A 121,389-nucleotide genomic window follows, 5' to 3' on the forward strand; every position below is an offset into this window, starting at 1 on the left:
AAAGTCCTTATCTCCATCATTATCGCCTGCAGCAACGTCCTCCATTTCGACATCCCCCATCTCAGCTGCTTCTACAATCTCCTCGTCATCCTCAATGTTCGGCTGGCTCACCTTCGACTTTCGACACAGGACGTGCCCGAGGCCGAGGCTTTGGCGCATGCAAAAGGATCTTCAAGTCCTTCAATGCCTTCTTGTCTTCAATAGACGCAATCTTCTCGGTGGTGCGTTGATCAGCGGCTTCTTTCTCCTGCCGCTCATGCTCGGCTTGGTCGTTGTCTTCCTGGATTTGACGAGCAGTGCGCCTTTTCCTCTTGTTTTGGAGGAGGATCTCACCAGGATGCTGGTTCACATTTTTAGGACGAGTGTTTGGGCGCACCATTGTTTGAACGGTCAGGCTTGTGGAGGAGAAAATTTGGTGTAAGGTTGAGCGGTCACTATGGACTTTGAAACTCTAAGTTATGTGTCGCGCACCCTGTTTTGTATGTATTACATTACATTCTCCCTAGTGTGTTTGCTAATGGTTTGCGCTTTTCAGTTAGCCTCCCATCCATCATGCCAGACGAGATCCCTCATGCGCAGCTCAAACGACAAGCGTTTAGCGCCCGCCGCATCCAGTGTCCCTACCCAGGCTGCAAACGCTGGTTGAAAAATTCCTCTGGGCTGAAACTTCATCAAAGCTCGGCCCATAGCCACTCGTTTACCCATCCTGGATCACAACGCACACAACACGCCTCTGTTGAAGAAATTGAAGATGAAGAAGCTCCCAGACGCACCAACAATGAGCTCTGGGAGTCGAAGCATGGACTTATTCGTGATTATCACGAGACGCTGACTGGTAAGTCAATAGTTGTGCTGCGGTGCCGGCTTGTCTCTGATTAAAACCTATACCCACAGGTTGTATTTGTGACGAGAATGGCAACTTTGTTGACCCTGGCACTCCTCCTCCACCATACACAGCAAAAAGTCCTGACGACTGGACTCCATATTGCAACCGACTGGAATTTGAGTGCGCAGATTTCATGTACACTGAAAACCAGATGTCCGCTGGTGATATAAACAAGATTCTCTACTTGTGGGGAATCACTCTCGCTGTTCATCGCGACAATCCACCATTTGCCGACTACAAGGACCTGTACAATACTATCGACGCAACACCGCTAGGCGATGTCGCATGGGAAAGCTTCTCCCTGAAGTACAATGGCGATAAACCTGCTGGAGAGTGTCCACTTTGGATGGAACAGTCGCACGAGGGGGGGTTCCGGGACCCTCATACCGTCGTCAAGAACATGCTCGCAAATCCAGATTTCAAAGGTGGAATTGATTATATGCCCTACCGTGAATTTCAGGAGAAGGATGAGCAACGCCGCTATAAGGATTTCATGTCAGGAGACTGGGCCTGGCAGCAAGCAGTATGTATTTTGTGTCTGTTAGTATATTCTCATATTGATGTCAGGTACAGGACCAAATCGCACAGGACCCACAAACACATGGTGCGGCTTTCGTTCCCATCATTGTAGGCAGTGACAAGACGACGGTGTCTGTCGCTACTGGTAAAAACGACTACTACCCTCTATATCTCTCGATTGGGAACATTCACAATAACGTCCGGCGGGCGCATCGCAACGCATAGGTCACACGGTGTGGCGACGGACACTACCAGCGCATTATATATGGCCTTGGACCCTACATTGCAGACTACGAAGAGCAGGTAGTATTGGCGTGCATGGTCAAAGATTGGTGTGGAAGGTAAGTGGCTACCAGAGATCCTCAGGACACCGCCTGTTCGTATCTGCATTCATCTCAGGACATCGCCTGTTCGTATCCGCATTCATGACCCCCCAGCAATCCTCAGGACACCGCCTGTTCGTATCCGCATTCATATCAGGACACCACCTGTTCGTATCCGCATTCATGACCCCCCAGCAATCCTCAGGACACCGCCTGTTCGTATCCGCATTCATATCAGGACACCACCTGTTCATATCCACATTCATATCAGGACACCACCTGTTCGTATCCGCATTCATGATCCTCCAGCAATCCTCAGGACACCGCCTGTTCGTATCCGCATTCATGACCCCCAGAGGGATCCTCCTCGAAGTTTTACGCGATGTCCTCAATGTATCTGCCGTGTTCCCCCCCCCCCCTCCCCCCCTTTTAGTTCTCTCTGGTTTTACTATGCAAAGTCTCATTTGTATTCACAGATGCCTTGCATTTCCCTCAAGTCTTGATGAAGGAGGTGTTTCTCGGTCACGCGAACATACTGATGCGCTTGTGGATTCTATAGATTTTGGTATACTTTGGGACGAGTATGGTATCATTGGCGAGTTAGTGGTATGTTTTCCCCCCATATCATTTGTGCATTATTGAACTAACGGTTGCACTTCATAGCCCTTCACCAATGACTTTCCTCGTGCCGACATTCACGAGCTCCTTGCCCCCGACATACTGCACCAGCTCATCAAAGGAACCTTCAAGGACCACCTTGTTGAATGGGTGGGTCAATACCTCGAACTCACGCACGGCAAAACACGCGCCAAGGCGATCTTAGATGATATTGACCGAAGGTATTTTCAATCTGCCGCTGCCTGTTGTGATTACTGACAATACACTAGAATTGCTTCCGCGCCGCCCTTCCCTGGCCTACAACGCTTTCCACAAGGCCGTGGATTCTCACAATGGACAGGTGACGACTCCAAAGCTTTGATGAAGGTACATTTTCATTCACTATCTCACGTTTATCAAATTTACACAGCTGTTATCTAGGTCTATCTACCAGCAATTGAGGGCCACGTACCAGATGATATGGTTCGGGCATTTCGAGCCTTGCTAGAGTTCTGCTACATCGTGCGCGCGAACGTAGTGACGGACGACACTCTCGCAGCGCTGAAAGATGCCCTTGGGCGTTTTCATACTTACCGGACTATTTTCCAGACTACTGGCGTCCGCTTCGACATTTCCCTACCCCGACAACACTCTCTCATCCACTATGAGCTTCTCATCCGAATGTTCGGTGCTCCGAACGGCCTCTGCTCGTCAATCACGGAATCAAAACATATCAAGGCGGTAAAGCAACCATGGCGACGTTCAAGCAAGTACAACGCGCTCAGCCAGATGCTCCTTACCAATCAGCGCCTGGACAAAGTCGCTGCAGAAAGAGTTGATTTCACAACACGCGGCATGCTCAAAGGGTCTTGTGCCTTCAGCTACTACAATTCATTTGGTATGTGGTCTGTTTTATTTTAATTGAATTTTACTCACTGAATTTCTAGTTGAGAATCCCTCATATATCGACAACGACGATGGAGACCCAGAGGTCCAACCAAACCCAGCGCATGCAGGAAGCAACCCCTTTGCTATCGAGAGTGACGACTTTGACGATGTTGAGGATCAGGGTGTTGTAGATGATGTGGATGTCATTGCTGATGTGCAATTAGCACGGACCTTTCGTGCGTATCCAACCCTCTACTCACTGTGACCTTCGTTCTTAACACACCGTTCAGAACGAAAACGCGCCCGTACCGTTGCTGATCTCGCAGACGAACTCGACATCCCATCATTCCCGTGTTAAAGGGTGAGAGCTAAGATAGCGCGAGCCTCAGTCTATGGCAAAGAGACTAAGATTCCTAATGTACGAACCTAAGATAGCGCGAGCCTATAGGTGTACTAATGAGTATGATATCAATAGGGACAAGGAGAGCGTACACACCTCAGTCTATGGCAAAGAGACTGAGGTGCGACGAGGGCGTCTGCCCGCCTTAAGTAAAGAGAAAGAAAATAAACGTAACTAAGTGAGTGACATGCAATGACAGGGGGAAATTGTACAGTGACAGTCGCGATATTAGAATGACACCGGGTCGGGTGCTCTGACGGATCACCTCTCAACATCCCGACCCTCATTCGCCTCTTCCTGTACGACCAAATACACGCAGACAACCACCATTCTTCTGCCGATGTCCCCCTTCGCGACTGTCCATCCTACACGGGACCAATCAAGATATTTCATTCAGCCGCTGCAACATTTATCGCACTCAGTGATCCGAGTGGAATCACTGGTATGCGCCGTGAGCACATTCGCGTTGTGCCTTCGTGGCGCAAGGGACCAGCTCGCTTTGACTGCGCCTTCGTCAACACGGACAATAGGCATGATGGAATGTTGAGCATGGATGTCGTTCGAATATTCTGTTTTGTCTCTTTTACTTTTACTAACAGTCACACATACCCATGTGCCCTCATTCAATGGTTCCATCGCATCGCCGAGGAACGAGACGAGCTCACAGGAATGTGGATGGTGGCACCGTCTTTCAATGAAGACGGCTCTCGCGATTTGTCCATCATCCATATTGACAGTATCATTCGCGGTGCTCACTTACTCCCAATATTCGGTACTCAGCTCGTACCACGCGGCCTTCGATTCTACGATTCTCTGGATGTATATTGAGGATTCTACGTAAATCGGTTCATTGATCACCATGCTTTTGAGCTGGCATCTTAATATATTCATTTTTTCTTGCAATGCTTAAGTTCAAAATTTGTCTTAAAAATACTTTAATTGTCTGAGCGTCTTTGTCGGCTTGATGGTAAGACACTCAAGTTGCCATCCAAGTCAAATCGAAGCCTTAGAGCCCATCTGGACAATGAATAACAAAATTTCAAATTTCAACTGAGTCATGTCACATGGTCTGGGAGATCCCGGATCACACAGATTCTTTCACACAGGGCACCTTGCTTCCCTGCCATAACCGCCATGTCATCTAATGTATCAAGCCACAGTGATGGATCTAATCGCTCCCTTCGTTCTCGTGGTACTGTTGATCCAGTAGAATTGAAGAAGAACCAAAGCAAAAGAAAGCCTGCTGCCTCCTGGACGCTAGAAGAAGAAACTGTTTTCGTTGACTTCCTGTTATCTCAGTTCTCTGCAAGTGGCGATGGAAATCCCAAGGGTACAACACTCACCAGCGCTGCAAATCTACTGAAGGAGAGATTCCCAAATGCATCTGGTGCTGAGAAGACAGCTGGTGTTTGTAAGAACAAGTGGCAATCTGTATGTTATCAGTCCGATGATCGTGTTGCCGGTGATCAGGGAAAACTCAAAGAATGTATGTCTTGCAGCTCAAAACATCATATGGTGCTGTCGCAGATATCAAGAACACATCGGGATTTACATGGAGTGATGAGTATGGAGCTGGAATAGTGATGAAGAATAATGATGTCTGGGATCGGTACGTCAAGGTATGTATTGTTGCCACTGCTGCAGCCGGCACTACTAATAACGCAATCACTCTCAGCGACGCCCTGCAGCGAAGGCCTTCAAAAATAAGGGCTTCAAACATACCTCTGCTATGGAGCAGATGACGCCAAAGATTGCAAAAGGATCGCATGTCTATCGACCACCTCCAGTGCCCACCGGCAATGACATCCCTCAGGCTACTCCTCCCTCCTTTAATCTCAGCCAGCTTACCTCTGCAACCGAAGAAGTCATGCAAGTGGGTGGCAGTGGGCTTCTCCGCACTCCTGGGCCATCGGCCACTTTCAGTGATCCCTCATCAACATCGCCCTCTACTCCATCTTGTTTCCTTACCTCTTCCGGTGGTGGCTCAGCCCCCTCGTCTGTGTTGACAAGTGTTAGCCGCAGTGCAAAGCGCAGAATCAGTTCCACACCCTCAATTATTGAATCAGAAGCAAGCGCTCGAAAACGTACACGCCGGCCACTATCTGTAACTGCCCAGGCACAAAAGGATGGGTCTGAGACGATGAAGGAGCTCACTACTTACATCAAAGACTACCTCCAAACTCCCCCCCAGGTTACTTCATCTGACCCCCTCGCTCGTGCTGTTGTCTTGTTATCAGAACATACGACTCTTACAGCTGATGATCAGCTCGAGATCGCAGACTACTTCGCTAGGGACAAGACACAGGCTGTAATTTTTTCTAATTTTCCAGAGACAACTCGAGCTGCCTGGTTGGAGAAAACTCTCCGCAAACTCAAGTCCAACCAAGACGACGATGTAGTAATGGTATAGAGCTTGAAGCGGTGGTTCTGCGGAGTGTAGTACGACAATACAAACTACTACTTATTTGTATTCAAGCTGTACCTGGCAATGGAAGTCCTCGTTCCCTATGCTCATTGAGATAGTCAGCCCACATTTCCTCTGCAATTCTCTCCCGCCGCTGATCCGCTCTGCTCTGTTCTGCTGTGTCAGCTGGTCCATCGCCGAGTTCACCCAACGCAACATCAAGGTTCATTCCGTCAGATTCGACGTCAAAGTCGTCAGGATGATACCTTTGATTGAAGTTGTGCAGTGCGCACAGCGCTACAGGGATCCGAGCCTGAATATCCATGTTATATTCAGGGACATGTCGCAAGATGCCCCATTGACGCTTCATAACACCAAAAATGCGTTCAATCACATTGCGAAGTCCAGCATGACGAAGGTTGAATAGTTCCTTGGCATTCTGTGGCCTGTGTAGAATCCCAGTCAGACGCTAACTTAAAATAATAAAGGATTAGTACTACTTGATATTGGCCTGTCGCCACTCTTTCAAATGATAACGGACACTCCGGTATGGAACAAGGAGGACATCGGAGGTACCAAAACCAGCATCCTGCAAGAAAGTATCGACCTTCAGGGATGCGTAGGTCGTTTGAATGGGCGTCCGTCCACAGAGCAGCATCAGACATAGATCCGTCCCACCCACAGAGTGAATACAAGAAATGGAGGTCAAAATCGCAGATGAACAGACAATTTTGCGATAAAAAACCTTTGCGGTTACGCATGTGAAAGTGTTCCTCTGGCGGTACAAAAGCCTGGATATGCGTGCTGTCTACGGCACCGATACACTGATCAAAGAACCGATATCGAGGATCATCGAGAATTTTATGGGAAATTGGGGTTGTGTGAGTCGGAAATGTGATCTGGGAGCTGTAAAATGGATTCGACGAGAAGAAGAAAAGCATGCGTTTGAAATATCTTGGAAAATAGATTAAGTCGCTTGAAAAATAATATCGAGACCACTATACCTTGTGACCGTGTCAGGGGAGCGCTGGAATCTCTCCCCAACAAGGCGGGATGATAATCCAGTGACACATGTATATATAAAAATGCCAAGCTGCTCCTCCACTGATACGCCATTGCGGGATAGGACAAATCTATTGTGGTGAAGAACCTGCAGCAGTGCATTGAAAACATTGCCATCAATACCAAAGTTGTGCCGGATCCTGTCAGGATGTCCATAAATGAGCTCGTACACCCATGCTTCACCAGTGAGGATGGATGTATGATATGGGATGCGGACAGTTGAGGATAAGAACAGAAGCTGGTAGGTATTCATAATTTGCACTACCATAGCTATGAGAATCACGGTCCAGCGACGTCGACGTTGGTCGAATTGTTGTTGCGCTTCAAGGTCAATATCATAGTCCATGTATGCGAAGCGTTATCATTGTTAATACGAAGTCTAACCGAGGTGTGTGATCCGGGATCTCCCAGACCATGTGACATGACTCAGTTGAAATTTGAAATTTTGTTATTCGTTGTCCAGATGGGCTCTTAAACATCTTGACGCACTTGGGCGCCAAACCAAGTAAAATAAGTTCGTAATAAGTTAAATTAAGAACCGTGGTATTTTACTGATGTAGGGAGGTCTATGATAAGCATCTCGCGAACCTCAAGAAGTTTGATACTCGAACGAAGGATCACGGTATCCTTGATGGCATCCTGACGGAACTCAACAACAATGGCAGGTATGTGTATTTCGATCATTTGAACTTTCAAATTTTACAATCATAATACAGGTCGCATGCAAAGGTGGATCCAATTGACGTCAGGGACGGAGACTGCCTTTCAGACAACGAGATCAACAAGGCCATCCGGGAATACCAGCAGGGCGGTGGTGCAGACAGTAGTGACGAGGTGGAGTCTGACTTGGAGTCCGAGGGCGGTCAATTTGAAGTTGATGAAGTCGAGGCTGAGTAGAATAACTGCAGACTAGTATTTAAACCGTGAATGCACGCCATTTATCTCCCGAGTGCGCGAGTGCTATGATGTGTACTTACTACAATTTTAAACAATAGATCACTACATAGCTGCACTACATTGCCAAGGTACGAGATACCGGATGCTATGTTGTGCAAATACACATATAGTCTGCGCTACATGGTACTATATCGGGGGGGAGATGCAACCAGGCTATAAGTGCGATGTAGCCTCTGTGGCGCTATATTGCAGTTCCCATTTTTCCTGATGTGGGGTATGTGCCTGGAATAAGATCAGGATTGTTGTATTCATTGACTGGAATCGATGGAGTCCTCGATGACGGACCACAAGGTCAGGCAACGAGTTGGTAGCACTCCGAAAACAGATTTTGAAAGCAGCAGCTATATCTAAATGTTCGTCTAATGTTGTCACACTCTAGATCGGAGACATCGACCTTCAAAGCATTGTTACAACAGACCTACCATCATTCCATCCACCACAAGCTCTATAAAATGCTCTTAAAATACAATTGATTCCCCTTCAAACACCCTTTTGCCATCAAGCTCGTGGTTCCCATGGACGCGCTCAGACAAGCCAGGCATCGCATCGTCGGGACTCGGCAAGCTCGAGATTCAAGTTTTCTCGTTCAATGTGAATGTTAGAATACAACCAATGGTAATACTTCGACCACATAAGGAACACCCAGATGAATCCTTACGCATTCGAAAAATAGGACCTAACTGATCAGACTTGAATTTTCCACAATGCTCAGGAGCTCGTTGATATCGGCAGGAGTTCGAGGCAACACGGTGCTGTTGACACAACATTCATTTTATGCGCATATATTACCGTGAAAGACCCGCCGTGATGGTTACACCGGATCTGACGATTGAAACAAATGTGCTTCAAGACCATTTGCGAGCGCAAATCGGGGGATCTTCTTCTTTGGTAATGACGCAAAGCAGTCGGCGCACACGTTCATTGCAGTAGATTCGGAAGAATCGTCGGCGATGCCTGCCTTGTCGAGCATCAGACTATTAAGATAAATGACACGGATAAACACTACGGCAGGATGCATCGGCTGACGGTGAAGGTGTCAACCACTCGGAGGATGCCTACATATGTTGGCAAACTCAAAGGCACACCAGTATAAGCTGAAATGACGACTAGTCTTGAATCATGTAAGTTTTGAAAGAAAACTGTCAATTCACTGTGAGGCATTATGATAGCGACGAAAGCACTCCAACAGAGGACTGTGACTGGCCACTCACTTCGACGAACAGCATGAAGGCTCCCGGGCCGTGCCGTCTGTATTTTCCATTCCTGTGTGTCCATTTTTCATAGATTTTCAAGCGCTCGTGCGCTCCGCCACGACGGCTCCGTACTCTATAGATAGTATCTGTGCAATGTAACGTTTGTCAGGGCTCTTTAAAGCCAGAGTGCAAGGGCAGTGACAAAGCAGGACATCACATTGTACATTGTACATTGCAAAAGATGGCACAATCTCAGATATGATATATGACACAAGTAAGACCATTACTCGTTTTTGAATGCGAGCAATTGTTGACGACGAGACGCCCTCTTATAGGCTGACCACGGAGTACATTCACAGATATCAATAGCTTTTTGTACAGTCATCAACTTTCCTGCGGCCCACGGCCATCAAATTCCCACAAACGCAGATTCGTTCACAGGTGCCTGAACGTTTCTGTCTAAACCACCCTAAACCACCCCCGGTATGGCAAACTTATTAGCATTAAATTACGTGAGGTCCTAACGTTACCGGTCTTATTAAGCTGAATCGTACGAAAGCGGTTTAGCTTGATGGTTTGGAGAAGAATATGTTCATACCGTTAGTTCCAAGTGTACAAAACTTCGACTTGCTGGGCTGATTCAGTTGCAATGGCATCGGTCGTAGTGACCTTCAAGCACGGTAACCTACTCCGAGTCGCAGGTACCACCGTGGCGCATTATATAGGATGTACTCACACGCACTTGGTTGCATCATTAACCTTATTCTTACACTATAAAGTAAGTGGTAGTCTCAGGCTTCCGCAGAACTGATATCCTTATCTTCCACCAGTGATCAGATTACCCTACCGTGACGCACACAGCTGAAGCAGTGATGTCTGTCCCAACTAGTTTTCGTGAATATCGCACCCAGGTACGCGTGATTTGTATACGACAGCGGTCGACATCATTGACTCACACACACGGTGAGGTAGGGTGATGGCCACCAGAACTTGAAGCTTCAATCAGTCTCTCTCTCTAAGCCGAAGGCTACCGAGGTGACCATCAAAATACATGCCGTCTCCCTGCAGGTCTGTCCTCATTTAAATATTCGACTGCCCGAGATTCAACGTACTCTCAGTTTCGTGACCTGGCGGTCTCGAAAGGAATCTACCCACAGTTAGTATTGTTGTTTAAGTTGGAATTCGCGCTCAACACGGATCTAATAGACAGAAACGAGGCATCGTTCCTTGCTCTGATGGCGCAGGCGAGATTGTTGCACTTGGGCAAGACGTCAAGGGGTGGAAAGTTGGAGATCGTGTCTGCCCAAACTTTGCACTGGACCATATCCATGGTGATGTCACTGAAGACATCAAATTTACTGGACTTGGTGGCCACATCGATGGTGTGCTCCGGGAGTACATCAACGTCCCCGTTCACGTATGTGTTCTTTTGATTTTAGCATCGTATTGCTTTGCCAATGTCTATTTAAGTCGTTGGTCCGCATCCCAGAACATCTTTCATACGAAGAAGGGTCGACTCTTCCGTAGGTTTATTATCTGTCCTTATCTTGTCATGCTCAGACTTTCGCTAGATGCGCGGCGTTGACAGCTTACAACGCTTGTCTTGGACCCGTCCCTCTCAAAGGCGGAGACTACGTACTCGTTCTTGGTACCGGCGGCGTTTCAATGTACGTGACGGTTTCGCTGGCAATATTAACTTGTGTCAAAGCGGATCTGTTAGCTTCGGCGCCCAATTAGCCCTTGCTTCTGGTGCGACCGTCATCGTCACATCATCTTCTGATGAAAAATTACAAGTCGTAAAGAAATTGGGTGTGCAACACATCATCAACTACAAGAAGAACGTCAAATGGGACGAAGAAGTTTTGAATATTGTATGTTTGTTTTGAGGCCTTCACTAGCACGCCTAATATATTTAGACCGGCGGCCGTGGCGTTGACCACGTCATCGAAGTCAGTCCCTAAAAATGCACGATTGTGGCGAACTTAATCAAGTGCGATGCAGGTGGGAGGGCCCAATACTATACTGAAATGTATCAATGCCGTACGCTATGCTGGATGGATTCATATCATCGGCTACGTGTCCGGGGTAAGCTTCATCTGTATCTTTATCTATACCATTAACGCCACTTATTTATGCAGGGCGATAACGGTATTCCCGTAGGTTTTGCGATCGCAAAAGCAATCACCTTCCGCGGAATTTTGATTGGCTCTGTCAAACAGTACGATTGAATTTCCATATCTCTATTGTACTGATCGGCGACTCATAGGTTTGAGGACATGAATCGACTCCTTACAGCGCGCAAAATCTGTCCAGTCATAGACAAAGTGTTTCCCTTCGAGGAGGCTACTGATGCTTATGCGTACCTCGAGAGCCAGAAGCATGTCGGAAAGGTAGTAATCAAATTGGTGTAAGGTGCAACCGTGCAAGGGTCAAATGTAGGAATCGAGCAATCCCGTGTTGTACCATATAAGTATGTGTAAGACGTGTAACAGTTAAATATTCAGTACGTAGCCGTATCCAAACTCATCTATGTGAGAAATGACAAAAATCCCGGCAGCTGAATGCTCATGAACGTTCTTTATTGCCACATAGCTTGCAAGAAAAAATGCTGGGGCTCACTGTCTACTGCAGAGAGAGCAAGCAGCATCATATGACGGATCTCATTCAGTGGTATGTATAATGGTAATATTCCTCCCGACTCGGATGTTGCGGACGAATAAACGAGGTCGGACTCTACTAGTCTTTTCAGGCGGGCGCTTGCACCAACGTTGCGGTAGTACAACTAAACTGGCCTGACGTGATATAACTACCACTCTCTTAGCTTCGAAATAAGAAGCCGCCCCGACAGTTATAATTCCTCTATTAGAGCCCATCTGGACAACGAATAACAAAATTTCAAATTTCAACTGAGTCATGTCACATGGTCTGGGAGATCCCGGATCACACACCTCGGTTAGACTTCGTATTAACAATGATAACGCTTCGCATACATGGACTATGATATTGACCTTGAAGCGCAACAACAATTCGACCAACGTCGACGTCGCTGGACCGTGATTCTCATAGCTATGGTAGTGCAAATTATGAATACCTACCAGCTTCTGTTCTTATCCTCAACTGTCCGCATCCCATATCATACATCCATCCTCACTGGTGAAGCATGGGTGTACGAGCTCATTTATGGACATCCTGACAGGATCCGGCACAACTTTGGTATTGATGGCAATGTTTTCAATGCACTGCTGCAGGTTCTTCACCACAATAGATTTGTCCTATCCCGCAATGGCGTATCAGTGGAGGAGCAGCTTGGCATTTTTATATATACATGTGTCACTGGATTATCATCCCGCCTTGTTGGGGAGAGATTCCAGCGCTCCCCTGACACGGTCACAAGGTATAGTGGTCTCGATATTATTTTTCAAGCGACTTAATCTATTTTCCAAGATATTTCAAACGCATGCTTTTCTTCTTCTCGTCGAATCCATTTTACAGCTCCCAGATCACATTTCCGACTCACACAACCCCAATTTCCCATAAAATTCTCGATGATCCTCGATATCGGTTCTTTGATCAGTGTATCGGTGCCGTAGACAGCACGCATATCCAGGCTTTTGTACCGCCAGAGGAACACTTTCACATGCGTAACCGCAAAGGTTTTTTATCGCAAAATTGTCTGTTCATCTGCGATTTTGACCTCCATTTCTTGTATTCACTCTGTGGGTGGGACGGATCTATGTCTGATGCTGCTCTGTGGACGGACGCCCATTCAAACGACCTACGCATCCCTGAAGGTCGATACTTTCTTGCAGATGCTGGTTTTGGTACCTCCGATGTCCTCCTTGTTCCATACCGGAGTGTCCGTTATCATTTGAAAGAGTGGCGACAGGCCAATATCAAGTAGTACTAATCCTTTATTATTTTAAGTTAGCGTCTGACTGGGATTCTACACAGGCCACAGAATGCCAAGGAACTATTCAACCTTCGTCATGCTGGACTTCGCAATGTGATTGAACGCATTTTTGGTGTTATGAAGCGTCAATGGGGCATCTTGCGACATGTCCCTGAATATAACATGGATATTCAGGCTCGGATCCCTGTAGCGCTGTGCGCACTGCACAACTTCAATCAAAGGTATCATCCTGACGACTTTGACGTCGAATCTGACGGAATGAACCTTGATGTTGCGTTGGGTGAACTCGGCGATGGACCAGCTGACACAGCAGAACAGAGCAGAGCGGATCAGCGGCGGGAGAGAATTGCAGAGGAAATGTGGGCTGACTATCTCAATGAGCATAGGGAACGAGGACTTCCATTGCCAGGTACAGCTTGAATACAAATAAGTAGTAGTTTGTATTGTCGTACTACATCAGCAAACTACCGGTTTTGGATACAAGATTCCCACAGCGACACAACTAGCACAGCCCCACAGTGGTACAGCGCACAGAGCGCACAGAGTGACAGTGCGGCACAGTCTCGCACAGTGCACAGGGTCAGGCGATAAAATGTGATGTAAATTATAGATTAATATCAATATCTTGCTGGTCTTCATCAAAACACGAGATCTCGGAGAATGCATTTCACAGCATGACAACTTATATTCATTTAATAAAGTACTTCAACAGATAGCTAAAATATAAAATGTGCAATGCGTATATGTATTGACAATCATGTACACAGTACAAGGCTATGGTCACAATGCAACATCCAACAGACAGATATTCTAATCAGCTGTACTCATCAGCGACTGCATACCGATTTTAAGAACGAATTTGCTTACATGACTTGATGGTGGATTTTGGACGAGGAGACCAAAGTGACTGCTCTGAGCAGACAAACCCGCACCTCACCACGAGAGCGCGTGTGCGCCCTACATTAGCTTCCGCATCTCCAAAATTTCTCTTTGCCCTCTTCGCTCGAAGTCGTAGGTGGTGTTTGCGCATGCGAAAATGATGAAGAAGCCGCTCAGCAAGGTCCTTCTCGAGACGTCGAACTTCGAGATCAGCTCGTGCCATCTCGAGCAGGTAAGATGCTTCCTCTGAAGTCTCCGGCATTGAGTCCATGTAAGCGTCAAATGGTTCATTTGGGTAGCGGCGTATGTACTGTAGATAAAACTGATTCAAGGCAAGTGTTAGAATCCAGCCCATAACTCACCATATTATACACTTCCGAGGAGTCAGATGTATCATCTGAGATGTCGGAAGGAGTTACAGAATCTGAGATTTGTTGGCCTCGACATAGTGAATACGGGGATTGAGATGATTGAGATGGTGAGGCATAGCTTGAACAACACTTCGACATTGTAGTTACAGTTTGCGTCGTCCCGGAAATTGCCGGGACAATATTGAATCCAAATGAGTTCAATGACTTACTTCGCACCTTCGATATGCGCTGCCCCTCCTGCAGCAAGCGTTTCAAGAATGAGGGACGCTTTCTGCAACACCTGAATCAGCCTTCTTCTCACTGTTACAAGTGGGATGGTAACCTAGTTCGCATCTTAAGACCAGCACAAGCTCCAAGTCCTCAATTTCCTCTCCACAACGACACGGACCCGACCTTTGACCCGGAGTATATGGACCATGGAGTTGATGCAGACACTGGAGCGGAGTATGGGTCTTCAGGCTCGCAGGCAGATTACGGTGAAGAAGTGGAGTTTTATGACGGTGCAGGCAAGACGTGGGGTGTTGGGAAGACTTTCATGGACCAATTCAACGAGGATGAATATGCTGCAGAGAGGGAGCAAAACCAATACTTTCCTTTCGCTAGCAAACCGGACTGGGAGATGGCATCGTATATTCTTCGGTCCGATCTTAGCATGGCCGAAATCGACGAGTACCTCAATCTTGAATTTGTGAGTTCATCTATCCTCTAAATTTCTTCGTCTAAACTTATGTTCAGACCAAAACACTCCCGTTGTCATTTCGCTCTTCGCGAGAACTCCGAGGACGTGTTGAATTGCTCCCAGCTCCCCCTCAATGGAAGTATCAAAAAATCACTACCGAGTTTCCAACGACAAAAACCCTTCAAATATTTTATCGGGACGCAATCGAGTGCTTGCAGTCACTTCTCAGTCACCCACTGTTGGCCGCCAGCTTTGATTTCATCCCATGCAAGGTTTACGAGTCTGCCGAACGTGCGGTTCGAGTTTATCATGGTTTCATGACAGGCGATCATGCTTGGAACCTTCAGGTAAGGTCTCGTGTCTTGATTCCTCGTTCTGTATAACTAACAAGACCACAGAAAGACCTACCTGAAGGTGCATCCCTCCTTGGTGTAGTCCTCTCCTCGGACAAGACCAAGGTCAGCAACATCGCTGGCAACCGTTACGCGCATCCACTTCTTGTTAGTCTCGCCAATATTGATCCTGGAGTGCGTGCCAAAGGCTCCTTACATGCATATATCCCACTTGCTTTGCTTCCTGTTGCAAAGTTCTTGCACAGGAACAAGCGCATGCATGGGGTTCTCGCAGACCGTTTACTTCACCAATGTATCGACCTCGTTGTTGAGCCATTGAAGCAGGCTGCCCGTCTTGGCGTTATGATGAGTGATCCACGGGGTTTTAGCAGGTATTGCTTCACCCCCCTCGTTGCTTATGTCGCAGATACTCCGGAGGAACTTGTAATTGCATGCGCCACTATGAACTCATCGCCTGTCACTATGGCTACCCGTGAAGACTTTGGGGACCCAATCCGACACCCTCCTCGTGATGGATCATCAACCCTTGCCAACATTGCAGCGATTATAACATCTATCTCACCTTCCGATCTCATCCCGTTCTTCGAGGCATGCAAACGCTACAATCTAAACGGTGTTGACTTGCCATTCTGGAGGAATTGGCTTACCGCAAATCCTTCCTCCTTCCTCACTCCAGAACTACTTCACCATCTCCATAAAATGTTCTGGGACCATGATCGTCTCTGGTGCACAACAGTGGTTGGCTCGCAGGAAATTGATTTTCGTTTTGCGCTCCTCCAGGTGTGCACTGGTTACCGTGCATTCAAGGAGGGAATCTCCGCTTTGAAGCAAGCCACCGGGCGAGACCATCGCAACGTTCAACGGTATATCGTTGGCGTGATTGCTGGTGCTGCCCCTGCCGACTTCATATCTGCTATTTCGGGCCCTCATGGAGTTTAGATACCTCGCTCAAGCCCCGCATTTCACCGACAAGCAAGTGGTAGATTTAGACCGCTGTCTTAAAGTCTTTCATCGGTTCAAACAGTCTATCGTTGACGCTGGTGCTCGGCGGGGGAAAGGGGGTGGGGATAAGCCATGGGCGATTCCAAAGCTCGAGCTGCTGCAGGGGGTAGTGCCCAGTATTTGTTCACACGGCGCTGTCATGCAGTGGTCTGCAGACCCCACTGAACATGCGCACATCAAGGTTGTGAAGGAGCCAGCGAGGGCAGGGAACAATCACGACTACGACGCGCAAGTGTGTCGCCACCCTCGATCGTCGTGATAAGGTGGAGCGTTTTGACCTCGCACTCCAGATGCGTGCACAGGAGGACCACGAAAGGGACGAAGACAACGAGGGTGGTCTTGTCCAGCATTTTGTCAAGGACTACTTTGCTTGCGCGCGCGACCTCATTAATGGTGTTCATCCTCAAGCTCCCCGTCCCTATCGAACATTCTCCACCTCAATTAACGCTTACCATCTCAGCTATGACCCCACGCACACGAAAATGACAGTGGATAAGGCTGCTGAAAACTTCTCTCTTCCTGACCTCCGTCCCGCAGTCTCCGATTATCTTGACCAGGTTGATGCGCATGTTGATCACTTCGCTGTTGGTGGGAGGCGCCATGCCCACCCTGGCTGCCCCCTCCCCTTTGAACGCATTCAAGTATGGTGCAAGATACGGACACAATCAAAATCTTTTCACGACCCTGCACAGCTTGAGCCCGCGCAAACGCTACATGCTCAACCACCCTCCAGTGCCTGGCCATACGGCCGATATGACTCTGTCATCGTTAGTTCAGGCAACACGCACAAGTGGCCAAAAAGTGGACTGGATGGTATGTTTTTATGTCTATACCGTCACGCTACTGATGTTGACAAACGCAGGACACTTTGTTGCTCACCTTCGCTTGATTTTTCGTCCCATCACGACACTCTCATATTCCGAATCATATCTTGCATATGTTGAACGTTTGGATGTTGTGACTCTCGACGATTCTACGGGTATGTATATTCTCAGGCGTGCTCGACGAGCGAATAATGACCGGATTGGCGATGTCATCCCAATAACTCAGATTGTGGCACCCGTCCATCTCATCCCGCATTTTGGTCCAAAAGCCGATCCGCGACTGACGATGCAAAGCAGCATTAACCATGCCACAGAGTTTTACCTGAATAAATTCTGGAATAAGGAGCTTTTCTTTGCGCTTCATGTGACTAGTAGATAAGCTCTTAGCATTAGACAGATAGGGGTATTCACTAGAATGGTGGTTTTTTTCATTGGCCCTTGTTTTTAGCCCATCGTGAGAGTCGCTGTGGCATAGCACCCAAATCCATGTAGGCTGACACGTCAGTTACAGTTTCTTTGTTCCTTGAAGTCTTTTAATGGCTGCGGTCTTTGGAGACTTTGGAGGAGATGCATACTACTATACAGCTCGTAACTCCAGAGGCAAAAAACCCGGATCCGATACGAAAAACGAACCAACGACTCCAGGGATGCCAGTGTTATCCACGACATCTTCATGGATCTCCAACAGATCAAAACGACGTGGCCCTAAGACAGAGACCCCGCGTTCTGCAGATGTGACTTGTATGCTGACGGATCGCTTAATCTCAGCATAGATTGCTTACTTTACATATTTATAGGTAAATCATCAAACACCCCAGCAGTGGTGCCAGAGACTGAAACTGTAGCAACCGCCAAGTCCGAAGCCGACACTGCAGTCGTGCATGATCAGGTTTTGGGTATCACACATGTTATCACTGCAAACCCAGGTAAGGGTGCTGGTCAACTAAATATTATTGTTTCTCATAGTTCGCTACTAGATGGGTGCCACGAGCAACTCGTAGATGCTCTTCGGCAGGTATGGGTGGAACCTGTATGCTTTATCAATGTCTCTGCCGAAAATCATGCCCGTGTTTTGGAGCACATGGACGCTCTCACATTTTCTAACTATCACACAAAGTACGTCATATATAAATTCAGTCAAACATTTTTCTTATGTCGATGTTGTTGTAGGATGTCATATTTTCCTCACAGGATGATTCTCATCATATACTCTCCGCTCCCTGTCCATGAAGAAACAACATCTGAGATGTCGTTCACGATCTCACATGCTCTTCACAGCATTCAGTACAACCGAACCCTCTTGAAGACCTCCGTCTTAACCAATAGTCGGATGTACTCCGAACACCTCTTCACTATACCCGACATGCAGGTGACCATGAAACCCACAACCACGACAGCCGCTGAGACGCAACTTCTCTGGATGGCCGAATCTGGATTCACTCAGTCTCGGGTTGCCATCATGACGAAAATGGAGGATACTCTTCTATCGCACGAAGAGCTCCTCCTCATTCTTATGATCTTGGTCAAAGAAAGGAAGAAATATGCCTCCCCCGCAGCAAACTCCGTTACTTGGAATCAGACACGTGAAGAGGGATCGGTGCGGACTTACAGTGAGTTCGCACCTGAACGCACTTCCGACAAGTTATTTGGGCCAGTAATAGCAATGGGGCATGAGTGGATTGATATTGAGTCTGTCGATTATTTTGTGTGGGTGAAGTCTGGGGATCAGCGGATTGACTTGGCTGCTCCTCCCACGGCGCACGGCGTGAGTCTAATGTTGCAATGATAAGAATATTTATGCTGACAAGTAGTATCTTTGCAGACACTTTTTCCGAATATTGACATGGACAATGTGACTGACGCATTGAACCATGGCTTGGATCTCGTGAAAGCCACGATGAGCAGCACCCTTGACTTAATCGAACCCAGCGTAAATCATAGGCATCTCCTCACTCCCAGCGCACTTACATTCAATTGGGAGCTTGACAGTTCCTCCATGTCAGTTGCCGTTTATGAAACTGCCCACGCCCGCTACTGCGATTGGTACCGTCGCCAATTCTCTGGTACGAAACGTCGTCGTGTGGACAATCCTACCACAGATGAGAATACCAGGCCCTCGATCAGGAGGGCATTATCCTCTGGACATGTCCAGGCGGACAACCAAGAGAACGCCAAATCTTCAATCAGCTCTGCATACGTCTCCGACACAAGCGACGAGACTGTTTCCTCCTCGGAACTAGCAACACCTGGAACCGAGTCTTCCTCTGGACTGAGTAGTGATGATTCAAATGTCTAGGTCTTGGTGAGGGGGATGGAACTTGGCTCCCTGTAGACGTATATCTTTCACTGCTCACTACACTTTCATCATGACCATTTTGTTCTATTTTCTTGTTGTACCTAGTACCCCCAGCGCCATTTTCCGCACTACCGCGCGGAGTTTCAAATAAGTAGTACTTACTAGTACATGGAATGTTATACTTCTTGTCTTCGGGTTCATGTTCAACGTTTGATGGCAGGCAAACGCAAGACCATAGTACCTGATCTTGGTGAGTACACTGATTTCTATATAACAAAACTGATATGTAGCACTGCAGATGACCTCCGTCGCTCTAAGCGAAGTAACATGGGTCAAGGTGGACGCCTCACCCAACTTCAAAAGCTCGAGTCCTCACAGATGAATAGACAACGTCCAGTGAAGAAAAACCCCGCTCAGGAGATGATAGACAGCCAACCAGTAAATGTCATGGCGCCGGAGGCACCTATACGCAAACCAAGGGCAAGACCAATCAAGGCGACTAAGACATCAAGCAATGAGAAGACTGAACGACATCTTTCAAGCTCCAACTTACCACAGCGTGTTACTGAGGACAAGCCCACTTCGCATCCTCGTAGTCCCGACTCAAGGTTTGGCTTTGTCCCACCTCCACCTGCGACCTCCGAACGCCATTTCATCCGTGCTCTCTCTAGGTTCAACAGTACACCATCAGGATCCTCCCAGCCTAACACGCCCAAACGCACCCTCACTGGCGCCCATTCGCGGAAACACGACAATCTGCGTCATCATTCCAAGTCAGATACTAGCCGTGCCCTACCAGCATCCAAACCTGTCCCTCTTGAACACACCCCCGCTGGTGCTCATTCACAGAAACGCAACGATCCACGTCCTCACTGTAATGCTAGTCGTAAACCACCGGTGTCCAAACACATCCCTCGACACACCTGTCACCAGTGACAGCAATCCGCCCACTGACCTGGAATCCGATTACACTCGTCCATCACGGATGAATATTTCAGATGCCGAGGCTCCTCTACATGGCGATGAGGGCTACGACTCGGGACGAGATCACGATGTGGATGCTAACAATTCTGATCTGGACAACTCGGATGCTAGAACTAATGACGTGCAGGTGGACCATGGCAATGATGGTGATAGTGGGGAGGCGGACCAGGATGTTGATGTTGATAATCTGGGTGTAGACCAGGATGATGGTGACAGTTTTGTTGACGACCCCCACCAGGATCATGACACCTCGAAAGATAGCAACGATGGTAAGATATCCCATGCATGTGTCCATCATGCTACTGAACTTGCCCACTTGCCTTATGCAGATGAATTCACTCGTGCACGCTCACGAGTCGCCGACAGCTCACACAATGCCCGAGATGTCCTCCAAGACCATCGCGCAAAGAACTGTCGCCCTCGCATGCCTGACCTGGATGAGCTCGAGACTTTGCGTCGTCGCGCTACTACTCAAGATTCAGCTCAATCTTCTTCTGAAGAGGAGGTTGTAGTACCACGCAAGAGAACGCGGATGATCAAAGCAACTGCGCAGAACATTCGCTTCTATCCTCCTTCTTGGAAGGATTTACTAGAGGCCGCAAAGAAGAAATCACGCCTAGGCTTGCTCACTAGCACAGCGTCAAAGCGCAGTGATTTTCTCAAAACCAAGGGTATTGAATATCTCTTAGAAACACTCGAAGACTTTGGATCCCAGGGTGTTGGTGTTGACGACGGATACTGGGATGAATATAAATCTGATATGGCAGTCCTGGTATTTGTGTTCTTACTCTGTCGGATCACGCTAACAATTATTTTAGCTATGGGACGATCGCGCTACTATGCGTTCCGAAATGAAAAAGGCTGCGCGTCCGATTGTTCTGGCACATTACGAAATTCTTCCACCCGATGTTGACGACGAGAACGACTATGAGCGGGAGGTGCGTGACAACGTCAAAACATTGTTGCAGAATGGTGCTTTCCTACGGGATGGAGTAGATGCACAGGCAGGTTAATGAGAAATAGCCCCGCACTTACTGACTCACGCGGTGTGTATTAGGGCAGGACCAATAATCTTGCAAACGAGGCCCTGGGCAGCTTTTGTATGTCCTATTTTTACAAGGGTGAGAACGCGCTCGCGAAGTCATTTCCAGACTTGTTCGCCGATGCTGTCCCCGAAGGTGCCGTTGCACTTGCAGCGACTGCGGTATGTGATCTCAGGCTCGGATAATCGTCTTCGCTCATTCATCTCTAACTAGCTTGCTGCCGCTATCGACGAGTACAAGACCGGTACTTACAAGCAAATGAAATTCGTCGCCGATTTATATCAACCCATCTACGACAGCGTCATTCAGCTCTACCATGATGTGCAGAAGGACCACTATCATGCAAAGAAATGCCGGGCCGCCAGAAAGAAATGGGCTCGTACTGCAGGGTATTGTGAAGCTTTTTTTATCATTTGTATCATTTTCTGACGGCTATGCAGAATCCTGACTCGCGATGATCCAAACAGGCGCCATGACTGGGGCTTGAAACTCCAACTGGACTGATCGTGTTTTTAGCATTTTTGTAGGATACCTGATTGTAGTATGACGCAATGACATCATGATTTGTTTGGTTTCAATTACTGTGCACTTTCTGTAGTGATGCTGTGAGCATTCTGCAGTATTCCTGTCTGGCCTACCCAATGCTCTGTATTGTTTTGCTCAGTGTAGCTAACACTCTGTACCGCTCTGTGCAGCTCTGTACAGTATCATACATTACACTGTACGACTCTGTACAGAGCTGCACAGAGAGAACCCTCTCTGTGGGCTCTGTGGCTCTGTCCAGCACTGTCCAGGGTTGTACAGAGGACCCTGGGTTTGCTGATGTACACTCCGCGGAACCGCCGCTTCAAGCTCTATACCATTACTACATCGTCGTCTTGGTTGGACTTGAGTTTGCGGAGAGTTTTCTCCAACCAGGCAGCTCGAGTTGTCTCTGGAAAATTAGAAAAAATTACAGCCTGTGTCTTGTCCCTAGCGAAGTAGTCTGCGATCTCGAGCTGATCATCAGCTGTAAGAGTCGTATGTTCTGATAACAAGACAACAGCACGAGCGAGGGGGTCAGATGAAGTAACCTGGGGGGGAGTTTGGAGGTAGTCTTTGATGTAAGTAGTGAGCTCCTTCATCGTCTCAGACCCATCCTTTTGTGCCTGGGCAGTTACAGATAGTGGCCGGCGTGTACGTTTTCGAGCGCTTGCTTCTGATTCAATAATTGAGGGTGTGGAACTGATTCTGCGCTTTGCACTGCGGCTAACACTTGTCAACACAGACGAGGGGGCTGAGCCACCACCGGAAGAGGTAAGGAAACAAGATGGAGTAGAGGGCGATGTTGATGAGGGATCACTGAAAGTGGCCGATGGCCCAGGAGTGCGGAGAAGCCCACTGCCACCCACTTGCATGACTTCTTCGGTTGCAGAGGTAAGCTGGCTGAGATTAAAGGAGGGAGGAGTAGCCTGAGGGATGTCATTGCCGGTGGGCACTGGAGGTGGTCGATAGACATGCGATCCTTTTGCAATCTTTGGCGTCATCTGCTCCATAGCAGAGGTATGTTTGAAGCCCTTATTTTTGAAGGCCTTCGCTGCAGGGCGTCGCTGAGAGTGATTGCGTTATTAGTAGTGCCGGCTGCAGCAGTGGCAACAATACATACCTTGACGTACCGATCCCAGACATCATTATTCTTCATCACTATTCCAGCTCCATACTCATCACTCCATGTAAATCCCGATGTGTTCTTGATATCTGCGACAGCACCATATGATGTTTTGAGCTGCAAGACATACATTCTTTGAGTTTTCCCTGATCACCGGCAACACGATCATCGGACTGATAACATACAGATTGCCACTTGTTCTTACAAACACCAGCTGTCTTCTCAGCACCAGATGCATTTGGGAATCTCTCCTTCAGTAGATTTGCAGCGCTGGTGAGTGTTGTACCCTTGGGATTTCCATCGCCACTTGCAGAGAACTGAGATAACAGGAAGTCAACGAAAACAGTTTCTTCTTCTAGCGTCCAGGAGGCAGCAGGCTTTCTTTTGCTTTGGTTCTTCTTCAATTCTACTGGATCAACAGTACCACGAGAACGAAGGGAGCGATTAGATCCATCACTGTGGCTTGATACATTAGATGACATGGCGGTTATGGCAGGGAAGCAAGGTGCCCTGTGTGAAAGAATCTGTGTGATCCGGGATCTCCCAGACCATGTGACATGACTCAGTTGAAATTTGAAATTTTGTTATTCATTGTCCAGATGTGCTCTTAGCTTTCCAGAGTTGCCGGACCTAAATCCGCTCTCGCTCACTTGGTGGATACGACGCGTTGCCTTTCTCTGCGAGTTGCTGATGAAGCTCCGCTCCTAGCTTCGAAATGGTGAATACGTGCTTCCAATTTGCTAGTTGTCAATTTTCTATTCTCTAGGCTCATCATCAGCTTCTACTATACCTTTCGTTGAATTTTAGGTATCTTTCTGATCCCAAACTTGCGTAGGAAATTCAGGAACTCTCCTTTTCCACTGTAAGGTCAAACAAGACCATATGTATGCAATGATCGGTATCAGACTTACGCTGATGTAGGCCATTATGCGCTATATATTGTTATTATATGTCGTTCTGATTGGTCCACTGATTCACTGACGCACGGGACGAGGAACGGGAGCAAACAATGAAACATGTTAAAATGCTAGACGACGCGAGATAGACTTAACTAGGCACTAGTCTTCATTACTGAGACCCTACTACTCCGACACCTCCCAGGGCCTAGTGAATATCTCCTCGATTCCGTGGAAGAAAGTAAAGATCAGACACTCCAGTGGGATGCACTTGCGTAAAGGCACTCTGATCTCACGTCCGCCGTCTTATCCGGGGCTTTGGGAACTCTAGAGGTGTCTTTAGAATGGCCCTTTTGACATCTACTGCAGAATCAGGTAGACCCAAACGCTTCAAGTCGGACTGTGTTAGCTTGTTGATTTTGCAGCCTGGTACGGCGAACGCAATCAGTGAGGGATAAGGACGATTGAAATCAGGCTGCACGTACCTAGGGACTTGAACAACATATTGACTCTGCAAAGGCATGAACTTAGTGCATGACTATTGCCACTGAAAAACTTACTTCGCCGGTTCCATGCTCAAATCAGCGGCGAGAACGCTTGTGTCGGTTGCAAAATCGTCGACGTGAAGGCATAATGTCAAACATGTGCGTCAGAAGCATAGTCCCTTTTTCAGATGTCTTTCTTGCCCTGCGAAATTTTGAGGGCCACTACCCAGAGGAAGGTATAGAGGACGTACTCCACGGATCCACGTGCAGTCTCTGAGAACCGTGATAAAAGTCCGTCAATCACGACGCTAGGAACCATCGGCAATTTCTCTTGAATGACGTCCTTGTTGATATTTTTAAAGGTGGCCTTGTGGAAGGCAATCATTGTTGAGATGTATATAAGCATTTTTCTGGAAATATCATTGTCAGTGGATTCTAGTGATGGACAACACATCTACACACATAGTGGTCTTGTCTGGTGAGGGAGAAGCAAACGCAAGCGCTAAATGATCATTGACCCAGTGGGAACGCTTGAAGGGGAGAAGAGCGACCCGCTTGGCATCACCGTCTGCACTCATGTAATTAGAAATGGACAGTGCCTTCCATTCAGGCTTTGGAATCATGTTGTGCAAGGGATATATGTCGTTTGGATTGAGAGCATCAATGTCGTACTGCGGGACTAAACGAGTACTGTCCGCATTCGCTTTTGCTTCCTCTAGGGACACCGTTCAGTATGAAAACGGAAGGGACGAAAACAAACAAACCTTTCGATGGTAGTGTAGATGTGTTCTTTAGAATACTCTCTTGGAGGTGATCTGCAACACCTTCCATTGCGGAAACGTCGACCTTGTTGCGCTCTTGCGCGCGGATCGCTAGTTTCGCCTTCTTGGTTCCGAACGTTTCGCCAAGTGCCGCGCGGGCCTCAAGCCGCTGAAGAGTAGAGACAGCAGCAGGTTGGAGACCCTTGAGGGCTTTAACTTCATGTGTGAGTATATGCAACGGAGCAGCTCGAAGGGTTGTAATGCCAGTGCGTTTATTATGCACTCCGACAAGGTATCTACGAATAAATGATGAAAAGATAGATATGATTATTCGATATTCAGTAATGAACGCAGAGTGTATGCACGCACCTGCTGCCCAGTGAACCCCGTCGTGTTTCTTCAGAGGAGTAAAAATCTACGGCTTCCGTCTCGCCCGCAATCAGCATCGGGATCTCAACGAACGGCATTTCCTCATTGTCCGTCGTCGGCTTTTGTGTTTGTGTCTTGTAGCATTTGAAAGAAGTGGATTTTGTGGGCTTGACGGAGGGGAAATTAGCTGGTGGACGGGACACCACCGGCTTTGCTTGAGTTGAAAAGCTTCAACTGTGACGACCATCTGCACTCACCAAGAACGGGACCCAGCTGCGTTGCAGGCTGATCTGAGAGCGCAAAGGACACCCTTTGAGTGTCGTCTAACTCACGCTTGCGCTTCTTGGAAGTTGTCATCGCAGCCATTAGTGACCGCTTGCTGGCTGGAAAATCGGGCTCACTCCCGCGGCAGCCCGTGGCTTTTTACAACACAACACAAGTTGTCAGGTCAGTTTCAGTTGCTCAAACTTATATGAACTCATTTATATTTTATTTTACAGCATTTTATACTGGTAGTTTCTATACACCTGTATAGGATCTGGAGTTGGAGTTGTTATTGTTAACTTTGGCCTCTTCGTCAGAGGTCTTGTTCCCATTTCTAACCGCGGACTCACGCTTTCGAGCACTTACATCCCTACCACAATGTCTAAATCTCGCTCTAAGAGCAAGAGCCCTCCTCTGGAGATTAAACCAAAGCTAGAGGAGGATATCAAGTTAGAAGAATCTCTTTTCCCTCCAATAGACACTAAGACCTCCAAGCCGGAGTCATCACCGCCCCTCAAACGAGAATCTTCTGAATCCGCAACCAATGTAAAACCCAAACCAACAGGCCCACAGCTCATTGGCGACCTTCCGCGCGCGGAAGCCGCCGCTCACGCAACATTTGTGCAGATACCCGACAACCACTATCAGTATGGGACACTTGGGCGCTCAAGAGAGGAGGGAGAGAGTATGACGTGTGACTGTCAATATGAGCATGGTTGGTCTGATACCTTCTTGGGTAGAGTAGTTGTAGACTCTAAGGTCTTACTACGCAGGTGTCGACGACCCATCGGATGCCTGCGGGCATGAGTCAGATTGTATCAATCGGCTCACACAGGTGGAGTGCCTCCCAGATGACTGTCGGTGTCGAGTCTACTGCCAGAACCAACGGTGAGACTATCGTTTCTTCAGTCTTCTACTGCCATTGCTTAACATGCTGCATCCTCAATTGCACGTATTCAGGTTTCAGCGCAAGGAGTACGCCGATATTGAGATAGTACAGACGGAAAAGAAGGGTTTTGGTCTTCGAACTGGCACGGATCTTTCAAAGTGAGATATCTCGTTCTTTCTGAAGCGTATAAGCCCCTCACATTGGCTAGGGATACATTCATCTACGAGTATGTCGGCGATGTCGTCAGTCACCCTTCCTTCATGAAGCGTATGCGTCAATATGCGGAGGAAGGAGTCAAGCACTTCTACTTCATGATGTTGCAGAAAGATGAAGTACGTTGCCTCACCTTTTCGTGTCTCCACAGACCACTGATGGTTTTCCAGTACATCGATGCTACAAAGCGAGGTGGCATCGGCAGATTCGCAAATCATAGTTGCAACCCAAACTGCTACGTCGCGAAATGGACGGTGGGAAAGCACGTCCGCATGGGCATCTTTGCAAACAGGTACATACGCAAACATGAGGAACTCACCTTCAATTACAATGTGGACCGTTATGGGTAAGCTCAATTATTTATTGTTTTTTTAGGTGAGCTCATACGTCCAAGGCATGAAGCACAACCGTGTTACTGCGGAGAGCCCAACTGTGTTGGCTTCCTGGGTGGCAAGACCCAGACTGATATCGCTGGGATGGATGACCTGTATCTCGACGGTGCGTCTGCCAGCGAATACCTTGTTTTTGATTGCCAATGCTTCTGCTCTTTTAGCATTGGGTATTACCGACGAAGTGGAGAAGCTGGGCCTCAAGGGTAATAAGAAAAAGAGGAGTAGAAAGCTTGACGAGGACTACATGGTATGCCTTACGAATGTTACCTCTCTTCTGTTACTCACCGCCTTTCAGCCAGAGCTCAAACCTCTTCTTGAGAAGGACATCCCAAAATTGGTTCAAGCGATCCGGCAAACGCAGAGTAAGAAAGTCCTCTTCAAACTTCTTACTCGAATCAAGGTATGCCTTCACATCGATCTTGTTGTGAAGTATAATGTATTGTCCTAAGATCACCGAGGACCAAGCGGCACTACGCCAGGTTATGCGGTTGCGAGGCTTCAGTTTGTTGCACAATATTCTCGAAGATCACGCCAAAGACATTGATATTACAATCACCGTGAGTCATTACTCTCAAGTAGGGGTGGTCACATAATAAGGTAACCGTTACAGGCCTTGGAAGCCATGAGCCGCTGGCCGCTTATCCAGAGGAACAAGGTTGACGATTCGAAAATTACCATACCTGTTCGAATGTGTCTCGAATCGGAAAACGAAACCATGAGAGGACTTGCCCAAAAGGTCGTTAATACCATTCCTAAACTCATTATTCTAACGGGATATTCACAGCTCTTGGACCACTGGGACACCCTCGAAATCGCATACCGCATTCCAAAGCGAGTTAAAGCTGTAAGTTAACATTCCGTTTCCAGCCAGTAAGAACACGGTATCATTAAAATATGCAGGATGGCGAGGAAGAGCAGCCTCCGCACCACATTGCCATGATCGAGTCACTAGAAGGGGAACTCCGCCCACTCAAGAAGCCGAAATGGGAAGATCAGTACGAACAGCACCATTTCCGCCCCGCCCCTAAACGCCCGCCCTCTACCTCTACCGTTATTGTTCAGCAGCAGTGGCCACCCGTTTACCTTCCGCCAGTGGTTCATAGGCGATCGAAAGATGAAATTGCTGCTGTGATCGCTGCTGCAAAGGCAACTGCCGAGGCGGAGGCTGCCAAGGCCCCCCCTCCGCCACCTCCTCCAGAAGAGAAAAAGGTGAAGAAAGAAAGACCTCCGAAGAAGATTCAGACAGCAGAGGAAAAGGAGGCGAATAAGGAGAAGAGGCTATTGAAGCTCGTGGGCGCCGTCGTCGTCAAATGCATGTCCAAATATTCAAAACAGCTTGACCATGAGCAGTTCAAGAGATATGCTAAGGAGGTGGGTGTCATTTCATTGCTCTACAAGGGGATTATCCACTGATTTTATTCCCCAGCTTACGCACGTCATTGCCGAGAAGGAGAAAAAATCTTCCAGTTATAAAGATGGAAAACTAGACGTGCTATCTGACGAGAAGACGGCAAAAATCAAGAAGTTTGCGAAGGAATATATCATCAAGGTGCTCCGGAGGCATGAGAAATCTAAGCGAAAAGCCTCATCGTCTACTGCACCAGCGGCCTCACTCGCGATCGAGGAAAATGATCACGAAGAAGGAGGCGATGTACCTATGGTGATGTCTGTCGACGAAGCAATGGATCTTGGTAATGGGTCAGATAGTGAAGCGGATGATGCAGACAGAGGAGGCGATGTGGAGATGCAGGATTTGGAAGACACGCAACATTCTTCAGATGATGTTGATGCATCCCCGAAGGAAGGAGTCGCCGAACACCCTCCACAGTCCCTCACCCCAATAACACCACCGGACGCCATTATTGATCCTAGACTGCGGCATCGGCTTGAAGAGCCAGGGAGCCCTTCAAAATATTGTTGGGACTCAAGTACATAGCACTTACTCAATCATTGTCTCCTATCTATCACGCTAAGTATTCGCCTCCTCACTTGCCTAGTTGTTAGATTGCACCCAGTTTTTCATCGCTGGACAAATTGAACGCATACTCTACCGATCGTGCTTACCCTTGCACTCAGGCTTTTATAACCACTGCAATGTGCTACAATATACGTCAGTTGAGTACCACCCACACTATGCTAGCACACGGAGACGATAATCAAGAATTAGTCCATATATACAAGCTGTTCACCGGTTCTGGTGGAAAAGTTACATTTGAAGATATCATGCCTGCTAAATGCAAGTTACTACTGGAATACAAATTTCATATCATCCCCTCGACCTTTGCTCAATCTCTACCACAGACAAACGAGTTTCAGCTTTCATATCCATATGAAACAATGCTCTGTAAGAACGCGCTCTTCACCAGGCTCGTCTCCGCTCACAAACCTTACCATAGCCCTGCTAAACACTGGCATTTCCGGTTAATCGAGCGTTGTCACTGCTCACAGCAAGAAGATGAGACAAGCCGGTTAGAGGTGAAGGATCAATAAGGGGATGAGGTTGAGGGATGTTAGCACGCGAGCCTCGAGGGATCTTATTTGGTGAGTCGAACGGGACATCAGAGAATTTCTAGGAACAGTTCTTTGTCAGACAGAGTGAACAGCCCTTCGGCTGTGCCCAATGCTAGCAGGAAATTTGTGGAGAGCGCAAGGCTTGGATGAAAAACCGTGGGGAGTTGTAGGATATAATCAGGGTCCGGGGGCTGAAAGCATCTGGACCAGACGAGAAAACGATAGGCCGGACAGAAGGATTTTCCGAGTGGAGGTTGACAACGATTTGACTTCCTGGCATCGCCGCTGCAGAAAGGAATATAAAAATTTCTGGAAGTGCTTCTCAATAAAGCCTTTCTTTTACCATATAATCCCCTCCGAATTGATGTTCTAGCTTGATTGCCGAATGGACGGATACGGATCTGGTTTTGCAAAAACGTTGAGCCTTTTCTTATAGTGCAGGATGAGTGCCTCATAGAGGATCCGAGGAAGCGCGCTGAAGAGAGCCAGGAAGTTTACCATGAGGGACAAGATAAGGTTATGCGTTGTCAGTGGGAGAGTAGTAAGCTTTAGCGATCCAACTCCATGAGTCTCCTGCTTGTGCGTGACGATCGAGTCAGTGATGTCGGGGTATGGCATATATATAAGTAGATCGAAACATCCGGACGTGGGGTGTCAGATGAAGGCAATGAAGGTGCTTTGACAGTAACTGTGTAAAATCCGGTACGGTCGTTGAAGGGAGAAACGAAGAAATTTCGGGGAAAAGTCCATTGATGATCCTACGTAGCTGAATTAATGAAGCGGGTGAGAGAAAGAAGGGCTATTAAAATAAGACCTTACCCTCGTGCTCGATTGTTGTCCTCTCAATCACCTACCTCGAGCACATATAAGTAGCCCTCCCCGAATGTGTTATGAGCCTGAAATAGGCTACGATGTACTTCTAGTTTAATCGCATACCTCTAGAACAACGAACCTCAGAACGTTAGTTGTAGTTAAATAAAGCATAACAATAAGAATAGAACGAACGAGTCAACAGCATAAATATAAGCCATTAATTATGGCGGTTTAAAAGTCGCGAGCCTTGGTGAGAAGTCTGAGAAAGACCTGCGGTCTGACTAGTTCTGCCAACATCGAAGGGTTAAAAAGTAACATCGCTGACAGGAGACGCGGCAATCGCGTGTCACGTGATTGACTTTTGCTTATCACATGACTTCAGTTTCTAAAGTCTGACCAAAGTCTTGACACGCTAAACATCTTCTACTTCTTCATAACTTAGCTCTAGATGCTGCCTGTGACTGTGGAGGAGAGCAAGGCTCAGCGTCTTCAGAGACAGCAGGCACGATTTAGGGATCGTGGAGGGTCAGTACCCCGTACCTACTACCTACATGTATTGAACCCTCTGCAGTGCATTTGTTCCCTCGGAAAAGAATGCCCTTAAAGATATTCTGTTGGCCCGCACCGTCTCTGGAGAGTCCCCTTCAAAAGTGGCCACGAGGTCACCCTATCGCCACCGAAGCCGTAGCGCATCTCCATCAAAGGCCAAACGCAACAAGGCGGCCAGTAAAGCCAAAGGGAGTCCTATCAAGGGCAGGGCTTCACGCTTAAAAACCAACACCGAGGCGCCAGCGGGCTTGTTCAGTGGAAACGCTGCGGCAGGTGTGTATCACTACTTCACGCGCAACGTCATCGGTCAATCATCGTGCAGGTCCCTCTATTGAGTCTGGAGGCAAAATATCGAAGGCGCAGACAAAGAAGAAAGCAGGTACTACTACCCGCAAGGGTAAAGGAAGTGCCAAAGCTACTGACGGTTTGCTTCTCTCTTATTCTGCTGAGATCACCTCCCATACTAGTTGTCAGGTAACGATGTCTCAGAAGCAGAAACAACCAAAGTCAAACCTGCTCCCAAACGCCGAGGACGGCCGCCGAAAACCAAACCTCAAGCTAGTGACCTTGGCAAGTTCATCCTCACCATCTTATTGCATATGTAGACGATCATTCACCCAGATATCGACGCTGATCCTGAACCATCAAACCACAAGACCCGGACGTCAAAGGCAAAGGCACCCGACATATCTAAAGTCAAAGCCAAATTGGCGGAGGAGCCTCGATCAGATGACGAAGGCACTCTAGTAGAAGCTCCCCGACCAAAAACACACTCCAAACGCAAGCCCGTTATCGTCACGATCGAATCCGATGATGAGGATGCGCCCACGCCTGACAACAAACCTGCAACCGCTGAGCCTTCCGCGATTCCGAGGACTGCTCACAAACGGCCCTCCGCCAAAGATGCTCCGCTTAATCGAGCACAGGCCAAACAACGCACAGAGAATCGTAAGGAGCACCCGGATGAAGGTGATGCTTTTATACATGTATGAAGCGCTGCGAATATCATCTCAACACCTTAACAGAGCCGACACATGCTTCCTGGACGCGGAAACGTTCAAAGTGGACAGAAGTCAATGAGAAGCCTCCTAATTCAGTGAAAACAAAAACTTATGGATCTCTGATCGTTGATATCCCCATGAAGCAGTCTGCCACTAACCCCAAACGCAGCGCACCTGATGACGATGTTAGCGGAGATGTGAAACAACCTCTCAAGAAGCCTAAAGTGTCCGAATCTCAAAGCACTAAATCTCTGCTTTTATCTAACTCCATTGCGGTATTGAAACCTGATGCGGAAGACCCTGCTATCAAGAAACCTCATTCAGTTATGAAACAAGACACAAAGAAGAAGGAGCGCCCACCGGAATCGGATGACGAAGACCACATGCCTAAGAAACCTGTTTCAAAGAAGGCAAGATTTGATGAAGAACCGATGCCACGGTACGTCCTATAACAAAAACTGGCTGAGCGCTCCCACAATCTGCGGCTTCAGCGTGCATATTTCCTCCGAGAAACAGAAAGAGAACGCCCTTCCATCGAGAAAGCCGAGGACGGGGAAGGTTGGTTCTATATAGCTAGTACTATGTCCTGATCTTTTCTCACAAGCTGATTTATAGCCCAACTCCAAGCCCAAATCCAGAGGTCCACCCAAGGATGTTCTAGATCGCATCAAGGCAAGCGCCACATTACATCGGATCGACGATAGCGAGCCGGACCCGCTTGACTGCCTGTCATGACCACGTCGAATACTGTTCGGTCGCGAAGAAATTTGCATCATGTATCAATCATTTACGTACACTAACACACCAGCCAACCTATCTTCAGCAGTGTTGTCAATAATATTCGCTTTGTCACATTTGTCACCACTGATACACCGGAAATCTGCTGCTCGGTACACCTTGTAGAATGTTTAGGCGCCGGGCTGCGGTTCACACTTTAGAATCAGGAGGTGGACTGAAATAGTCGAATGTTGTCTGAGGGGCCTGAAAACTTCAGGCAGCAAAATGGCCGTGCAAGTGGCACATCATCCACCCACCACTTACGTATAAATCTACGCAATCAATGCCTCGAAAGGTGATCGCGGCGGTACCAGAAGGAAGCAAAGTGATCATTCTCTTCTATGTTCTATACAACGCCAGATGCAGCGGGAAGAACAGCATCCTCATCACGACCTATCGTGGTACATCGTATGAGCGTGATCGAATATAAGAGAACGGAGTAAAATTCACCCTCATAGAACTTCTGCAGGAATGTTCGGTGTGGCCGTTGGTTATTTTGGAGCAAGATCCCATACATATGGTCCGGTTGCTTCCAGCAGTTCAACGTTTCCTGCAATTCCTGCTGGCCCTTGAGCAATAACACCTCGATGGCGCGCTGGTCTGTTACGTGGCGGTTCTGCTCAAACTTCTGGCGAATTGAATAGCGCAGGTGTGCTGGAGTGACATTCAACGCATAGATTGTACATATCTCGGGAGCCTTGTCAAAAGATCGTTCGGTTAATGTCGGGTAGGAAGCTAGTTCAGTCGGTAGCGCACGTACAGCACGAACCCATGCCCTGTATAGGTCAATAACTCGAAGGCGCGCTTCTCCGCGGCTGCTTGAGATGCGCGTCATCTGCGCGAGTCGGGAGGGTATTGTGGTCATGGTCGGCCTGAACTGGTAACTGCAGTGAGCGTCGTGTTCAACGTGAATAAAGTTGCTGACATAAGCTTTACCTAAGTCGATTTAGCTACTAGCTAGTTTTTATCTTATCTCTTGACTCTTCGCAACATCACACCAAGAAAATAAGATGGTCAGAGGCTCAGGTAAAAGTCAATTCTGACTGGATCGGATATGTATTTTGAATACTTATCGAACAGGTAAGTTTAAGACCAAGCGTGGCGGAGGGAGGAATTTCAGGTGCAATTCGCTCACCGTTGTCATCCCATCGTCCACGCTGAATAGCGTTGTTTAACTTAGCAAACACCTCGAAATTGACGAGAACGGAACTGCTGTTTCACTTGATAAACGATGGTGAGTTTTTCAAGAGATAGTTATGGCATTTGGCTCAATAGTTTGTCCTGATCAGGGCTCCTCGTTGTCGAGAGGGCGAGGCCGATTCTGACGAAGAGAACAAATTGGAGGAAGAAGAGGAAGAGGAGGAGGAAGATGAAGATGAGGAGGAGGAAGAAGAAGGGGCCAGCGGTAGTGCCGCACAGCCTGAGCTAAGTCGCGCTGAGCGAAAGGCGCTCAAGAAGAAACAAGCGGATCAAAAACAACCAGGGGAGGAAGATAGTGACACAGATGCAGATCTAATAAACCCCAACCACGTTGAGAAGAAGATGAATATATCTGATCTTGCCGCGCCTCGAGAGCTAACCCGTAGAGAAAGGTGGGTGTTTACGCCTCAAGAATAATGTCGCTAACTGTCTATCTCTTAGGGAGGCGAAGGAGAAACAAGAAGCCAAGGATCGCTACTGGAAGGTCAGTTTGAGCTGCTGAGGCAACATATCGTTTTTCGTCTTCATTCAGCTCATTCCTTCAATTGTAGCTACATCTTGCTGGAAAGACCGATGAAGCAAAGTCTGATCTCGCTCGCCTTAGAAAGATCAAAGAGGAACGAGAGGCTGCTCAGGCCAAGAGGAAGGCTGAAGCCGAAGGTTTGCTGCAATGTCCACACAAGTCATTCACAACGATACTCACTACCCCCGCAGCAAAGGCCGCAGAGATAGAGGCCAAGCGCAAGGCAGCCGAGAAGAAACGTACTTGATTCTCATATTTCAACAGTCATCAAGACTCTGTAATACATAGTCTCTGTGTTGCTTGCATTGCACTCTGTAACTTTTTAATTCTCCTATAAAGCTAGAAAAATTGGCGTGGTGCGCATTGCGGAAGTCATGTGTGCGACGTTTCCGTCCCATCGATTGCCCATCCAGCCAGCATGGCTGTAAGGCCGCAAGGAATATAGAAGACGCAAGATAAGATTGCGAGGGAAGTGACCAAGGGGCTGCGGGCAGGCATTGGGTGCACATCTGGGAAAGTTAGGGCACCATGATGGTGAGGGGCACCGTGATGGTGAGGGCCTTCCTCCATGGCCGCAAATAATATGTCAAGCATCCTGTGGACATCCTCTAATGACAAGTGTTATGGCATTAGATTCACGTAACGTTCAAGAAAAAGCATAAGTTACCTTCCCGTGGGTCTGAGTCATGATACTGTAGTTTTATGTTCTTCGAGAAATACTCACTTCTGGCAAATTTAAAATCTGCGTGCTCTCGCACACGAGCCCGTATAGTTCCTTCAAAAATGAGCTTGTATGAAGTGCCTACTGTGTGATGCAACATACCGTCTTTAGACAGTGCAAAGAGAGCCGCCGCACCGCCAACAACACGGTAAGACCGATCATGCACCAACAATTTCAGTATGCGCGGCAGTCCTTCCAAGATGACCGGTTGAAACTCATGCATGACAAAAGTTCTTTCAGAAGAATGCCGAATCCCGACAAGAGCGTGAAGTGCCATTGCAGCATTCACTTGTGAGGCCCACTTCTGGTTGTCCAAGGCGGCCACTACGGCGTGGAATATGGCCATCTTAGATTCTTTAATCAACTCTTTCCCATCGGCTTTAATTTTTCTTAGCATAAATCATTATGCATAGAAACGCGTGCTCACAATAGTTGGATATGATGTCCAGGAAATCAAACGCTGCATGATTCAGCGCTGCTTCACCCTTTTTGAACATGGTACAAAGGGCCGCTGTTGTGTGGGCTTTAAGAACAGCTGCCCTCAGGTCATCTATATAAGAGTGTTGAGATCTCGAAAGGGGAAACACAGCAGCGCACAAGCTTACCGTTGCGCATGAGGCGTCCGAGCACCTCTTTGCCGGGTTCATTCTCGACCGTCCCGATAAACGATCCTTGTTTGAAAGCGCTGATGATGTAGTCAGGCGCGGATAGCTCAAACATAGCCTTTCTGATGTTTTCTGAACTGCATTGAGGAAGATTTGATCATAACATCAGGTAAAAAACTGACCGTGGTCCAGGATACGAGAGAGTGCGTAAGCCGCAAACAAACACTTCTTCTTGTGTTTTAAATGATTGACCAACGTCTCAACGACACCTTTCTCAATTGCTGTCAATCGTATAAATGCTGAAACAAGCTTAGCACCAGAAGATATATTATCGTATAAGAAACTCACGATACTGGAGCATCGACAACATCGCTAGAATAGCTCCGCTACTTGTTTCGTCTTTGCGATTTTTCATCAGCGACGCCAGGTTCTCAATGTGTCCTTTGTGAATCAAGTCTTCCTGAACGTCAACTGAAAGTCTGCTAGTCAGGCGCCACATGAGTGTAAGTATGCATATGTCGCACCATGGCTCGCAAGTTGGCCAAGGATTTGGATGGCAGGATCCTCGATATCAGTTAAGCGATGTTCCAACATGTGGACCAAAAGCGCGAGAAAACCACTTTCTGGGTGCAGCAATCGCTTGCGAAATTGATCTGAATCTTGCTATGAGCACATCAGTTAAGCGACAATGACATAAGAAACTTACCGTGTCTTGCATATGCACATATAACATTGCCCACCGGCGGTGATATGTAAAAGTCGTGTTGTTTCAAATGTTTGATAAGCGTAGGAATTAGATCCAGGACCTTAGCCTGGGCTGTTTCTGAAACGGGTTGTCAAGCCTACGCCTGCGTTCAAAGAACAACCGAAAATACCGTCATGGACAAGAGCAGCAAGTATGCGCAAGGCCGCTACCAAAATTTCTTCGTCTGCGATTGGTCATGTCAGCTTGAACGTATAAAAGCACTTTCAGATCGAAAACTCACGTTCGCTGCCGAGAAGTTTGATGATGCCCTTCGCGGCCTTTTCCGTCACAGCCGGTTGATGGACGTCTGAAGATATCCCATAGTCACAAAGTGAATATCGTTCCGGTGGGCTGAATTACGAACCATTGCGAGCAAGCAACGACAAAGTCTGTGATGCATGAATTTGCACCATCAACGACTCGGTTTCGGAGACCCCTCCAAGGTCTAGTACACGCTGGAATGTTGCTTCGCTCAAGATCTCGTTCCCTACCGCGGCATGCTTAACTAGAGCGGGAAGGGCTTTGCAAGCTCGAATCTGATTGATATCGTCCGGGCTCGCCAGCATTTTCAACACGTCAGCGGCTGCCTTTTCCAAGTATTGCGCGTCAAGTTGGGGCACTGCAGAAAGTGAGTGGACATCCGTGTAATAGGTTCACCATAACTTACATAGTTCACTCAGTGCAACGGTAGCACTGACACGCACTCTCGGATCATCGCTGTAACGGACCAACTCCTTTAGCTGGCTGTCCCAGCCGTCCGACTCTCTAATCGCAGCCCTTCCTTGTTCTGTAAAGTGCTCAGAAGACAAATTGCAATAAAGAAATAAAACACTCACCAAATGAAGCCATGAATGCTACTCGATCAACTGCGTCGAAACACTCCACTCCATGTAACTGGATATCTCTTAAAAGTGAGGGCACAGTTGATGCATCAAAGATATCCTTCTCCCACAGCTGACCCAGTTTGGAAAGCCGGTCTTGGCTGGCTGGATCGTTCCAGTACATCAATTCTGGCCATACGTCGAAGTCCTTCCAGAATTTGGCCTTGGCTCGATAGTTGCCTTTGAAAAGGACAGAGGCGTGAATCTTCTGTCCGGGGAGGATCACCCGAGGCGCGCCACGGTGGAGCCTTTAGAAGATTTGAATCAATTTATCGATGTACATCATAAGGTTCACAGCACGTACCCAAATGTGTGATTGTCTTGAGCGCCATAAACAACCCGCTTGATAGGAGCGAATTCGAGGAACCACCATGTTCTTCGAAGTGATTCGAACGTCCTCTTCTGCAAGTCGTCCATCTTCCAGACGACTTCCGTGGGCTTCACCCTCAAGCCTGCCTCGACAGCCTCCTTTCGCATCCATAGCAATGGAATGTCACCTGATTGAAGCTTCTCGTTGAGTCGATTGCCTCCGCCACTGAAAATGTCCGTTACTGAATCAAAGGTACGGGTATTTTAACGCATTTGACGTACACGTCCGAGTGACTACCTGCAAACCAGACCTCCTTGATGCGCTCGGAATGGGACCCCTCCGTATTTGCACCATGGATATACTCGGGAAGGAATTTGACTCGCCGCTCGTCCAAAGCAAGAGCATGTCTGAAATAGCACATATGGTGGTCGCCGTTAGTAGTCGAAGGTAGTGTCTTCCCCCTCACAACGCCAACTGAAGAAACAGTATCCCTTGACATGAATAAATAAACAAATATCAACCATGTTCCAAAGGTAAATGTCTTACCATACGCCGATAAAATGAATGTGGACGTGCGATCTGCAGAATGTGCTCTTGAACGTTTCAGCAAGCTCATTCGCCCAGGCATGTTTGCGCCGAGATTTTTTCTTCTTCGAAGCCTTTTCATCTATTTTCGAGTATAGTTCGAAGGCGCTAAATGTCGCCGAGATGAGAAGAAGCGATGGCACGAGATGGAGCTATGCTTACAATGGTATTTGCTCGTTATTGCCGGGGAGGATTAAGCCGACCTAAAGTCAAAAAAATCAACATCCGTTTTTGGTTAGCATGTCAATTCAGACGACTCACACGGTGTATCATTCCAGCAATTGCTCGGGCCTGGTAAGCGCCCCTGGAAAAGCCTATGACAAGATATTATCTCAGGTATCATTGCGTCTAAGTGCACGAGAACCTACCGAAAAGGTAAATTCTATCACCATCTTTATAGTTTTCTGATATCCATCGATAGGCTGCCAGTATCACTCTTTCAAGATTCCTGAATCATGCTCAATATTACTATATAGAGTTGAACGGTCGAACCGCCACACGTACCAAGCTATGAGCAAGTCCACCTTGTTGCTCAGCCAATAATGGACATATGTGAGAGAGCGCCACGTCGGCCGGGCCTGCGTGCCCACACCGCTGTTGTAATAAGTGAGCTGAGCTTCAGATTTCACAAGTTGGCTGTAGAGTTCGACGACATTAGTGTTCTGCGCAGTCGTTAGCCAAAGAAACTTGATCAAGTATATACGCACCTTCAGTCCAAACCGGTTCGATGATCCATCAATACAGACTACTAAATTCCTGCCCTCCTTGTGTTTGGAGTATGGACACGTGTATTTATATGCAGGGTAGGTTGTAGTCGTAGAACTTCGAGAAGGTACATCAGTGGTGAGCAGCGGCTCTGTTGCAAAGGGAGGCATGGTTGGTTGAGGAAGCTCTAGATTGGATTCCAGAACTTATTATGCATTTGTCGGGCGCTAGAATATCCGTGCAACCAGGCGAGCGCGTGCGGCGTTAGTGTACTTCTTGATGAAAGATTAGCGCCATGACCAATTCGAAACATAAATCTGGCGTCTTTGTGGTGAGCTACACCCATTATGTAAATCACTCATATGCAAAAATATGGACGCACAGATAACGAAACGTTTAATCAGACCATTCTATGGAACATGCTATTTCACGGTGGGACGGATCATGCCAAACTGTTATTAGCTGAACTCAGCTTCTCGAGAAGACCACCTGTATTATGTATAGCAGCCGACGCCTTGGGATTGGTGGGCAATGGGCATTAGCTTCAAGGGCCAGATGAGTCGCATGTCATTGTCAATGGGGCTTCGGTCGGACCGGAAAATTACAGAAGTCGGTTTATCTGACGGATCGTACCTTGAAATTTCGTACATAGGGTTGAAGTTTGAACCTGCAGGTCTTGGTCCTCTTGGAACGTGGGCCCGCCCTCGCTGACTAAGCGCCGTGGCTGCTGTCGTAGTTCGAGATTGTTTGCTTGCCTCTTAAGCTTCATCCTGGGCTCCAATGACTCTAAGAAGTCAGTTTGAAATTAATCGATGGCCAAATCCACAGGGCAAATATTTTATTTTTCCGCCTATAGTGTCGGAAATGTATTTGGGGATGGAAAGTGGATGAGGAAAGTGCAATAAGTTGTGCAAAATGCTGTCTCAAAATGTGGTTGGATTTGGATGTCGTCTACCTTACTACAGACATCTGACGTCCGTCCTGACCAGTCTTAACCAAGTGGTAAGCCTTTTCGCCATCTCTTGTCACATTCTTCCACCATCCGTCTGTTTTTTGGTTTGGTTCCATTAGCCTGTCATCATGTAGATCACGCGGCTACAGTGCATATGTCAAGCAATGTTTCAGCCGATGCAGGAGGCATTTCACGAGTTCAAAACCTGTCGACAAATGTCTCATCATGGACAGTTCTTTGAAGGTTCATCTCAACTTGAGAAGCGCCCTGGCCCAAGTGATTACCACAACCGAATCGAAATCTGTTTCTCTTGGACTGCGCAGGTTCGAAATCTGCCGACGACAAGTTTTTTCTCTCTCTCCCTCTCTCGGAACACACCTTGACATTCACTCATGGATGGTTTCCTCGAGGTTCATCTAACTAGTCTTAGCTAAGTGGTTACCACAACAGAATTGAAATCTGTTTCTCTTGGACTGGGCAGGAGCGAAACCTGACGATTGACAGGTTTTATTTTCCATCGGAACACGCCATGAAGATTCGCTTGTGGATAGTTTCCTCGAAAGTTTACCTCAGCTTCGTCCTGGCCTAAGTGCTTACCACGACAGAATCTAAATCTGTCTCTTGGACTGCGCCAGTGCAGGTTCGAAACCTGCCGAAGGCCAGGTTTTTTTACTACCTTTGAAGATTAATATTCGCTCATGGGTGATTTCCACAACAGAATCAAAATCTGTCAAACCTGCCGATGACCAGGTCCCTATCGGAACACACTTCAACATTCACTCATGAGTCATGGATGCTTTCGTGGGACGTTCAACATAATTGGTCCTAGCCAGGTGGTTACTGCGACAGAATCAAAATCTGTTTCTCTTCGACTGCGCAGGTTCGAAACCTGCCCATTGACAGGCCTTTTTCAATCGGAACACACCTTGACATTGATTCATGGATGGATTTGTTTTTGGAAGCCAAAATCACATCTCACAAAGAATGCGTCTCTCCTTCGTCCTCGCCGTCATTGCTGCTTTCAAGTTGACAGTGTCTATCCCTGTCGCTGACGGTCGCTGTGCCTTCTTCTGCGACAAGGAAAAATGTTGCCCTGGCTATGAATGCATACCATTCAAGGGTGTTGTGAGTATGAGTAGTTTTCATCTAACCCCATGACTCACTGGCATGGTAGGATGGGCTCGGACATGTTTGCCAGGATCCCAACGGCGGTGAGTCGTGTTTCTACGTTCGCGTTTGGGCAGTGTGGTTGACGGCACAACACATAGTAATGAATAGTTTGTTGCTGAGTGCTCGGTTGTCACGGTGAATAAATTTCACCCTGCTAGAGCATTCAAGTTGAAGACCTTAAATTTGAGAAACACCTCGTTAACACTTGACTGCATAAAATATGACTGAAATACATACGGCGCATTGTTGTTTCGACGACACACGTACTTGGCTATCCTCGCATCATGGTTGAACAATTCAAGTTCAATATAGGGTACGAAAGTCAAGATAGTGGAGATAAAAACAACCAAGAGTCATTAGCGACTGACAGGCCATCAGAGAACCGGTGAGCAGATATCATACATCACCATTATCAGTGAACCACACCGATGACGTACCCGTCGGCTTTGACTTCATATATCTCCTGGTCTTGAGCGCGACTCCGTTTGACTGCTGTGACACGAAATGCGATGCAAGGCAGACGCAGTCTGCAGTTCCCGAAACGAGGAGCGTTCAGGTTGTCAAGCAGGGCATAAATTTCAGGACCAAATCTGCAGCCATGACATGTCGGAGCGATGAGATTGACGTCTGCATGTCATCTTCAGACAGAGATGGCAGGGTGTATGGTGGAGCTTTGTATGAAGTAATGTCGGCCGGCAGACAGCTATTGAATTCAGATGATTGCCCCACCCAGTCCAGGGCACTGATGTCACCCTACTGAGCTACGACCTCATGCAGGAGCCTTCCAAGTGCGTTTTGCTTCTTCTCGCCATAAATGGCAGGCAGCTTGACACCGAAGATACCAAACAACAAATATACAATATCTTCTGGCCACGTAGTGACACGAGCCGACACCCATTGCAGTTTCTCCCAGGCGTCTCTCATCCCTGGACGGAAGGCGACGAGGGTCTGTGCATCTATGCCCGTCACATGTCCCATCTCCTGCATGATTGCAACGGAATCCTTGTGGTTGGGAGAGGGATCGTCCAGATATAGGGGCCAATCCTTCTGATAAAAGAGTACAAGTCTGGGGGACAGGAATTCTTGAACTGTCCATCCTCGCGTGTTCCAAGCGCTACATGCGAGTGCGCCAGGCTGCGACGAAGGTGAAACATCCGACAGGTAGATGATGGTAAGCGCTGAGTGACGATACCAGATAAACATGGAGTTGATTGATTGTTGGACCTCGACATTGTTAGTTTGGTCGATGCAGCAGGTATTGATCCATGTCCAGCGATACCCCATATCACGAGCAGTTTGACAGAATGACTGCAACTTCGCGATGCCGCCGCCCAGTAAAGGTATTAAACAGACGATGGGGGCGTCGTCGAGTTGAGCCTTGATGGCCTCTTAAATAGCTCCTTCTGCCTCGGATGGATTGACGTATTGTTCATGCAGCTCTGGAGAAAAAGTCAAGCATGTTTAAGGATGTGGTTATTTGAGGGCGTATTTTTTTTTGCGTGTCAGGAGCATTTTCCAACTTGGAGAGCATGATTTTGAAGGCCTCGATGGCTTCATCATATCGTTGTGCACCATGAAGTACCCTATGCTTCAACTGATATCCAAAGTAAGATGAGGGGTTGAGATCGATACCTGAGTATCACCAAAATGAGCGTCGAATACGAAACGGTAGTTGTCATCGCACCTTTTCCGCGTCAAGGAGTGCGTCGTCCCATAGCATTTTTCTCAACCTCGCCGTACTGCGGTTCGCAAAGATGGTATCGGTTGCAAAATCAAGCTCAATCGCGGCAGAGTAAAGCTCGATAGCCCTGTCGTAATTACCCGCAGCGAGGGCACCGTCTCCGCCTGCAACATAGAGCACGTTGCAATTTAGCTTGAAAGCTAAGTGAGATGGAGTCGAGAATTATACCCAGTTGACATCACGAAGACTTGCCAGTGGTCCAATCAAGGCAGCGTGCTTCAGTAGCCTCATCAGCCGTATCCATCATATATCAGTATGCTTTGATGGCTTCTGGAAGTCTACCTGCCCGAAGAAGCGCATGGCACCATTTATGGTGTGCAGTTCGCCATAAAGACTTGAGGTCCCACCCGAATAACTAGAAAAAGTATAGTCGGGGGCGTGAAAAAAATGATTGTTGCATTGCAATCAACCTACCGCCACGAAGACATCATATTTAGAATGGATGGCCGACATAGACGAGAAACGAATGGTGTTGATAGCGGGAGTGAAATGGTCAGCAGCTTCGTTGTGACGTACGTCGTCTGATGCATTCATTCCTACTTGGACGTGTAGATAGGCCTGAAGTGCGAGGTTCGCAAAATCAGCATCAACGCATGAATCTGGAGTCGACTGTGTTAGGAGCACTCACTTCCACGATACTACAGGCAAGAGGATTCGCGTTGGGACGAGTGGTAGCTAGCTCTCGGACGCGCAGAATTGCGTCGTCATGTTGATCTGCGTTGAAAAGGGCGATGGCCTGACAGATGTCATGTAAGTAGCGAATGCATGAGACACAATCGATGTACCTTGATCAAGAGTAGAAGACGAGTTTATCCAAGTCTGCGTCCACGTACATGAACGCAAGGTCAAATGCCTTCATCGCGTCTTGAAACTGTTGTTTTCCGCAGTGGGCTATGCCCTTGGAGATACAACCTATCAAGGATGGCTGAATGCTGATGCTCTATATCACCACATAAGTTAGTTTGTGTTAAAAAGATCACGATGGAATGGTGCACCTCGCCTTGAGCGCGTCATCAAGTGCGCGGTCCCAGTCTGAATTTCTCGCCTTGACAAACGAGCGATTCGCGTAAGAGTTGTAATCATTGCCATTGGCGCCGATATATCGTGTTAAGAGCCTGTCAGCAGTGGGCAAGTCCCCGCTTATGCATGCATCGCGGGCTGTCGTGCCGATGGTGAGGATCTGCATCACGCGTGGTCAGATTACGTGGTGGGAGTGAAGGCTAGAAACATGCCTCGCAATCAGACTGTCGAGCCTTGGCATCAAGGTTGAGATCAACATGCAAAAAGACGAACAGTGAACGGGAACTCACATCATCTGTCACTTGTTCTTTCGGGGCATCCTCCCCGGGCCGTGACGCATCCTTGAAGAAAGTAAGATGAAGAAGGGACGGAAAATGAACAGAAACTTACATCTGATACCCCGTCCTTGAGAATGTCCTCCGGAAAAGGTCCTGCCCACTTTGAGATCATTTTATGTATTCCTCCACTCAGGACGTGCTTACCATCCATGGAGAAGGTGATACAAAACACTGCGTCGGTGTGTTTGAATATGGCGATGGTTCGTCAATCCGAAAGTCGCCAAACGCGAACCTCGTTGTCTCTAGATGCGGATGCGATAATGGTACCAGTAGGGTTCAAGGCAATCATAATGACAGCGTCAGCATGGCCCTTCCAGGGCCCACCGACCTGCATCCAGGCGGATGAATCCCATGTCCGTATGGTGGGATCACGTCCATTACCACTCGAGACAAGCTGTTTGCCATCGTGCGTCCACGCGAGTGAAGTATTCCATGCTCCATTGAATGCAAAGTGACCCTGGAACTTTGCGATGGATTCCCTCTTGCCTGGATTCCATATTTGGATATCCTTGTATGTTGCGATGGCAAGATGTTCACCAGACGGTGAATACCGAACGCAGAGGATTCCAGCAACACAACCGATCGGATTTCCTTGCACCTGCCATGTTTTTGTATTCCGGAGCTCCATTGTGTCCAATGAGCCACTCGCTAGCAATGTGTTGTCTGGGGAAAGTCAAACGACCATATCTGTTTGGAGTGGACTTTGATGGGCTGGGTGAGATGTTCGCCTTCTCTGTTCCAAGCGATGAGTTCTCCGCCATCATCACCGCTTGCTATGACTCAAGTGCCCGTTTCTCGATAATGCGAGTCCTCGTACGGCGAAGCGATGCCCCTCCATTATCTTCGATACAACACCGTCTTCCAAGTCCCACAGACGAAGCGTCTTCTCGGAGCTAGCTTTTCAGTGGACATGAGTTGAAGAATGATCAAATCAAAGATTTAAATATGTAGCTTAAAACTTGGGGATGCAGATGAATGCACGAGCAGATGGTGCTTTGTGGAGGCAATCTGAGCGACGACGGAGGAATCCAGACTCGTCAATAAGCCATATATACCCATCGAAAGAGGGGTCTTGAATGTGTAAGCCGCTGAGGCTGGATTACGAGGTTGGATTTGACCGGCGTCGCGAATTGATTCATCTAGGTCAACAAGTTAAACCACGAATAACTACTGGGATCGGGCATACACTAGATGATGGTAGGCCTAAGACACTTGGCACATTGAGCGGGGTTCTTGTCATGTATGCTGGATCGCTGATTACTCAGGCCAATCCGGGTGTACGCGATCCCTGAACTGTCCGGCGAACTCAAGTGCCTGGACTCCACGAAACTCAGACTTTCTGACCACGTCGGTCATACTCCAGGCTAATAGTCTCAAACTGGATAAATGGAGCCAAGACCGCATAGCAGTGCGCAGTTCAGACGGGAGAACAGCCCGACGGCAATGACGTCGAGAAATAATGATGTCGGTGCATTTACCAATCGACACAATCCTCAGTAGGATATAAGTGACAGGAGAGATAAATGGTATTGCTCCTCAAGAACAATAGCATGTATTATAACTATAGGGACACCTAAGATATCGAAAAGAAGCTGAAAAGAAAGACGCACTGCAGTATTAACTCTAGCGTCTACTTGAGCTTGGAGAACAATTTTGGTGCAGCACACGCCTAAATAGAATGTTAAGCGAGAATTCGAGGGTAAGAACAGAGTATACATACGTCAGCACAGTGCATCACGCTGTATATGACGCTGTTAACGACGATGCCAAGAAGAGGAGAAAAAACGACTTACTGGACTACATATGAAGTAGGCGGAATAGGAAAAATCAATATGAATATCATGTAGATAACAACATAGGGACCTACATCTATAGTCATAGTATATGAGTGTTATGCAGACATTAATATTCAAATACCAACTCACAGTTCCTCCACACAGTCCTCGCCTTTAAAGCCTTGTCCAGATTGCACCTTCTCCTGGCAGTGTTCGAAATGTCTCGTTAGAGAAGCGCATGCTGCTGAGTTTTTGCATTCCTCCATAATGATAGGGTGAATCTATAGACCGGAGTGACATCAACAGGAGAAGACGATATTTGTATGCGGAATGGAGACATACGTCCTCAGCTTCCACTTCCTCTTCTTCCTCAGACTCTTTCGATGGTTCCGCCGCCTCAACAACTTCCTCCTCTTTTATTTCGTTTTCTGGCTGCTTCTCCTCCGGTGCATCACCGTGCACAGTGTTGAAGAAAGACGAGAAGAACGATGTCACAGACATGGACGCGACTGACTTTACAGTTAGACTTTGCACGAAAGAACAACTTCGCGAATTTCCGGGTTGAGGCCTTGAGGCGCCGCTTCAACCAATCTACACGGCTGCGTCCGAGACTCCGAGTGCTGGGATTGGCACAGTAGATCACGAACGCCAAATTGCTCCCTTGCACTTTAGAGGTTATACAACTGTAAAATCAAGTCGTCCCAATCCTTGACTAGTACACGCTGCTTCTGGGATCTATAACGCTTTAGAAACTGTTGTTGGCCATTAATTCCGACGATCTACATAGTACAACTTAGTTACCGCGGCGCAATACTTCCACCTTGAAGCTTCCACACTCATATCAAAACTACGCACTTGTTGTGCACTGGCGGTCACTAAAAACTTGAAGTATGGGAAATACAATCTTCAGGATCTGCACATCATCGTACTCTCGGATGCCGGTCGACGCAGTGACAGTGAGTGCCTTACTTGTCGTTATTTCATTCGTGCCGATAGGTCTAGTCTAGGCCGCGGACACACGAACATCCTTTCAGGTGAAACAAAAATAGCCTTATCGACCATATGGTCGAACTGATTGCAATATGCCACAGCGCTTTCTTTGACAATGACATACACGAGGATGGAGAAGCACCTGACTTTTTAAAATGACATGTCGGATAAGAATTTTCATAAAAGCTCGGATCTGCATGATCCAATATCGTCTCTGTGCAATATGACCTCCAACGGCATCCACGAGAGTGGTATCTCCAACCCTGACGACCCCGCTTCTCTTGGGATGAAGGAGAAGTATTCGTCATCAGCTGCTAGCGATGACATATCCACAGTCGAGCGCAACTCTCAGGATGATGGTGGAGAGTTCGTGTCTGGTGGACGTTTCATTAATACCGACGATCCTTTCCCCCTCGATCCCGACGCCCCTGTGGAAGAGAGACAGTTGACCATCAGGGCTCTACTTGTCGGCTGCCTGCTCGGGGCAGTTATCTCCGCAAGCAACGTTTATTTAGGTTTGAAGGTCTGTGAATATATTTTGGGAAACTTCCAATTCTGAAGCTGTATATAGACGGGGTGGACCTTCGGAGCATCATTATTTGGATCAATATTTGGTTTGGTTGTTTATATGGTACGGCGCCAGTGTCACTTACTGTTGACTTGCAGGTTTCGCCATCCTGAAGCCCTTGTCTACCACAGCACCGCGCTGGCTTGGAGGCGGCTATTTTGGTCCCAAGGAAAATAATGTGTGCCAATCTACAGCGTCTGCTGCTGGTAGTCTTGGTTTGCTTTTTACCTCTGGCTTTCCTGCTGCATACGAGCTTGGTCTTCTCAGTGCAAGTCCTCGAGATGATATTGGTCGACTATTCACGTTTACTATTTGCTGCGCTTTCTTTGGTCTTGCATTTTCCATCCCACTCCGGAAGTTCTATATTTTGAAGCTAAAGCTCGTGTTTCCTTCTGGTGTTGCCGCAGCGTACACGATTCGCTCGCTCCACGTGGGCAAAGCCGCTGCGATGAACGCTAAGAAAAAGACCAAGGCACTGATAATCTCTTTCTGTTTTGCGATCACTTTGCGCGTCGTCAGCGAATACGCTCCTGGGCTTCTTTGGGACTGGCATATTTTCTATGCGCTCAATCGACTGGGGTGGGACTACATTATTGCCGCAGAAAGTTGGGTCAGTCTGTGCTGTTGCACGAGATATACTTGTCTTCTAAAGTACAACAGGGGTGGATTTGGGAATGGACACCGGCGTTCATTGGTGCAGGGATGCTCACAGGAATCAACTCATCATACAGTTTTTTGGGCGGTGTGAGTTTGTGTTATGTTCTGTATGCCTATCCTATATAACGCCTGCAGAGCTTCCTTGCATGGGCTATCATCGGACCTATTATCATTCACACGGGCGAGGTATGCACAGAACCCCTTACTCACTGGCGTATCTGACAGGATCACAGGCCATCGGCATTCCGGCAGTTACATCCATCCCTGGACAAATGAATTATGCATCCATGTGTGTGATCTTCATCCTTGTTCAAGTTCATTTCAATTGAATCAGTTATCTGGAGGGTTTTGACTGATCCCGTTAATCAACCATCGCCGCGATACTGGCTGGTAAGGGACTGGTCCAAAAACTATAGATCCATTGCGCTTATCATATGCAGGTCTGGCCCGGCACACTCATGCTACTTTGCACGAGTTTCACCGAAGTCGCCTGCAACTTCAAGTCCATCTATATGGCCACGCGCAATGCGATAGGTGCACTCATGGAACGTTTCCACGGAGATTCCCATGAAAAGAACAATGTAGAAGAGATCGTGGATCCTGTACCACCTGAAGACCGAGTTCCATTCTTGCTTTGGGGCAGTGTGCTCGTCGCTAGCATCGTGGTCACATGTACTGTCATGGGTGTCCAGTATGGCCAGAACGTTGGTATCACAATTCTTGGTGAGACACGACTCCTCTATGATGATCAGCGCTTGAACGTCAGAGTCCAGCCATTGTCTTCGCGTTCGCGTTCAGCTTCATTGGATGTGAGAGTTCTGGCCGCACAAACATTAATCCTGTGACATCCATTGGTGAGTGCATCTGGGAACCTGTGATTATATACTGACAGGTATCTGAAAAGGTAATGCTTCTCAACTCGTTTTCGGTGGTATTGGCAAAGGGCAAGGATACTCAGTTCAGAGAGGCGAGCTCTTGAATTCGTTATCAGGAATGCTTGCTTTGGGTATGTAACATGCCTCTTTGAACCACTGCTCCTCACACGTCATTCCTAGGTGCTGCTGAGCAAGGTCCGTAGACCATACGTTGAGCCGCCCACAAATACTCATTTGCCACGTAGCCGCTGATATGATCAGCGATCTCAAAACAACCCATCTTCTCAGAGCCTCCCCCAAAGCCGTCTTTTGGGGTCAGCTGACCGGCGCCATCGTGTCTATCTTCATGTCCGCTGGTGTCTACATTGTTTTCTCAACTGCATACCCATGCATCAATGATCTTTCCTACGTTACGTGCAGTTTCCCGACACCTGATGTACAATCTTGGAGGGTGGGTTCTTATTCATCATACTGTACCTTTCATTGTATGCTACTGACTAATTCAACAGGCAGTTTCGATTGCGGTCTCATCGCCGACCCTTCCCATCCCACCATCGTCAGGGTATACAGCGATAGGACTGGGTATCGCGGCTGTGATTTCGGTTGTTGCGAAGTATACTGTTGTCCCGCCGAAATACCATATTTGGGTTCCGTAGGTCTCTCGGTACCTTACCTCAAAACGAATCCTTACAAATTGATCATGCAGGAACTTTAATGCCATCGGCATCGGTTTCATCATGAGTAAGGAACACTTCAAAGCCATTGAATACGTCTAATGCTATCACCCTCAAAGATGTATGCACCTATCCCTTGGCTATGTTCTTCGGCTCTACGATCGCTTTCTTCTGGCGCAAAATGTAAGCATCTCTCCCAACCACATTTTGACTAGTTTACAGGTTCTTCAGGTTCTTCAAGCACTATGAGATGTACTGTTTCGCTGTAGCTGCCGGGTTCATTGCTGGGGAGGGCCTGGGCGGCATCGTGACTGCAGTGTTGACGATAGCAGGAGTTTCTGGTGCTGTATATGGAACGACAGTTGGCTGTCCGGGCGGGCTATATTGCGGTTAAGCACCTATGGTGGCATTGTACTAGTATGTAATTTTGACGCTGGGTTATGAATTTGATGAATATTCGGTTTACTGCATGATTGATTTCTCAGACAAGGCTCATTTCATTTCTTAGTCATGTTATATCTCGATCGCAAGCTCAGCATTTTTGGCTGACGGAACTATCTGGGCCCACCCGCAGCAGGTAAGCATGCGCACTTTTGATTTCCTGCTGTCAACTAGTAGTCACGGGGCTGCAGAGAAGAAATAATCAGATGGGCTTCCGACGACTCTACAGCTGACTGTCACTGTTCCAATTATACTGCTTATCAGTGAGTATCTCTCACTGATAAGCCTGACCTCGTGCCTTGCCCCTCAAGCACATTGGCATGGGCGAGCTGAGGATAGCATATATACGTCGCCTCTTTGAGCAGCGGTATCGCAACCTCAAGTCCAAGTCTGCCTAGTCGTTTGAGGATGGCGACTGCAGCTTCTCAGGACCAGGACCGAATATCCTATGTACAGTCCTTATCTTCTCGTTTGGAGAAGGAAAAGGGTGCCGTCACCGCGGACATTACCCTCCGTGTCTGGTGGCTCTGAAGGGTTAGAGCCGCTCCTGCAATCCATTAACACAGATGATCCATTTCCGGAGGATCCGGATGCCCCTGTTGAGGACCAACAGCTAACTGTTCGAGCCGTATTAGTTGGCTGCATGTTGGGAGCCGTCATCGCGGCCAGCAACATCTACCTGGGTCTCAAAGTCAGTTATCCTTCCGACATATAAGAAATTTATTAATGCATGCACTCATCCTTTCACGCAGACGGGGTGGACGTTTGGCGCGTCGTTGTTCGGCTCAATCATAGGCTTCGCGATCTTGAAACCACTCTCAAGAAGTGCACCGACTTTTCTTGGTGGGGGCTATTTTGGGCCTAAAGAAAACAATGTTTGTCAATCCGCCGCCACGTCAGCGGGAAGCCTAGGATTGCTCTTTACCTCGGGTTTCCCTGCCGCATACCAACTTGGGCTACTGAGCGTTCATCCCAAAGACGACATCGGCAGACTTATCACTTTCACGATTTGTTGCGCCTTCTTTGGTTTGAGTTTCACTCAACCGCTGAGGAAATTCTACATTTTGAAGTTAAAGCTCGTATTTCCCTCCGGCGTGGCCGCTGCATACACGATTCAATCTTTGCATGTGGGCAAGAACGCAGAAGTGATTGCAAAGAAGAAAACCAAGACGCTGATCTACTCCTTCATCTTTGCCATTTCTTTACGGGTGGTCAGCGAGTATGCTCCAGGATTGCTTTGGGATTGGCACGTTTTCTACGCTCTGAATAGAATTGGGTGGAGTTCGACGATCGCTGCTGAGAGCTGGGTGAGCATATCGTCCGTTATAGGAATGTTTGTCTGATTATCAGCCGAAAGGGATGGATTTGGGAGTGGACCCCCCGCGTTCATTGGCGTAGGGATGCTCACAGGTATCAATGCTTCGTATAGCTTCCTCGGTGGAGTATGTGTTATTACTACGACTGCATACGGTCGCTAATAAGTTTCAATATGCAGAGTTTCCTCGCTTGGGCTGTTTTGGGCCCTATAATTGTCGCCAAAGGAATAGTCCGTGCAAGACTCTCCATATGTCGTTACATACTGACTACCTATGGCAGGCTTTCGGAACCGTTGCGGACACATCTATACCTGGATACATGAATTATATGGGAATGTGGGTCGTCTCAGTTATTTCCTCCATATGAAAATCTCACCGTTAGCAGGACTCTTGAAAATCCGATCCAGGAGCCATCTCCGAGATACTGGCTGATCTGGCCTGGCACACTAATGCTTCTCTGCGCAAGTTTCGCAGAAGTAGCATGTAATTGGAGGTCGTTATATGTCGCAATGCGCTCCGCTTGCGGAATGCTTCTGCAACGGTTTTCGAAAGACGGTGTAGTGGACGATGTCGTGGACCCTGTACCTGAGCACGAACGCGTGCCTTTCTGGGCTTGGGGTTCTGTACTTGTCCTTAGTACGATCCTTACATGTGTCATAATGGGCGTTCAGTTCGGACAGAACGTTGGTGTCACTCTCCTTGGTGTGTCATCGATGTGTTAGATCGATTTCAAGGAGAAGCTAATATTTCCCCTGCATCGTACAGCGATTGTGTTCTCTTTCTTGTTCAGTTTCATTGGCTGTGAAAGTTCTGGTCGGACAAACATCAATCCCGTCACGTCAATCGGTAATTTTGTCGAACAGTCAATTCATTCACAGACGCTAACATTACTGACAGGTAATGCCTCGCAGCTCGTCTTCGGGGGATTAGGAAGGGGTCAGAACTACTCCGTCCAACGAGGCGAGCTCCTAAACTTGCTTTCTGGAATGTTGACTCTAGGTAAGTAAACAAATCGTGAGTTATCACTGGTGCTAAAATGTCGTGAATCAAACAGGCGCTGCGGAACAAGGTATCCCATTTTTATTATCAAAACCTTGAAATTTTGTTGACGTGCGATTTAGCTGGGGACATGATTGGCGATCTCAAAACGACACACCTCCTCCGCGCGTCCCCTAGGGCTGTTTTCGTTGCTCAACTCTGCGGAGCTGTAGTATCAATTTTCATGGCTGCTGGCCTCTACGTCGTGTTTTCCACCGCTTACCCGTGCATCAACGATTTGAGCTACCTAACGTGCACCTTCCCCGCGCCTGATGTGCAGTCGTGGCGTGCAGTGGCCGTTGCTGTGTCTTCGACCACGTTGCCCATTCCACCGTCTTCTGGATATGCTGCCATCGCACTTGGATTGGTGGCCGTCATCTCTGTCGTAGCAAAGTATACTGTGGTTCCTCCGAAATATCACGACTTCATACCGTGAGTGGTTTTCCATCGTGTTCTTGCTTCAAATCTGACATAGAAATAAAGCAACTTCAATGCTATTGGAATTGGGTTCATAATGAGTATGTGATCTGTATCTCAGTGATTGTCCGTCTTACTTACTTTGCAGATGTCTGCACGTACCCCATGGCAATGTTTTTCGGCTCGACTCTTGCATTTTTCTGGAGAAGAATGTGCGCCTCATAAATTCTTTAGATATTTTAATAGCTTCTTCTGACATCTCGTACAGGTTCTTCAACAACTACCAGATGTATTGTGTTGCTGTGGCAGCAGGTTTTATTGCAGGAGAAGGTCTTGGTGGTATCGTGAACGCAGTTTTCACAATTTCGGGCATCTCTGGTGCAACGTACGGAACAACCGTCGGGTGCCCTGGTAATATTTATTGCGGATAAATGTTATGTAGGACTAGAGTCTAGACACAGGATATGCCAGTGGTCTTGTCTGTCAGCATGTTATCATTCCCATGTCAATTGATACAGAACGTCCGGCCGTATTCCTTCTACTTGGTGTGCATACATGTGTCACGCCACTGACGTACATGCGATCACATCGTCTAGTAGTACAGGGAAGAAGGATAACGCCTGGCCCAGGGTGCAGCAAGCCTACATAACCTTGTGTTCGTGCGTGCGCGTGACTCCTCACTGTCTGACATTAGCCGAGTTGTACCTCGATCTTATCGACATCAGGAAAACCCTCCTTTGTAATTTAGAACAAACTGGATATAGTTAGAGCAAGTTATCCTAATTGGACGGATTAGAAATATACACCTGAAGATATGTGGTTAGTCACTGAAAAGCAGGCCAGAAAGAGGCGAGCAAGCGAAATGACAAAAAAGTCTTGCGAGATAACATCAATGGGATAGAAATGTGCGAGGCACTAAATCTTGTGACATGCGAGCAAGTCATAAGACACTAGGACATGGTCGTAGTCGTAGCATCGACAGGCGAATCAAGTGTCGGACCTCGGTATAGATGCGAGAGGGAGAACGAGGGTAGCGAGGGCACTGAGGTGGTTGAAACATAATCATCAACAGCAAGAATGAGTAACTTTTACCCCTAATTGGTCATGAGAGGGGTATCCGCCGAGCCTGTACCCTTCCCATGACCGATTTTTCTCTGCCAGACTGCACTCCGTGTGACCAAAATAGATACGGTCTAGCTAAAGACCTGGAGTGGTCTGACTGATAACCTCTGATAACCTTCCGGACAATTGGATCCGACAATCAGGGGTAAAATTAGACCGTCCTCCGGGACGGGAGGGATAGATGATTCCGAACAAGGCGCCACTTGAGTCCCACGCTGCTATCGCGTACATAAAGTATTCCCTCTAGTGACTGGGCCAAACGTATCAGAGTCTAGGGTTGACCTTGTCAGTTGACAGTTGCTATAACACATTGATAACATCATATGTTCCACCAAAAAGAAACAGATGGTATATATGCCTCTCATATTCGGCATTTGCCTTTGAGCAAGTTATATAGCTGGCAACGCCGGCCCCTATAGTAGATCATCGTGATGTGGCGCCGAATGACGAATGCTTAGATACACCTTAGAAGCCGGTGTCACGCTTCCCACCAACTCGTAGCCTTGGTCATTCATTAGATGCTTAGTCGTCTCAATCACATTCGTACCGCCCTGTTTTCTTTCGTGACGCCTGCAATGTCACATGCAATTGATACGTCTCATTATCGTGCTGCCTTATCTTCAGGCAAGTATTGTTCCTTCGAATGTGTGGATCCAACTGCGAGTCTTTATTAATACAGGCGCTCATGCTCAAAGCGAGATTGCCACATTTGCTGCGGGGTGTTTTTGGGGTGTCGAACACATATTTCTGAAAGAGTATCCTCCTTCGCAGAACAAGGGCATCCTCAAGACGAGCGTCGGATATACCGGCGGGGTGGAGAAAGCTCAGAGCCCGACATACAGAGAAGTGTGCACTGGGACGACCAATCATGCTGAGGCCTTGAGAATTGAATTCGACCCTTCCATAATCCAATACGGAGAGCTTGTCGGTGAGTTGCAGTTCTAGTTCCATCACATAGTCTGATCTGCGGCCAGAGTTTTTCTACCGTACCCATGAGCCGACCACGTTCAACAGGCAAGGCGGTGATGTGGGCACTCGTGCGATTGTTCCCTTGATATCTTATTTATTTAATGTCCTAATCGTCGAGCAGAGTATCGCTCTGCAATTTTCACGCATTCACCTGAACAGAGCAAGATAGCGAAGGACGTCACGCAGAAGGTACAAGAGGAACATTTCAAGGGCCAAAAGATCGTGACGGAAATTGAAGAAGCTGGGCAGTGGTATGATGCCGAAGAATATCATCAGCTATACCTGTTCAAGGAACCGAACGGGTACCAGTGCCCAACACACAAGAAGCACTGGTAGATGGATGAGATATTGTTAACAGTGTAACTGAGTACTGGAATTGATGAATATACATTAAACACCAACTTAAGCCGTGCACCAGTTATCAAAATGACCACAATCAAAAGCCGCCATCAGAGTTGCGAAAGCCCGTCCCTTTACAAATGTAACAAGGAGAGTGGTGCCGAACGGGCGATGTCAATGCCAACCCTGTATAAGGTCTGACTCAACTCTCTGCACCGTCATTTCTCGTCATTGGCGTTTTTGATTGTGGAAGGATGAAAATCAAAATATTTTCGTCAAATGTTATAAGGCGGAGGCGTGGGAAAGGACGTGTGTGAATATCGCTTCCATTTTGGACTTTTGGACTTGAAGAAAAAAACCTGCCGCAACTTTCATTTGCACGATCATCATGGTATCTTGCAGTACTATTTTGTGCTATGGGGCATGAAGCTGTAGCTGAAGCACTGAAGGTTGGCGACGAAATTATGGATCCGTCTGCGGCCTATGATATGGGCATCGCACTTGACTCCATCAGCGACAGATGCTTACCTAATTCCGTTGACTATAGTCACCAAGTGAATTGGCAATGCTCACGCGCTCACATTGGTTAATCACCTACAAGATAATCGATGCCAGCAGCTCATCGAGTCCCCGAGGGTAGCCCAGTTGCTGCATTTCTATCTGAATATGCTTCTGACACTGAGGTATACGTGAGCCATCTCGACACCACTGAGGTGTCAAGCCGAAAGTAAGTCACACCTTTGGGCTCGAAGACGAGAAGACATAACAAACTTTCCATCACAGGAGGCACTTCGGTTTCATGCTGGCTGCCAATCTTGCATGGTCGTTTCTGCTTGGCAAACGCATATACAGCGCTCTGTCCCGCTATGGCATCTTGTTTATCCTTGGGAAAATATCACCAATATTCAAGGCCCCTCCTCCTGCGGTGAACTGGCCATTAGCAGGTCAACTGTGCCTTGACATATTTTTGTTGTCCGTGTTACTGCCCTTGATCAACAACTTCATCTCCATCGTAAAACTGCGATACCATCATGGGTTCCCAAAATCTGAAATTGTCTTCCGAAAACCTAGTTCAGCAACCGTTGCAAATATCGTTTCTCAGCCTCCGGACAAAAGGGATGAATACATGAATGAAGTTCTGCGTCGTGCCGTCGATCCCGAGGAATTCAATCAGCCAAATTGGGGTATGCCTTGGGAAGAGTGGACCGTGGACTTCCGGGCGATGGCGGTTGCGTACGAGGCGGAGAAGAAGGGTTTGATCTTGAGAGAAGCGTGGGAACTAAGCGTATGGATGAAGATGAAGGAAGGCTGGTCCGTAATTGAGCACGGGAAAGTCAGTGACCCCTTGAGCCAAGTTGGTATGATGGAAAAGCTTCAAGTACGTAAAGTATCGTCTTATGTTGCACACGCTCATGACGACCCTAGCACAAACTCACAGCCATGGGCAAACGACACGTGTTTACTCAGATGATGGAAGTTATTCAGGTCAAGACTGTCGCGAAAGACGGAAGTGCGCTGCCTGTCACCGAGGAAGTGGACACAATTATTGCGGACATTTTTCGCCGGAATGAGGTGGATTTTGCGCAGTTGACAAGCGAATTAGCCACAGAATCTCCCCGTTTTGCAGCCAACTCGTCGAAGAAAACGAAGTAGACATGTCATATTCTGAGTATCTAGTACGTGAATCCGCTGTGCTCCACTAGCTAGCCGGACAACTTGGAATTGAATACCCGTATAGGTCACGGGTGCATCGGAATTACCACGACAAGTAGAATTATCTCTGTTTCTTCGCTTATCGCAGGATGTCCCTATCGGTTAAGTAGTGGTCTCCTGAGCACGTTGGTATCGAGTCACCTGGTCTAATAACATGCCTAACGGCGTGAAGCAATGAGAAGAAATGTCCCATGGTCCATTGTATCAACACAACAGGGACACGTCGAAACTGAAGGCCCTTATCCTTCAGCTTGGCAGGTGGTAAGTTGCTTTACCTATAGCCGCTTATCAGCAACCACAAGAGATAAAGGCCGAATTGCGGGAGAGGGCTTCCGATGTTTTCCTTCTCACTTTTTCAATCCTTATGATGCATCCGCTTGAAGCTCCATCTGGTTGCAACTCCAGTGAAGAAACAGAGAAACATGCTCATGGCATTGCCGTCGCGACAAAGGATGTGGACACCGGTGCAGCACTTGTTGCGGGTATGTCCGGCGACCTCGATCCGGATGATGCAGCACGAGTTCTGTACGTTTGCTCTAGTAGTTTCATAACTCGACTTATCATTTTGTGTAATACAGAAAGAAAATCGATCTTGGCATCTTACCGATGATGTGCAGTGAGTAGCTTTTGTGTTCGATACTATACATTCGACTTAGGCTCGGGTATACAGCACTTTACTGGTGAATTCTCTGTGGAGATGCTGAATGTACCAGTACTGACCTTTCCTGGTTCCCTAGGATTCAGTTTATGGATAAAGCTACCTTGGGCAGTGCTGCAATATTGGGCATAGAGTGAGACTCCTGCAAATTTCATCACCCATTAGTGAACGATCTTGTCAGGGAAGACACTCACCTATCTACTGATCAGTAGGATCATTCTGTGTTTCGTACGTGCTACTCATTCTTACATCGCCATCGTACAGGTACAATTGGTTTGTGTTCACTTGATTAATGGTGTCGTCCATCCTCGACTGAGCGATAACATCAGGCTGGGCACTGTGTTCTACCTCAGCTATCTACTATTCGAATATCCGCAGAATCTCGCGCTCCAGCGTTTCCCTGTGGGTAGATGGATGAGGTCTGTATTCCACGAAGTTCCTCTGAAGCTATCCAATCGCCAGTAACTTGTCAACTAGTATCAATATCTTTGTCTGGGGCATTGCGTTGGCCTGCCACGCAGCCTGCACCAACTTCGCTGGCCTTTTCGTAGCGCGCTTTGTTCTGGGCATCTGTGAGGGGTCCGTCACAGCTGGCTTCATGATTGTCAGCTCGATGTTCTATACTCGCAGTGAGCAAACATCGCGGGTCGGGTACTGGTGTAAGTTTATATCATACTCAGACATTATATCTTAACTAATAACGCTGGTAGTTCTGATGAATGGGACAGGTAGTCGTGGTTTTATCATGTCTTTGTTCTTGATGAATTTGAACCACGTGGTGTTCAGCGCAGATTATATCTGGTTTTATCAGTTTTGGTTCGCTGCATATCACAACTACAGGATTTGCGCCTTGGCAATGGTAAAGCATAGTTAGATTGTGAATGCGAGCGACACTAATAATCACGTTTAGGCTCATGATCATTACTGGCAGCTTAACCCTGATTATTGCAGTCGTCTACTGGTGAGCCAACTGCGAGCTCTTCTAATGTTCGAGTCCTCACTCAGTTTTAGGTTCTTTTTCCCTGATTCGCCCACCAATGCGTGGTTTTTGACGCCCGCGGAACGAGCGGTTGCGATCCGGCGCTTGAAGGTATATAATCACGGTCTGTATTTTCGCGACAACACAATAACCAATTTCTGCTGTAGGAAAATCAAACCGGCGTAGGAAAACAAACATTTCAAGAAGGATCAGTGCGTGCGCCATTCCTTAGCACTCATTAACCATCAACGCCACTTTTACAGGATGTTAGAGGCTTTGAAAGACCCAAAGACATGGATCTTTGCCCTCTTTTCCGCGCTCGATCAGATACCGAACTCGCTCACCAATCAACGGCAAATCATTGTGACATCATTTGGTTTCAGCGACCTGCAAACAACCCTGTTGAGCTGTGTTGATGGTTTCGTGGAAGTCGCAACGATTTGGACTGGCGTCACGATTGTCTCGCGGATACCAAACAGTCGTGCTTACGTCGGCGCGGTGTACTTCATCCCGGCCTTGGTTGGGGTATTCATGATTGAGCTCTTGCCATGGAGCAATCAGGTCGCTTTGCTTTTTGCCATATGGCTTGTCGATATCGGGATCACTGGATTCGTCCTATCTCTGGCCTGGTTGACCAGCATCACTGCTGGGCACACAAAGAGAGTAAGTCACCGGCCACAATCAAAATAAGGTAACAGAAGGCTGAGTAAACCAGGTGACCAGGAATGCAATCATGTTGAGCGCGTATTGCGTTGGTAATGCCTTGGGGCCATTCATGTGGCAGACGCAATATAAGCCACGGTAAGCGTTGAAGTTATCCAGGTGTCAGAATGTTGGCATTGTCTAACTTTGCTATCACAGCAACCGCGTACCTTGGGTTGTCATCGGGCTTTGCTACCTCATTTGCCCCTTACTTTTGCTCGTCATCAGGTTCATGCTATCACGAGAGAATAAGAAACGGGACGCCGAGCCTGTCAATGATACCTTCGAGGATGTCTACATCGAACAAATCACTGCAGATGGAAAACGGATTGAAGTCAAGGTCGATAAAGTACGTCCAGACTTGCCTAAAATAATCAAATTCTTATATAGTGTGCTTGTTGTCCTGTGCAGGAATTTCTAGACCTGACAGACATCCAAAACCGCGATTTCCGTTATGTTCTGTAGAGATCTTTCGTTTTGTTTGCATGTTCCTCAAAGCAACATGATTAGCCATATCTCAGTATCATCCGTTGCACTCAATTAGTTGAGCCGATAACCATGGTCCGCACGTGGAGTAAGAACAGTATTCCAATGAACCGAATGGCTTTTCCAACGCAGTATGATTGCAGAGGTGGTACACGCGGCTCGTTGTACATTCGTTACGCAATATAATACTCTATACTCATAAGCGACACGAGGAAATGGAGAAACAAAGAAATAAAAATAAAAAGTCACAGAAAGACGCAATACGAACCACACCGCAAAAAAGCAATAATGATCAGGATCAAGCAGAAAATATAATCTCACGGAAGGAAAAGAATGGGCTATAAAAACAGGAGGGATAAGGTTCCGTATTCGGTATTCAACGGTCGATGTTATCGACCCCAGCCACTGCTTCCCGTACGTCCTCGCGATCGTGGCGCCCACCCACGCTCTCGTTCCCAATCAAGACGATCACGGTCATGACGATCACGATCAGCAGACGGCCCACGAGGAATGTATTGCGAACCGCTGTACACGCGGCTACTGGGAGAAGAATATGTCGGTGGATGGGATGATTGACTACTTACTCTCAGTGCCCGTGGCCCACTGGGTAAGGGGCGCGAAGGCCCATTCGAAGGAGTGCTGGATAAGGGTGCTCTTGTCGGCGGAGGTGGGCCGCGCCAGGAAGCTGAAGATGATGGGGTGGATGTGGATGTGGATGTGGATGTGGCATGATTAAAATTAGGAGACGAGGGGTGTGATGTCTGAAATGAGCGGGGCTGGGTTGGAGGCGTGTAAGATCGGGGAAAGAAATGCGAGGACTTCGGAGGAGAGGCGCTTGTAATTTCTCCATCTTCATGAGAGGGTCTAAGAGAATAGGAAGCCGGAGCAGAAGGGGGTAAGGGTGACAAAAAAGTTTTGGGTGATGGTTGTCTTTCTGTGCCCTTGGTCTGCTGGCGCAATGGAGGAGGAGGTGGGTCCGGCGCAGATGGCGATGCCCTATCATAGGCACCCACAAGTCCATTGGGTACAGAAGTCTCCAGTATCTCGGTCTTGGCCATGAGAGAAGCGGAATCTGCAAGTTGGCCGTTGGGATGAGCGTTATCCATGCTACGAACAGATCTTGGGGATGCGACGGGAGACCTCGGCAGGGATGGAGGAGCGCCTCGTGGCTCGGATTCACAGCGCCGCTGACTCTCAGCAGGTGGATCCTCCAGCACGCAGTCCACTGCTGTCTGCATGGCAGAAGAAGCGATAGGTTCGTCCTTCACCCCTTCAACAGCTGGCCGCACATCATTGTAACCATCCATCATTACATCCTGCGCCTCTCTCACATCCAACATGGTCACTTCCAAGTCACGCTCGTGATCCGTCCCCTCAGAATCCCTCCCCAGCCGCTCATCTGCACTATCCTCATCCACATGCATCCCTTCGTCGCCGCTCTCCTCTAGCAATCCCATACCCAGTCCACCAGGCGACTCACACTCCCGCTCCCGCTCCTTCGCCATTTCTTCCCGTTGCTTCTTCTTGCGCAGGGCAAAGTCCTTTAGGGACATCTTCACCTTTGGAGGAGGCAGCGGTGACTGTTCGCGTGCGGGTGGCGTGGGTTCATGTGTTGCTGGCGTAGATGCGTGTATAGGTAGCGCGGGTTCGCACGATAGAGGTAGTGAATCGGAATCACGGAGGGATGACGTCGACTCGCATATCGATGACACAGGTGGAGTTGGATCGTGCATGACTGATGACATGGACGCATGTGTATGCGGTGCTTCATCTGGTGGGACAATCTTGACCTCGTGAGAAGTTCCGTCATGCACAGGGCTCCTATCTGACTGTGGTACTTCATCATCCACTACTGAGCCAGCTGTTTTGTCATCTTCAGGTGGAGGGGTATGCGAATAAATAGGAGGCGTCGCTTCCCTCCCCGATTTAAGCGGAGTATGCTGAGTAGTCTTCAAGGACGGTTGCCCATGTAACACCTCTGGGGATGCAAACCGCACACGATAGGGCGAAGAAGCGCTTGGCATCGATGGATTGGACAATGGCGGATAGACTATGACTTGTGTGCTCGGTGCGTCTGAAGGACTCTTGCTATTGGATGACTGGTGTGACGGAGGGGACGATATCGGTATAGGACGCCTAGACGAGTTTGTCAGAGGCACTCCAGAGAGGGATGGTGACCCGGAGCGCATATCAGGCAGAACGGGTGACAGAAGAGATAGTTTTGAGAATGTCGCTGAGGGCGAGACGGATGCGAATGCGACGGAAGAAATGGTGGTGGGGTCGAGAGCTGCCGGCATTGGTGGTGGTGGCATTTGACGGATGTCTATGGAGGGAGAGAGTCAGCTAACATGCGGCACACAGGAAAAGCAATGCAAAATCCATACGCAACAGAATTGTCCAAAGAAAAAATGAAGCTTACCAGGAGACGTATCGTTCACATCGATATCCATTCCGTCCGCCGTGCTCTCGGGGGGTGGCGGCGAAGGGCTGTCTCCAGACGTTGGTGCTGGACTGTCCGCCGACAGTAATGTCGGGCTTCTCCAGTCCGTCGTAGACACCGGGGCGGGTGGACTATGACCACTCAATACTTGTGAACTATGTACATGCGCTCCCAATAGGCTTTGACCATGCTGTCCATGCGAACCCGATAGGCCCTGTCCGTTGATAGAAACAGTTTTTCTCCCATTCCGCGAAGAAGGACGCTCGTCACGATCATGCGACACAGACACAGACACAGTATGCATCCACCTCTTACGCATCCTCGGCGGAATCTTCTCCTCGTTGACGTCCATCGAATCTGGAGTAGGGCCTGCACAGATAAATAAAATACCGGGCGTGAGCAAGTCTTGTTTAAGGGGCAGAGAGGGGTAGGGTATGGTGGATGGGCGCACGCTGAGAAAAGAAAAATACGCGCCGCAGAACGAACACACCAAAAGGCAAAAGACAGCACAACAAACTCACCGTCGCCCTCCACGTCCACATCCGTGTCCACATCTGTCTCCTCCGTCGCACGCCCCTTGCCCTTCCTGTCGCTTGTCCTCGTGGAATTCAAAATTCGTGACGCACTCGAGGCAGAAATCGTAGGGCGCCAATTCGACGGACCTCCACTCGGTCCGAAGTTCGAAAACCCAGCGGGAGTATTGAAACTTGAAGGCCATACGTCAGGTCCTGCACTCGATAACCCACCACTCGACCCAGCACCAAAACCCCCACTCAGCTCAGCACCAAACCCTCCAGTCGACCCAGCGGCAAAACTGACCCCTGATCCCGACGGAACCATCTCCACACCACCAACGCCCCCACCAAACGGCACTTTCTCCCGCGTCCTAAAGCCGCGCTTCGCACCGATCAGCGGACCGAGGTCAATTTTCCGGGTGAATGTGGATGATGATGGTGTGTTCCCATTCAAGCCGTTTGTGTTGATATTGGCGCCGCCGTTCCCGTTGGTACTAGTCGGGTTCGCGTTCATCTGGATCCCAAGACCTACTCCATTCCGCCCATACTCATGTCCCCAATTTTCTTTGTCTGAGCTCGACCCATCGCCTGCATCTGCCTTCCCTGCCTGCCTCGCGCCATTCCCATTCGTCATTCCGATGCCTGTACCATTCGTTGTCCCTGCACCATTGATCGCCCCAGCGCCTACACCATTTAGCCCGACGCCTGTACCATTCATAGGCTGCTCTGACGCACGCGTGACACTAGATGCATCAAGTTCGCCGTCAACATACTGCGCCATGACGTTCAATACGCAGTCCCTTGCGCGGGCACCGCATGCGCACGTTGTGAATGTGGAGCTGAGGGCATGGAGGATTGAGGTCATTTGTGCGCGAAGATGAGTTAGGTGGTACGTCCTGTTCGTGCGAGTGAGTCAGTAAGGGATGTGGGACGAGGAAAGAGAGCGGGGAGTGGTGTGGGAGTGGGAGGCAAGAGGGTGAAAAGGGTGAACGCACGGAACGATAAACGGTCCAAGATCAATCAGAAAGAAACAAAAATGAGGTTTAAAAAAAGAGAACAGGAGAAAATAAAGACGCACGAGAACAAATGTGGGCTTTCGATGAGTGCTGGGAGACTGTGCACTGCGTTTCCGTCGTCCCATTCCCAACCGAGAACGACTTCTTCGTTGGCTTTGAGGTCGCGCAGAGCGAATACGCCAAACGCTAGGGTTTCTTCATCTGAGTCTGTATTGTCGTTCTTCTTATTCTTCCCACTTTCCCTCCTCTCCCTCCTCACGCTTTCTTCCCCCTCTTTCTCGGACGATTCACTTGCCTTAGACTCATTCTTTGCCTTGGAGCACAGTAAGGGCCTTAGCACTGCATTTGGACGACACCCATTCCGGGCAAAGCGTCCCTCGTCGCCGACGACCCTCGCATCGAGGGCAACATCCAACGGTGGACCCATGAGGTGCACAAATGGCTTCGGCATGCCGAGGTGGGCGTATGCATTGAGCGGGTCGGCGAGGTAAGAGGCGCTCGGGGTGATAGCGCAGGTAAACGGGGCGATGTAGCTGGACGAAGGGACTGGCGTAGTTGTGTGGAGGCTGTAGGTGGGCGGGCGAACGAGGGGGTTGGTGTGTAGCTGACTTGGAGAGGGTGTAGGTGGGACTGTGTGGATCTGTGTACGGTTGGGATGTATGGGGGGGTGAGAGGGCGGTGACGCCCCGCCATGCCTGGGCTTGTCTGCGGAGTCTTGCATGAGCTTCTGTTGTAACGATGTCTTTAGTGATAGGGACGTAGGACAGAGACCACGGTTCGTCGATGTTGACTGGCTCGTCTTCCCCTTGCTGTGTTGGCGTCGGCGGTGGGTGCGGTGTCGACGGGGACATGATAGATGCTCTGCGTTTCTTCTTTGCGTTTCCAGAGCCCTCGATAGCAGCAGCACTGACTCGTCGTCGCTGTACGGGCGAGCCTGCTCTGTCTCGTTTTTTGCCCTTGTCTTTATCTTTTTCCTTGTCTCTTTCCCTCTCCCTGGCTTGCATATCTGTGACACGTTGCTTCTGGAGGCGTACTGCACGGTCACGGTTAACAGGACGGGGATCGCAGTCCCAACAGCGCCACTCTTCTGGGACCTCTCCCTCGACAATATTGAAGCATGCTGCATGGCACCAACGAGAGCAGACGTCGCAGGCAATGCTGAAGCCATCGTCGAAGAGAAACCCACATATACAGCTGATGGCGTCTGCGTCTGGAAGAGGAGGGCTAGCTGATGGCGTTGGTTGTGATGTTGTCGTTAGCGGTGGTCTTGGTGTCGGTATTGGTATTGGTTTTCTGATTTGAGGAATTGTATTGTTGTTCAGAGGAGAGAGGCTGGGGAGACCGAGTGCAGCCTCCGTTGCATCGCTGTTCATCGACGCTCCCGATGTTTCTGGTCTCCTGCCAATTTGCCGCCAACCAAGTTCTTGACCGACTCTCTCAATTCTACTCGATTGCACTCACCAGGATACAGTAAACACCAATCAACATCTGATTCAGCAACTCGGCACTCCCCGCTTGCCGGTCCAACGGGAGATCATGATTTACAGAAAGTACCTCTAATCATCAACAAGGAGATGGGCATGAGTTGGAATCTTCACGATACTTTCTAGCACACATATTGTAGTAGTGATGTTGTAACAGCACTCGCGATTGGTCAACACAAACTCATTTACATATTAGCCGTTCAGGTACCCGGTTGGAAGGGTGCAGAAGAGAAATGAAGTCCTACATATACTCGACAACTGTCTTGTAACAGGCGAAGATAAAGCATGAGGTTGACCTGGTAGCCTCTAGAGTCTAACGCCCAAAATCTTGCCCATGCGCAGAGGGTAAGGACGACGGGGAGAAAAAGAGGCGTCACTGGCAGAACTGCCCGGGACGGTTGTCTTGTCGGAGGGTCCATTTTAGTTGCATTCCGGAAGAAAGGTGAAGCGGTTTGTAATCTCACCCTGTCGAAAGAACACCTTGTCTATGACCTGTTCGGGGAGCACCAGGGATTGGAGAAGTTCGAGAGTCGAGACTATCCAGCTTCGCTTTGGGCGATAGAGCACGCCCCGCACTAGCGACCATGAAATTAAAATGTCAGTGACACATGCAGAAGAATATGGGGCAAGATTCATTCATGTCGCATTACTATTGGGGAGAGCTGTGGGCAACATCTCATTCCTGTAGCCAACACCCATGTTTTAGGACGGCAGCAATTCCTCGTCACTGATCTGAGACTGAGTGATTGAGCACGATCACTGTTCTCCATGAACCAGCTAGCGCATATCAGTCGTCTTCGGTGTGGCGTATGAAATTTAATGAGTCGAAGCAATGATTCAAGAGGATGACATCTAGCGTGCGAATCTTGAGTAGTACTGCCCCGTACGGTAGGATTGCCACGTCCATGAGAAATAAATTTGCTCCATTCGACTTAGCGATAGTATAGCCAGGTTGCAGCGGTACCGTGGGCAGGACCACCGGCAGAGCCTGGCAAAATCTAGTCTTCCCTAGCCAAACCTGTCGAAGGGAGATAGTCGTTCCTTCGTATTAACACTATTATAGGGACAAAACCAGCATTTTGTTATAGCAGAACAAGTAAATTTTTGGTCAGCTATGGGAGATCATCAAGTAGTTTACCTTAATGTCGACTCACAATGTGATGGTCAGCATACGGTAGCTGAACCGCTCAGAAGGCAGGCTGCTCACGGCGGGCCAACCGCCAACAAACAGTTAACTTAATTTGTCGCACAAAGATCTTCCACTCACCGAAATCACCACTTCGACTGCACGTTACTTGCCTATCAGTGTCCAAGTATTTGAACTGCAGGCTTCACAAGTGTAGAAACATGTTCGATGTGCATCCCGGAGATTGCGGTATCGTCATTGAATTCGTGCGTGGAAGAACTTGGAATAAGTGGGGTCACGTGAGACAATGACACAGTTAGTCTCATGGTCCGAAGCTCTCCGAACATCAATGCATCACGATTCACCAAGCTTTCACGCAGGTGGGCTGGGTGTTTGGCTCGTCGCTGTTCGGCGCAATCTTACTAGGCTTCGCAATTTTGCAACCACTCTTAAGAAGTTCACTCATTTTTCTCGGCGGGGAACTACTTTAGGCTCAGAGAAAACAATATTTGTCAATCAACCACTACCAAGTCAGCCGAAGCCTGGGATTGCTGTTCGCCTCTGGTTTTCCCGCCGCTTACCAGCTTGGGCTATTGAGCGTCCACCCCAAAGATGACTTTGGAAGACTATTCACTCTCAGCATTTGTTGCACTTCCCTTGGTTTGAGCTTCACTCAACTTCTGAGGAAATCCTACATCTTGAAGTTGAAGCTCGTATTCCGATCCCTTGGGCCTTGGTGTGGCTTCCGCCCACACGATCCAATCTTCATTTCGGAAAGAGTGCAGAGGCAATTGCGGGGGAGAAAACCGGGGCGTTGGTACACGCCTTCATTGGCGCCACTGTTTTGCGGGTCATTAGCGAATTTGCTTCGGACTACTCTAGGACTGGCATATTTTCTACACTCTGAATCGCATCGGGTGGACTTCAGTGATCAATGTTGAAAGCTGGGTGAAGCCATCGTAGATTCTATGAACGTTCCCTAATTATCAGTCGACAGGGATGATGTCCTGCAATCGTCACACAAGGACTAATTTGCGCATGAAATTATATGCGTAACACAGTGACTACTAATCACCTATGACAGGCTGTTGGGATCGTTGTCAACAAAGCGATACACGGACTTACATGGATACATGAATTATTTGAGCATGTGAGTCGTCTGTCGTTCTCACCATAAGACAATCTCGATGTACGTATGAATCTTGCAGATCTCATCGATTAACAGGTGCTTCAGGGTAGGACCTCAAGATGACGCACATTATCCGATCGTCTCCCAAGGTTGTATTCTTTGCTCAACTCTTCGGGGCCGAGGTATCGAATGTCATATCAACTAGTCTCTACGCCGTGTTTTCGACCATTTACCCCTGTATCAACGATTTGGCTTACACGACATGCGCATTCTCCACACCTGGGGTGCAGGCATGGCGTGTAGTGGCTATCGCCGTGTTCTTAACCACGTTGTCCATCCTACTGTCTTCTGGGTGAACGATCATTGTACTTGGATTCACGGCCATCATGTCCGTCGTTGCAAAGTATCAGTGGTTCCTCCAAGATATTACATCTTCCTACTGTGAGTGGTCGTGGTCGTGTTACTGATTACATCTGACAAGCTATGAAGCAAATTCAATGCTCTTGCAATCAGGTTGGTACTGAGTGAATAACAGCAATGGTCGTCTTGCTCGCTTTTTTTCAGATGTGGGCTCATACCCTGACAATGTTTTCAGGCGCGACTCTGGCATTCTTTTGGACAAGAAAGTCCGTTTTATGAGATATCAATCAAGGTTTCTGTTTGATTCCTCGTGCAAGCACTTTGACAACTACCAGACATATTGCTATCCTGTTGCGGCGAATTTAATCGCAGGATGAGGTGTTGGTAAATGCTGTATTCATGATTCTGGTAATTTTTGGTGCAACGTACGGGACAGACGCTGGGTGTCCTGGTGGGATTTAGGCGATATATACCAAACAGGCACAGCATGATGGTTCTCTGCCAACTTGACAGCCAAAGAGGGCCCAGAGTTACTGAAGCCTTTTGTTCAGAGGTTTCTGAGTATGATAGATGTGACTTGGATATCTGTAGCAATATTTTATCCATTACCTCAATAAGAACGCTGGTAGTAGGAAGGGGACATACCCGAGTGCATACCAAGCCTCTTTCTGCCACCACGTGCACGACCTTTTCCAAGCTAGTCCTGAGTCCTGACTGTCCCGTGCACACAGTGCAGGGTGCATAGGTACATTCTGTCATCTTCTGTCATTCGATCGGATCAGTCCTGAAGAACTGGAGCAAACACTCGTGACACTTTGAACAACGTGCTCTTCGACAAATGTTCCTTATAATGGGTGGCACTAGCACGATGCTGCCGCGCCCACGTTGGTGGGTGTTGGCATGACTTTATCGCTATCGTGAGTGGTTCAAATCCAGGAACTTGGTGGACTTAGAGGCGGCCTATCAGCTGATGAGCAAAGTATCTACCGATGGATGCTATTGTATGTTGGGTGTCGATTCTACAAGTCATGTTCAAATTGAACATAGGTGATCGGCAATTCGGCCCGCCCGATTCAGATGTGGCTCTTGCGTGGTCAAATTAATTGTCACTCCGACTCACCGAACGTGGGTCCGAATTGCATATCCGGCGGAAGCTCACTAGCGCTCACTACGGGTCACTGCGCACAATATCCGAAGTAGTATCCGATCAGTCACGCGCACGTCCGAGTCAGTGGTTAGATATCCTCCACTACAAGTGCTGTCTGTCTCGTACTAACGCTTCTCTCCCCCTCAGCGGCTATATAACTTATTCTTTATCTGCAACAGGACCATCTTCTAGAATCTAGATATCCGACATTGAAAAAGCCAACAATTTATCTGCAGTCACCGTCTGTGCCGCCTTATCATCGGCATCGACATACAACACAGGCCGACACGATCTCGAGGAGGAGTGATTTCATCTCCCCCAGCGATCGTTCAGTCTGATAAACCCAGCGCATGACCTTGCTCCATGTCTACTTTGCACTACGCAAGCAGCAATCCTTTCACCGCCTGCTCAATGGCGGTCCTGGACAACCTTCTATCTCCGCCAGCACCAGCAGCGGAAAATCATGGAAGCGCGCGGGGGCACTGAACTCAGGAATAGCCCTCGAGATAAATGCTCTCGATACCCTTGGCAGGTCGGTCCTGCATCTGGCATGCACCTCTACCGAGGCTTCAAGCCTGGAGTACGTTCGCATGCTCCTCGCCCACCCGGCTATCAACGTGAACGTACTGGACAAGGAGAGTCACTGGACGCCATTACATAGGGCATTATATGCGGGAAATATATCCGCTGCGTACGTCTCTATTTTCGCATGTGCAACAGGTGCAGTCTTGTCTTACAGAGTTCAAGGATCCTCCTTTTGAAGCGTTTGGATATCGATACGTCCATCAAGGACTTAGAAGGGTATACTGCTCACGACCTCTACAACTCAACCGTGAGATCTGCAAAGCCTACTGAGGACGAAGAGACTCTTGCTGAGCTATTTACCTGGGGTACGAACAGGTAAGTCGACGTGCTGGTGGAACTGAGTGATCACGCCTCAAAGGGGTTTTGACATCAGAAACGCAGCATTGGGTGTGGGCGATGGCAATGATAGGGCATATCCGGATCAGGTCGTCATTCCTCGTAAGGACGATGTAGCACGTCAACACAACAGGAGTCTCGACGACCGCTTCGCCCCAATTCATGTCCGGCAAGTATCGATGTCCAAGCTTCATACAGGCGCGTTTTTTTCGGGGTCAATACGTGCCGAGCTCACCATTCCGTAGTTGTACTCACCTCCGAGCCTCGGGATAACATTCGTGTGTGCGGCTTTGGCGGTGGAGGACGGTAGGCGCAGATATATACTCGATCGTACGTTGTGTTGCTAATTTTTCTGCAGTTTAGGTCCAAGTCAACATACACAATACGCCCTCATACCCCTTCCTGACATCAAACACACCATTGAGTCCGTTGCGCTTGGCCAAGACCACACCCTCGCACTCACTTCAACTGGAGAAGTTCTCACCTGGGGACTCAATCGCTTTTCTCAGCTTGGATACGTCATTGAGGTCTCATCCTCCGCCAAACAAGATGAGCATATCCAGGCTACGCCACGGAAAGTCGGCTCCTTGAGGAGAGAATTTGTTAAAGGTGTTGCAGCGTGCAAGACCGCTTCTGGTTGTTGGACAGATACGGAAGTATGGACATGGGGTACGAACGGCGGGCAACTTGGTGGGTTATTTTCTCCTGGGTTGTTAATATGCGCTCAAGTTGAAATTCATTAGGGTACGATAAGGCATTGGTACCCGTTCAAGTGCTCCCTCGTAAAGTCTCCAGCATAGTGAAGCCTGTCCGCGCAATGGTGATGACAGTTCGTTGGAATTTTTATATGGTTCTAGGATGAGAATGACTCTGGATTCAGGAAATCCTCATGGCGTGTCTACTTCTCACGGGCGAAGTCGTGTGTGTTTGGTCTGGAGGGGTTTCCAAGATTAGGTCGGACTTTGTCTGGGCTTAGTTCACTTTCTTTCTGACTTTTGATGCCTAGTTTCCCCACCCAGAGGTTTTCCTCAGGGATATCTGTCTACCGACCCCCGCAAGCAATCAACGGTCAGAACATCACAAAGCTCAGGAGTTGTGACGATACCATCGCTGCCCTCTCGTCGAACGGAGAAGTATTCACGTTTACTTCACAACCTATTGGAGAAGGCGATTCCGCAAAGAGTTCCCTTACTTTCAAGCCCCAACGCATATGGGCGCTGAGACGTCAGTTCAGTGCTGTGCAGGTAGGCGGGCTCAAATTCAAATATCATGCCGTCTGAAGTCTTGTAGGATGTTGACATTGGGGTCGATGGAACTGTCATAGTCTGCACTCAGTCTGGACATGTTTACGTCCGCTCGCGGAGTGCCAAAGGAGGCCAGGGCTCCGGTGCCAAAGCATTCAAATTCCAGCGCATACCGTACATACAGCGTGCTGTTGCTGTCTGCGCAAACAGCACAGGGGCGTTTGGGGCTCTGCGCGTTGATTTTAAACCACCGCCCATCCACATCAACGCGCGTTCATTTTCATGTGATATTACTGAGATCCAGCCATACCTAGGTCTTTCATCGCGTGCAGAGGTACCGTCTGCCATACCAAACATGACGACACCTCTCTTGGATGCTGACGAAGATGGCGAGGACGTGTCGATCATGGACGATATCGGAGATCTCTCGAAGTTGCTTTACGTTCTAGACCAACGCAAGAACGTGCCAGATATCGCCTTGCCCTATAATGCCGACGTAGTGGTTGTCACTCCTGGTCCACTGCACCTTCCGGCTCATCGGCTCATTCTCGCTGTGAGATGTCCAGTACTGGGTAACATTTTTCATAGCGGACGTTCATTACATGATAAATCTTCAGGGATTGAGATCAGTCTCGTCACAGGAGACAGGGTCCGCATTCAAATCAACGGATGTCATTCGTTCACGGTCCTGATTCTCCTTCGATACCTGTACTCGGACCAGCTCCTCGCCATCTGGGATTTACGCGTCGGAAGCCCTTTTGTGTCCCAATTTGAAACATTTGCTGTGAAGCCTGTAGCAATCAAGGCGGAGCTTCAATCACTTTCACGTATATTGGGTCTTCAACTTCTTTTGAAAGCACTTCAATCGCCAGGAAAGCGAGTTCCCACTCCTTCACAGGCAGAAGACTTCCGCCTGCTCTACGAGAGAAGCCAGTTAACTGGGCGTTTACGGAATAATACAAAAGAAGACTCCCTTGCGCCCGACGTCGCGCTCCACCTCGCCGACCAGGTCATCGTTTGGAGTCATTCAGTAGTGCTACAAGCCCGCTGTCAATTCTTCGCCAGCTTCTTTGAAGAAAGTGCATGGACGTCTAAGCGTCGTGATAAGTCGGGTATCATCGACATTGATTTCAAGCACTTGGAGTGGCAGGTCATGCAATATGTCGTTCGATGGATATGTTATGGAGACGAGAACTTGTTCGAATCTCTTGGTGTGTTCTCGTGTCTTATTTTCTTAGTTTCGGCCTTCTTACTGCATCGAAGACTTTGTGCAAGGGGTAGATGACGTGCTATCCTTCATGTTCTCTGTTCTTTCTGCGGCGGTAAGTTCACATGCACTATCTTTAGGCGTATGGCTCATCATGCAACGTCAACTAGAATGAACTTTTACTCGATCGTCTGATGCTTCTCTGTTCACAAGTCATTTTGAAGCATCTCGACGTTTATAATGCGTGCTATTTGCTCACTGATGCAACGCACATCAACGCGACCCATCTCGTTGAACGCCTGCAAAGTTACATCACTGCAAATCTGGAGATGATGCTAGAGGGTCGCATGCTCGAGGACCTCGACCCTTCCGTCGTACGACAACTTTCTGAGTACATTCGCAGTGCACAGATGACAAAGTCCTGGGTCTCTCGTTCTAACTTACTGGCGAACGAAGCGCTGCGGAAGCATACTGAATGGCTTGCTCAACAGGATATCCCAGTCGTGTTTGAACCTGTACAGGTTCACAGGGATTCTTCGAAGCAGTTGACTCCGGGCCCGATGAGGACTCGCCGGATTTCGAGTCTGTCTGTGCATCCAGCGGCAGATTCGCGCAAGGCTGCTGATACTGGGCCGTCAGGAGACGAGCTGTTCGCGATGGACGAAGTACCTTCGTCGGTTATCACTCCTAATCATCCGGTACCTGCAGTTGCTGAACCGTCTGGATCAGTAGCAATATGGAAACGACCCATCTCCACACCCAGGTGTGTGGAACTTTTGCTTCCATTCTTACTATGTATTGTGCTAATACCACTATGAAGGACCGATCTCAAGGCCATTATGGCAGAGGCTGAAAACACCAAGATATCCGGTGCTGCAAATAGAGCAACACGTGATGCTATGGCCAAACCTAGCCATGAATCTTTGAAACAGGTGGCTACGCCACAGCGTAGGACCGTGAGCTCGTCGCTGAAGCCTGACGCGTCACCGACACCGCGTCGAACACCTTCTGATCTTGACTTGGGGAAGTCTTCGCTCCCTGAATCATCTGCCGCCGCGAAGCCAACGCATCCGAGAACACCTCAGCGGCCGGCTAGTCGAGCCGTACTTCCATCTTCAAAGACTCAGCCGAATACACCTTCACTCGGCCCCGTCTTTTCCCCCGTTCGACAGGTGCCTCCGGCATCCAGTTCACCAGGTCCCCGACGTGTTTCGTACGTACCTACTGTTCCCCTCGGCCACGTCTTACTGATCTATATTTACCAGGAATACGGGTGCTGCATGGACACTTCCGCCTGTTCAGCCAGTGGTGCAATCGAGCGTTGCAGAATCATCATCGCTTTCATTTGCTGAGATACAACAATTACAGCTTCTGCAAGGCATGCCTGCACCAAAGGACAAGCGATCGCTTGTCGAGATTCAAGAAGAGGAGCGAGCCATTCAACTAGAGGCAGACTTTATGAAATGGTGGGCGGCGGAAGAGGCGCGTACTCAAGCGGAAGCGCACAAGGCTTCTGAACCGCAAACGCAACGTGCTACCCCTAGAAGTAGGAATCGAGGAGGGAAGAAGCCATCCCACAGTACTCGCTCGAAGCCTGGTGAAACGTGTCCTGCTCAGGGTAGCCGTTCCGAGGGGGGGAAACAGTCCATGACACCGGCAGCTGACGGTGCAATGCTGCAGGCCGGAGGATCCAACCGGAAGAGTCGAAGAAGACAGGAGGCGGAGGATTCCATCCATGTTCAACGAATCAAGGGACGGTGAACTATTTAGCAAGCCTCCAGCTACTAATAGCGATAGTATGGACTATGACGGTCGTCGAAGAGAAAGCATGAACACCGAAGCGATATCCAATACCTGACTTTGAAGATACATAGATGCAGCGAGTGCCAGGAACTTTGTCCATTGTAGCTTTTTGGCCTGGCTATAATTCATCAACCATTTTGTTGTAAGGTGTTATATAGTATTTCGAAATTTGGATGAATAAGAAATTTGGCTAGGGAGTACATGTAATAAAAAATACTGTAATGAAGGTTATCGTCGAATCCCGGTCCTCGGATTACGTCTCGTGCTGATCACTTCGTCATCTTCGTCATAGCGGTGTAGCAACGGATCAGTGGTTCCATTGATTGTATCCAATTCAACACCCTTGGCGTCTTCGAACCGGGTAGCATACGGCTGATGTGCATCTGCCGATGCTAGGTTAGGGTAATACTGCCTGTATGAAAAATATGCGAGGAGAAGTCCAAGCGCAGATCCGGCCACGACATCCTGCCAGTGATCTGAATGGCAAAGTGAGTAATCTAACATGAATCCATAAAACAGGGAACGTACGACGATAGTCCATAGTGCGCGAAATTGCCACGAACATTGCACCGACAAGGGGAGTAATAGATAACCACGCTTTACTCTGAATCATGGGTAGTCAAACACACATTCAACTGTTCACAGGGTAAGGGGAACTCACTACATGTCCCCGGGTGTCAAATAGATGTAGTTTACCAGCCAGGTAAAAGGCGAGGAATCCGAGGCCTGCAAAAGATACTACATATAGACATGTCAGATCGATAAGAAGGAGAGATGACATCCGTCATACTGCTAGAATGTCCGCTGGGGAAGCTTCTCCATCCATCTTCGAGTATCTTCGATACCGTCTGCGTGCATATATCTGCTGTAGATAGGCCCAAAAAAGGGTCTGTAGAGCCTGTCACAGGCTGACAGCGCGAGATTAAATCTATAAATATTGTAAGATACGTCAAGTAGATCTATGTGCATAAAGTTGCAAGCTTACCTGGCCGAGGCCGTCCAACTGTAACTTTGACGAATTGTGTAATGGCCCTCGTCATCGACAGAGAAAGGACCACTGCATCGTCATCAGTAGCCATAGGATGTAGCTACTAAATTTAGGTACATACATCCCAGAGTGCTGTGATGGAAATCCCACCATGACTGGACTGTCAAAAAATTGATAAGGCACTGGAGCACAAATGGGATGCCGAAAGAGATAAATCTAAGAGCTGTTGTCTGAAATATCGTTAATGAAAGGACTTTGTCCATGTTTGCTGTAGCTTACCCCGACACGTTGATTAACAGCATAGCTGGTGGGTATGAAGTGAGCGATGTAAGTAGACCCAGTGGATGAGTAATACCCACGGATATAGTAATCTAAGAAGGTGGTCTCAACATGAAGGCGAACCCGAATGGAAGCATTGAATACTTACGAGACATCAGACAGCGAGAAGTGCCTCTTAAATCCAGAGATGTAGCTGTCGGTGACCCAAAATATTGCCCTACGAGTTAATGCCAGTCTTTAGCTCCGGGTCTTTCCATGCCTGTAACCTTCATAGCTCCGAATCCTCACCAAAGCGCACCAGATATGATCCTTCGGGAAAAGAGACTGCATGAGTTCAAGCCCAAAGTTTAGTGATCAAGAAGTTCACCAGTCGGGGGCATACGACATCATGAATCGCCGTAGGCCTGGTTGTGGCCTGCGTTCTTGGCTCATGGTGTTGGGAATGACAGGATTCGATTGCAGAGTACTAGCCCCAGTAGTAGTGGCCGCAAGGTACAGTCCGTGAGTGCGTTGTTTTATGGTTGTGAGAGGAATAGTTATTGCCGACGTTTCAGGATGTCTTGCCCATTCCACTGTGTGATATATACCAATAAGTCGTTCTCACACAAACTGGCAGGATCTAATATTAATATTGATCCTTGATGAAGGAGTCTGCGGGCGCGGACTCCAGGAGTCCTGTGTAATTTTAGAAACACCTTGGGAATTACGGCTTCATACACACTGCCCTGCGCACCGCATCCGTGGCTATATATTTGTACCGCAACCATGCCCAACAGTCGACCGTCGTCGATTCATACATATGGGTTCAAGTTGCGTGAAAAGTTTTCATGAAAACATTTTACCATCGCAACCTTCTGACACGTCACCCACATTATGTAACCATATCCCAAGCTCAACATCACGTGTGGACTGCGGTTATTAAATATTTGCCTTGTCCGCGCGGTGACCTCGCCCATCAGGCGGCCCATGTCGTGTTAATCCAATCCATGCATATGGCCATACCTCATCGACGCCGCATCAATGCATCAGGCTTCACCCATGCCGCGCAATCATGTCACGTCATGACCGCATCAAGCCTCACATATGCTGCGCCAGTGTCACAGGGTCAGTACTGTAACCGTTGTCGTACTAAAGTGCACCTTGCAGAAAAAAATGCGTTGTCAATGTCAGTCATGACTCGTCACTGGAAGCTTTGGAAATTCAGCAAGTGTCCGCCGGTATAAATTGTCGAGTGCAGCTTTCAACTTTGTAGATAGCCCTGCATCAAGGAGTTCAAGCTCCACACAAATTGTGTGCCATCCAGTGTCTAACAGCGTAACATTGTTGATCTCGTATCTCCAGGCGACTCTCCGGTGAAGAGAATGCCTGGTCGCGAAAGCCATATTATCTGCAGACTATCTTGCATGTTCAAGAAACTGTTTATAGGACTATTAATCCTCGTTGTAGATTCTGTTCCTCCTGCAGTCGTCCGCGAAAGTGCTACTAGGGAGCCTCTCTCATTCGATTTCCAAACAACACCTCTCCGCGATTCCTCGTTTAGGGTGTACGGACAAATAGTTTGACGGGTATTTGTGCCATGGGCTGAATGACCAGGCTCTCTCTTGCCTTAGAACTTGACGGTAGTACGTCACGCCTCGCCAAATTGCTTGGTGTCATCCAGTAATGTACCTTTCTTGTGGAATGTACTTTATTCCTGCGAGCTGGCGAAGAAATGATTCCTCTTCCCAATAATTATGTTCGGCATCTAAAAAGTCTATGCATCGTATTTCCGCAAGCCAGCAATCAACTCGATGACCTCCTATATGTGGTCAGTTTCCCGTTCTCGCTATCGACTGCCACAGGCTATCAGAAATGCCTATGGTGTCTACTGAGTAACTCAATACGTCGTTCACATTGCATTGTGCCTTTGGTCAAGGCGCTCACTCCCGTACTTCAGGCCGTGGGCGGAAGCCATATCCTGGTTTCATGCGATACCTCGGATACGATAATCGGCTGGGCTTGCCCAGGTTTCGAGAGCGTGGACTAAATGTCAATCATCAAAGTTCAATTGGATATCCTCGTGTAATGTGAATTTGCCGAAAGGCCGGATGTGATTTGTTTCGCTGGAGGTACGTATCCTTGATCTGCGATGGATCCGTCGTTTATCTGACAATTCCGCACAAGAACAAATGGTGTGAATGTTTACAGGAAACCCGAGGTGGAGCTATCGATTACTTGTGGTTCGTGACAGTACCAGGGTACGTCGGATCCATGGAGTGGTTTCCATTAGTCGGTGCACGTCATTTGGTCACTACTACTTGTTGCTACCAATGTCATTCCACTAAAAAAAGACAACAAACCCTAATCGTAATCGGTACACATACCATGAAACGCCGATGGTTGCATGACGTAGAAAATTCACATCTTTATGTGTTCGTGAACTCAGCCTTTACCCACATATTGATGCATGATGGCTTCACGAAGGCAACAAGCCTGCGGTCCCTCTCTAGGGCTGCACGTTGGACTGGTGTGGCTGGCAACGTGCCTGCCTCTACGCTGGTGTGACCTCCTAATGATAAACACCACCTACCTACTCCTACTGTGTTCTGTGTCCCTTCGTTACACCCATCGTCGCCGGTGTGACACAGCCTATCTACGCATGAGATAATATTAGCGCTGGTTTACACAAGGCGTATGAAACCCTACGCCCGGCAGGATATACTTCCTCGGAACGTGACAGGCGGCTTAGTAGCTCGTGAAAGAGCGACTTGAATACTGACTCAGGCGTTCAATGCCACAAACTCAGTTAATGATAAAGTTATTGCCATTGCATATATAAAAATCTGGAAGTCTGCACTAAGGTCTCGCTAGTACTGAGGGGAAAATGGACTTTGCCAGTCGCGGGAAAAGACGGAACTCTCTTGCTGCCCAGATGAACCAAAAAATGAACATGGTAATGATCACGCACCCGCTGACAACTGATGCCAGCATGGGCACTGTCGTAAACTTGAACACATTGTACAGAATGGCGATTGCAAAGTATATCATCCTAATCAAGAATAAGGTCACCATTAACCTGGTGATGGAGTAGCAATCCACCTACCCCCACATAAGCATTGCGTAGGGAAGACCGTGAACCGTGGCAAGGGCTCTCATTCCGAAAAATGTCCCCGTCATATGAGACAGAAAATGCGTCTGACGGAATTAGTTAGTATGGAAGAGGCGGACGCTAAGGCAAGAACTTGCTGCTTTGTCCGCTGGTTCAAAACCATATCTTTGGTTCTGTCGCACCAGCAGGACTGAGACGATCAAGGAGCCAGTGATGAAGATGATGGAGAGATAGGTGACGATAATCCCGATCGACTGCGACTGGCTAATATTCACATTCGGCACTGCAAGGAAACTTACGTCTACTGCTAACATGACAGTGGACTGGAGATAATCAAGGTACGGAGGAGGATACTGACATCATGATACATACGTAGATTGTGATCCCAGTCCATTCTGTCATGAGGTTTTTGTTGAAGTCTTTCCACCGCGGCGTATTGATGCATTCATCCACCCACACTTTTTGAAGATCTTCCAAGTGTGATTGAGGAGCCCAAAAAAGCATGGCGTCGAGAGCAAAAGAAACACTACTGGTTAGTGGGTGAAAGTTTTGATCTTCCTCGTACACCGATTTATCGGCTTCAAGACGAGCGTAAGGTAGACCGCAGAAGTTGAAGAACTTGGCTCTATCTTCAGCATGAATGAGCTGGGCGCTAAGACGTCGAAATGAAGAATATACAAAAGTAATGCATGAATCTCGCTGTTGACGAAATGGTGAATCTTAAATTCATGTGTGTGCATAGCTTTGCTTACCAATAACACAAGTGGAATGTGGGTCATTGTCTAGATCATTCTCTGGAGATGTATAATGGTACTTTAGACTGTTACAGATGAAAACAGTTCGAAGGGGACCGCCACACCTTTGAGATGGTTTATCAACTCCAAGATTTTGGAGAGTTCATCTCCATCAAAAGGCGACAAGGACGTGTCTGAAGTGATGATCTCTGAATCGCGCGTTCAAGAAAAATCTACACTTGAATCCAGGCGATAAGTACCTGCACTTGCATGCATGACAAGCTCCCTTAGTTCCTTGATGATCTTCGGTCTATCCATCTGGTGGTCCGGGTAGGATTCGCAGTGCGTCCTGCTCGTTCCATGTAATGATGGTCACAGGTTCTGAAACCACATTAGAATCGGAGTGTATCTCGCAGGAAATAGATAAAAATCGTACAAAATAGAGTATGACACACCAGTACTCAGCCTCCAGGGAATATCCTAGTGGTTAGTCCATATCAGCGGAATTATCACAAGTCCCGCATAACGCACCGATATGGCTCGGATCGGCGACGCCTCGGAGCCCACTAAAAATATCATCTGTCGCTTGATTGTAATCGTGTAGCCAAAAGAGTGTTCGAGCTTTGTGGTCGATGAAATAATAATAACAAAACACTTGTGCATCTCCGGTTTCAGTCTGCGCTAGTTGCACGACGAGCTCAATATCATCAGCTCCGAGATCCACTGATTTTGTTTTCGCTAGTTCATTTAACTCATCTACGCATTTGTCGAGCAACTCGAACATGCTGCGATCCATGGTTGCTTCTGTGAATACACTCTGCAGAATACGTCACAAAAGTGCGTACGGCCTTCATGATCGAATGCTTACCCGGCGTTCGTTGTACAAATACAGTACGCCTTCCGGGTGTACACATGACTTCCAATCACCGCTCAGCCACGGACATGATCTGAACAGTTTGTCATCCGCATTCATCCCCTGGTTGTGTACTCACTCGTTGGGGAACTGTCTCATGAGTGCTGGAATTACATCGCGCTTTTTAGCTGTGTCTCTAGAGGCCAACTCCTCAAGATCAATCCATTGTTAATATAGACTGCATTCACGTACACAAAAGGACGATTATCGTATCGCGAAATGTCATTCGCAGCAAATGGCACAAGCATGGGAGTGGTGGCTGTAGCACTAGAAGGATTTGCGTTAGGAACTTGTAGAGGCGAAGACGTCTGAGGCGGAATGGGTTGCTGGGGAATGCATGGTACAGGCATTGGCACCGAAGACAACAACGCATTTTGCGTGCTGCTTGCTGGACTTGCTGAAGTTATTTGCTGGTTGTGAAGCGGCAATGGTAAGTTGACGGGGGGACATCGCACACCGGAAGTGCTGGTCGGCACAGTACAACAGTCTGCAGGAGAGGATTTCGTCGAGTTAGTATTGTGCCTGGAAAAACCACGAATCTTCAAGTTCAACTTGGCCACAAAGTGTCGAAAGTAAATCACGAGGATTCGCAATCTTTGGGCAGATGAAGTTATGAGTGTTGCCAACACTTGGCACAGACGTTTCAAGAGCCTTAGAATCAGCCTCGCGTTCAACATGTTTGGTCGTCCAACGTTCCGAGTTAATGTCGACCTGAGTCAGGTTGAAGTTGCCAAAGCGACCCGGGCACGTGGACACCTGCAAGGGCCGCGACTCTTGACCGGTCGACCTTCCGAGCAACTTCCGAGTTATGGTTTTACATCCATCATATTGCTCGAACTTAAGTACGCGCGTATCTACTTTTCTCTGCAACTTGTCCGGCCAATCAATTACTCGATCACATCCTTGTGTAAACGGTTGCAAACAGCGAAGTTTGAACACACTCATTGAATAATTTGAATTGCTCAATTGGACCAGTCACTATACGGCCCGGGAAATCCCAACATCTGCTCGAACGATATCCTTCTTCGCGACATGAATTTCATACTGTTTGGATCCCCTAACGCTTATACCAAGGATTCTACCATCGTTCAGCCGCAGTAGAAGAATTTTATCAACAGACTCAACAGTGAATGGAATGGATATACAATATTCGTGAGTTGTGCTTCTGCTCCCTATCGGCAATGCAATCGATGTCAATCTTAGTCTATTGTGATACTTGCTGTGGATATCAGCTTTCTCGGGGTACTATCCGTCCAGACACGCAACCGCTGCGATTCTTGTCTCCTATATGTCGGTGACCCTCTGCAAACAGTGAACCCATTCAAGTCTTCGTCCCTCTCATCTACCTCTATTACAATTCGAAAAATTCAACACAGTCGCATTAGTGATCTGCACTATCTGTTTTATGGTGTGTACCAATCAAATTAATCAATGCAGAGCTCGAAATTCCGCTCGACGAGACATTGAAAACTGCATGTGGTGAGTCCACCGTCTTCATTCAAGGAGACAGGTATCGGTGCCATTTTCTGCATTCATCCTCGTCCGGAAAGTGCTAGTTGATGCCCTCTCACGCTAGCTTAAGCTCCTGTATTAAGTCCCGCCCAATACATGTCTTGCATTTGACGACTGTGGCTGTGAACCGCCGTCTGGCTTCAGGGCAGACTGTGAGAGTTGCACATGCACAGAGCAAATAAATGCAGGTTACTAGTTGACAACGAATATGGCTAAGCCCTAGCTCCACTACGGTCCCCGATCACTAACAATTTCGTAAGTCAGGAAACCAAGTACCGAGAGAAACCAGGAAGACTAATTTCCAACCATGTCAAGTGAGAGCGAGGCCAGTAGATGCAATGGAGGAGGGCTCTTATCGAACACGATCGAGTTCCCATCTCCCAAAACCTTTGCCGGCTACACCCGTGTTCTGGCCTTTTCGGTTGCAATCATCTGACACCTCAGAGGCTTGTCAAGTTGTCTTTATGTCTGTCATTCAGCTCTCGCTGGGCCTTTTTTCCGTTATGCATGCCTCAGTGGGCTAGTCCTGCATCGTGTCTTGAGCTATCCGTTATGGGATGTTCTAGACTTTCGCGCTGATCTCTCTGTTGACATCTCTGTCCGGTTCCTGAGTCTTGCCGCGGTAATCGAAAGCAAACAATAATCTTTTGTTCCGCCTCGGCATCGACATAAAACAGGAGATCACGCAAACTACCCACATCAGAACGATATGGTTCAGTCTGCATGTGCAAGGGAAAATATTAGATCGGTAAGCTCGGGTTCGCATGTGCATTCATCAAAGGCATTGATAACAAATGACAAAGGTGGACATCGGCGCAATCTGAGTTGAAAGTTTCCAGAGGGGTTGGAGAAAGAGAGCCTCCATCTGGTCGCAGAGAGGTGTGTCTGGGTCTAGTAGAGCCACTTTCAATTCTTCCAGCCTCGCTGAAGTCTCATGGATGGACACTCCTTCGGTTGTTAGCTCTTCTAATGCGACCGAGGATGACCTGAAAGCTAAAGGTTGGGAGGTTACATCATTTTCCTGATTGTTAGGCTCACTCTGTCCTTAGCTTGCACGCATTCTTCTGGCCTCCGGTGGCCGGTCCGGCCCCACTAAACATTTTTTCGTTTGGTGGTGAATCCCGACAGTTTCGGTTGGCACGTACGCACCTTGAGGATATATCTTATGTTTTTGAGACGACCTTGCGAGATATGAAGGTGAATTCCTCTCCATGGATAGACTATCACATAGAAAGGAAATTTTGGCGCAACGACTGGACCTACCGGTTAAAATACCCTCTCGAGGATTTATACGTCATAAAAATGTTGTCAGCTGGTTTTGAACCAACTCCAAGAGAAACAGATTTTGACTCTGCTGTGGTAACCACTTGGCTAAGACCAGTGGGATGAGCATGCAATGAAACCATCCATGAGTAGCGTTATGGTGTATTCTGAGAGAGAAAACCTTCCATTCGGCGGGTTTCGAACCTGCGCAGTCCAAGAGAAACAAATTTTGTTGTGGTGACCAGTAAAGATGAGCACCGGAGGAAACCATCCATGAATGAATGTCAAGGTGTGTTCTGATATAAAAAATTGACATCAACAGATTTTGATTCCGTTGTGGTAACCACTTGGCTAAGACCAGTAGAAATGAATCTCCGAGGAACTGTCCATGAGTGAATCTTCAAGTGTTCCGACAGGGTGACTCATCGGCAGGTTCGACAGATTTTGATTTTGTTGTGGTAACCACCTGGCTAAGGCCCTCCGAAAAAATCCAACATGCTTCATTGAAAGTATGTTCTGATAGAAAAAAAAACTGTCATCGGCAGGTTTGATTCCTGAAACTTGCACAATCCAAGGCAAACAGATTTGGATTCGGTTGTGGTAACCACTTAAGGGCTAAGACCAGTTCGATTTAAATCTGTGTAAATGTCAAGGTGTGTTCCGAGAGAGGAAACCTCGTCGGCAGGTTTCGAACCCGCACAGATTTCGATTCTGTTGTCAACCACTTCACCCAGGGCGCTTGCCAAGTTGAGATGAACCTCCCATCTTGAGAACTGTCCATGAGTGAATCTCAAGGCGTGATAAGACATTTGTCGGCAGGTTTCGAATCCGCACCACCCAAGACTCGAGGGAGCAGATTTCTGTCCTATCACGCTTACCACTTGGCCAAGACTGGCCAAGATGGACGTCTGTAGTACGAGTCGAGGAACATTATACCTCGACAGTAGAATCACATAGAATCACATAGGATTAGCAGTCATTTGCCAATGCAAAATAAAATAAAAGACTAATTTGCGTTTATGGACACAAAACATGCCAGGAATGAGCGAGTCGGGAGCTGGCGCCGGCGCCGTTACGATTTTATAACGTAATGGTATTGCAGCGACTTTTTGTCAGATGATGGATATCGCTGCATTCAGGAAAGTGTTCCACAAAAATTGTGCCATTAGATACCCTGGATTGGACAGCGCAGGCTCATCGTCAACCAAACTTGTACGGATCTGTAACTTGGTCCCAAAGCTTCTTGGTGTCTACCACAGCACGCAACCTCGAAGCAAGTAAGAACGCCCCACTCAATTTCCTACAGAACCAGCAATGATTAGAAAGATCATGAAGCACGCAATAAAATCGAACATAAAATCCTAGCTCTTATTCTGAAGAAAATCTATTGAAAGACTCACCGATTCAGACTGTAGGTTTCCCGCGGTGGGGGCGTCAGCCTGTGCTTGAGCATCACAGGTATGATAGCACGTATTTGAGCTGTGATGTCCGCCCATGGCGTCCCAGGTCCAAAAGCGAAAGGCTGCGTGGTCGTGGATTTGAAGGGGGTAGCTAGGAGGACCATGGAGTCGATGTGCGCATCGAGCATGACCTGTAAACGTGTTCCGTGAATACATGCGCGGGACAGTGATGGGGAGATGGTACTTCATTCTCCTCTCCGGTGAGATATTCAAGTTTCTGACTCCATTCTGCACATGCGATACGATCCTCGGATGCAGCGGCTTGAAGAAGGCGCAGCCAGCTGTCCATGAATTCTTTTGTGTACTCTCGTGTTGCGCCAAAGTCCACTAGGGATAGCTGCGATGATAGACAGTGAGATCGTCCAGGAAACTCAAGAAACGGAAAACATGAAGCGCCAACATAAGACACACCTGTTGTGCCTTTAAGTCCCACAGGAAATTCGTGAAGTTAGGGTCCGTCTGCATGAGCCTGAACTGGAAGAGCTCTCGTAAGCAGAGCTCGATGATTCGCGATGCAATCTACCATAAATTTCAGCAAATGCATGATCTGTGGTCGATGGTAGGCACCTCGTTCCGCTCCTCCTGTGGTAAAGCTCCAATTACAGCATCCCCAATGCTGACGCCTTCTACATGCTCCATCACAAGAACGCGTTCTGTACTACCTGGCCACACCCATGGGACCTTGAATCGTGCATCTGCACCAAGACAATCTGGTCTCCCATACCGCTCAAGGAAACTTGCCTCCCGTGAGTAGTTGCATTCGTCAGCAAGTTCATCTTTCATCACCTTTGATATTGAGATAGGTCGTAGTGAGTTGTCCCAATAGCAGGAAATGAGGAAAGATCGAGAATAAAAAGTCAGATGTTCAGCGCTAGGCATGAGGGAGATATAAAAAACATACTTGAATCGTACGATCCAGGAACAACCCCCGCGGAAGCAAGCTTCCAGCGGTGAGAACCATTTTAACGTAGCCAAGATCGCTCACAATTGAGTTAGCAATGTTCGGGAACTGGATCTTCACAGCAACGCGTTGGCCGTCGTCGCTAGACGGACTCTGACTTCGAGCAAGGACAGCGTGGTGCACCTGACCGATGCTCGCAGCTGCGAACGGTATACGATCGAACGATGTAAAATTATCGGCCCATGATTCCCCTAGAGACGCGCATAGCACTTGTTGCATCTGCCAGTCCGGCATATAGTGAGCGCTATCTTGAACGCGGCGGAATATTTTGTCAACTTCTGGGGGTAGGAGGTGGGTGTCTAGCTCCCAGGTTAACAGCGGACAAAATGACAAGAGATAACCTATGGGTAGGCACCTTGGATGCTCATGAACTGGCCGAGCTTCAGTGCAGCACCGCGCATCTGAGAAAGCTTGGACACCAAGCGGGTTATGTTTGCTTCAGTCATCATGACTGGTTGTGTGTTGTCTGCATGGGGTGTAGTAGAGCGACGTAAGAGCTCGGAAGCGGCGCCGTACGAGAGCGATGCTGCAAGGCCTATGATGACAAGTTAGCAAAAGGTGAACGAAAGGACGGCAAAGAAAGACGTACTGCCATAGTGAAATAACCGACCAAGTCTGGACGAAGGGACCTTGGATGATTGGAGGCTGCGTGAGAGTATAGGAGGGGAGTCTATGGGTGCGGATAGGGCTTTTTCTGGATGCTATGAGGTGGCAACACGTTGAAATGAGCAAGAGGTGAGCAGAGGAACGAGTGAACTGGTAGGGATGACACACACCTCTAAATCTAGGGGTACAGAACTTTCTATTTCGCGACGTAGGCTTTCAAATCCCGTGGGTATGGAAGGAGAACCAGAGTCAAACGTGACTTCGGAAGAAGACGCGATCTTCAAGGAACTATCCGCCTCAAGTGGAATAGAAGAGACCGCAAAACTGGGATCATGGGGTAGTTGAGGCTCTAAGGTAGGCTCAGTGGAGAGATGGATATAGGTAGTGGACGAAACCTGTTCAGACAGGATGTCCTCTTCAAACTGAGGCAGTAATGGTGTCAGTTCCTCTCGCCGTTCCTCGGGATGGTAAGTGTTGTTGATCGGAGGGTTGGAAGAAAACGCGTGATCTGTGCGCGGTTTTGGAGGGCCGTGGTTTGCTTGAGCATCGCCTGCAAGCTGTGGTATTAACTGATGCTCTTCTGCCTTGCTTTTGCGCAAAGAGAACTCCGGAAATACAACAGTTCTGGCAGGAAGAACCTGGGAGGCTCTGATCTGTGCTGCACGAACAGCAATATCTGTAACTGAGTGGAGAACACAAAGCCATCCAAATGCAGGCCCAGGTGGCATCCACGACCAAATTTCTGCCTCAAAAATCAATTGAAGGCACTACACCGTCGCGACTCGCAACGTGACTGTTGTGGTAGAATTTGCACAGCCACATCAGTCCGTTTCAGACCTTTTAAGCCTGAAGCGCTGAAAGCCTGAACGCCCTTCCTTGTATCACAACTGCCGCAGGTCGGAGCCATGCAGAATCAAATCCACAATCCTAACCTGGCGCGATATGTGATGCAGAGGTAATTAAATGTTGTCCAGGTAATATGCCACCACTACATTTTACCTTGGTTTGTTACAGCTCCGACGTCATTTCTGACCTGCGAATCAACATCTTTGAGGAGGGTCATGACAATGTCATATGGTACAAGGTGCGACACCCAAGCCCTGCATTTCCCTCCTTCGCCCGCTCACCTAAATGAAGGAAAGGTTCCTAGGGGACGATGAGATTATTGAGCATGTCGTTGTGCGTTTCCACGTCTCATGCATTGCACTAATTCACATTCCCTCCGAAGCACAACCAAACATCAACAATCTGCTGGACAATTCACAAGCCCAAGCGCGGGTGGTATATCCGCATCCGTGCACCATCATTTCCCCCAGGCGTCGCCATATCCCTCCTTCCTATTCCCCGCACATCCCCTAGTTATACAGACGCCGCGCTATCCTTATCATGTCTTACGAACGCCCCCTCTACTGTGATACATTCGCCCAGTACCTCGAAGATGTCCATAGATAGTACATCAACAGTACACTCTTACCCCCCAACACCGCCCCCGGCCTCCATCACGATCACCCCACCCACACCACAAAGCATCAGTGCACGCTTGGAGGAAATATCCCCGTCGCCCATTGCAGCACAGAAACGCGCATCTCGTCCTCAGGCAACGCAATTCCTATTGGCACCACATTCCACACCGCACATCCCGGGGCCGCATCCAGGCGAGCAGACATCGTTCATAACACGCGCGTTGTCGATGTTCAAAAACAGCAGGCCTTCGCACTCTGCCTCATTCACTATAATGCCACTCGACCGGCCGAGTCCCCAGCCGCCTGGTTCAGGACATCGGATATCCCAGATTATTCCGATGACCCCGACACCATTGTTGACCTTCCATGATCGCACACCGGTACTCACCGCGGCGTCGGTGACGGGTCTTCTCGAGATAAATAGAGCAGAGGAGCGTGTATTTGGAGTTGATACGAGCTTTTGGATCGCTGTCGCCTTGGCGTATTGGGAGTTTTTGGAAGATAGAGAGGTGAGTATTTTGCCGATTGGCACTAAAGCACCTGGTGCTCTTTGCCTGTCACTGTATCTTTGGTCGTTTTCTCCTTTACACCGACGTTCTGAATATTCTTGCTGACACAATCCCTTTACAGAGCTACTTGGCTGCAGTCAGTGATTAAACTCAATATCATATACCCGTGCCCTACTGTTCACTTGCTGTTACCATGCTATATTGTATTAAGTCATGCTGATCTGAATAGGTTTTTTCCCTGCGTGAGTCTGCAGGTTCGCGTTTCATCTATGAAAGGTCCGAATTTCCCTGTCATTGCATCCTGTCGTTTACTTCTAATCTTTTGCTCTCAAAATCTGCAATGCACGTCTTGTCCACAAAGATCGGTGTTCTACCCCATGTACAGCATATATATACGAGGGCGAGTCAGTGTTGGGCACCACACCCGGTGTGAATCTGTCTTGTTGTCGGGCTCAATGCTATAGTGTTTGTATTCCACTTGTGAGTGGAACTACGCTAGTAGCAGGAGCTGGCCCCGCCGACCCCAGCGTCGTCGCGAGCCATGCGTCTGCACAGAATATAGTAACATCGGGTGGTATGGACACGACTTGAAATTTGCTACTATCAATGTTACGAAAGAAAATACTCAGGTTATAGAACGCTCTACCGGAAGGAATGCCTAGCTCCGGCAAAGTCTGTTGCATTCTTGTTTGGGCAAGACATTTTGATTTTGGGCGCTGCAAATACGCTCTTATAATCCATCTTCCTCTCGCAGTCTTAAGGCCGCGCCCTTCCAGCGTGAGAGCAGGTGATGTTACTTGACATCCGGCGCAGCAACCAGAGTACGTCCACATTGTAGGTACCCTCACGGTCGATTTACTGGCGGCTTCCTGGATCGTAGTATGTACACCCACGTTTGGTTTGGTTCGTCGTCCTCTCAAAGAGACCGCTTTCATGTGGCACGGGCGTGCTTCACCACCATCTTCTGCGTTAGGCCGCTACTCATCCTGGTTACGCGACGTGGGCGTTCTACCTGAGTGCCACCTAGACCTCTTTCATGCTCTTCCATGACATGAGAATTCTACCTCCGATGGCCTGGACTTCCTCTCATCCTCGTCGACGGGGCATGGCAGTGGCACTTTAATATATACCCTAGGCCGCATTCCGTCCTCCTCTGAGTCCGCGCCGGCAGAGCCCTGAAGGCATTTTATCCGCTAACGAACGAATTGGACGCCGCCGGGGTGTCCAACTTCAGGGCCATTTGCCCTGACCGCTTCTCCGCCGATCCGTACATACAGTCCTGCCAGTGGAGGTAAGGTTGTCAAATATTCATGCATGACAAGTATATTATTGTGATTGTGATAATGATCACCACTGTAATTTTATCAGTATATAGTCAGGAAGGCACCGTAGCACCGTAGCGACTTGCTCAGTCTACTATCATATGTTCCACTATCGTAATAGCCTCCTTTACAATGTTCTGACGATGTTGGCGCACACTTTCTATGTTTTTAGTTCGGAGAAATCGCAAGTGAGCATCGAGAAGGCAGCAAGCTTCAAATCGCCGCTCTGATGTGACAGAACTGTGCAGATACTTACCAAATGGCTTGCCAACAAAAAATGGTCTTATCTATCTTCCTACTGGGCTGCCGCAATGGTGATCTTCGGTGCCAACACGATAAGAACCAGGGTATCAGGGAGGTCAGCACATAGATGTGAAGCCAATCGCCCTTGTCAGGTCACTTACTCACAGCAATCTGTTATCTTATCAAGTACTGCATCATAAAGCTTGGCACCGCGTTTGACTTTCGGATTAATAGAACGGTACTTGCTATTTTCCGAAACTGATTGTCGATGAAGGGTTACTATAACTGGCATGTGTTATACCACTAACGACATTTCCCCCGAGGAGTAACTTGAAATAGTGTTCAATCTCACCATATGTTTCGCCAGTAATCCATATGGAGGCACCATGAACATCACAGGCGCAATGCACCAACAGCCCAAGCTACCACATGCACTTCATGTTAAAATGTCAAAACAATGATCGAGTACCTAATGAAGGGATGTGCTTTGCGAATTGCGATAAAAGTATGCACTTCACTCACATCCCCAAAGCAGCTGGTACAGTTTTGCCAGCAATTGAGCTAAAGCTGAACACAAAAAAATGAGTAACAGAATTCAATGGCCAAGCCAGACCTCCGGGGTAATACTGATAAGTCGGAGACTTGAAGTATTGTTGTGCCGATAGTCGAGATCCAAGTGGTGAGTTCACAGTATATCTCATGATCAAGTCATAGACCCCTGAAAGAATTGCCTGTTTTTCTCACCGTCAGTGTACAAGCAATCATACTATAGGGGGAAATGCTTCTGAGCACTACTCTGAAGCGCGAACCTGAAGTTGAAACACTCCACCGAGTAAACATGAAACTCACAGCCTGTCACATGCCACGGGTTGATTGATACCTTTGTGTGATCCTATTTGCACGCTTATAAGTGTATGACATCACGTTTCTCGACAGTACTGTGTTGTGAGTGGAGGATCGTGTGAAAATCGTGACAACGTCGGCTGGTTCGATAAACTTACCTGCCTGTCTCAAGCCTATCTGTCTATATCGTAATTAGAGTAGTACTAGTCGGATAAAGTTAGAAATTAAGAATTCGTCCGAATGCGGAATGTCGCTGACAGACACAAGAAGTTCGAAAGTTCAAGTTGGGGCGCAGAAATAACGTTGATTCGTCAGTTGTTGGCAAATTTTTCCCATTCTCCATGGTAGAACCTGGTAAAATATGCAGGGGCTGCAGAACTTGTGGAAGCTCAAAGGCTCGTTTACAGAGATCCGATGTGTTCTCATAATGCGCAATCACACGTACTAGTGTGTATAGCAGGCTAGTCAAGGGGCGATGTGGGAGTGATTGATGGTACGCTAAAGAGAGGGTTCCAATGATCAAACTCACCATGGTGCCTGGGCGCTTCATCTGCACTTATATGCCTTGAGATCATTAAATGTATTAGACAAGTTGATCCTCCCGCTGCTTTTTACACATCAGGCATCCTGCGCACCCTTTTCATTAATCGATAAATACCTGATCGTGAGTGATGACATGTACTTTGGGAGATACACGCTGAAACGGTGGCTACCTGCAATTCTCAGGTAATAGCCATGGTTGTGCCAACTGCTGAGGAGAAACAGACATCAGAGATCTCTTCAATCATTGCTAAGATGCAGGACGCTCCTGCAATTACGCTCCGCCAGAAATTTGAAGGACACACAAGTCGTGTCTGGGGCGTCATACACCTGCCAGGTGGTCAACGGATCGTCACTTGTTCAAGTGATGGCTCGCTGCGAGCTTGGGACTTGAAGAGCGGGGAACAGATCGGTGAACGCTGGCGGGACGGTGTAAGCCCAGTGTACACCATAGCATTATCTCCGGACGGCAAGAAAGTGGTCAGTGGGAGTGAAGACGGTGCGGTGAGGCTGTGGAGCGTCGAGACTGGAAAGGTCATCGCTAAATGGATGGGGCACACACAAAGTGTGTGCTCTGTCTGCTGGAGCCAAGATGGCCAGCAAGTGTTAAGCGGGTCCAACGATGGGACTGCAAGGCAATGGAATGTGGAGAAGGGAGAGATTATCTTCGCACCAATAGAGACAGGGCACACCTACGTGGGCACAGCCGTCTATTCGCCAGACGCGTCCATGATCGCGACTGCTGGATACCACCTTGCCGATTTCTCAGTAAAAATTTGGGATGCAAAGACTGGAAAGCTGGTCACGACTCTCGAAGGACACACACGTTCAGTGAATTGCCTGGCTTGGGCCGCTGACGGAAAGACGCTTATATCCGGGTCGGTCGATCGCTCAATTAGGACATGGGATACAGCCACCTGGCAGCAGACTGCAGTTTTGGATGCACACACCAGCTTTGTCCGTGCCATTGCTATATCTCCAGATGGTCGGATTCTTGCAAGCGCATCGTGCGATAGGACAGCGCAATTATGGAACCTCGACAAGGGCCAGCCCATCAGTTCGCCTCTCAAGCATGCAGATAGAGTGACCTGCGTGGCATTTTCGGCAGACGGAAAGTTGCTCGCTACTGGCTGCTATGACCATAACACGTACACATCGGATGTTTCTGCTCTCCTTCAAGGAGATACTGGCAGGGGCGACTAAATTTAAATTGTGAGTTGAAAAGACTCCCCTCGTTTTCTCCACTTCCACGCTCATCCTTACCTCTCTAAGGAAAGTCACAAGCCGTTACCCGATGCGCGTGGCATCATCTAATCCAAGTTCTCTGCGCATCATGCGTGTGCTACTTTAGCGACATCTTCCATCTCAGGACAGCCTCCCACCCTCTTCCACGTCCACGGTTACCACTACAACTTCCCCACCAGCGCAATCTCATGTCACCTTCCGCAGCTGTAACGGGAAAACTTCGCATCCTGATATTTCTATAAAACAGACTGGATTCTGGACTCGGTTTTTGCTTTGTGTCTGCTATATCTTGATAATGCTCATATTGTACAGTCCTCGTCCTTCAAGCAAGTATTTATTCACTTTCTCACGTCCTCTCCCTGCAAGAATTATTGTACACCGGTACTCCTGCGTCAACCGCTCGTGCCATGCACTGTGTCACAATTTCATATTGCCATATTCATTTGATCCTCAGGATGTTTATCATTCAAATGTATGGAAATATTCACTGCCAGGATAAGGTGCGATACTTGCCTTGTCAGTGGCAAGCGGTCCAACGTGACAGCAATAATTCTTGGAAGTGCGAAGGGCTGAGAGACCTCGATTGCGATCTTTGTCAGTATCGGATAGGAGTTTATTTACTCACCGGATAATATTAATATATCCTTCCCTCGTGATCTCCTTTACCACTTGCGCCCGAGGGGTGGAGAGTACCACTCATCAAGCAGCATAGGTTGCACGAGAAACGCCCCCTTCTAAGCGACACGTGCAGTACTTGATATACTGAATGTACTGTTTACACACACACTGAGCTCGCCTGTTGCTGGAACGGAAACAAGTGAAAGGGAATTAGCCATACATTTCGAAAAGTGACGTGAGCTTCATGACCCAACATACAACGTACTTGGCCTTTGAACACTACTATGCCAGGGGGAAACGAGCTCGAGGCCACACTTGGTGGAATGATACAGTCTCCCACTTGCATCGCACAAACTCCCCTCTCAAGATTTGCAACACATGCGCCAGATTGACCACTTCGATGCCTTTGGGGATTCCAGAGTCGAAAAGTGTAAAACAACGATATGTGAATGACGTATCAAATAAAACAACTAAACTATCAGATACAACCGTACACGTTACGCAAAATTACGACAAATTATACATTAGATTCGACGCGAGACCTGGTAGCGGTCCACGAGGATATGGGATGGGACTTGATCTGTTCTGTGATCCAGGGGAGCAGGCCAGAGATGTGAACATCATTGGAAGCCAGTACCGGCCATGTCGCTAGAATAAAAATAGCGACCCAAATGGGAGATATAATCGAGATGGTGACGACACCAGAAGTGTTAAAAATCATGATGGACAACGCGGCAGCAAAGAATACCATTCTGTCAAAAAGTAAGTCGCCGCCTCAATTGTGCAACCAGAGACGTACCCCCAAATCAGAAGAGCATACGGCAGACTGAGCAGTGAGGGCAAGGCTCTCGAGGCCAAGCACAGAACTCGACATCCTTTCCATAAATGAGGCCTGAACGTAAAAAAAAATGCAGGCCAAACAATTGAAAAGAAAACTTACCACGCTTTTAGCGGAGTCTTGCCGGCTGTCATTGACTTGTCCGGCTAAGACTAGTGAGACCACTAACGATCCCATAGCACAGAGAGTAGACATGTAGGAGACGAGAATCGCAGCATCTTGAGTCTGGACGGATGGTACCGCGAGAAAGCTGATATCGACAGCAAGCATCACAGTAGACTAAATTGACATCGATTACATTGCCGATAGGGAGCAGAAGTACAACTCACGAATATTGTGTATCCATTCCATTCACTGTTGAGTCTGTTGATAAAATTCATCCACCGCGGTTGAACGATTGTTGAATCGACCCATATCTTTTGAACAGCCTTGTTATAAGCATTAGGAGATCCAAAAAGCATGAAATTAATGACGCGAAGGATGTTATTCGAGCGGGTGTTGGGATCTCCGTACAGTGACTTGTCTGCGTTAAGCCGGGCGCCTGGTTGTCCACAAAAATTCACAAATTTGACGTTGCCTATGAAAGTATTCAGGAGGCGTGATGCACACCAAGCCAGCCAGAGCTCACAGAATTCTCCCATAAATCGAGCTGAAAGTCGCAAAAGTATCAGGTAATCAACCGGCCTTCTATGCTCAGGCTTACCGACAATCCACACAGAATGCTCATGTGCATGCTCATCCTCAATGTCAGCACTGTCTAAAAACCAATCATCATCATCATCAGCAACAACAACCCATATCAGGGAATGATTTACTCATGAGAGGATCCATAAGGCTAAGCATACTTGCAACCTCTTCCGAAGAAAAAGGCGCTAAGGATGTGTCAGAAGTTATATTGTCTGTCACGAGCTTCCAGTATGGCGTGAAACAATTGTGAATATTTGCCCACCTGCCTGGGTATACATCACAATTTCTCTGAGTCTCACAACAACATCTTTCGGAAGGGAGCGTTTATTTGGATATAGTTCGACGTGTAGCCTGTCAAAATCACGATGTATAACCACACAAGGTCAAGATAGGCTGCAACAAAGTTTCAATCGACTTCGGTCAAGTGAGGAAATATGCATACTTCTGAGGTCGCACGAACCAGTACTGTGATTCTAATGCATATCCTGAGAGTAGCGCAATGAAAGAAGCTCGATTGGGAAATGCTCCCCGGAAAGAACTCACTGATGTGATCACCGCACTTTACGCCTCGGACGTTACCAATGAGACCACCGGATTGGTGAGCTTCGAACCAGAAAATAACACGGCTGTCGTGATCGGCAAAGTAATAGCCCCATTCTTCGCGATCCCCTTCCATGGGCTCCAATACTAACTCGACGGATGAACGTAATTTGATGCCTGCGTTTTCCACTTCTTTGTACGCCTTCTCAACAGCCTTACCTATGTTGTCCACCATTCCAGAGGCTCGAATATCAGCATCAGTAAAAACTCTCTGGTGGAAAATATGAGTCCAAGACATGCAGAAGCGGGTCGGAAAACATACTTTATGCGAGTGATAGAAAAACAAAGCGCCTTCTGGGTGCGTGAGCGGTTCCCATCCAGACACCAGAGCAAGCTCCCTACAAGCCTCTTTCAATCTTATTATTCACTCTCTCACCAACGTGCTTACTCTGAACAGTCTAAAGGACCTCTCGGAACCACGTACACTGCATAATCGCCTTGACTGTGGCTGATTAGAAAGGCAAAGCGCTCGAAAAATATGATGTGCATACAGTTCAATCCTATCGTATCGCTTGATTTGTCCAGGTGTGCTGGGAGTCAGAGTGATACTATCAAAGGATTGTCCTGGCGCCACAGGGTGCGATGGCGTAACGATACTTGTGGTGGTGCTGGGCTCGGGCATAGAAATCATACATGGAGGTTGAAACAATGGCACTGCGAGCGTGACAGAAGTTGATTTCTTTTGATTGGCGGGTGCCGGCTGAGAACTCAACGCTAAGCCTGGTTCTCGAAAGACTCTCTCTTTTCCACCAATGATGGCTTGACAGTGTCGAAACACCCGCAGGAGGAGAGAGAGGATACTCGTATATGTCCGAAATGCGGTGGTCCTGATGATGGGCCTCAACCAGGAGATAAACATCCGAATGTAGCCTCTAGGTAATATCATGACGAGGAAAATGGAATTGAGTACAAAGGCTAGAGAATTGTCTGCTAAGTAACTGGCAAGAAGTACAGCCGCATAGCCTAGTACAGTCAAGTACTGTAACAGTCTCGAGTCACGTGGACGTCATCCACGTGCTGGACTGGCTCGCTGAATTTGACCTGTTTTCGTTTCAATTTCTAGAATGCTCGAGCTACAGCCTGCAGGTTATGCAGTCCATGGCGGACATTTTAAGCCATGTCATCGCTCAAGCGCACGACGTACTCACTGCAACGACTCGTTTCGGCTCTTCTCCCCCTAGACTAGGGTTAGGGTTACGATTTTCGGAGTATGAATTTGTCATCATTGCTCCTTCTTTTCGAACCATCCTCAGGTCAGCCACATTTCATCTGAATTCTATCTACTCTGCCATGGTGCGTATGTTACACGTCCTACTAGACGCAGCTTTAAATTTATTGGTTCACAGTCTCTAACACCCGCAACCATGCGCCGTTTGATGCGCGAGATTACCGAGTTGAAGAACAACCCTCCTGAGGGCATTCGCGTTGTCACGAGTGAGGAGAATATGCTTGACCTCACAGGGATTGTTGAGGGACCAGGTGAGTCACTGCAGAATGAGATACACGTCCGAAGCTCAAGTCATCTTATGCTACAGAGCAAACTCCATACGCGGGCGGGTACTTCAGGGTGCGGTTCCAATTTACACACGAATTCCCCACTGCACCCCCAAAATGTACGCGTCATTATTGGTTGTCTGATCATATTTATCAACTACCATCGGCATAGGCTGGTTCGCAACCAAAATTTTCCACCCAAACGTCTCTTCCGCGGGAGAGATTTGTGTGAACACGTTGAAGAAGGACTGGCAATCGTCATATGGCATCGGTCACATTCTCGTGACAATTAAGTGCCTCCTCATTTATCCCAATCCCGAAAGTGCCCTCGATGAGGAAGCGGGGAAGCTCCTCCTGGAGGACTACGACGCGTACTGTTCCCGCGCGAAGCTTATAACAAGTGTGCATGCCACTCCTCGCATACGACCTCCCGAATTTCAGACACAATCCACTGAGAAAGAGGGAGAGCCGTCCACGACGTCGATACCGGTTTCGATTCCAACACCAGCTGTGGTGCCACCATCACCACATATTACGCTACCTGTCCCAATATCTGCATCATCGCCACGCAAATCCTCTCCCGTGCCACCGTCGCAACCTCTCCAATCATCTCCAGCGAACACAATGCCCTCATCACTCTCTACGAGCACTGTGTCCAGCAAAGACGGCAAGGAGCGCTTATCACCGCTTGGGACTGCAAATTCGAACGTTGCGGGTCCAGCTGCTACTGCCGCAACCAAGGCCGTCAAACGATCTGCAGCCTCAGCTGGCTCCGGGACAGAGAAACGTAAGAAAGCATTGAAGCGTTTATAAGAGTGCGTCTTGTACATACACCATCATCTAGGACAGTGGTCCAATAGGGGGATCATCTTGTGCACATAGTAGTTCTGTTCTTTGTTTCTTGTCGATATGGCTGTCGTATTTGTTTTCTCAGTAACATAATGGCCAATACACCAGATATTATATGCATTGTTGTCACGCGTCACGCGTAACGGTGCGCGTCGCGTGACGAAGTGACGAAGTTATTTTCTATTTGAGCCAAATTTGAGCCCTCATTCATTGCAATACTCCTTCGTTCTCTGCCATGTTCTCCAAAGCCCTTTTGGCTCAGTCAAGGACATTCTCTGTATCTCTAGGGGTCCGTGCGTCACTTTCGTCGCCGGTTCTGTTACGCCATGCCAGCTCTGGAAAAATGTCGATGCCATTGCAATGGCAGCGAGCATTGTCAACGTCGTTAGCGCTGCGTGATGACGAGTCACGGTTTGGCGGCCAAAACTCGAAGCCAAGGGGCTTTCGGAGAAGCGTTCCACCTTCGGGAACACTTTATATCGGAAACCTGCCATACTCCATTACTGAAGAAGAACTGCGACAGTCTTTCGCAGAGTTCGGGGAGGTGGTGCGCGTATCTTTAGGTGTGTTTTTTGTGCTGCACTGAAATGTTCGCGAGTGCTGACTGGGCATGCGATGTAGGTACCACGCCAGAGGGGATGAACCGCGGGTTTGGACACGTTCAATTTGCCAATGTGGATGATGCCAGCAAGGTCATCAAGGCGGATGAGGAGGACCCAATCTATATCATGAACCGCGACATCTACCTTGACCATGCAGCGGTCCAGGAACAATCTGTGCGCGAACCTTACCACACGCTCTACATCCGTCCGTTTGGCGGAGCAGAGGACGACTTGCGCGGGATATTCAGCAACTTCGAACAATCCATTGCGGATGTGAGGTTATGTGCGTGCACTTCGATTTATTGAAACTATGATGGTGTCTGACTCTGGGCTGGGGTCTGTAGTGAGGGACAAAATGACCGGCGAATCAAGGGGAAGCGGGTTTGTGGAATTTAAGAATGCCGAGGCCGCTACGGAGGCGCTTGAGGGTACAAAAGATCATAAGGACCCTTCGACGGGCAGGCAGATGGTCATCAAATATGCACAACCTTCTCGCTTCAATTCTGCCTCTGACCTCAAGAGCAGCCCGGAAGGGAAAAAACGGAGATTCAATCAGAGGGAGAAAGGCACTCATCGCAAAAATTCATATGGCGGTGACTGGCAAGGTTCCCAGCGCACGGAGGAGTATCGTGATTCATAGTGGAGTGGTGATCATCTAGGCTTATTATGACTTAATATTGTGGTACCCACTTCCTGCATGCTTGTTGTTCGCGCGTATTATCAGCTCATCGTTAATCACATCTCATGGCGTTATCCCTGATCGGTTCACTTCGATACCTTACGTCTTGCTCCTCTTTCAACTGGACGCTCGCCCCTGCTGTGAACACCACCTGTAAGTGCACTCTTTTCAGGTATAATCGACGAATTCTAACTCATGGAAACGAACCAGCACACTACCAGCATTGCAAAACGCATTGAACACCACGGAACCAGCGATGAACACGTGCCGGGCTGTGGGCAATGCGATTTAAAATTATACTGCGATTCCAATCAGAAAACAACGTGCATATTATTGGTGACGTGTCACTAATGTTCACTGGCACACGAACGATGAGAGCGAGGAGCTATGAGCTTGGATGTGTGATGTCTAGTGCCGATGCCATAAGTTTGAATATCCTGTCCTTGAGTCAAGGACGGGATATTTAAACTTAGAGTTTGATGGTCGAGATCGACCGACTTCTGCGGATAAAGCCAAAGCTAATACTGATAATCGGTTTGCGGGGGGTTGTCGATGTTGTAGTAGGAAAACCAGTAAGTATAATGCAGGTTCAAGAATCCAAGCTGTTTCAAGCTTCAGGGAGGATATCGCCGTCGCCCAGAATCTTCTGAACCATTCATAACTGGCAAGAACCGAGCACAGAGGATCTGGAAGATATATATCATGACCGTCGAGCCCTATACGGCAGGCTTGTTGCTAATGCAGCACTAGCAAAGTTGCAGACCTTCCGTGTCGACCGTAGTGTCAAAACTGTGTTTTTGGTTCGTTCGACAACCATGCTGCCTCCTACCATAGCTGACTCGGAGTGATGTCCACAGGGCTCGTTGCAGTACTTCACTGCTCAAGAAAGCTTCAAGCGTCAACGGAGGTTCGGCTAAAGCAGATGTGGTGCTTCTCAATTGACGACTTCTTGGCTCCAATAGCGCAACTCGCTCTGCATACCTGCTCTGATCAAACGATCGACAGCGCTTAGGTCAGTATCATCAGACCGTTTTCGCGACTTTTCTCTGAAAAATTAAATACTCACCTTCCCTCTGCCAGCTTACGGTGCATCGTATTTCCTCATGTTTACAAGGTAAATATAAGTTCTCCCTTGTTTCACTCGTGACCAGGTTTTGACACTTCTGCTCACCCTGCTTTGGAATTGATTCATCTCTCGATCCAAGACTTTGGGTGCGAGGTGGTGTGGATGTAGTTTCGGTTGCGATCATTTTTGGTTCATCTCACTCTTGTGGCAATCCTGTGCCATGTGATGAGCATGCTGGCCCCTGGGTTGCATCATTTTGATTTAGGCATATGGTCACGGCTGAGTTGATGAGTTGACCCCTTATTTACCCGTGGTCATCGCATATTACCCCTGGGTTTCAAGTAAGGATGGGATCATAGATTTCACCTGTGCGTCTAATTCTGTCGTTTAATTCTGTCCAAGCCCTCATGATTGACTAGGTTGGAATACATAGGTGCAAACGTCGGATGATTCTTATTTTCCCGGTGAGAAGGATAAAAGGCCAACAAGACTCTACCACGATTATTGCAGGCATCGTGAGGTCTGCTTTCGAGGTTAGGCTGCTAAAGGTTGTCAAAGTTCTTGACTTGCGTGGCAAAATGAACTGGTACTGCATTGTGAAATAATAGATGAGGTCGTTCAGCCCCTTGATACGATCTCTGTCGCACAGCGCTGGCGGCGTAATCATGATGGTACCGCCCTTTAGAATGTTGCATGTTGTCTGGGTGCTCGTTGCTTCAGGGACAAATCACGATAGTTGAACTGGCCGTCACACTTGCTGTATACAATACGTTGATTCCGCCCATGGTCAAGGAACAGACCAATGGATCTGGTAATGGCTTGTGTGAACGCCCTCTCCGAATCAGCACCTGGGGACTCATCGACATCTATGGGAAAAGTTGGAACACGGCTGTTACCGGTGCCGACGTATTGAGTCATCCATCTGGTCAACTAGACTTCTGCATCTCTACTTTTACGGCAATTGTGGACCTCTTGTACGTCTCTTGTTCCACCCCCTGCAGTGTGTTTTACATGCTGTTAAGACTCTCGCGACCCATCCGACAGGATACAGGAAGGGCCATCCCTGAGAAGGATGGTTTTTCCCACCGATGTTCTACTCCTTGATCATTTCATGCATCGTCGTGTAGTCGCGATCGGGGCTTATCAAAATGAAATCTCACAAATGCCAAGTCTGCTTGTCGAATCGGTGCTGCGAGATATCAGTTTATGAACTTACGAGGTGAAATGACTATGAATGATAGGTAGATCACTTCCTTGTCATTTGATCCATGAAATGGCAGAGCTCACACAAGGTTCAAGTTAAGAAGCGGATTGCATCGGTAGTGTCATCCTGAGAGTGCAGTGCTTTGGAACAACACGACTACAGCTGGAGGAAGGCAGTGAAATACAATATCTCATTGTCTCGCCGTTCCATCTGATCAGTCAGCACCCGCCACTCTTGGGGGAACGGTGCATAATTGAACCAGCGGTTGCACTTCTCAGGAATACAACGCATGGTCCGAAGACGATTCGCCCAACTCCCCTAACCGAATCAGCGCCCGAGAACTCACCCGCGAGAAAAGCACTATCGCGACCCGACGGCCACTACCCGACCCATCATCCGGTAACTAAAATTTCACCATCTCCCCTACTTTTGGCGAGTTAGGCAGCTGACACGTTGAGGTCTGATAAGCAGCACATTGCAGAATGTGTCCAAATATTGGCACGGATCTATCGCCAGCCTAACTAATGTCATTGAAGACACGCGGAGTTGATCGCAGAGCACTGCCTTGACCCACCTGTGACATGGCATCTAAAGATCATGACACCGGAATTTCAACATGTTGGGCTCACTATGTGACCTTTTAGATACTTCCTCGTAGAACATTGAAGATTCGATCTTACGCTCGTTGGCTGCTTTGCGCTTCGTCGGCCCATTTTGCGGCTTTCATTGGATGCCATAGAGAGCCATTATAATGGCAACATACCCGTCAGTAGAGAAGGTGCCAACATCGATCACAGCAGCCGAGGCATACTGTTGACACAGCGCGTGTGTGCCTGCCTACGCATTGTATACAACTTTGACTAGCTAGCAGAGGCAGCGAACCCACGAAATCATAGAAAGCGAATAAATCATCTGTGTACACTTTATACACCCACACACGATGTACGTTCTACCGATGATACACCAGTCACCCACGGACGTCTAATATGATTCAACTTGTGCCATACACATTCCAATCTCCGTAGACACATGTGCCACGCGATTCGTGCAAGCAGGACGATGAGTTTGAACGTCAACAAACCTGCACGAAAGAGAAGACGCAGAGTCAGTCGCATAATCATAACTGAAGTAGCATATATAAAAGCGATGGATTTTACTGTAGCACCGGGATTGTACATGACAGCGGTCACGAGCGCCAGCATGAGGATTTTGAACAGGGCCATGAGATATTGAGGCGAATTGAAAAACAGCGCCCATTTAAATACTTGGCCGAGCTTGTGTAATATGACGTGATTGAGTGCTGGTCGAAACAGCATGATGAAACAGCATAGGTGAAAGAGGAAGAAGAGGAGGGGTCTCAATACACGACTGAGTCGCGTGAGTTTCAGCGGCGAGAGCAATGATGGCATGAATTTTGAGATGTTTGAGCAGAGTAAGTTAGGACTTTCTAACGGCAAAGTTTGTTTGAGAGGTCTGAGGAGAATATCTGTCTTTACGACGAGCCCGAGCATGATGATGGTTACGGAAAGAAAGTAAAATTTTACATAGGGGTCAATTGACGAATGGGAGAAATACGGAATCACATGACTTCACATTCACATGATTACATTCCTGTCCAATGACGCGACGCGACTTAGACTGATGGACACCATATATGAAACTACCACGGAACTTAGCTCAAACTTAGCTTGACCGTTTGGCTCAGTCTAAAATGTTATTTGCATTCACCCATCCTCGAATTCAGGTGTCATATGGAGATGCGGCGTGAGCGTTGTTGCATCGAAAGGTGACTTTTTGTGACGTTTGAGTATGTGCGGAGTCATTTGTCAGTGATGCCACTGTAGTTGTACATGTTCTTGTCAGTTCAAAACACAAGTGCGCAACCGGACGGCATGCTACTAGTTCAGCAACATCTGCTTTGATCTGTGAAAACAAATTGATCATTTTGCTTGCTACAAAAACATAATTTGTATCGCTCGTGCATAACACCAAAGATATAACATGGTAACTAGGCCTGACGGGGCTACTGGATCACGCGGGGAAGGAATGGAGGGCGTTATATATCAGCTATATACAATACCAGTCATGCGTTGTCATTACAACCGCAAGATCATGACAATGCATGACGTAGATGGAGGAACACGAAGTGGGGGACAACAGCCCGCTCAAGTAATCAGAGACCCACGTATTCCATAACCCCGACGGGTTGCGATAATGCCACGAATGAGCACAGCTAGTAATGCGAGAGTTACCAGAGCCCTAGCGAGAATATGAACAACGAAACCATAGACATATATCAACGACACATACTCAATAACCCAAGCAAAGCCTTGTAGCGCGTTAAGTTGAACAGGATATGCGAAAACGCTCGGGGTACTAAGAAGATATGAGGTGAGAAATGAGCAGTAAGAAGTTACCAACTTGCGATTCAGCTCGCCACTAAGGGCTGTAGTTATACTTGTAGCGCCCGCAGTCCAGAAAACCCATGTTAGAAACAGGCTACAACGAGTTTATCAGCAAGTTCGACCGTCCGTGTCAAAAGAAGTTTACGTACAAGAAGATATGAGATACCACACTATCCAAAACACTGCCTGGAAGATAAAAGAAACACATGAACAGACTGGAGAATACAATCGTCCATGCCGAAGTGAACAATAGAAAACGAGTGCGGTCTCGTTCAGCTAGACTGAAGTAGTTGTGGTGGGCGGTAAAACGCGACGTGAGCCAGGCTGAGATTGAAAGCTACCACAGGAGGTCAGTATTCTACCGTTGTTGAAATAAAACGACATACCTCGATGATACTGCAGAAAATAATCAGCGAGAAGACAATCAAAATCCAGGGTGTCGGCCGACGACGGTATAGAGGACGAGGCTGCCCCATTCGCATGTGAGTATCAAAACCCATTGCGCGAGGAAAGGAATTTGGCTGAGGGGAGAGGGGATTGGTATTAATATTGAGGTATCGAGGCTGGGGATCGCCGAGGTCTCGTAATTGAGATCGCAATTGCGACATCTATGTGGATGCAAGTTAAGTTTAACATGAACAACACTGAACCAAATGATCACCTCTCTGGGGAAAAATCATTTAAAATATATTTGTTACATCTGAGTAGCAACTCACAGTGTGTGTTTTATCTCTATTTCCTCAATCCTAGTCAGGAGACCGTCATCCACAGCACGAGATGTTCTGGAGCCATGGTCTGTGGTTAGTGTGCTGTTGCGAAGCTGATCACGAAGACGATGACATTCTGCTTTTTCACGCTCGCTCTCGCGTTGAAGAGCTTTGTATCGCTGGAGGGAATCAAAGGCAGCTCGAAGTGGTATATGCTAAAAACACCGCAAATGAGAAATTTGATAAGAACTGGGTGAGGTACTGACAGCAAGCATCGGTATACATCACATTTGCGATGCGCCTGCAGAGTGAAAAGGACTCACAGAATTGGAGTCATCCGGTTGAGACTGTAGCCATTCCTGCACTTCGGAGACTACTTCAGCAACATCGACTTCGGGAATGCCTTCGCCTGAGACTAGAGACATCCGATGAAGAAGGAGATTAGCATGATCATAAACAACACCCTGTTCGGCATTGTCTCCTTCAGCATTTTCTTGATCGGAGGGATTTCCGATGTGGAGTTTCTTGACACGATCTGGATCGAAAACTTCGCGGCAGAGGGGACATGTGTTTGTGTTTAAGGAGTGAAGGCATCTGGGATTGAAGAGGGTATGGGATAAGAGACAAATATTATTGCTGGCCGCAAGCTGGCCGGGAGTACTGGTAGAAATTTAGACGCACCTGAAACAGAAGATGTGACCACACTCGGCGATTGCATGTGGAGAAGTAGCGAGATCTGAGGTAGAATAGGGATCAAGGCAAATGTCACAACAACTTGAAGGATGGACGACAAGCATGCCTAGTTCATAGGACTCCTTAAGCCCACCTCGAGTGTGCAGACTTTATATCATTACCTTGTTAGTAACGTTACACGTTTCTAGAACCGATGCAAAATTCAAACCCAGCACAACGTGAATATTTCACGATGTAAACATGATGGTGCTTCACTTAGCTTGATGTAGTAGTAGTGGTACTACGTATAACATTGAATTGCAAATACTAGATTATGTAATGATATCATAGCCCGATACCGCTACTACAGGAACCAACCAACAGCATGTTCAACCACACTTGGCCGGCTTGACCCTCCAAAGAGCTTCAAAACTTTCATTGATATTGTCACAGTCATGCAAGGAAGGTGGGCGTTTCAAGCGGATCGCGAGCTTACGACGCATCGCACCACACAAAGATTCGCCACACGTGTGCTTCTCTTCTATTAATATTGAAGCACAGGCATCCGAGCGTAGTACCTAGAAGTAAGTAACATGAATACGCACACGGACGGCGCATTACCAGCTCAGCAACGTCCGCTTCGATCTGTGAAAACCTTGATTATTTTGCTTGCCACAAAAACACAACTTGTATCGCTCGTACAACACCAAAGATATGACCTGGTAACTAGAGCTGACGGGACTATCAGATCATGCGGGGGCGGAATGGAGGGCGTTATATATCAGCTATGTACAACGGTTTGCGAGAATGTAACGGATGAGCGCAGCTAGCAATGCGAAAGTTACAACAGCCCTAGCGAGGATATGAACAAGGAAGCCATAAACATATATCAATGACACATACTCAATAACCCAAGCAAAGCCTTGTAGCGCGTTAAGTTGAACAGGATATGCGAAAACGCTCTGGGTACTAAGAAGATAGGAGGTGAGCAATGAGTAGTAAGAGGATGTTACCAACTTGCGATTCAGCTCGCCAACAAGAGCTGTGGTTATACTTGTAGCACCCGCGGTCCAGAAAGCCCATGTCAGAAACAGGCTACGAGTTTATCAGCAAGTTCGACCGTCCGTGTCAAAGGGAGTTTACGTACAAGGAGATATGAGATGCCACGCCACCCAAAACGCTGCCTGGAAGATAAAAGAAGAAAAACATGTAGAGACTGGAGGATACGATTGTCCATGCCGAAGTGAACAATAGAAAACGAGTGCGGTCTCGTTCAGCTAGACTAAAGTAGTTGTGGTGGACAGAAAAACGCGACGTGAGCCAGGCTGAGATTGAAAGCTACCTCAGAGGGTTATTATTTCACCGTTGTTGAAATAAAATGTGCACATACCTCGATGATACTGCAGAAAATAATCAACGCGAAGACAACTGAAATCCATGGTGTCAGCCGAGGATGGTGCAGAGGACGGAGACTTACTAGGGTGTCCCATTCGCATGTGAGTATTAAAATCCATTGCGCGAGGTAAGGAATTTGACTGAGGGGGGGGATTGGTATTAATGTTGAGGTGCTGAGGTCGAGGATTGCCAAGGTTTTGCAACTGAGATTGCAATTGCGATAGCTATGTAGATGCAAGTTTAGTCTAACATATATGCCACTAAACCACATGATCACCTGTCTGCAGAGAAGTCATTTATAAAATATTCGATACTTATGAGTAGCAACTCACAAGGCATGTTCAGTCTCTATTTCCTCGATCGTAGTAAGGAGACTGTCTTCCACAGCACGAGATGTTCTGGAGCCATAGTCTGTGGTTAGTGTGCTGTTGCGAAGCAGGTTACGAAGGCGACGACATTCCGCCTTTTCACGCTCGCTTTCACGTTGAAGAGCTTTGTATCGCTGGAGGGAATCTAAGGCAGTTCGAAGTGGTATATGCTAAAAACGCCGCATATAAGAAATTTAAGAAGAACTGGGTAAGGTGGTGATAGCAAATATCCCGTTTGCAATGCGCCTGCAGAGTGAAAAGGACTCACAGAGTTGGAGTCATTCGGTTGAGAGTGTAGCCATTCCTGCACTTCGGAGACTACTTCAACGACATCGACCTCGGGCACGCCTTCGCCTGAGACTAGAGACATCCGATGGAGAAGGAAAGCACTATTGTCTCGTTCAGTATTTCCTCGTTCGGGTGGATTTCCGACGTGGAGTTTCTTGACATAATCTGGGTTGAAATGTTCGCGGCAGAGGGGACATGTGCTCGTGTTTAAGGAGTGAAGGCACCTGTGATTAATGAGGATATGAGATGAGAAACTAATATTATTGCTGGTCGCCGGGAGTAGAAATTTAGACGCACCGGAGACAGAAGATGTGACCACACTCGATTGCATGTGGAGAAGAAGCAAGAACTGAGGACGTAGAATAGGGATCAAGGCAGATGTCACAACAACTTGAAGGATGGACAATAAGCATACCTAGTTCACTGACCAACAGAACTCCTTAGGGCTCTAGCCCATCTCGAGTGTGACTTTTATCATTACTTACACAGGCTGCTGTCAGTAGAGAACCGGTGCAACATTTAAGCCCAGCACAACTAGTATGACGATATCGTGACTCATACGTGTTGGCAGAGCACAGCTAGTACAGGACCCCTGATAATCCCTACTCAGGATTGCCTCTAGCGGGGCCCCGACGGAGGCTAGGCTACAAAACTGATTTAAATGATGTTTTTTTAGCATGTCCACTATTTTTGAACCGCCAAACACGTAAGTCGAGACCTTCGGAATATTCTAGACTGTAACTCAACGAGGCCCGCGGTGTATTATATTCTCTTAAATCTGAGCACTCGTCCAAGCTAATGTCATCATCCACAAAGTGCACCGTCGAGAGTACTGAACTGTGAGATGGAACACGGGCGAGGTGGTGTGGCACTAGCGAGTCGTCGAACTCGCTGTCACGACTTGGAGTGCAGTGATATAATTGTGTGCAGTATGCTGCAGCCATAGACACGGCTCCGGTACTCCTTTGATGTCTGGTCGAAGGGCATTAGCAAGCGTGTAGTATGGCACTGGCATGGATCGTATGATTCTTCGAAGCTGCAGTGCATAATGGCGCCCATTCCATGCGGGTTGCGCCACTGAATTTTGCATGACATGGCGGCGCTGTGATAAGGCTAAACCGCTGTTGAAAATGGTGTGAATGAAGACGCATACTTTGACGAGTGATACTTCTCGATGCATGGTAAGCGTGAGTAGAATCACGATCACGAGTGCCATTGCCCAGTGACACGTGAACATCGATGCTCCGCGCCGTTCAGTCGTCAAAGGCTCGTCCTCTCACGCTGCCACCTAGAAGTGTCAAGTTCACGCCGTCACGATTGACATTATGGTGAGCCTGCTCGTTGCCGTTGGTAGTAGATGGGCATGTGCACCATATATCTTCGTGTACAAAGTTTGCAAGATGGTATAGGGCCGACAATGCAAATTATTACCAGTTTCGACCTTGTCCTTCAGCCATGCTTGTGTTTCGTCAGTCAGACTACTATCGGTTCAATTATCCTCTATGGGAGTCAGACTCACCTCGAGCTTTCCTACCACCCTGGTTGATGATGCCAAAGGCCCATTGCAAATCTCAAATCTGGCTGTCCTTCTGCCGCAGAAATGTTTAACAACGTCTTTCGAAACATATGTTCGAAGCACGAGCACATTCCACTTGAAATGGACAACGCACAGACGGTAGAACTAGCGAAGATAATCATAGGCGTTGAGTTGGCGTGACTGGCGTCAGAGAGGTGAACCTTGTATATATAATCGTCAAGTCTGCCTTTGTTACAAAATATTAACAAATGAGAGCCTTGGGGATATGTTGAGGCCGTTATATACCGTTCGGTGATGGCTACGACATTGAACTGAAGCGAATATATCGGGTAGAGTCTGGGGTCTTTTCGTTGTGAATGCTGTAGAGGGCATTCGGACTAGGTGTTTGCTCAGGGTTTGAAGTTGTTGGAAGGAACCGAGTAAGGTCCGATCATGCATGAACTCCCTGGCTGATAAGGTAAGCGCGCTCCTAAAACGGAAGGCTCACTTTGTCTCGGCCGATTATGGATGGAGGATCAGATCTCCCAGTGAGAAACGGTCCTAGCCGTATCGACGGAAAACGACCGAAATATCGCGACAATATTTGCGTCGATTTGCGGAGACGGATGAGACTTATATGATATTTTCAGCGACTCGCATCGAGTGAGATATTGCAGAATCGAGCGTGTTTGCGTAGCGTAGATTCTAGTATATTGTAGTAGCTCCCAATTGACCTTTTGCATATTCGCACATCAACCCAAATCGACCAAAAAACAATTGTATTGCGAAAAAATTACAAATGCAATAAAAGTGTACTCTATATACCACTGGCACCCCCACCCATGCATCAGGATGACGTAGCCCATCAGCTTCTGGTACATGGGAGTCCTTAACTGAAACAAATCATTGTTAGATGTGCTTGCCAAGCAAGCAGACAGTACTTACAATGACAACTGCCTCGTTCTCGTGTTTTCTACGGCAATAGATATCAGTTGAAGTATATTGGGTAGCTTTTAATGGAACTTACCAATCGACTGTCTTGTAACGGTGTATCTGTTGAAGCCGCTGGACGTGTCGATAATCGGGACAATGGTAGTGAGCTAGCGATGATGTAAAACAGTCAGTGAATGAACCTGACAATGTCAGATAACTCACAATGTTCGAAATGTGTGCATATATGCGCCGTAAATAGCACTTACTTGGATGACTACGGTCAATTGGGTGGGATCAGCAGATGGATTGGGCCGTGAAAAGGTCTAGTACTTATCTTGTTAGTGCAGTGGCTAAGCGAGAAAATCATGCATCAGACGGTACCAGGATGGTTGAGGTCAACAGCGAGATTTTGCTGAGAGGAGGACGAGATGATGGAAGGGAAGAAGAAAGCTGAGGTAAACCGAGTATGGATGGAATGTCCCAATATATATCATAAGTGGACCACTGCATATCGACGTCATCGCATGAAGTGATGGTGCGTGCGCAGCTGATGCGCGAGAATGTTCAAACATTCAAATATTGAGCAAAGTCAAGTCAAAGTTGAAAAAATTTCAGCATGTTCAACCAATGTTCAACGGATCTTTGCTCAATGGATCAACCGCACTTTTTAATTTATCGATTTGCGTAGTTATCGCAATATTATTGGTATATAACTAATATTTTCGTCGTTTGCCGTAGATATGGCTAGGACCGTTTTTCACTGGGGATCAGATCTCAGATCTTAAGCTTCAGACACTGATTGCATCCTCTTCGAGGCAGGCAAGGGACGCGGTTGTTTCACAACCAATAATATTATCGTCCACGCCAACCAGGCGATGAATATTCTCAAAAATTACTTCCCCCTTGACAACCATATCTTTGTGAAGTTTGATAATGTGGCTACTCACCGAAAACATGACAGAAAACCCCTCCAAAGCATGGGGTGTTGTCACTGCCGAAGCTGCGTAACACCAAGAGACACGAGAGCGCACCGAAATTGTCAGAAGAACAAGAAAACCAAACGGGTTCCCGAGTCTCAACCCGCTGAATCACTCACGTCACCACGCATTCTGTGCAATAATGGAATCCAAATTTATTTTACATCATGTTTAACGTCCTCGAGGACAGCTTGCAAGATGACGATATAGACTAATAATCAGTATCAACAAAGATAAGCTAGAGACAAATAAGAGCGGGTCTAGATCCACTGCGAAAAGCAGAACATCTGGTGCTGGTAAAGCTCACAGGGTATACCCCCAGCGCGACAATGATTCAGAAAAAATCAATCAACCACTCCTCTGCCAGTGGCGAGTCAGGGATGTTAGGATTTTGAGATTGGAGATTGTCATGGTTTTGCAACTGAGATTCCAATTGCGACAGCTATGTGAATGCAAGTTAAGTTCAACATAAACGCTGCTGAACCAAATGATCACCTCTCTGCGGAGAAATCATTTATAAAATAAGTATTCGTTATTTACGAGTAGCGACTCACAGGGCATGTTCAATCTCCAATTCCTCGAACCTAGTGAGACTGTCTTCCACAGCACGAGATGCTCTGGAGCCATGATATGTGGTTAGCAAAATATTCGTTACTTGCGAGTAGCAACTCACAAGGCATGTTCAGTCTTCATTTCCTCGATCCTAGTAAGACTGTCTTCCGCAGCACGAGATGTACTGGAGCCATGGTCTGTGGTTAGTGTGCTGTTGTGAAGCAGGTCACGAAGGCGACGACATTCCGCTTTTTCACGCTCGTTCTCAAGTTGAAGAGCTTTGTATCGGTGGAGTGAATCTAAGGCAGTTCGAAGTGGTATATGCTAAAAACGCTGCATATGAGAAATTTGACAAGAACTGACAGCAAGCATCGGTATACATCGCGTTTGCGATGCGCCTGCAGAGTGAAAAGGACTCACAGAAAAAGGGTCATCCGGTTGAGACTGCAGCCATTCCTGCACTTCGGCGACTACTTCAGCGACATCAGCTTCGGGCACGTCTTCGCCTGATATTAGAGACATCCGATGAAGAAGGAAAATAGCATGATTATAGACAGTTGTGCCCTGTTCGGTATTGTCCGGTTCAGCATTGTCCCGATCAGCATCGTCTCGTTGAGCATCTTCTCGTTCAGGTGGATTTCCGACGTGGAGTTTCTTGGCACGATCTAGGTCGAAATTTTCGCGGCAGAAGGGACATGTGTTTGGGTTAAAGGAGTGAATGCACCTTGGATTGAAGAGGATATGAGATGCGAGAAATATTATCGCTGGGCACAAGCTGGCCGGGAGTAGAAATTTGGACGCACCCAAGACAAAAGATATGACCACAATCGATTGCATGTGGAGAAGAAGCAAGATCTGAGGTAGAATAGGGATCAAGGCAGATATCACAACAACTCGAAGGATGGACGACAAGCATACCTAGTTCATGGCCAACAGGGCTCCTTACTAACCTTGAGTGTGGAGTTTTATCACTACCTTCTGTTAGATGGAACCAGTGCAGAATTCAAACCCAGCACAATGAGTCAGTGCACATGAGGCTCGGTGTGTGACACTGCACATTGCTGTATACAGTGACTCAGGCCCAGACGTCAGGCCCATGGGTGCTAGAGTGAGAACATGTGCGTTGAAACGTTGACATGGCCTTTGTCAGCAGGTCCCATGAGAATAACGTGCACGTGTGCTTCGATCGCACATATCTCGGTCGACCCATTCTTAAGTACTCTCCACTGAAGTTAATGTGCCTCTCTTCTTCTTCTCTGCGCTCACATTTGCGTCACTCGACGATTTTTTCCACCAGCCCACCTTCCTACCTTCTACTCTAGCTTGTTTTGGTCTGTCTCTCAGTCCCTACACGTTCTCAGACCGATCATGTTAGACTCGTGAGTCGTAACCCTTCTGCCTACGTGCGCTTTTTGAGATGGTGTGATTTCTGCCCGCCACTCGAGCATCCATGGTAGTATACGCCAAGCTGGTCACGAGCCAAGGATCATGCTTCTAAGGTTCTGCTTGGTCCTCGAACTTCTCCAATTCCGAACGATTCACCATGATGTACATGATCTCCGGCATTGTCAGGGACATGTCACATGCTCCAGTATCACTGGAGCAGGCGAAGGGGAATGTACTCGGTCAGATGCAGAGGAGTGGCGGATGACGTGCGCTGCAGCGAGGTCAGGAGGGTTTATTTGTTTTTATCATGTCTCATTCTGCATCAACGTGTATCCATGTGTCGCGACACCTTTTCGTTCTCCATCAATGTGGTTCAATTGAAACTACCTGGAATGAGATCGAATGGGTATCGATCTGTAAATATTACTAGTCCAATCTCTATCAACAAAATCGATAAAGGTCTCATTTTTCACAATTACATGTGGATTCATATTGAACTCTTATCAACAGTTATCGATACACATCGACCTTGTTCTTAATGGGACTGAGTACCTACCTACACATGAAATTTAATGGCGTCCACGCCTAGTTTCTTATGGTGTAAAATCCTGCGCAAAGCCCTCTTTGCCCTGGATTGACCGACGTTGTTGCGTTTAGAAGATCCACGACGTACGACCCCTTTGCCCTTCACGCCTGATGGAGACTTTTTGCCGTGAGCGGTGGATCGGTACCTGTTCGATGTTTGCCTGGTTGGTACAGAAACCCGATCAGGTTCTGGCAAACACAATCAGTAAATCGTTAGTGGAATCGGGTACTAGCGGGAAACCTTGGGCTTTGGAGGTAATCCCGGACGAGGAAGGAACAACGTGGAAAGGAGAGGTAAGATAGTTGAGCTGGTCGCAGTACTCTTTTGAGCCATCTCCGCTTCCCGCATAATCCTCGACAGCTTCATCGGCAGATGGACACAACAAAGCTTCGTCGTCGTCATCTTCCCAGACTACTTCATGATCCCTGCTGTAGATCGAAAGATCGACGAGACTCAGCGGGGAGAAGTCAGCCGTAGTCTGTAGAGAGTCCTGGTTGGCACATCCGGGACCATGAACATCGTATAGCCCGTGAAGGCGAGGTGAAGGGGAATGACTGCTACGTGTGGAGGTGGGTGAGTCCTGCATCTGTTGTTGTAAGACGATGGACTCGGACAAAGCATCTCGAAGCCTCCGTCTCGGAGTGAACGCCTCAGGAAGTGCAGCTTCTGTCTTTTAGCTTCTACGCGGTGTTGTATCTCGTCACGGAGTCGCTCGAGAGTCTGTATATGTTCGAGAAGGATGCATGCAGTCGTGAGTGCGTTGAAATGATTCAGAGGGGTACGTGTGCTTGTCTGCCTGCATGGCTGGACGTTGCCAACTGGAATTGGAGAAAACCATGGCTGCGTTAGCAGGCGAAGCTGAATGATAATTCCTGCGAATGTTTGTTGACTATGAACGCAACGGGAACAGCCAACGTCCGACGATGGCAGTGTCCCGTGCATGAATACAACCCGTCCGAACTGAAATAAAATCAGTCGTTTGAGACGTAAATAGAAAACGGATCAAGTACGTATACATAGACAACGGCTACGAACGGAAGTTCGAGGTTTCCGATGCCATTCCCTGAGTATCAACCCAAGATCGGACGCCAGTGCGCTCAGCTGAGATCAGCAGGCCGCAAACTATGATGCATAATAAGGGGCGTTGCCAGCCTCATTCAATATTGCATGCGTATACGCTCCCACAACGCCGATGCATCATGATGACCAGTACGTACCTGGCTGGATCATCGCGATACCGATATGATAGATGACGTTAAACAATGTGGCATTGTGGCAGTGCTCAGGGCGCGCTCCTCTGCCGCGAATTGGCATAAGAGTGTTCGTCTCCACCTTAAAAGCGCCACTTTATCTTCGTCTCTGACGTCGCTCATTCATAACAGTTAAAAGACAACAAAAAAACTAATCTCAATCAAGCTGGCGAAGATGTCGAGAACATACTGTATTCCAGGCGTCTTCTTCCTATTCTCTGCCTGGTTCCTCCTTTTCATCGTCTCAATTTTCTCTCCCGAGTTTTGAGGCGATGGACATTACTCGTGTGGACTCTAGTGGAGCGGTCGCAGGTAATGGTGACGAGGCATTCACGCAACTTAGGGTGAGTAACAGTTTAGTTGAGTTGAGGTGCCCGAACTCATGGTTCCTCGTTGTACCCCCTAGCTTGGTATTTGGTAAATATACATCATCATACGAGATAGCACAACTAAACTATCTTCAGGGGTTACTGTGTTGACCTGTCTTCGGGCTGGACATGTTTCAAAACTGGTGAACACATTTACTGATATCGCTACAAACCCTAAACTTATCGAATACAGGTCATGGATACTCGCTCACTTTCACGAACGCCCAGAATGCCGAAGTTACTATAGGTTCTTCATGGACACGCGGTCTCGCTGTTCTTCCCGTCGGTCAGTTGTACTCTGTGCAAAACAGTCGTAATCTGACTTTGCCTCTTCCTTAGCTTGCTGTGTCGCATTTATTGCACTTCTTCTATCCATTTCCCAGCACATCACAATTACCTTGGTGGCTTCTCTAGTGTCATTCCTCGCGGCCCTGCTTACCCTCATCGCATTTGCCATCAATATCGCTCTCTTTGCCTATGTCAAGCATGAATTGGGTACGCTAAATATTAATGAGACAACCATCACTGGACCTGGTTCGTTTCTCTTTTCCTCTGCTTACCACGGGTCTCAACACTACGACAGGTTTTTGGCTCACATTTGTATCCCTGCTTCTGCTTATCTTGGCTGGATGCACTGTGTGCTTTGGCCGTCGTCGTGACAGAATGGCGGGTGCCAATAATAACTCATACCAGCTGAACGGTCCCAAGACCGGGTTCCTCTCGCGCTTCGGTCGCAACTAGGAATCACGACTTTTACGGATGGATGGACATATTGATGATCTTACTATATATACCGACTGGACACCGCACACTGAATTTTCGCATGCATCATTTGTTACGGAGGCTCTTCTAGTAGATGAGTGTATTCATTCCATTGGTTTGTCTTGTATACCATGTTGAACCCGTTTATGAATTTGACATCTATATTTGGAGTCCCCTAGTGCCTGGTGAAGGGTACGGTTTGCCTTAGACGGGCTCGTCACCAATCTAGGTAAAGGGTAACCTGTGGTCCGAGTGCATGGTGCTTGAGTGTTGATGACAAGTTGAGGAACAATCTTCAGTACAATCTCTGAAACCCAGTGCGATGGTCATGGACTCATATACTACTTGGACAGCACATCGACCCTATCCTATTTTTTTTTGTTGTGTTGTCCGCTGGGGCCTTGCCCTATGGTAGACAGTGCATGCTGCGTCTCTCTGTATCTATATATGTATCTATGTGCATTGTGTATGTTATGCAATGGCGCTGGAGTGGTAGCTCCTGCCTTGGTGAAAATGGGATGCACTCCGATATAATGGGATAGCGTCCGTGTCTGCTGCCATGTAAAGGCTCCGAAAATGCTGTAAGCTGTAGCGACATTTTTCGGGAGCAAATTGGTCTTCAACGTTCAACTCCTTCCAATGGAGTGGAATCGCTATCTACTCGTTTCACACTTACTAAATGATCTACAGGTAGCTGATGAATTTTTATGGTTTCAGACGTTTCGTTCAAATGCATCTTCTCCTCATCCATTCATTATTATTTTCCTTCGTGGCGCCTGGGCCGCCTGACTAAGCTATTCGAATCCCCTGCGCCTCACCCAGGGCCCACGTGGGGTGCATTACGGCCAACTAAAGGCGATAAGGCGATAAGGCGATAACCCTATCCTATAAGCTGTTGTTGGCTGGTGGCGATGCTCTAGCCCTTGAGGCGATGTCGTGCCATCTAAATAAGATCATGACCGTTAACAGTAATTCTGCTCCCCCTCAGCTGGTATCTATCAGCCTGAGGCTCCCAGATCGTCCTAGTTTGACCTTCCTGTCCCCAAGTCTTGTCAATGAAGGTGAGACTCCTATAACATCAACGGCATCCATAATCGAGCTTTAAATGAAAGACATCTGCTGATTCTGCTCTCAAGAACGTCGATAATGGTCAATGCGTGGCCTTGCTGAGTGGGACGATAGCCGTGATCGATACCGCGAAGGCTGTCGTACCTAGTGTCCTCGTGCAAAGCATTCTTTCTACAATTTCAAATATCTTGGCCATCGCAAAGGTAAGTCATTCTTGGACGACTTCAGATGATGTTCTGATATCTTTATATAGAATACCCTGCAGAACGAAGGCGATTTTCGTGATTTGATTAAACACTGCCGAGTGATATGTGATGTTGTCGTAAGCGCTACGGAAGATCAGACTGATGGCGACTTGGACAGTGAGCTCAGTGACATCATTATCAATCTTAAAAGGTGGGGGTTTTCATTCAGATACCTCAGAGACCGCCTAACACCAGCGTAGCTTTGTCCAAAGCATTCACGAGGCAGTCGTATCTGCAAATGAGCGCAACGTCGCCCAGAGAGCTATTTCCGCGCTGTCCGATAAGGACAGAATCGCGTCTTGGGCGCGGGAATTAGATAGGCGCGTGTTGCTTATTAACGTAAATCATGATTTCCTTCCAAGCTACAATTGAACTGACCGTTTACTAAAGATGCACCTGAGCATGATAACCCAGCGTCGAATATATCAACAGAGCAGACAGGTCAATAGACCGAGCGTGTCTACCGCATATGAAGACTGGCGCGTTGTCCTCCCGAGTGTACCTTCCCCTTTCTTTGGAAGAGATCATCTCATTGTCCATATTACGGAAGCACTTCTCAAACGACGTCATGTCACGCTTTTCGGTCCAGGAGGTATCGGCAAGACCTCCCTTGCAAAAGCTATCATCCACGACTCAGTTATAGCTGAGAGGTTTCAAGGCCGTCGGTACTTTGTATCGTTTGATGAACTTGATGCCTCTCGGATATCCGCAGGAACAGTCAAGGAGCGGATTTGCAGAGCCGCCGGATTGGACGGGCGCCTCAGTGAGCGGTGGGAAGAAGTGATAGAATTCCTGACAGGCGCAGACACAATCCTGGTCATCGACCATGCAGATGCTCTTACCTGCAGCTCGAAACGCAAACTCCGTAGCCCGTATCATTGATGACCTCGCATCATCATCGTCTGTGGTCCCTCTTGTTGACGACCCGAAGCAAACACACCGCAACCTTACCTTGTCACACAAGTTGTGAGCGTTTCGACATTAGAACGCAAGTACGCGAGGAAGACTTTCGAGTGCGTGTGCACGCAACACATTCCCGCAGAGATAATCGATGAATTGTTGGATGGTGTCGATAACCATCCATTATCGATCAATATCATTGCTCGTCAGACGGCTCAACATGAATGGTCTGGGGCAGAACTACTTTCCGCATGGAAAACAAACCAAGCAGCGCTCCTAGAGAACGGCGAAAGAAAATCTCACAGCCTTCGTGCTACAGTCGAACTCTCTTTGAATGCTCCCTCGGTGGATTGCCCTTGGCGATGATGCTCGAAAGCTTCTCGAGATCATCGCTTTTTTCCCGCAGGGCCTCAATACTTTGAGGGTGAAAGTTCTTTATCCTTCTGCGACTGTGGACGCGGACGCGCTTCTGTGCGCATTCGATCATCCATTGCGAGGGAAATCGTTTCACTATGTTGACGCCCGTGCGACTGTACTTGGGCCACAAAGCGCCAAACCCTGATGCAGGGTTTCTGAATACGATCAGGAACATATACTACAGAGAGCTCTCCGGTCCCATCGAACAACGTCGAGCTCTCGTTGAGGCCGAAGATGTCAATGTCGAACGCCTTATTGACTTCGACTTCAGCAGGGCCGTCAATTTAGACGACAGTCACCATGCTTGTGCATCATTCCTAGACAACCTCGCAATATGCAAAACCTCGGGTGACCATTCTCACTACGAGGGTCGAAGAACTTCCAGTGAGGTCCTCGGGGATCCTTGCCAAAATCACTAGTCGGTTCTGCCAGGTTCAAAGGCAGTTTCATCCCGCAAGAAGGCCTTACTTGTGAAGTCTGCTGGGACGCTCGCATCATCTATCAGACGCAAGCACGTTGACGTCTACCTTTCTGAGAACGCTTTTTTTGTTCGGTAAAGAAACCATTCTTCTGATTCTCTCTTATGTAACATATACCATTAGTGTCAATCTTCAGAACAGCACACTGCCCACTGAGAATCTACGTACATCAACGAATCCTAGACGTTTACGCCAATTGCAAACTGCTGCACGACGACCATTCCTGCGCATTAATCGTCAACCATTGTTAACCACCACCCCTACAGCCACGATCAAACATATTCACTCTTGTGCATCTCTTCCATCATTTTATTCTCTTCTGCAGAGCACCGTGGTGTTGCATTCTTCACCACAGAAATGTGCCACCTGAGTCGCAAGGCACAACCATTATTTGAAGAATTTGCCCACACAAAAACTCGAATAGTAGCCCTGTCGCCTTTGTGCAGGTGGATCTCAACGCTTCGTATGGTGCAGCGGCAATTGGAATCGAGTTTGGTATCCGCGCCACCCCAACATTTCTGTTCTTCGTAGGAGGAATGAAGGTTAGGCTTTCCGCGAGCTTCATTCTGATTAACGACTTATCTTACGTCGCAGGTATATGAAATACAAGGATGCGACGTTCAACAACTGCGAATGCAGCTTTCAATGTTTTTACATCCAGGTTTGCTGAATTTGACTTGTTATACATCGCGTCCTAGCTAACACCATTCATCATGCCATAGTTCATCCACACTTATCGTTGTCCTTTCCAGCTTTGGACTTGCTGGGGCTTAAATCCATTCTATTCGATAAGGTTCCTGATCTTGCTGCTGTCTCAGCGAAGCTGAGGAGTTTCCTTGATTCTGCTACAACCTGGTTCCAGCCTTTCGATACCTCCCTATCCAAAGCCGATACCATAGGGATCCTCTTTGGGACCGTGATTCCGTACGTCGAGGCGTTCACCACCTCGCGATGCTTGCCTCCGCACCCTCTTTTTGATCTTTGGCATGACGCCACGACTTCTATGTCGTGGAATATGCCAGAAGACCAACTATTTCCACTGGTGGATCTATGGCGGATAGCACTCCGCAACGAAAAGGTCTCCTCTTGGTGTGCCGATCGTAATGGTCTCGACAGCCCCCCTGTGCTGCTGTTGTCTAAGGCGTGCGAACGGTCTTCAAAAAAGTTTCTATTGACACTCCTTCGTATGCTCTCCAACGCACTCAGCAACAGGGCCTTGGGATGGAAAATTCTCTTATCAGCGCACAACAATCTCGCTGTCCTGCTGGAACATACTTTGGTCCATGAAGATACCAATGTTCGGAAAAGCGCGTCGAGCTTGGCTTTCAATGCCTTTGCGCGTCTGCAAGAGCTCAGAACAGAGAATCTATGCAAGGGCGACGAAAGGAGCTGATCATTTGGAGATGGAAATATCGATGACTCTGCTGAATGCAGAATGGGAAGCGTCGATCGCATGCGCGGTCCTTGCGGCTATCGAACGCGAGAGCGATGGTGACATAGGTACTCTTGGCTGCCCTTCATTCATGTTTGCGATTTTTGATTTAACACTTTCCGACAGTCCACCGCCAGGTCGCGGCATTGGGACTTATTGTGCGTTTTTCACCCTTCATTGACCACTTGTTGCGACTTCTCGGAGCCTTGCACGCTCAAAGGATCTTAAAGAATAAGTTCAGAGGAAATGGGGGGAATTGGAATATGAAGGAAGCTGCCCGCGTGCTTTTGCAGGAAGTCGCTGATAAATTGTGCCCTCCGAGTATTTCGATTTGAAGCGCGGTTAATGCCAGTATTGATGTTTCTTCTTCAGAAGTCCGCCTGCACTCTATGTTTGGACTGTCACGTTTTATTCGATTTTTCTTAGGCTAGCGTCCTTGGTCTCTATGTACATACCATCGTTCTGTGATACGAGATCGCATGAATGTTTATCACTCAGGTACATCTAGCTAATGCAGAGAAAATACAAGATGCGACAAGACGTCATGCTGTGAGGGCTGTTGTAGGACAATATTGTGTATGGCACCAAACGGAAGTACGATGATGGATGAGCAAGAACAAGAAACAAGGGTAACAACGCATGCATGAAGGAAGGATGGTGGACCACTGTACTAATGAAAACCATCAGAAGATTTAGTGGACGTGCAGCAGCTACATGACCAAAAGCGAGTCCAGCACCCAGCCTGTCTTTTAGGAGCATCGGGCTTATCTATTATGGCCAAGGGACCAGTGGCAAGAGGAGGGGTATCAGCGGCGGCGTTATAGTGGCAACTGCTGGTTGTAGGTTCGATGGCGGCAATGACGGAGCCCCATTGCCAACTTGTGAGGGATCTTGTTGTGGCTGTCCTTGCTGGGTAGCTCGTGTGTTTGGTGGCCGAGTGGTGTGTCTCAGCTTTGGAATAAATGAGTATAGGAATGAAGAGAGGTTAGAAGAGAACACACCCTATCCTTTTGAGCAGCAGCACGAGGATTAGGTGCGCGACGAGAGAAAAACCCTAGCCATGGGCGTGGTGAGACGTGTGGTGCGACATCAGCATCCAGCTGTGAGCGGCCTTGCCACGGCGCAGAAGTCGACTGCCATGCTTGACCATGGAGCGTCTGCAGCCAGTCTCGTCCACCCTGGGTCTGCAGCCAATTTTGTCCGCCTTGGGCCTCAAGCCATTCTTTCCCGCTCTGGGTTTGCAACCAGTCTTGACCACTGGAGGCATCCAGCCAGCCCCGGCCCTCTTGAGTCTGCAGCATATCTCTCCCACCCTGGTCTGCAGCCAGCCTA

The 121,389-nt window shown here is 48.0% G+C and overlaps 35 protein-coding genes and 1 pseudogene across 36 annotated transcripts; 20 read left to right on the forward strand and 16 right to left on the reverse strand.

Moving 5' to 3' along the window:
* Window positions 1-552: 552 nt before the first annotated feature.
* Window positions 553-4,483, forward strand: DFJ58DRAFT_860983 (uncharacterized protein; the record flags this gene model as incomplete). The annotated part of the gene is made up of 11 exons (XM_041394034.1): window positions 553-835; window positions 895-1,409; window positions 1,460-1,603; window positions 1,631-1,746; window positions 2,205-2,334; window positions 2,392-2,567; window positions 2,616-2,712; window positions 2,767-3,223; window positions 3,273-3,449; window positions 3,504-3,566; window positions 3,933-4,483. 11 exons carry the CDS (start codon window positions 553-555, stop codon window positions 4,439-4,441), a joined length of 2,667 nt encoding a protein of 888 aa, XP_041238196.1. The 3' UTR covers window positions 4,442-4,483.
* A 5,335-nt stretch (window positions 4,484-9,818) lies between these two features.
* Window positions 9,819-11,777, forward strand: DFJ58DRAFT_813681 (uncharacterized protein). Its single transcript, XM_041391613.1, has 11 exons — window positions 9,819-10,140; window positions 10,202-10,297; window positions 10,348-10,385; window positions 10,436-10,646; window positions 10,700-10,752; window positions 10,801-10,896; window positions 10,950-11,100; window positions 11,146-11,178; window positions 11,231-11,314; window positions 11,368-11,447; window positions 11,496-11,777. The coding sequence occupies exons 1-11, from the start codon at window positions 10,102-10,104 to the stop codon at window positions 11,638-11,640; spliced, it is 1,026 nt and encodes a 341-aa protein (XP_041238197.1). The 5' UTR covers window positions 9,819-10,101; the 3' UTR covers window positions 11,641-11,777.
* A 2,835-nt stretch (window positions 11,778-14,612) lies between these two features.
* On the forward strand, window positions 14,613-17,626 carry DFJ58DRAFT_733735 (uncharacterized protein; the record flags this gene model as incomplete). The annotated part of the gene is made up of 7 exons (XM_041386335.1): window positions 14,613-15,077; window positions 15,125-15,415; window positions 15,467-16,284; window positions 16,361-16,655; window positions 16,714-17,064; window positions 17,116-17,236; window positions 17,286-17,626. The coding sequence occupies 7 exons, from the start codon at window positions 14,613-14,615 to the stop codon at window positions 17,624-17,626; spliced, it is 2,682 nt and encodes an 893-aa protein (XP_041238198.1).
* Window positions 17,627-18,415: 789 nt separating this feature from the next.
* Window positions 18,416-19,336, forward strand: DFJ58DRAFT_636823 (uncharacterized protein; the record flags this gene model as incomplete). The annotated part of the gene is made up of 2 exons (XM_041381294.1): window positions 18,416-19,012; window positions 19,070-19,336. Coding segments are annotated over 2 exons (864 nt in total), but the record flags the coding sequence as incomplete, so codon positions are not given.
* A 420-nt stretch (window positions 19,337-19,756) lies between these two features.
* Window positions 19,757-22,074, forward strand: DFJ58DRAFT_733737 (uncharacterized protein; the record flags this gene model as incomplete). The annotated part of the gene is made up of 8 exons (XM_041386336.1): window positions 19,757-19,793; window positions 19,842-20,378; window positions 20,428-20,796; window positions 20,857-21,299; window positions 21,346-21,519; window positions 21,585-21,731; window positions 21,784-21,959; window positions 22,011-22,074. 8 exons carry the CDS (start codon window positions 19,757-19,759, stop codon window positions 22,072-22,074), a joined length of 1,947 nt encoding a protein of 648 aa, XP_041238200.1.
* Window positions 22,075-24,212: 2,138 nt separating this feature from the next.
* Window positions 24,213-26,095, reverse strand: DFJ58DRAFT_917135 (Rpa49 subunit specific to nuclear RNA polymerase I; the record flags this gene model as incomplete). Its single annotated transcript, XM_041395511.1, has 8 exons — window positions 24,213-24,540; window positions 24,600-24,625; window positions 24,675-24,710; window positions 24,851-25,009; window positions 25,062-25,314; window positions 25,364-25,656; window positions 25,730-25,916; window positions 25,987-26,095. 8 exons carry the CDS (start codon window positions 26,093-26,095, stop codon window positions 24,407-24,409), a joined length of 1,197 nt encoding a protein of 398 aa, XP_041238201.1. The 3' UTR covers window positions 24,213-24,406.
* A 276-nt stretch (window positions 26,096-26,371) lies between these two features.
* DFJ58DRAFT_668284 (uncharacterized protein) lies at window positions 26,372-29,423 on the forward strand (the record flags this gene model as incomplete). Its single annotated transcript, XM_041382685.1, has 13 exons — window positions 26,372-26,708; window positions 26,767-26,881; window positions 26,954-27,040; window positions 27,091-27,214; window positions 27,266-27,441; window positions 27,490-27,593; window positions 27,649-27,734; window positions 27,783-27,887; window positions 27,937-28,044; window positions 28,098-28,223; window positions 28,272-28,331; window positions 28,388-28,858; window positions 28,914-29,423. The coding sequence occupies 13 exons, from the start codon at window positions 26,372-26,374 to the stop codon at window positions 29,421-29,423; spliced, it is 2,409 nt and encodes an 802-aa protein (XP_041238202.1).
* Window positions 29,424-31,180: 1,757 nt separating this feature from the next.
* Window positions 31,181-33,353, forward strand: DFJ58DRAFT_813697 (uncharacterized protein). The gene is made up of 8 exons (XM_041391614.1): window positions 31,181-31,336; window positions 31,383-31,633; window positions 31,683-31,784; window positions 31,835-31,930; window positions 31,982-32,329; window positions 32,386-32,800; window positions 32,853-32,919; window positions 32,977-33,353. Exons 1-8 carry the CDS (start codon window positions 31,260-31,262, stop codon window positions 33,094-33,096), a joined length of 1,476 nt encoding a protein of 491 aa, XP_041238203.1. The 5' UTR covers window positions 31,181-31,259; the 3' UTR covers window positions 33,097-33,353.
* DFJ58DRAFT_813699 (uncharacterized protein) lies at window positions 33,306-34,063 on the reverse strand. The gene is made up of 3 exons (XM_041391615.1): window positions 33,899-34,063; window positions 33,597-33,835; window positions 33,306-33,539 (listed from the first exon to the last, which is right to left on the reverse strand). Exons 1-3 carry the CDS (start codon window positions 34,001-34,003, stop codon window positions 33,485-33,487), a joined length of 399 nt encoding a protein of 132 aa, XP_041238204.1. The 5' UTR covers window positions 34,004-34,063; the 3' UTR covers window positions 33,306-33,484.
* An 85-nt stretch (window positions 34,064-34,148) lies between these two features.
* Window positions 34,149-35,108, forward strand: DFJ58DRAFT_908154 (casein kinase substrate phosphoprotein PP28-domain-containing protein; the record flags this gene model as incomplete). Its single annotated transcript, XM_041395093.1, has 7 exons — window positions 34,149-34,164; window positions 34,219-34,258; window positions 34,319-34,372; window positions 34,428-34,730; window positions 34,780-34,822; window positions 34,890-34,998; window positions 35,053-35,108. 7 exons carry the CDS (start codon window positions 34,149-34,151, stop codon window positions 35,106-35,108), a joined length of 621 nt encoding a protein of 206 aa, XP_041238205.1.
* Window positions 35,109-35,151: 43 nt separating this feature from the next.
* On the reverse strand, window positions 35,152-36,880 carry DFJ58DRAFT_123487 (armadillo-type protein). Its single transcript, XM_041378738.1, has 8 exons — window positions 36,712-36,880; window positions 36,536-36,658; window positions 36,370-36,486; window positions 36,188-36,319; window positions 36,010-36,132; window positions 35,685-35,960; window positions 35,586-35,636; window positions 35,152-35,469 (listed from the first exon to the last, which is right to left on the reverse strand). The coding sequence occupies exons 1-8, from the start codon at window positions 36,779-36,781 to the stop codon at window positions 35,234-35,236; spliced, it is 1,128 nt and encodes a 375-aa protein (XP_041238206.1). The 5' UTR covers window positions 36,782-36,880; the 3' UTR covers window positions 35,152-35,233.
* A 1,224-nt stretch (window positions 36,881-38,104) lies between these two features.
* DFJ58DRAFT_668288 (uncharacterized protein) lies at window positions 38,105-39,583 on the reverse strand (the record flags this gene model as incomplete). Its single annotated transcript, XM_041382686.1, has 8 exons — window positions 38,105-38,320; window positions 38,407-38,614; window positions 38,670-38,816; window positions 38,871-38,911; window positions 38,970-39,022; window positions 39,077-39,156; window positions 39,213-39,370; window positions 39,416-39,583. 8 exons carry the CDS (start codon window positions 39,581-39,583, stop codon window positions 38,105-38,107), a joined length of 1,071 nt encoding a protein of 356 aa, XP_041238207.1.
* Window positions 39,584-41,187: 1,604 nt separating this feature from the next.
* Window positions 41,188-41,267, forward strand: DFJ58DRAFT_t135 (annotated as a pseudogene). Its single transcript has one exon. The product of its transcript is annotated as a tRNA-OTHER (tRNA).
* A 4,916-nt stretch (window positions 41,268-46,183) lies between these two features.
* DFJ58DRAFT_813731 (Non-heme 11 kDa protein of cytochrome bc1 complex) lies at window positions 46,184-46,989 on the reverse strand. The gene is made up of 4 exons (XM_041391616.1): window positions 46,752-46,989; window positions 46,560-46,690; window positions 46,428-46,503; window positions 46,184-46,373 (listed from the first exon to the last, which is right to left on the reverse strand). Exons 1-4 carry the CDS (start codon window positions 46,908-46,910, stop codon window positions 46,356-46,358), a joined length of 384 nt encoding a protein of 127 aa, XP_041238208.1. The 5' UTR covers window positions 46,911-46,989; the 3' UTR covers window positions 46,184-46,355.
* Window positions 46,990-47,560: 571 nt separating this feature from the next.
* Window positions 47,561-50,632, forward strand: DFJ58DRAFT_813742 (OPT oligopeptide transporter protein-domain-containing protein). Its single transcript, XM_041391617.1, has 16 exons — window positions 47,561-47,922; window positions 47,971-48,013; window positions 48,066-48,577; window positions 48,628-48,711; window positions 48,760-48,810; window positions 48,858-48,913; window positions 48,969-49,014; window positions 49,065-49,347; window positions 49,398-49,478; window positions 49,529-49,630; window positions 49,680-49,694; window positions 49,745-49,950; window positions 50,009-50,151; window positions 50,206-50,240; window positions 50,293-50,356; window positions 50,405-50,632. Exons 1-16 carry the CDS (start codon window positions 47,623-47,625, stop codon window positions 50,565-50,567), a joined length of 2,184 nt encoding a protein of 727 aa, XP_041238209.1. The 5' UTR covers window positions 47,561-47,622; the 3' UTR covers window positions 50,568-50,632.
* A 390-nt stretch (window positions 50,633-51,022) lies between these two features.
* DFJ58DRAFT_718707 (OPT oligopeptide transporter protein-domain-containing protein) lies at window positions 51,023-53,816 on the forward strand (the record flags this gene model as incomplete). Its single annotated transcript, XM_041384514.1, is given in 13 exon segments — window positions 51,023-51,128; window positions 51,148-51,305; window positions 51,367-51,932; window positions 51,987-52,056; window positions 52,110-52,160; window positions 52,211-52,266; window positions 52,316-52,632; window positions 52,696-52,776; window positions 52,828-52,929; window positions 53,052-53,400; window positions 53,452-53,486; window positions 53,534-53,597; window positions 53,654-53,816. The coding sequence occupies 13 exon segments, from the start codon at window positions 51,023-51,025 to the stop codon at window positions 53,814-53,816; spliced, it is 2,118 nt and encodes a 705-aa protein (XP_041238210.1).
* Window positions 53,817-54,952: 1,136 nt separating this feature from the next.
* DFJ58DRAFT_813748 (peptide methionine sulfoxide reductase MsrA) lies at window positions 54,953-56,062 on the forward strand. The gene is made up of 4 exons (XM_041391618.1): window positions 54,953-55,131; window positions 55,187-55,435; window positions 55,482-55,544; window positions 55,598-56,062. The coding sequence occupies exons 1-4, from the start codon at window positions 55,026-55,028 to the stop codon at window positions 55,810-55,812; spliced, it is 633 nt and encodes a 210-aa protein (XP_041238211.1). The 5' UTR covers window positions 54,953-55,025; the 3' UTR covers window positions 55,813-56,062.
* A 275-nt stretch (window positions 56,063-56,337) lies between these two features.
* On the forward strand, window positions 56,338-57,680 carry DFJ58DRAFT_123848 (uncharacterized protein). Its single transcript, XM_041378739.1, has 3 exons — window positions 56,338-56,542; window positions 56,599-57,193; window positions 57,241-57,680. Exons 1-3 carry the CDS (start codon window positions 56,424-56,426, stop codon window positions 57,466-57,468), a joined length of 942 nt encoding a protein of 313 aa, XP_041238212.1. The 5' UTR covers window positions 56,338-56,423; the 3' UTR covers window positions 57,469-57,680.
* A 215-nt stretch (window positions 57,681-57,895) lies between these two features.
* Window positions 57,896-60,332, forward strand: DFJ58DRAFT_718710 (MFS general substrate transporter; the record flags this gene model as incomplete). The annotated part of the gene is made up of 13 exons (XM_041384515.1): window positions 57,896-58,053; window positions 58,107-58,148; window positions 58,266-58,319; window positions 58,504-58,605; window positions 58,664-58,845; window positions 58,973-59,045; window positions 59,097-59,147; window positions 59,198-59,276; window positions 59,352-59,377; window positions 59,429-59,828; window positions 59,881-59,966; window positions 60,027-60,216; window positions 60,279-60,332. 13 exons carry the CDS (start codon window positions 57,896-57,898, stop codon window positions 60,330-60,332), a joined length of 1,497 nt encoding a protein of 498 aa, XP_041238213.1.
* A 410-nt stretch (window positions 60,333-60,742) lies between these two features.
* Window positions 60,743-65,697, reverse strand: DFJ58DRAFT_733750 (uncharacterized protein; the record flags this gene model as incomplete). The annotated part of the gene is made up of 5 exons (XM_041386337.1): window positions 60,743-62,676; window positions 62,773-63,162; window positions 63,315-64,204; window positions 64,387-65,051; window positions 65,116-65,697. The coding sequence occupies 5 exons, from the start codon at window positions 65,695-65,697 to the stop codon at window positions 60,743-60,745; spliced, it is 4,461 nt and encodes a 1,486-aa protein (XP_041238214.1).
* Window positions 65,698-69,546: 3,849 nt separating this feature from the next.
* DFJ58DRAFT_124053 (regulator of chromosome condensation 1/beta-lactamase-inhibitor protein II) lies at window positions 69,547-71,804 on the forward strand. The gene is made up of 9 exons (XM_041378740.1): window positions 69,547-69,657; window positions 69,718-70,261; window positions 70,318-70,470; window positions 70,529-70,689; window positions 70,737-70,797; window positions 70,850-71,181; window positions 71,235-71,320; window positions 71,372-71,445; window positions 71,498-71,804. The coding sequence occupies exons 2-9, from the start codon at window positions 69,921-69,923 to the stop codon at window positions 71,769-71,771; spliced, it is 1,482 nt and encodes a 493-aa protein (XP_041238215.1). The 5' UTR covers window positions 69,547-69,657; window positions 69,718-69,920; the 3' UTR covers window positions 71,772-71,804.
* A 3,089-nt stretch (window positions 71,805-74,893) lies between these two features.
* On the reverse strand, window positions 74,894-76,827 carry DFJ58DRAFT_813785 (phosphatidic acid phosphatase type 2/haloperoxidase). Its single transcript, XM_041391619.1, has 11 exons — window positions 76,380-76,827; window positions 76,301-76,321; window positions 76,161-76,229; window positions 76,093-76,104; window positions 76,013-76,037; window positions 75,855-75,963; window positions 75,731-75,802; window positions 75,536-75,673; window positions 75,407-75,483; window positions 75,274-75,349; window positions 74,894-75,221 (listed from the first exon to the last, which is right to left on the reverse strand). Exons 1-11 carry the CDS (start codon window positions 76,442-76,444, stop codon window positions 74,974-74,976), a joined length of 912 nt encoding a protein of 303 aa, XP_041238216.1. The 5' UTR covers window positions 76,445-76,827; the 3' UTR covers window positions 74,894-74,973.
* A 1,987-nt stretch (window positions 76,828-78,814) lies between these two features.
* On the reverse strand, window positions 78,815-81,463 carry DFJ58DRAFT_813794 (uncharacterized protein). Its single transcript, XM_041391620.1, has 13 exons — window positions 80,940-81,463; window positions 80,827-80,883; window positions 80,703-80,781; window positions 80,366-80,651; window positions 80,290-80,314; window positions 80,095-80,183; window positions 79,960-80,043; window positions 79,853-79,894; window positions 79,779-79,799; window positions 79,473-79,729; window positions 79,238-79,423; window positions 79,095-79,186; window positions 78,815-79,040 (listed from the first exon to the last, which is right to left on the reverse strand). Exons 1-13 carry the CDS (start codon window positions 81,422-81,424, stop codon window positions 78,848-78,850), a joined length of 1,896 nt encoding a protein of 631 aa, XP_041238217.1. The 5' UTR covers window positions 81,425-81,463; the 3' UTR covers window positions 78,815-78,847.
* Window positions 81,464-84,536: 3,073 nt separating this feature from the next.
* Window positions 84,537-87,348, reverse strand: DFJ58DRAFT_813809 (ABC1 family-domain-containing protein). The gene is made up of 9 exons (XM_041391621.1): window positions 86,720-87,348; window positions 86,533-86,644; window positions 86,299-86,478; window positions 85,884-86,242; window positions 85,550-85,768; window positions 85,394-85,501; window positions 85,167-85,319; window positions 84,923-85,113; window positions 84,537-84,822 (listed from the first exon to the last, which is right to left on the reverse strand). The coding sequence occupies exons 1-9, from the start codon at window positions 87,275-87,277 to the stop codon at window positions 84,723-84,725; spliced, it is 1,980 nt and encodes a 659-aa protein (XP_041238218.1). The 5' UTR covers window positions 87,278-87,348; the 3' UTR covers window positions 84,537-84,722.
* A 39-nt stretch (window positions 87,349-87,387) lies between these two features.
* Window positions 87,388-89,034, forward strand: DFJ58DRAFT_813812 (uncharacterized protein). The gene is made up of 6 exons (XM_041391622.1): window positions 87,388-87,504; window positions 87,564-87,633; window positions 87,687-87,728; window positions 87,778-88,521; window positions 88,643-88,750; window positions 88,868-89,034. The coding sequence occupies exons 1-5, from the start codon at window positions 87,455-87,457 to the stop codon at window positions 88,667-88,669; spliced, it is 933 nt and encodes a 310-aa protein (XP_041238219.1). The 5' UTR covers window positions 87,388-87,454; the 3' UTR covers window positions 88,670-88,750; window positions 88,868-89,034.
* A 680-nt stretch (window positions 89,035-89,714) lies between these two features.
* Window positions 89,715-91,461, reverse strand: DFJ58DRAFT_846010 (uncharacterized protein; the record flags this gene model as incomplete). The annotated part of the gene is made up of 9 exons (XM_041393236.1): window positions 89,715-89,874; window positions 90,100-90,162; window positions 90,248-90,344; window positions 90,388-90,415; window positions 90,439-90,508; window positions 90,609-90,653; window positions 90,936-90,978; window positions 91,088-91,106; window positions 91,459-91,461. 9 exons carry the CDS (start codon window positions 91,459-91,461, stop codon window positions 89,715-89,717), a joined length of 528 nt encoding a protein of 175 aa, XP_041238220.1.
* Window positions 91,462-93,745: 2,284 nt separating this feature from the next.
* On the reverse strand, window positions 93,746-96,406 carry DFJ58DRAFT_813820 (uncharacterized protein). Its single transcript, XM_041391623.1, has 13 exons — window positions 95,901-96,406; window positions 95,720-95,795; window positions 95,401-95,668; window positions 95,318-95,342; window positions 95,120-95,208; window positions 94,986-95,069; window positions 94,874-94,927; window positions 94,799-94,819; window positions 94,500-94,747; window positions 94,273-94,449; window positions 94,200-94,224; window positions 94,132-94,177; window positions 93,746-94,084 (listed from the first exon to the last, which is right to left on the reverse strand). Exons 1-13 carry the CDS (start codon window positions 96,341-96,343, stop codon window positions 93,850-93,852), a joined length of 1,791 nt encoding a protein of 596 aa, XP_041238221.1. The 5' UTR covers window positions 96,344-96,406; the 3' UTR covers window positions 93,746-93,849.
* Window positions 96,407-96,609: 203 nt separating this feature from the next.
* Window positions 96,610-97,970, forward strand: DFJ58DRAFT_813823 (ubiquitin-conjugating enzyme/RWD-like protein). Its single transcript, XM_041391624.1, has 4 exons — window positions 96,610-96,750; window positions 96,804-96,936; window positions 96,993-97,070; window positions 97,124-97,970. Exons 1-4 carry the CDS (start codon window positions 96,748-96,750, stop codon window positions 97,762-97,764), a joined length of 855 nt encoding a protein of 284 aa, XP_041238222.1. The 5' UTR covers window positions 96,610-96,747; the 3' UTR covers window positions 97,765-97,970.
* Window positions 97,971-97,983: 13 nt separating this feature from the next.
* Window positions 97,984-99,422, forward strand: DFJ58DRAFT_813825 (uncharacterized protein). Its single transcript, XM_041391625.1, has 4 exons — window positions 97,984-98,363; window positions 98,422-98,685; window positions 98,747-99,234; window positions 99,292-99,422. Exons 1-3 carry the CDS (start codon window positions 98,036-98,038, stop codon window positions 99,040-99,042), a joined length of 888 nt encoding a protein of 295 aa, XP_041238223.1. The 5' UTR covers window positions 97,984-98,035; the 3' UTR covers window positions 99,043-99,234; window positions 99,292-99,422.
* Window positions 99,423-103,268: 3,846 nt separating this feature from the next.
* Window positions 103,269-104,629, reverse strand: DFJ58DRAFT_813829 (uncharacterized protein). Its single transcript, XM_041391626.1, has 6 exons — window positions 104,473-104,629; window positions 104,143-104,421; window positions 103,906-104,093; window positions 103,773-103,850; window positions 103,662-103,727; window positions 103,269-103,610 (listed from the first exon to the last, which is right to left on the reverse strand). The coding sequence occupies exons 2-6, from the start codon at window positions 104,362-104,364 to the stop codon at window positions 103,517-103,519; spliced, it is 648 nt and encodes a 215-aa protein (XP_041238224.1). The 5' UTR covers window positions 104,365-104,421; window positions 104,473-104,629; the 3' UTR covers window positions 103,269-103,516.
* Window positions 104,630-104,655: 26 nt separating this feature from the next.
* On the reverse strand, window positions 104,656-105,335 carry DFJ58DRAFT_813836 (uncharacterized protein). Its single transcript, XM_041391627.1, has 4 exons — window positions 105,318-105,335; window positions 105,145-105,262; window positions 104,748-105,057; window positions 104,656-104,715 (listed from the first exon to the last, which is right to left on the reverse strand). Exons 2-3 carry the CDS (start codon window positions 105,258-105,260, stop codon window positions 104,748-104,750), a joined length of 426 nt encoding a protein of 141 aa, XP_041238225.1. The 5' UTR covers window positions 105,261-105,262; window positions 105,318-105,335; the 3' UTR covers window positions 104,656-104,715.
* A 550-nt stretch (window positions 105,336-105,885) lies between these two features.
* On the reverse strand, window positions 105,886-107,019 carry DFJ58DRAFT_813838 (uncharacterized protein). Its single transcript, XM_041391628.1, is given in 8 exon segments — window positions 105,886-105,987; window positions 106,039-106,104; window positions 106,153-106,230; window positions 106,283-106,473; window positions 106,526-106,563; window positions 106,613-106,756; window positions 106,851-106,853; window positions 106,864-107,019. 6 exon segments carry the CDS (start codon window positions 106,647-106,649, stop codon window positions 105,921-105,923), a joined length of 477 nt encoding a protein of 158 aa, XP_041238226.1. The 5' UTR covers window positions 106,650-106,756; window positions 106,851-106,853; window positions 106,864-107,019; the 3' UTR covers window positions 105,886-105,920.
* A 1,420-nt stretch (window positions 107,020-108,439) lies between these two features.
* DFJ58DRAFT_668265 (uncharacterized protein) lies at window positions 108,440-108,610 on the reverse strand (the record flags this gene model as incomplete). The annotated part of the gene is made up of 1 exon (XM_041382684.1): window positions 108,440-108,610. A coding segment is annotated over one exon (171 nt), but the record flags the coding sequence as incomplete, so codon positions are not given.
* Window positions 108,611-111,464: 2,854 nt separating this feature from the next.
* Window positions 111,465-112,088, reverse strand: DFJ58DRAFT_813889 (uncharacterized protein). Its single transcript, XM_041391629.1, is given in 4 exon segments — window positions 111,465-111,743; window positions 111,774-111,890; window positions 111,953-111,956; window positions 111,974-112,088. 4 exon segments carry the CDS (start codon window positions 112,078-112,080, stop codon window positions 111,489-111,491), a joined length of 483 nt encoding a protein of 160 aa, XP_041238228.1. The 5' UTR covers window positions 112,081-112,088; the 3' UTR covers window positions 111,465-111,488.
* A 2,570-nt stretch (window positions 112,089-114,658) lies between these two features.
* Window positions 114,659-115,495, forward strand: DFJ58DRAFT_733764 (pali-domain-containing protein; the record flags this gene model as incomplete). Its single annotated transcript, XM_041386338.1, has 6 exons — window positions 114,659-114,730; window positions 114,793-114,803; window positions 114,851-114,897; window positions 114,948-115,040; window positions 115,094-115,288; window positions 115,338-115,495. The coding sequence occupies 6 exons, from the start codon at window positions 114,659-114,661 to the stop codon at window positions 115,493-115,495; spliced, it is 576 nt and encodes a 191-aa protein (XP_041238229.1).
* An 847-nt stretch (window positions 115,496-116,342) lies between these two features.
* DFJ58DRAFT_813893 (P-loop containing nucleoside triphosphate hydrolase protein) lies at window positions 116,343-119,776 on the forward strand. Its single transcript, XM_041391630.1, has 14 exons — window positions 116,343-116,577; window positions 116,653-116,787; window positions 116,838-116,980; window positions 117,030-117,168; window positions 117,220-117,694; window positions 117,761-118,074; window positions 118,106-118,180; window positions 118,227-118,494; window positions 118,523-118,564; window positions 118,591-118,621; window positions 118,659-118,694; window positions 118,749-118,961; window positions 119,023-119,167; window positions 119,220-119,776. Exons 1-14 carry the CDS (start codon window positions 116,572-116,574, stop codon window positions 119,325-119,327), a joined length of 2,130 nt encoding a protein of 709 aa, XP_041238230.1. The 5' UTR covers window positions 116,343-116,571; the 3' UTR covers window positions 119,328-119,776.
* The last annotated feature ends 1,613 nt before the right edge of the window (window positions 119,777-121,389 follow it).

The sequence above is a fragment of the Suillus subalutaceus genome (genome assembly GCF_016647625.1).
Source record: "Suillus subalutaceus strain FC151 chromosome Unknown DFJ58scaffold_156, whole genome shotgun sequence".
Lineage (NCBI taxonomy): Eukaryota > Fungi > Basidiomycota > Agaricomycetes > Boletales > Suillaceae > Suillus > Suillus subalutaceus.

What these genes read in the sequence shown, in the direction of transcription:
- DFJ58DRAFT_813681 (XM_041391613.1), top strand. Translation starts at nt 10,102, where the DNA reads ATGTCTGTCCCAACTAGTTTTCGTGAATATCGCACCCAG. An exon ending in TCGAAAGGAATCTACCCACA is followed by an intron (nt 10,386 to 10,435) that starts GTTAGTATTGTT and finishes CGGATCTAATAG; the next exon opens with ACAGAAACGAGGCATCGTTC. An exon ending in GCGTTGACCACGTCATCGAA is followed by an intron (nt 11,179 to 11,230) that starts GTCAGTCCCTAA and finishes AGTGCGATGCAG; the next exon opens with GTGGGAGGGCCCAATACTAT.
- DFJ58DRAFT_813697 (XM_041391614.1), top strand. Translation starts at nt 31,260, where the DNA reads ATGCTGCCTGTGACTGTGGAGGAGAGCAAGGCTCAGCGTCTTCAGAGA. An exon ending in TAAGGAGCACCCGGATGAAG is followed by an intron (nt 32,330 to 32,385) that starts GTGATGCTTTTA and finishes ACACCTTAACAG; the next exon opens with AGCCGACACATGCTTCCTGG. An exon ending in GAAAGCCGAGGACGGGGAAG is followed by an intron (nt 32,920 to 32,976) that starts GTTGGTTCTATA and finishes GCTGATTTATAG; the next exon opens with CCCAACTCCAAGCCCAAATC.
- DFJ58DRAFT_813699 (XM_041391615.1), bottom strand. Translation starts at nt 34,003, where the DNA reads ATGACCACAATACCCTCCCGACTCGCGCAGATGACGCGCATCTCAAGC. An exon ending in ACAGGGCATGGGTTCGTGCT is followed by an intron (nt 33,836 to 33,898) that starts GTACGTGCGCTA and finishes TCTTTTGACAAG; the next exon opens with GCTCCCGAGATATGTACAAT. An exon ending in CGAACATTCCTGCAGAAGTT is followed by an intron (nt 33,540 to 33,596) that starts CTATGAGGGTGA and finishes CATACGATGTAC; the next exon opens with CACGATAGGTCGTGATGAGG.
- DFJ58DRAFT_123487 (XM_041378738.1), bottom strand. Translation starts at nt 36,781, where the DNA reads ATGTTGGAACATCGCTTAACTGATATCGAGGATCCTGCCATCCAAATC. An exon ending in CTTTGCACTGTCTAAAGACG is followed by an intron (nt 35,637 to 35,684) that starts GTATGTTGCATC and finishes TCATTTTTGAAG; the next exon opens with GAACTATACGGGCTCGTGTG. An exon ending in AGATTTTAAATTTGCCAGAA is followed by an intron (nt 35,470 to 35,585) that starts GTGAGTATTTCT and finishes ACTTGTCATTAG; the next exon opens with AGGATGTCCACAGGATGCTT.
- DFJ58DRAFT_813731 (XM_041391616.1), bottom strand. Translation starts at nt 46,910, where the DNA reads ATGTCTGTGACATCGTTCTTCTCGTCTTTCTTCAACACTGTGCACGGT. An exon ending in AGGAAGTGGAAGCTGAGGAC is followed by an intron (nt 46,691 to 46,751) that starts GTATGTCTCCAT and finishes TCCGGTCTATAG; the next exon opens with ATTCACCCTATCATTATGGA. An exon ending in GAGGACTGTGTGGAGGAACT is followed by an intron (nt 46,504 to 46,559) that starts GTGAGTTGGTAT and finishes CTATGACTATAG; the next exon opens with ATGTAGGTCCCTATGTTGTT.
- DFJ58DRAFT_813742 (XM_041391617.1), top strand. Translation starts at nt 47,623, where the DNA reads ATGACCTCCAACGGCATCCACGAGAGTGGTATCTCCAACCCTGACGAC. An exon ending in CTGATGTACAATCTTGGAGG is followed by an intron (nt 49,951 to 50,008) that starts GTGGGTTCTTAT and finishes CTAATTCAACAG; the next exon opens with GCAGTTTCGATTGCGGTCTC. An exon ending in CGGCATCGGTTTCATCATGA is followed by an intron (nt 50,241 to 50,292) that starts GTAAGGAACACT and finishes TCACCCTCAAAG; the next exon opens with ATGTATGCACCTATCCCTTG.
- DFJ58DRAFT_813748 (XM_041391618.1), top strand. Translation starts at nt 55,026, where the DNA reads ATGCTTAGTCGTCTCAATCACATTCGTACCGCCCTGTTTTCTTTCGTG. An exon ending in TCGTGCTGCCTTATCTTCAG is followed by an intron (nt 55,132 to 55,186) that starts GCAAGTATTGTT and finishes TTATTAATACAG; the next exon opens with GCGCTCATGCTCAAAGCGAG. An exon ending in AGGCGGTGATGTGGGCACTC is followed by an intron (nt 55,545 to 55,597) that starts GTGCGATTGTTC and finishes ATCGTCGAGCAG; the next exon opens with AGTATCGCTCTGCAATTTTC.
- DFJ58DRAFT_123848 (XM_041378739.1), top strand. Translation starts at nt 56,424, where the DNA reads ATGCCAGCAGCTCATCGAGTCCCCGAGGGTAGCCCAGTTGCTGCATTT. An exon ending in ACTGAGGTGTCAAGCCGAAA is followed by an intron (nt 56,543 to 56,598) that starts GTAAGTCACACC and finishes TTTCCATCACAG; the next exon opens with GAGGCACTTCGGTTTCATGC. An exon ending in GTATGATGGAAAAGCTTCAA is followed by an intron (nt 57,194 to 57,240) that starts GTACGTAAAGTA and finishes TGACGACCCTAG; the next exon opens with CACAAACTCACAGCCATGGG.
- DFJ58DRAFT_124053 (XM_041378740.1), top strand. Translation starts at nt 69,921, where the DNA reads ATGACCTTGCTCCATGTCTACTTTGCACTACGCAAGCAGCAATCCTTT. An exon ending in GGCTTTGGCGGTGGAGGACG is followed by an intron (nt 70,798 to 70,849) that starts GTAGGCGCAGAT and finishes ATTTTTCTGCAG; the next exon opens with TTTAGGTCCAAGTCAACATA. An exon ending in GGAGGGGTTTCCAAGATTAG is followed by an intron (nt 71,446 to 71,497) that starts GTCGGACTTTGT and finishes TTTGATGCCTAG; the next exon opens with TTTCCCCACCCAGAGGTTTT.
- DFJ58DRAFT_813785 (XM_041391619.1), bottom strand. Translation starts at nt 76,444, where the DNA reads ATGAGCCAAGAACGCAGGCCACAACCAGGCCTACGGCGATTCATGATG. An exon ending in ATGTCGTATGCCCCCGACTG is followed by an intron (nt 76,322 to 76,379) that starts GTGAACTTCTTG and finishes CTTTTCCCGAAG; the next exon opens with GATCATATCTGGTGCGCTTT. An exon ending in GCGCACTATGGACTATCGTC is followed by an intron (nt 75,222 to 75,273) that starts GTACGTTCCCTG and finishes TTTGCCATTCAG; the next exon opens with ATCACTGGCAGGATGTCGTG.
- DFJ58DRAFT_813794 (XM_041391620.1), bottom strand. Translation starts at nt 81,424, where the DNA reads ATGTTGAACGCGAGGCTGATTCTAAGGCTCTTGAAACGTCTGTGCCAA. An exon ending in TGTCATGCATGCAAGTGCAG is followed by an intron (nt 80,044 to 80,094) that starts GTACTTATCGCC and finishes CGCGCGATTCAG; the next exon opens with AGATCATCACTTCAGACACG. An exon ending in ACATTCCACTTGTGTTATTG is followed by an intron (nt 79,800 to 79,852) that starts GTAAGCAAAGCT and finishes TTTCGTCAACAG; the next exon opens with CGAGATTCATGCATTACTTT.
- DFJ58DRAFT_813809 (XM_041391621.1), bottom strand. Translation starts at nt 87,277, where the DNA reads ATGCCACCTGGGCCTGCATTTGGATGGCTTTGTGTTCTCCACTCAGTT. An exon ending in CTGTACCCCTAGATTTAGAG is followed by an intron (nt 86,645 to 86,719) that starts GTGTGTGTCATC and finishes GCCACCTCATAG; the next exon opens with CATCCAGAAAAAGCCCTATC. An exon ending in GGGACTTAAAGGCACAACAG is followed by an intron (nt 85,320 to 85,393) that starts GTGTGTCTTATG and finishes CTATCATCGCAG; the next exon opens with CTATCCCTAGTGGACTTTGG.
- DFJ58DRAFT_813812 (XM_041391622.1), top strand. Translation starts at nt 87,455, where the DNA reads ATGCAGAATCAAATCCACAATCCTAACCTGGCGCGATATGTGATGCAG. An exon ending in AGATTATTGAGCATGTCGTT is followed by an intron (nt 87,729 to 87,777) that starts GTGCGTTTCCAC and finishes TTCCCTCCGAAG; the next exon opens with CACAACCAAACATCAACAAT. An exon ending in AGTTTTTGGAAGATAGAGAG is followed by an intron (nt 88,522 to 88,642) that starts GTGAGTATTTTG and finishes ATCCCTTTACAG; the next exon opens with AGCTACTTGGCTGCAGTCAG.
- DFJ58DRAFT_813820 (XM_041391623.1), bottom strand. Translation starts at nt 96,343, where the DNA reads ATGATATTACCTAGAGGCTACATTCGGATGTTTATCTCCTGGTTGAGG. An exon ending in TTTTCTATCACTCGCATAAA is followed by an intron (nt 95,669 to 95,719) that starts GTATGTTTTCCG and finishes ATTTTCCACCAG; the next exon opens with AGAGTTTTTACTGATGCTGA. An exon ending in AAAGTGCGGTGATCACATCA is followed by an intron (nt 95,343 to 95,400) that starts GTGAGTTCTTTC and finishes CGCTACTCTCAG; the next exon opens with GATATGCATTAGAATCACAG.
- DFJ58DRAFT_813823 (XM_041391624.1), top strand. An exon ending in AGGGATTGTTGAGGGACCAG is followed by an intron (nt 96,937 to 96,992) that starts GTGAGTCACTGC and finishes CTTATGCTACAG; the next exon opens with AGCAAACTCCATACGCGGGC. An exon ending in CCCCACTGCACCCCCAAAAT is followed by an intron (nt 97,071 to 97,123) that starts GTACGCGTCATT and finishes CCATCGGCATAG; the next exon opens with GCTGGTTCGCAACCAAAATT.
- DFJ58DRAFT_813825 (XM_041391625.1), top strand. Translation starts at nt 98,036, where the DNA reads ATGTTCTCCAAAGCCCTTTTGGCTCAGTCAAGGACATTCTCTGTATCT. An exon ending in GGTGGTGCGCGTATCTTTAG is followed by an intron (nt 98,364 to 98,421) that starts GTGTGTTTTTTG and finishes CATGCGATGTAG; the next exon opens with GTACCACGCCAGAGGGGATG. An exon ending in CATTGCGGATGTGAGGTTAT is followed by an intron (nt 98,686 to 98,746) that starts GTGCGTGCACTT and finishes TGGGGTCTGTAG; the next exon opens with TGAGGGACAAAATGACCGGC.
- DFJ58DRAFT_813829 (XM_041391626.1), bottom strand. Translation starts at nt 104,364, where the DNA reads ATGTCGCAATTGCGATCTCAATTACGAGACCTCGGCGATCCCCAGCCT. An exon ending in TTTTCTGCAGTATCATCGAG is followed by an intron (nt 104,094 to 104,142) that starts GTATGTCGTTTT and finishes CTCCTGTGGTAG; the next exon opens with CTTTCAATCTCAGCCTGGCT. An exon ending in GGCTTTGCTTGGGTTATTGA is followed by an intron (nt 103,611 to 103,661) that starts GTATGTGTCGTT and finishes TATTCTCGCTAG; the next exon opens with GGCTCTGGTAACTCTCGCAT.
- DFJ58DRAFT_813836 (XM_041391627.1), bottom strand. Translation starts at nt 105,260, where the DNA reads ATGCTTGTCGTCCATCCTTCAAGTTGTTGTGACATTTGCCTTGATCCC. An exon ending in GGTCACATCTTCTGTTTCAG is followed by an intron (nt 105,058 to 105,144) that starts GTGCGTCTAAAT and finishes CTTCAATCCCAG; the next exon opens with ATGCCTTCACTCCTTAAACA.
- DFJ58DRAFT_813838 (XM_041391628.1), bottom strand. Translation starts at nt 106,649, where the DNA reads ATGGATTTTAATACTCACATGCGAATGGGACACCCTA. An exon ending in GTTGGCGAGCTGAATCGCAA is followed by an intron (nt 106,105 to 106,152) that starts GTTGGTAACATC and finishes CTATCTTCTTAG; the next exon opens with TACCCAGAGCGTTTTCGCAT. An exon ending in GGCTTTGCTTGGGTTATTGA is followed by an intron (nt 105,988 to 106,038) that starts GTATGTGTCATT and finishes TATCCTCGCTAG; the next exon opens with GGCTGTTGTAACTTTCGCAT.
- DFJ58DRAFT_813889 (XM_041391629.1), bottom strand. Translation starts at nt 112,080, where the DNA reads ATGCTTGTCGTCCATCCTTCGAGTTGTTGTGATATCTGCCTTGATCCC. An exon ending in AACGAGAAGATGCTCAACGA is followed by an intron (nt 111,744 to 111,773) that starts GACGATGCTGAT and finishes AATGCTGAACCG; the next exon opens with GACAATACCGAACAGGGCAC.
- DFJ58DRAFT_813893 (XM_041391630.1), top strand. An exon ending in TCTCTTTGAATGCTCCCTCG is followed by an intron (nt 118,075 to 118,105) that starts GTGGATTGCCCT and finishes GATGCTCGAAAG; the next exon opens with CTTCTCGAGATCATCGCTTT. An exon ending in GATCCTTGCCAAAATCACTA is followed by an intron (nt 118,565 to 118,590) that starts GTCGGTTCTGCC and finishes GTTCAAAGGCAG; the next exon opens with TTTCATCCCGCAAGAAGGCC.